The sequence below is a fragment of the Poromitra crassiceps genome, assembly GCF_964638095.1.
Source record: "Poromitra crassiceps genome assembly, chromosome: 3".
In the NCBI taxonomy this organism is placed as follows: Eukaryota; Metazoa; Chordata; class Actinopteri; order Beryciformes; family Melamphaidae; genus Poromitra; species Poromitra crassiceps.
The window spans coordinates 41,049,931-41,174,930 of record NC_139625.1 but is presented as its reverse complement, the minus strand read 5'-3'; the positions used below and the strand labels follow the sequence as shown (position 1 = coordinate 41,174,930).

At 43.2% G+C, this 125,000-nt stretch overlaps 9 protein-coding genes across 9 annotated transcripts; 3 read left to right on the top strand and 6 right to left on the bottom strand.

The window, feature by feature from the left end:
- Positions 1–14,006: 14,006 nt before the first annotated feature.
- On the bottom strand, positions 14,007–20,995 carry prox2 (prospero homeobox 2; the record flags this gene model as incomplete). Its single annotated transcript, XM_083633027.1, has 4 exons — positions 14,007–14,174; positions 15,983–16,177; positions 17,367–17,503; positions 19,393–20,995. The coding sequence occupies 4 exons, from the start codon at positions 20,993–20,995 to the stop codon at positions 14,007–14,009; spliced, it is 2,103 nt and encodes a 700-aa protein (XP_083489153.1).
- A 2,534-nt stretch (positions 20,996–23,529) lies between these two features.
- Positions 23,530–40,715, top strand: dlst (dihydrolipoamide S-succinyltransferase). Its single transcript, XM_083634004.1, has 15 exons — positions 23,530–23,640; positions 24,231–24,264; positions 24,388–24,427; positions 28,833–28,894; positions 29,001–29,075; positions 29,246–29,301; positions 32,334–32,442; positions 32,531–32,704; positions 32,886–32,971; positions 33,127–33,224; positions 38,794–38,924; positions 39,385–39,458; positions 39,556–39,639; positions 39,730–39,897; positions 40,057–40,715. The coding sequence occupies exons 1-15, from the start codon at positions 23,578–23,580 to the stop codon at positions 40,189–40,191; spliced, it is 1,389 nt and encodes a 462-aa protein (XP_083490130.1). The 5' UTR covers positions 23,530–23,577; the 3' UTR covers positions 40,192–40,715.
- A 737-nt stretch (positions 40,716–41,452) lies between these two features.
- On the bottom strand, positions 41,453–48,011 carry rps6kl1 (ribosomal protein S6 kinase-like 1; the record flags this gene model as incomplete). The annotated part of the gene is made up of 10 exons (XM_083633999.1): positions 41,453–41,882; positions 42,023–42,118; positions 42,217–42,299; positions 42,504–42,593; positions 42,676–44,190; positions 45,468–45,600; positions 46,276–46,323; positions 46,491–46,583; positions 47,028–47,152; positions 47,876–48,011. 10 exons carry the CDS (start codon positions 48,009–48,011, stop codon positions 41,772–41,774), a joined length of 2,430 nt encoding a protein of 809 aa, XP_083490125.1. The 3' UTR covers positions 41,453–41,771.
- Positions 48,012–48,090: 79 nt separating this feature from the next.
- LOC310773109 (uncharacterized protein) lies at positions 48,091–63,207 on the bottom strand (the record flags this gene model as incomplete). The annotated part of the gene is made up of 14 exons (XM_083633026.1): positions 48,091–48,114; positions 52,171–52,290; positions 52,902–53,024; positions 55,925–56,697; positions 56,785–56,926; positions 57,018–57,230; positions 57,394–57,561; positions 57,648–57,709; positions 58,310–58,316; positions 61,381–62,192; positions 62,282–62,429; positions 62,572–62,784; positions 62,876–63,049; positions 63,154–63,207. The coding sequence occupies 14 exons, from the start codon at positions 63,205–63,207 to the stop codon at positions 48,091–48,093; spliced, it is 3,033 nt and encodes a 1,010-aa protein (XP_083489152.1).
- Positions 63,208–63,661: 454 nt separating this feature from the next.
- On the bottom strand, positions 63,662–69,306 carry lrrc74a (leucine rich repeat containing 74A; the record flags this gene model as incomplete). Its single annotated transcript, XM_083633025.1, has 13 exons — positions 63,662–64,235; positions 64,888–64,973; positions 65,321–65,425; positions 65,726–65,869; positions 66,954–67,049; positions 67,172–67,366; positions 67,454–67,539; positions 67,692–67,773; positions 67,871–67,920; positions 68,210–68,303; positions 68,403–68,510; positions 68,665–68,840; positions 69,198–69,306. 13 exons carry the CDS (start codon positions 69,304–69,306, stop codon positions 63,662–63,664), a joined length of 1,905 nt encoding a protein of 634 aa, XP_083489151.1.
- A 559-nt stretch (positions 69,307–69,865) lies between these two features.
- Positions 69,866–78,659, top strand: angel1 (angel homolog 1). Its single transcript, XM_083634000.1, has 10 exons — positions 69,866–69,971; positions 72,568–73,371; positions 73,677–73,921; positions 74,050–74,119; positions 74,307–74,749; positions 74,866–74,992; positions 75,200–75,310; positions 77,367–77,400; positions 77,756–77,946; positions 78,060–78,659. The coding sequence occupies exons 1-10, from the start codon at positions 69,908–69,910 to the stop codon at positions 78,215–78,217; spliced, it is 2,247 nt and encodes a 748-aa protein (XP_083490126.1). The 5' UTR covers positions 69,866–69,907; the 3' UTR covers positions 78,218–78,659.
- Positions 78,660–81,828: 3,169 nt separating this feature from the next.
- vash1 (vasohibin 1) lies at positions 81,829–87,675 on the bottom strand. Its single transcript, XM_083633369.1, has 7 exons — positions 87,225–87,675; positions 86,425–86,513; positions 84,998–85,054; positions 84,461–84,535; positions 83,517–83,898; positions 82,212–82,321; positions 81,829–82,103 (listed from the first exon to the last, which is right to left on the bottom strand). Exons 1-7 carry the CDS (start codon positions 87,444–87,446, stop codon positions 82,031–82,033), a joined length of 1,008 nt encoding a protein of 335 aa, XP_083489495.1. The 5' UTR covers positions 87,447–87,675; the 3' UTR covers positions 81,829–82,030.
- Positions 87,676–90,014: 2,339 nt separating this feature from the next.
- On the bottom strand, positions 90,015–94,885 carry fcf1 (FCF1 rRNA-processing protein). Its single transcript, XM_083634108.1, has 8 exons — positions 94,800–94,885; positions 94,311–94,375; positions 93,392–93,463; positions 93,126–93,274; positions 92,954–93,026; positions 92,761–92,848; positions 90,451–90,545; positions 90,015–90,261 (listed from the first exon to the last, which is right to left on the bottom strand). The coding sequence occupies exons 1-8, from the start codon at positions 94,800–94,802 to the stop codon at positions 90,213–90,215; spliced, it is 594 nt and encodes a 197-aa protein (XP_083490234.1). The 5' UTR covers positions 94,803–94,885; the 3' UTR covers positions 90,015–90,212.
- A 945-nt stretch (positions 94,886–95,830) lies between these two features.
- On the top strand, positions 95,831–116,286 carry arel1 (apoptosis resistant E3 ubiquitin protein ligase 1). Its single transcript, XM_083634363.1, has 21 exons — positions 95,831–96,078; positions 97,557–97,725; positions 99,902–100,122; positions 103,473–103,544; positions 103,757–103,983; positions 104,149–104,386; positions 104,913–105,082; positions 105,278–105,458; positions 107,109–107,335; positions 109,929–110,006; positions 110,091–110,232; positions 110,345–110,466; positions 110,598–110,673; positions 110,883–110,992; positions 111,115–111,294; positions 111,628–111,753; positions 112,408–112,537; positions 112,632–112,690; positions 112,781–112,870; positions 112,976–113,151; positions 113,260–116,286. Exons 1-21 carry the CDS (start codon positions 95,931–95,933, stop codon positions 113,360–113,362), a joined length of 3,045 nt encoding a protein of 1,014 aa, XP_083490489.1. The 5' UTR covers positions 95,831–95,930; the 3' UTR covers positions 113,363–116,286.
- The last annotated feature ends 8,714 nt before the right edge of the window (positions 116,287–125,000 follow it).

The window sequence follows — 125,000 nt, the reverse complement described above, 5'->3', positions numbered from 1 at the left end:
GAATTGGCTGTGATGAAGTTATAAAAGTGTTAGTGGGCTGAAACAACACAGTGGCTCCCGGAGTCGATTGGATCCAGTCGTCTTCTACACTCTGCTGTTAAATTTCCGGAAAATCACCCCCCCCCCCTCCCTCCCCATCCCGTTCCACTTGCTCTCCCTTGTTAAGGAGACTCCTGAGGTGTGCGTTTTGTGTTTATGAAGGATTCTCCTGGTGGTGTAATGGAGCTCGGCACAGACGTATGGAACACATGCGCTAATATCTCCTCATAGGAGCCCAAATGAGCCATTACCACGAGCTAATCCGAGAGGCACACTGCATTCAGTGGCCCATCTGCCAGCCGCGGTGCTGAGAGCCACAGTAGTGTTCCTCCTGAGTGCAGAGCTGAGGCGGATGGGCCAGATGGAGAAGGCACTACGTTAGCACTGAAGCGCTGACCATGGACACGCAGTGACATCCAGGGGAGGCTAGGGGACGACTGACTGAGAGCGTGCGAGATGGTCGGGCCACGGATCAGTCACCCGGTGAGAGCAGGTACAGGGAGAGGTTTGAGGAAATCAACATCCAATCCGAGACTTGAGCAGCCCAGGATGTGTGGAATCCCTGTGCGGTGCAGTTCTAGACCTTCTGCCTCTCCTACTTCCCTGCAATTTCCCAGCTCCTTCCACACCCTCAACCCATGGAGAGGGCTGGAGGGAACAAAGGGGGCAATATAGGCTGCCGTCGCACCTCTTGGGGAAGAAGACATATAACATTAATGGTATCCGTTAACATCTCCTTAACCCCAATCCCCCCAGCCTGCCAAGCACCTCCAATCCCTTCCTCTTCACCCCGATCCCCTGCAGCCAACCACCGCAAACCCCCCTCACAACCCCACCCCGCCCCGCCCCGCCCCGGCCCCCTCTACCCCCTTCCCCCCCCAGGCTCTGCTCCCTGGGGGCCTGTTTGTTTCCCTGCCAGGGGCACAGGCGGCGGAACACTGATGAGGTGCTCAGGCCACCGTGAAATGCGCCATAACCTGCCAGCGCGGGGGCCTGGTGAGATTGCTGTATTTACTTTTTAATCTGGCCGCCTTAATACATGCGATAAAAACTTTGTCACATTAGATGGTGACAGATGGGCCCGGAGATGTTATTACTGGTCGGGAGGGTGTTGGGAGGAGCGGGCGCGGGCTGGGGAGCACAGGGCGGAGAGTGGTAGTGGCGGTGGTGTGTGTGTGTGTGGGGGGGGGGGGGGGGGGGAGAGAAGCAATGCCCCCAATCACGATAATTTTTCATCACCCCAATTACATTGTTGAGTGCGTCTCGGCGGTGGCACGTGCGCACCGCAGTCCTGCTGCTGGGAAGAGAGCGAGGCACAGAGACATAAATAAAGATAAAATGAGGTGCCCTAGGTCTTCTATCCCACCGACTATTCCTCTGCCATCTCTCCAAACTGATGGAGGCCCCGTTTAAATGAAGGCTAAATCTTATTTAGATAAGAGAACTGAACTGCTGCCTGGGACCACAGCATCATTGTTTGTTACTGATGGCTGGGGAGGTGGAGAGGAGGAGGAGGAGGAGGAGGAGGAGGAGGAGGAGGAGGAGGAGGAGGAGGGGGGGGGGGGGTGCGAGGGGAAAGTGGCTGCTTTTTGCATGTTCTTGATATGAGAGATGCAATATTGTTTGTGTGTCTATAGGAGGGGGGGGGGGCATACAGACCACATGCAACAAATATCTGTCACTGGATACATAGACAAGGAGAGGTTTAGTGTGCATTTGTGAACTGAGTCACTTGGTAATAAAATGTCATTGCAGCATGTCCATGTCTTTTCCTATCTGGGAGCTCTTTGACTGCATATTGCGAGGAACACAATATCAATAGGGCTATTGTTTATAGTTCCTCTTTAATCCAGCATGTAACGCAGAACATCAAAATGTGTGTGTGTGTGTGTGTGTGTGTGTGTGTGTGTGTGTGTGTGTGTGTGTGTGTGTGTGTGTGTGCGCACACACACACGCATTGAACTTGGTGTGTGTGTGTGTGCACGTGTTACACAAACATTTTGTTTGAGCCACTGAACACACGGCACTCAGCCGCCTCGAGCAGCACAAGTTTAGCGACTGTTTTCCTTTTTAATTGTTGTGGAAATTAAATAAGAGCGTTTGTGACACGAGTGTTGTTGGTAATGAGCAGCTGGGAGGCTGTGGGCCTGCGCGCGCATCATTAGGAGCTCAGAGGCTCCCAGGCTCCACGCTAGCGTAAGCCTCTAATGAAAAGAATGTAGTCACAGATCTCATTTTTCAGGCAATTCTTGTGTAAACTGGAGATTTTCCAGTGTATGCACAGTGGAACAGGGGCCCCACATAAATCACACAGGCTGGCTGCCTCCAGTGAAAGAAAGAGGGGGCTCTGAGCACATGCTAACCACGCAGACATATGCTGCAGGAAACTGGAAAGCTGCAGTGGCACAGCGAGAGAGAGAGAGAGAGAGAGAGAGAGAGAGAGAGACAGTCACAGCACCTACACCTGTCTCCCCCCACCCTACCCCAACCCCACCCCTCTCCACCTCCGCCTCTCCCCATAGCTCTCTATCCATCTCCACCGCGCTGTCCGACAGCCCAACCCCCATCCTCCCCCCACAGCATACACCCCCTCCCCAACATCCCCTCCTACCCGCAGGCAAACCAACCAGCAACGCCTGCATGCAAGCCATTGAAATGGGTCATTTTTTAATTAAATACAATATTAATTACTGCGAGCATCATTAGCGATATGTGAGATTTGACTAATTACTGTAATAGTTTTGGAGTCACGCTCATTAAATATGAAAATTACAGCAGTAGAAAGGATTGGTTCCGTGATCAATCTTGTATGGACGGAGAGGAAATGATTTAGAGAATAGCTTTTATTGTACAATTAACTCCATTACAACCTGCCAGACAAGAATAAAGAGCGCGGGGAATTTGGTCGGCGTTGAGAGTTTCGCCCAAGTGCTGCCTCCTTTGGCTGCAGGCTCTCCCTCTCTTTCAAATGCAATCTTTTGCCTGTAACTAGACGAGACACTTGCCAAAGCACACAAGAGCCTCCAGAGAAGTCCTAGCCTCATCAGCCACTCAATTAGGACAGCTGCTAAATGGAAGACTTGTTGATCTCTTCTATTTGACATATCTTTGTACTTTAGTTTGGCACACAAAAAATGACGCTTTAAATTGATAGGACTGAATGTTCTTGTGACTTGTGTTACATTTGGATTCTCATCAGCCTCCGAGCCCAAAAAGCTGCTGTGAAAATGTCAAGCAGCACCACTGATCTTTCAGCATATCAAGGGCCACCGGAGGAGAGCGCTGACATAAGTTCCAAATAAGTGGGCAGTTAGTTGTCACGTCAGCCTTGGAAAAGGCACAATGAAAATATGCAGGAAAAAGATGTGCAAAAAAAAGTATGTAAACAGAGATGTCATTGTGCAAAATGAACAATCAGTCGTCCTCATGCTAGAAATAGTCCATGGATGGTCTCAAGGTGGCCAGTGTGGGCAGCAGTGTGGGCAGCAGTGTGGGCAGCGAGCTCCAGTGTTTGTGTGCATCAGGGTCTCTGGTCAACACATTGCATAGGACCATAGCCAGTGCAGAAGAGCTGAACAGAGCCTCTATGTCCTCACCATCTGTATGGCTGCTGCAGTGGAAATTGGCCCTTTTGCTGGAGTGGATTTTGTGTGTTTAGCATATCAAAGCTGTGAAAATAAGCGTGTTTGCCGTGCCTCTCCTCTGTCCAGGTGGTCCATCATATCTGGACCCTCAAACCGGATGGCATACACTGTGTGTTGATCACTATGGCATCTGGGTAAGGGGAACACCCCTAGTTGGCACCACAAGTGTGTTACGTTCAACCAAAGTGATGACAGCCATGGCAAAGCAAACAATACGCAGACCGTGTTCAAATTCTGTTTCTTTTTACACAAACTTGAAAAGCTTGGTCAAATGGTGATAGACAAAATGCCATCAGGCCCTGAGTAAAGATGTCCTTGTGATTATTCATTTATACATTATTAATACTTACAGTAATTCACTGGATGAATTAACGTTGATATTAATTATTAAACAACATTTTTGTAATAATAGATCATTTTTCATCTGTCTTCACAGTCAGTGACTATTTGATGGTCATTTATAATTAGTCTTTAAAGAGATTAATACAATATTGTTGTAGTGTCCAATAATTTGTAATAATTTACCTTTTTTGTGGTGTCAGTCTGAACTGGAGAATGAGATTATGATGTTACTGTGGTGAAATAGACCAACTCTCCATTGCTCATGACCTTGTGCCTGGGATGTCTTTGTGAGCCTCTGCTTGTATATGTACCATAAACATTCCCCCCTCTTTGAATATATGCAATAATCCTATCTCCAGCCACATGAATACTGGCCCTCCATATTATTGTAATGCTAACCTCCAGACTGCATGCCTGATAGCCAATACTTTATCACAGCTTTGCCTTTTTTATGGGTCTGGTGTCTCTTTAAAATGATTGCCCCTGTTTTGATCTGATTAATTTTGTGTGAGCACAAACAATTACTTTTCATCTTTATCTGCTCAAGGAATCACCCCTTTTTATGGGTATCATTTATTACAGGTGGACAGCTACTTGTTTATTAGAATTTCAAGCAGCCTATCGCGGGCGAGATCTCCCGTGGTCTATATTTACATTTCAACTTCAGCTAAGCAGGCATGACAAACACACATAGCAGAGGGCCAGCCGTGGCCACACTTCATTTTCATACTGCCTCGGAGTCGCATCGGCCAGACGGACCGGACTTTATGCAAAAGTTCCTGACATGGTGGCAGAAGGTGCTGAGCAGGAGAGAGAGAGAGAGAGAGGGGGGGGGGACGGAGGGAGAGAGAGAGAGAGAGAAAGCGAATGAGAGCGAAAGCAAGCAAGAGAGAGAGAGGGGGAGAAAGGGAGGGGAGATGCAAGAGAGAGAGAGAGGGAGAAAGGGAGGGGAGATGGGATGGTGAGAGCAGGTTGACTGAGTATGTGTTTGAGCTTTCAGGTGAGTGTCCATCATTCAGGGAAGGAGGATGGGTTCATGGCCTCTGAAATCCATCCATGGCAAGGGGGTCTTCTGAGTGAATATAAATGTATGTGTGTGTGTGTGTGTGTGTGTGTGTGTGTGTGTGTGTGTGTGTGTGTGTGTGTGTGTGTGTGTGTGTGTGTGTGTGTGTGTGTGTGTGTGTGTGTGTGTGTGTGTGTGTGTGTGTGTGTGTGTGTGTGTGTGTGTGTGTGTGTGTGCCATGGCCAGGGCCACTCTCTTGACAAGCCAACAGCTGTTAATTATGAATTGGCCTGCAGAGAGGGAGACAGGCTGGTGAATATGCAGAGCTGAAGGAGCGCGCCGAGCCCATGCAACACAAGTGTCAGACCCCCACTGCACCCGGAGTGGCAGGGGTTGACCTGGGTGTCAATCACTAGCGCTGGCCGCAGCACCAGGACAGGGAGTGCTTGGAAATGGGCCCAAAAAGTGCAGTTTGACTCGCATGGAAATTAACATTTTTTTTATGGCAATGTGAGAAAGTACTAAGTCAACTCTTCCTGACTAATATTGTGGAAAGTACAAGCCCAAGCATATAGATTTGGTACAAGTCAAGATGGGAAACATCACATTCTGATACAATGTCCATGTCTCTATGAGCAACACTTGCTAGGTAATTTTGAGTTTTAGGGGTTTGGTGTAATTCCCTATGGTTAATTGGTGTTGCAACCAGCCAATCACAACTTGAGAAGATCCACACTTAATTTGGTACAATTAATCAGGGCGTCCTCAAAGCTTATTTGTCACCACTTAACACCTCATCTCCCTCCAGCCAGTGGAGCCCCTGTGTACACACCAGCCATTCACAGTAGGACCAGGGTTAACGGGGGCCTGTGCCTTTAATGACAGGAATATCTCCAGGAATTTTAATTAATTTTCCACTCTTAGCAGCTGAATCTGCGTTAATTTCCCCCTCAAGGACTTTTATAAATTTCATCATTAATAAAATCAGACATTCAATTAGTCCTAAAATCCAGATTGCCAACTGTTTCATAACAGACCTGGTTTGATTTTTTTTCTATAAGGTTGGGTGAAAAAAGTTAAAACTAATTCCATTAATCTAATTGTCATCACTTCAAACCATCTCTTAATTAGTACAAATTAATATGATTAATCAAAATAATGACAAAAACTCATTCAATTACAGGTTTTCAATGGCAAGTGGATATGTTGGGGGTGATAGGGGTATAAAGGATGAGGGCGGGAGGCAGAGCTGGCTGCGAGCGACGGGATTGGTTGTGATTATTCCGGTGACTGACAGGTTATCAATCATGTCACAGTTTTAATAAAGGCTGCTGGAACTTCAAAGCCTGGCTCAATTGTCTCCTTTCTTGTTTTATTTGTTTTATTTCTTCAAAATCCTTTGGAACTCTTCTTATTCTTCCATGAAATATGAGCCTCCTTTGAACGACTTGAGCTGCACATTTTAATGAAGGAAGTGGTGTGCAGAAAAACAAAAACGGACTCATCCATATGTAAATCAAATGATGCCAGCGCATATGCTCATCTCCTCTATCCCCATTATTGCGGAAAATTGCATACGTTTATGTGTTTGAATGATATCACTTTATTTTCATTTGTCTGAGTCTGATCAGATGAGTGTGCTCCCTCGCTGCTTGCTTCCTCTCTATCTGTCTGCAGACATATGGATCTGAGAGGTGCCTGCTGCTTCGGTTTCAATCAGGCCAACCGATCTAACAAAGCAGGGGAGCAGAAGCATGTCACCATTTGTCACATGCCACTGGGGCACAAGCTGAGCAGCAGGTACACCCATGGGTGTGTTAGGCCAGGAGGGGCTGCTTGCTCCAGCTGCCAGTCTCAGGCAGGTCCCCTCTTGTCCCTCGTTGTCGCCTCATGGGACCAGCCACCCAAACGTCCCCAGCCAGTTGTCTGGGATGATCTGTGCTGTGATCCTTCCATCTTGATGGAAGGCTGCATTGAGAGGGCTGTTCAGCTTCCATCACCCAGAGGAAGGAGTCTGGTGATCAGTAGGCCCATCTGGGGAGAAAAGTCCCCCCCTGGAGAGTCCAAACCTAGAGGGCCCAAATCAACCCAGCACCCCCCATCGTCACCCCCAAACCCCAACCCAAGTGCGTCCCTCTCTGCACTACTTCAGTGATCCCCATTGGCAGTGAACAGGGGAATTCACCTGCCACCCCAGGTAAAGTCAACCAAAGCCTGCGAGAGCATTTACCAAAGCATAGCATAGATACATATGTTATGTCTGTGACAGCTTATCATGCAGCTCAAGGGCTCCCATCCTTTACCCAATGGTATATCTCACATAGCATTGGATCCATGTCTGATGCATATCTTTGCTGACAGCATAGTTGAATGCCTGGAGCATGACAGACATGTAAAAGTATACATTGCATGTGCATTGAGCATCCTCTGCTTTGACATGTGTTTCTTTACCGACAGCAGGTTTGTAGACCCTTGTGATTATGGGCTATTGTGTAAGTGATGCAGATGCAGTCAGTCAGTCAGTGGTGCCATGTTTTGGAGATGCGGTGACCACATGGGGCAGCATATGGAGCTATTTCCTCTTCTCTCTCCAGTAGACATTTCAGACATGTCAGTTGGGCCCTAATCATGCATTTTTCTGCATGAAGGGAGAACTGGAGTATCTGTGCTGAACTGGCTTCTGTGCCCTGGGGTTCTCCCCAAACACACATAATCAATAGTGCCCAGCACCACTGTGTATACTGTACAACATGCAAACATACACACACACACACACACACACACACACACACACACACACACACACACACACACACACACACACACACACACACACACACACACACACACACACACACACACACACACACACACACACACACACACAATGCACTGCACACATGGACACATCACCTCACCTAAGTTCCATTTAGGAGCTGATGCTTCTGTCCATTATTCAAGCCAACATGGCTTTAAACCCTTTCCTTATTGTCCTCATGCCTTTTAATTAGAGGAGAGTGGGCACCAGTGGATGGAGGGCTATACCTCAATAGTTCAGCCTTTCAGAGACTCAGGGACAAAAGGGGCATTTTTCAAGGTCTAAACCCACCCTCCCTGCATATGCACAGCCATCGCTTAGTCCCCAGCCACCCTTGAGAGGGAAGCGCAGCCTTCCATGTGCATAAAGTTGAAATAAACTGCAGTCTATATTTTCATTGGGGAAAGTGAACCCAATTTACACGCTGCTCCATTGGAGATGAGCACTCTAGCGTACCCCAGCCAGTAATCTTGCCCAGATTCCCCCTTTGTGTCCTGCATTATTGTTGAAATAAATAACCTTTCACTGCAATCAGTGTGGGGATCTTCACTTAAATTATCGCCCCACAGATAGCTCACTCATGATCTGCTCCTATATCCATTAACTATCCTGGAAAGTGATTTATTGGTGAAGGGTAAGAAAAAAGAAATGGAGAGGGAAGCAGGGGAGTTGGTTCGGTTAGACAATAGTGCCCTCTACTGTTCGCTAAACAGATCTCTTCCAGAGAGGAGCCAGCGGCGGTAGGTGACAGCCTGCATGTTCAATGGTGACTTGCAGATAAAGTTCTTTAAAATGTTTCTGTATCTTCTCTAAACCAAAATTGGGTAATCTGAACATTGAAATGTGTGCATCTTTAATCGAAATAACTGAGCCAACAACAGACATTTGAGACACAACAAATAGATTAATAATCCATAATCCATGAGAAGATTTGAGAGAAATAGGGCCAAATTGAGAAGATGAAACAAAGAAAAACAATCTTGATCCAGATTGTATCACCATACAGGTTAATGTAATGAATCCTCTCTATTGTGAGAACAAAGGCAAACACAGGTCAAAGGTCAAAGTTGTACAGCATGGGGTTCAGTTCAGGTTGAGGTGTGGGCATGGACATTTTGCCCTCTCTCACCAGCAACACAAGCCAGGGCTCCAGTACATAAGCACCCCCCCCCCCCCCCCCCCCCTCCATCTCTCCATCCATCCCTCCATCCCCTCCTCCCTGGTCCCTCCTTCCCCACACTCCCGTGATGTGTCGTTACACGCTTGGCTGGCTCCTCTTCCATGACAGACTGTTACTTCCTGGAGCGGAAACGCATTTGATTGTTAACATCTGGGCCATTACAATTGCAAACTAGGGCTCTGTACATCAATCAGGAAGTGATTTCAAAACAAAGAGACCGTCCTCCAATCAATCTATTGGGAAGCGGGGGCATTACATGCTCCTGTAATCCCGGCTAATTAGCGGGATAATGGGAATGAGATTTATGAATGTGCTGAGGAGAGTGGAGGTGCGAGGGCACACTCAAATTAGCAGGGATGCACGCCAGCCAGCCAGGGCTGCAATAAGGAGGATGTGCTGTTGCTTTTTATCAACTTCTCTCTGCCTGGCCATCTTTGCCTCAGTGTCACTGTAAAGACTGGCGTAAAGGCATTATGACAGCCACCCCAGCATCACATTTCTGAGGGAAAAAGTAGTAGAACTTTGGATTGTTTGTCGGTGTTTAAATATCCACCATCAGCACATTCTTCAGCTCCTCAGTGCCTCTGTGGACTATTTTGTACTTGACAAACAAAGGAGTATGCATAATGCCGCTGACAGCAGTGCAGTGGAATGGCCAAGGCCCTAAACAGACGAGACAGTGAATGGCAATGTCATTGGTGTCTCTGGAGGGTTAGCTTTGCTTTGGTAACTCTAGAAGTCAGACAGAGTCGTGGTGGAGATGAAGGAGCTCTCATATTTTTGAATGGCATTTTGAACAAAATACAAATTTCATAGTAAATGTTGACACAGCTTCCAACTTCCCTCATCCAGTGTTATCATATTGGTAGATTTGTCTTTTCAATGACAACATCTGACTCCGACAAGTATATACAGTACAGGATAGTCTCTGTCCTATGGATCGGTCACACTGTAATGTTGACTTTGTGCTGCTAGGGGGGGCCATTGACAATTCATGTAATAGGACTGACCCAAGGGTGGAACTCACTGGTGGGGGACAACTTGTTTAATATTTGCTTGTTTTTCAGAGTGACTCTTACTGTACACAGTGTACAGTATCTGAGCAAATGAAAGACTGTGTGTGTGTGTGTGTGTGTGTGTGTGTGTGTGTGTGTGTGTGTGTGAGAGAGAGAGAGAGAGAGTGTGTGTGTGTGTGTGTGTGTGTGTGTGTGTGTGTGTGTGTGTGTGTGTGTGTGTGTGTGTGTGTGAGAGAGAGAGAGTGTGTGTGTGTGTGTGTGTGTGTGTGTGTGTGTGTGTGTGTGTGTGTGTGTGTGTGTGTGTGTGTGTGTGTGTGTGTGTGTGTGTGTGTGTGTGTGTGTGTGTGTGTGTGTGTGCATGTGCGTGCGTGTGTGTGTGTGTGTGTGAGTATGAGTGTGATAGATATGAGTGTGAGTGTGTGAGTGTGTGAGGGAGTGTATCCCTCTGGAGGTTGCTGGCTTCCTGGTGCCACCCTGAAGCCTCTTTCTCCCCAGCGGCCGCGGGCCTGACCTTGCCCGCTGGCGGGGGACATCTCCCATTAACGCGGCACATTGTGATAAGGCCATTTCTTTTCCTTCAGCATCCCTTTAATGTCATCCCTGAAATATGAAGTCATTAAGCGATATTAAAACAGTGCTGACAAACTAATTAACACAAGACATTATACGGGATGGGCTCGATTAATCCCCTTTAATTGCTCTTTTAAATGGGGGCTCCAATTAAAATTAATAAAGATTTACTGGTGATCACACCAAACTACACCAAGGAGTGGTTGTCTGAAGGGCAGCCTAAAGTCAGCCTCCTCCAGGCTCAAGTTCCAGTCCCTTTGCACCCCTTTGCCCTCCCAGCGAGAGCCAACGAGCCCGTATGTGTGAGCAGGAGACAGAAGATTAACCAGGGGGACCGTCGCAGTGCCTTTTGTGTCCCGCTCTGGGCTGTTTGATCCTGCCTTTGTCTCCCCACGACCCTGCTGGGGCAAGACTGGCTTAGTTTTTCATTAACGTTACACCACACACACTGGCTGCGCACCAATAAGCGTGCGTTTCTAACTCACACGTGTGGCGTGTGGCATTATGTCGATGAAACAGTTGTGAATGATTGTCCATTTCCCTGGGGGTCTTTGCTGTGAGGGGAAATCAAGCCATTTTCAAGAATTCTGGCTTCACTCACTGCTGTTCAGCATGATGTAAACAGGGACAAGTGCACCCCTGTGTGGAGGTTTTTGTATAAAACAGAATATGACAGCATATCTTTTGATGGATAAAAAACATTGATCACAATTGCACAATTGTGTGGACTTATTACTTTAAAAGTCTATTGTACAGCCTCTGGGAAAAGATGATATATATATATATATATATATATATATATATATATATATATATATATATATATATATATATTATAGATGAAATATAGTGCATATCAAAGGATACCAAAGGACCAGTCCAGTGTCAGAGATGGATCATCTGACTGACTAGGCAGGCAGGCTGAGCTCTGTGCATTACAGCAGATATTCACTAGATGACACTGTTTCACAGTGAGGAGGCCAGTGGCTGTGAAACTATAGCATGCTTTCTCTCATTTGTGTCTCAGTGTGAGACATTGGGAAATTCACAGCTTCACCTGATTTCAAAAATATATAAATGACATGTAGCCTACAGGAGCATTTTCAAGAAGCCATGCTGTAGAAATATATATTACTAAGGGTAAAACCGATAACAGAATATCCATTGAAAAATAGTCTTTACAACAAGGTAAAATGTTGCTTTTCATTTTTCATTTAATTTTCTACAAAGCACTTTTTGTCTTATACATCATTCTTTCAGAGAGAATATTGTACTGTAGAAGTTGATCAGGAGGCCTGAGGCAGTTAAACAGTTGAGGGTATTTTCTTTGTTTTCTTTCATTATATCAGAGGACCAAGTCTTGTTCTGAAAATGTCACACAACAAATTAATTTGAGCAACGCACTTTGGTTTGACCAGAGGCATTTTAATTGAGTTGAGGATGTAAATCAATTTACTGAAGAAGAATGATCTAATTGAAAAGAAATGTCTATTAAAAGATTACTGGGGTTTATTTTCTCCAGTCTTCCTCGTGAACCAATCCAACAAATGTTTTAATTTCCTTAATGTTATCATTTCTGATGTAATTGGTGCTTGGGCGCCTAACAGGTTTTCCAATTAAATGTTTGGTTTTGGGCACTGACACAATGTCATCTAACACATTAACAAGACACATGTGTCAAGTCGTCCAGCTGCTGTGGGCTATGCCTTCCTGTCTATATTCTTTAATTTAAAAGCATGTATCTTTGTTGGTAAAAGTTGCCATATTACCTCTCCTCAAAATATAAATAATAATAGTGATGGGGTAGATGGAGTGCTTCAAAACTTGTATGATTCATATTGATTCATATAATTGACCATGAAATATACAATCCACAGTGAAATTAATTTATCAGAATTAATGAGCTCAAGCAGTCGTCTGGTCTGTGTTAAGCCAAAGGCATCAAAGTGTTATTTTTGTGATGTCACTGCATGTGTGTGTGTGTGTGTGTGTGTGTGTGTGTGTGTGTGTGTGTGTGTGTGTGTGTGTGTGTGTGTGTGTGTGTTTGCATGTGAGTGTGTGCGTGCATGTGTGTGTGTGTGTGTGTGTGTGTGTGTGTGTGTGTGTGTGTGTGTGTGTGTGTGTGTGTGTGTGTGTGTGTGTGTGTGTGTGTGTGTGTGTGTGTGTGTATGTGTGCATGTGTGTTTATGAAGTGACCAGCACGCTTCGAGTGGGTGCCTGGAAGAAAGAGTCAACGGGTTTGTGGAATTTTGCTTTGGTGGCACAACACCGATATGAGGTCACATTGGCCATTAGTCATTAGGAGGGAATGCATTGTGTGTGTTTTTAAGACATGGCAGTTGTTCGCATCCGCACCGGCCACACAATGAATGCAGGCCTTAGAAAGTTGACTTGAATTGGCTTCAGTTAACAATGTGAGCAGCATTAGAAAGTTGACTTGAATTGGCTTCAGTTAACAATGTGAGCAGCATAGTTTGTGCATGATGGGACATTTAACAGCTGGCTGCTGGACATGGATTAGAGGCACCTCTGAAATGGCCCAGAAAATTGTCAGCGAAGAGTTGCATTCATTTTCAATTGAAAATAAAACTTTCAAAAACTTTCAAAAGATGCGGATTCATTTTCATATCCTCCCCCCCACCCACATATTGTGATTAAGAAGACCAAAAGACACTCGTTTCATAAGATAATTTAGTGCATCTTTAATTTTGTCAATCACTCCAATACAGTGTTTATGGCATGTCTGAAAGATCTGAAAATGATTGTACATGAAAGAAGGCTTTATGCAGGGTGATAAAACCCATGATAGTCACTTGCATTATTTTCACATGAAGATTGTGTCAAGCTAATAGTTACAACATAATTATAAAACATTATGCAATATACAACTATAATTAGCAGTGCATGTACATTTACACAACACACAGCTATGAAATGAAAATAAAAGCAGAGCAAAATAATACTGACAAGTTGCCACAATTCTCTTCCAGCTGAACAATCTAAAACTAGCTCATCTATACGGATTAAAACTAATCCTAATAAAAAAAGTTACACCTTTGTAAACATGTTGGCACACCTATGAACTCAATCATTCTCTAAATGTGCTGAGGCAGATTATGTGAGTAGACACTAAACATTATAATAAACCATGAGAGCATTAAAATTCAACAATAGTTGCAGAACATAGTAACAGACTATAGATAGTTTTTCTAACTTTCAAAATGGTGTGTGTGTGTTTTTACAGATTTACAAAATGATTTATTCATCCAACATCTACATTTCATCTCACTAAAATGCACTACAAGAAATGATGAAATAATACTGTCGAGTGACTAACTTGAGTGACTAAAGAAATCACCTTCCTTCAACTTGTTCTTTCTCTACTTAAATCAGCCTATAAACAGGAGGAGGTCTTGAACTCCTCTGGGACGTCGCTGTCCAGTTTACAGATCACCTTGTATATGGCCTTTTTCCAAGAGGGGTCTGAATCTTTGGCTGTGGAAATGGCGTTGTAAAATTCATGTAAGGTAATTTCAGAAACCTCCAGGAATCTGTCTGGAACCTGTAAAACAGGGAAAGCATGGAGACTTCTCTGATAAGAACCTTATTCCACTAGTGAATCAGTAGTATATCTATTTAATGCTTTGGCACAAACCATACTGACATGTTCTCTATTCAGCTTACTCCAGTGGTTCTCAACCTGGGGTCCGGGGACCACCATAGGTCAACATTATTTCATTTACAAGACGTTAAGAATTAGAGAATGTAGAATGACTGTTTTGATCCTAGTTTATCTGTTATCTCTCTACCTGCACAACAGATACAGCAGTCAAGGAATTCTGCACAAAATCATCTAGCAATAAAAACATATTCGCAGATTTGGGTCTGACAGAACAAATCTTGTGAAATTGGGGACATGGTCCTAATGTGGATTCAATTTGGGGTCCTTGATATGAAAAAGGTTGCGAATCACTGGTTTACTCTGCATAAAGAATACATGATGCACCTGTAGCACAATTCTTCAAGCACTCAGACTGATAAAAAGGAGCTCATCTCTTTGTTCTCTGCACACATACAATAAATGCATTAACCAGCCTTGTTTTCTTGGACCTACACTAACTGTTGGGAAAGAGAGAGCGCCCCAACTTCCCAGGAATTCTAGCCTGTCCTCTCAGCGCCAATCGACAGATGCAGCCTAGATGCAAAGGATGCTGGGAGAAGGCCCGAAACCGCCGCCCTTGTTTCCCATCCATTGGCCGGTTAACACAACAGTTGTTGGCATAAGTTATTTTTCTTTCCCCCTCATCTCTCGACACAAAGCATCCCTGGGAAAGGAATGTCTTGGTCCCAAGGTAAAGACAACGGTCTCGTCTCTTTCCCACCAAACGGCCGTCTCCCTCGGAATTCACTGCGTCTTTCTCAGCATTCCGCATCAGTAGCAATCTGAGTCTCGCTCAGGCGTACTGGTCCTCTAATCCCCAGTTGTTTTAGTGGGATTCTGTGGCTTCCTCTTCCCACAGTTTGATAAAGCATCACTCTGGAGTTGAGATAATGGCTGTGAAGGCTGGCCAGCCACAGGTGCAGCGTGACACATAGGTCAGTACCAGGACATGGGTGACATGCTGGAGGTCTGACTGACCTATCAGCAGCTTGGCCACTGCTGCAGCTACTGTGATGAACCAGTCAGCTGCCAGGCTTCCTGACAAACTACTGCAAGACTGACTAAAGCGCATCCACTGAGTGATGTTTTTACTGTAATTATATGCAGAAAAATATAGATTTGCACAAGGGGAGCAATGATGAAGAATAGTAGTGAAACTCTCACTTTTGGTCATACATTGTATGTGTGCAGTGATTATTTTGAAAAAAATCAAAGAGCACAGAATCAGCTAGAATCAGCAGTGGTTCTCAATATGGGGTCCCCTGGACCACCAGGGTGCTTGAGGGCATCCCAGGGGGTTCCCACAAATTGATGAATCATTATTTCATACCGAGAACAATTCTAGAATGTAGAAGAATTACTATGTTGATCATAGTTTCACTGTTATCTCTCTATTATACAGATAGTCATGGAGTTCTGGACAAAATCATACCTACAAAAAATATTCTCAGATCTGTGTCCGAGAGACAAAATCTCACCAAATGGGGGTCCATGGCCCTATTGTGTGGACTGCATTGTGTGGACTACATTGTATGGACTACATTGTGTGGACTACATTGGGGTCCTTGATATGAAAAAGGCTGAGAAGCACTGAGCTAGAAGCGTTTCTTGATTAGACCAGAGAAATAATTCCACTGCAACATGAATAATGCAAATGATACAGATTAGAGAAAATTGCAGCCTCAATGCGATTAGCGAGGGGAATTTACCTGGAAGTCGTTGGCTTTATTGTAGTGCATGTTGAGTGCCCGGAACAGCTCGGTGTCCCTGCTGACGGAGATCTCCTTGACATCACTGACGCCGTCCACGATGGCCTGGCGGGCAAACTTCTCCATCTGGATATAGTAGAACTCCCTGAAGTTGCTGAACCACTTGATGAGCTGAGAGGTGATGCAGCGATTGAACTGGAAGTGGAGAGAAGCAAAGTATGTGGCTTTATACCATTTATAAGTCTAGTCAGAACATATTGACCAATGGGCTCTCAGTGTTTTAGTATGAGTTTGAGAAGTGGTTTAAAAACCAGCATTCACCTAATGGTCTGGCACTCTTCTCAACATTAATTGCCCTGATCTTTTCCCACCAATGTTCAGGGTGAAAAAACATTCTGTCAGAGCTCTGTGTTTCTAAACTCAGTCTTGACATTAGTCTTGTTATTCTATCTCGTCATCCAGAAAGAGAGAAAAAATGCCTAAGGGCTGGGCAGGCATCAAAGACGTTTCTTCTCTCTGCTGTTGTGGGTGAGAAAGCAGCAGTGTAATGACAGAAGGAAGCTTCCCTCTCACTGACCCAGGCTGATAGAATGGAATCAGACACCAGGATTAGACCCTCTTTTGTTCAGTGCCACTTCCCACCACAGGACTGTAGGCAAGGAGGAGACGTTCGCAGGCCTCCCCCCCCTGACCTCCGGGGGTCAGACCATATTGAGGGGCTGGGGGCCCACATTGGCCCCGGCGATCCGGGGCCACAGTGGAAGGAGGAGAGACAGAAGAGGAGACGGGAGAGGGAGTAGGCAAGGAAAAAGGATATCAAAAAAGGAGGCAGGAGGGGAGGTATAAAGCTTGATGATGTGCAATAGAAGCAGTAAGGATATAGGAAAGGTTAAGAGAAGAAACAATGATAAATAGGAAGAATTAGGAGGGGTATTATAAAAGGACGCGGATAAGGAGACAGGAGAGGAGGTGATGAGGAGGCAGGGCAGGAGACCATGCAGGGCCAAAATACACAGGATGTTGTGGTTAGGGCCAGCGCTCACAGCTCACAGCCTAGTTGCTGCAGCACAAGTCTAATACCAACTCTATGTTGACACTCAATAGCAATGCCTTGCCTACAGAGTCCTTTGTCACTCCATTTGCTGACTGGAGTGGCTTTTTTTAAAGAGAGAATGCCCCTGTATCTCCCTCTGCCCCCAGGACATACTAGCAGCTTAGCGGCTTTGTTAGCGTAAACCCTCTGCTCCTTTGTTTCTCTCCTCCGACACACTGCTGATTCTGTCGCAACCACACATCAACAAGTCGATATTGGGGAGATAAACACAGAACAAACAATTTTGTATATATTTTTTATATAATATAAACTGTGCAATATAAAACTTACCTTGACATCAGGGAAGAAGGTTTTCAGCACATTGGAGCTGGGGTAGCGGGTATAGAAGAACATGAGCTTTGCCTTCTTCAGATGGTTGGGGGTGAGGCCCTCTTGAATGTGCACATATACGTTAAGGCAGATACAAGCTGACAATTAAATAGTTCACAGCATACAGTGCCATGCAAAGTGATAGCACAGCAGAGTATTGTGTTGCCTCAATCTTCAGCTAAATTGAATTTCACTAAAGAACAGCTCGCCATTAACCAGGGAGTCAATAATGACCCTAACATGTGCTTATTGGCAAAACAGCATTACCAATTAGATTAGGGATTTTTAATTAGAGGGTGAAGTACTTCATGCCTGGCAGTTAGGGCGGCTTGTTTTGAAATGTTTTGAAAGGAAGGAGTTGATTTTCAGATATAATTAAGTTGATTTCAAGACAACATATGGTGCAATATATTTTTCCTCTGACAAAATGTTAATTTTGGGGAATGGTATAGAATTACATTACAGCTTATAGAATGCATTTTAAATATTCTGTTTATTAAAAATTATTTCGATGATTTAGGGCAACCGTGTATTGATATCCTAGTCAAATGTCTATTTCAATGATTCTTCTTTATTGTAAATATTATATATTCAATTCCTTCTCAAGTTTCCCCCCTATGGCAGTGAAGATGCACAGGAGTATTTCCTCTGTAGTCCACAACCATGCCTTAGGTCATAATATTTCCTTATCGGGTCACACCACACCATACATTTATTAGGGAAGCCTACCTTTGAAATAAGGAAGTTGGGATGAAAGATTTATGTGGTATTGTTCAAAGAGAAGCAGAGCTCTTTGCACTGTAAAGATAAAGCGGATCCTGAGAGGCAGCAGATAATATTCCTCTCTCAAGCCTCGTGACAAAGAATCAACAACAACACTGACCACTTCTGTCACTATTTTAGGACCCTTTTCTCTGTGATGAGATTAGCAGCAAAGAAATCACTGGTCTTAATTAAGGTCAATATCATATTGATTGTGGACATCAGAAAATACAGAGTTTACAAATATGAAACAGCGGTCAAAATAAATAAATAAATAAATCCTAGACAACACTGATGGATTGACTTTCTTTCAGTTCCTATACGCTGAAATTCTTTTTGATTGTACTCTATTTCTATAGTGTAGATTTCGACAGATGTTTCCAACAACAAATGCTCAAGACAAGAGCTCAAGTGTTATGGTTGGAAGGCACTTGTGGTTTCCAGCGGCACTCAGATGTGACCTTTTAGATGCACCTCTATCACTCTGATGATGGAGAAATGGATCCTGCACCTTTTCAAGTCTGAAAAAACGGGAGGCGCTTCCTGAAACAGAGAGCGATGCTTTCTCTGCCTTTGAAAAATTGGCTTTTGTTCCGGGCAATTCTTATCAAAGCCTTGTATTCCTTTTTATTTGTCTTTTTCTGGACTTAAAGTCATTACTCTGTTCAGATTAAAGAAGATGCTATCATTTTCAGTGGGCTGAGCAAGATCAAAGAAACAATTCTCCTTGAAGTTTGTTACTGGAACTGCTCATGCTGCAATGAATCTCCACCAGTCATTTTTCAAATGGACGGGCTCAAATATATCGAGTTTGTATAATATGCCAAGGTAAACATAAAATGTGTCCTGCAACAAGAATAGTACAACATACAAACATTTTATATCAAAGTATAAAATTACTATTAGATACCATGTTTTTACTCCTAATTTTGTGGCTTTATGTGAATTGCTATTTTTTTTCTTTAAGATAAATAATTTCATAAGAATTTTTTTAATGATTTTAGTAATTTGATAATAAATGAATTATATTTACATAGTAATAAAGACACACTTTTCTTTTTACACCACTCCCATTTCAACCTACAGTACATCTGTCAAACAAATGCCATATTATATCACCCGTTTTTTTCCTTCATTACGAAAGAAAATGGTTATTAATTTCAACAGCTATAACTATGTGTGGTCAAATGCTGCCTCAAGAAGCTCTTATCTGAAAATGCACAACAAATGTAGCTTAACCGTTTCTTTAAGTGAAAGGATATGTTGAGAGACATGTAGGGGTTTCGTTCAGCCATGCTCTGCAGTTCACCACACTCCATCTTGACATGAGGGAGACACAGGTTGTCCACCATCACCGGGCCCAGGGCAGTGGGACGAGGGTGGTGGCCTAGGTGGCCGGACGTCACCTTGGACCTCATGGCCATGGTGTCCCAGGGCAGGTCCACCGAGTCTGGGGAGGTCCTGTCCATCGATGGGGGCATGCAAGGAAGACCCCCGAAGTTGGTGTGGGGCCCGTACTTGAGCAGGTGCTCCAGGATCTGGCTGTCATGCAGAGGGGTGCTGTAGTTGAACTGAAAGGGTGGCTGGTGTAAGGGGTAGGGCCTCTTCACTGTCGGGGTGACTGAGCTCAGAGGGGTCATCGCCGGCTTGCGGACCACCAACGACAGGGCCTCCGTCTGGTCCTCTGGGCTTTGGGCCTCGGTGCTTTCATAGTACTCCAGAGAACGGGGTTTGACCGTGCTCTCTTCGGACTGGGGCTGCTCCTGGGCGCAGCCTGCCTGTTGGCTCTTCTTGTCTGAACCCACACTGATCTGCATCTCTGGCGATGGGCACATGCGCTGCTGAGGGGACAGGTCCAGCCCCGTGGTGGAGACCTTCTTGAACACCTTGTCCACGCATTCATTCACAGCCCGGGACAGCTCCTGCTTCAGGGTGTCCTGCAGGTTCTGGCTTTGTCTTTGGTGGACCAGATAACCCTCTCCTTTCATTCGGCCCTTACACTCTGCAGCCACCCTGTCGTGCTTCCTCTCAAAATCCTCTTCATTGCTGGCGTGGCGCGACACTGTGCTTTGTGGCAAGTTGTCGTGCTCAATGGCGTCAGCTGTCTCGTCGCTGTCTTCATGCTCTGGGTCTTCCTGGTTGTAAACTTGAAGGAACTTCTCTTGGAGCTGACGCAGGCGCCTTTGCATGCTGTGGAGCTGCTCTTTCAGCTTGTGACACTCCTCATCCTTGGGGTTGCAGTTGTCGCCGGTGCTGCTGCATCCGGCTCTTCTGTTTGCCGGGCCTCCGACACCGTGCTCCTGATGCTGAGGCAGCCTCTGTTTGCGTTTGTTCTCTCTGTATGCTTCTCTTGCCTCCCTGGTCTCCCTGGTCTCTCTGGCTTCAGCCTCGGACCTCTCACTGTCTCCATGCGGCCTGCTGTTAGGTGAGCCCGCCATGACCCTGATGATGTTCTCCACTCGGGCTCTCTTGGCCTGCAGGTGATCACTCAGGGGGCGCTCCCCCTCTGGGCTGGCTCCCATCGAGAGGTGGCAGCTGGGGGAGGCAGCATCGGCCGCGCTGTCCTTTGAGGAGACGCTGCTCTGGTCCTCCTGGCCGGAGTCGGCGATGGCAGAGCTGGACAGGTAGAAATGGCTTTCGTCCAGAGCCCGCTTGCTGTGGATGGTCTTGCGGAGCAGCTGGGAGATGATGGATCCATTGGAGTACGAGGCCAGAGACTCGTCGTACATGTTTCGGCGGAAGCAAGGGATCATGAGGTCAGGTTTGTCGTCCTCCAGGCAGCCCTCGCTGGGGTTGTGCATGTTCTGGTCTGGGAGACTGAGGTTCATGCTCAAGGAGAACACTGTTTAGGTTCTTCACACTCTGCAGAATCACAGTATACAAAATGTAAGGATCTGGAAAAAAGAAAAATCAGCACACCATTTATTTCATTCAAAAACATGGATCCTAAGTAAGGTAAAAAAACATATCGAAACTTTCAAAAAAATTGTAGATGCTTCTTCCTCGATCTATTCCTGAATAACTGGTTTCATCAGTAGCTGTCTATTAGATTAATTCCATTTGAAAGCAATGTGTAGTGTCTCTTTATCCATTGGGTAGTAATGTGGATAAAGTGTAAAATGATAATAAAAAAATAGATAAAACAAACTTGTGGATATAACCCTCACAGGTAATGTTGTTATTCCATCTAAAATTTGAAATTACTTCCATGGCTTTAAAATTATTACTTTACCAAATAAAAGTACTATTGCATATTCATAGTATGGGAAATCAAAGGACTCTCCACAATTTCCAAGATCCTCAGATTCGTAAAAGAAATGTCCATGATCTTGAGGAACGTGGGAATGCATTCTTATAGGCTATCCTTTCATCTTGGGTTTTGTACTGTAATGATAGTTAACATGAAGGATAAAAAGAACAATCGTGGCATACCCATGAAAGGTAGATTTCAGTCTGTGAAAGGCAGAGACTCTGCACAAGAAACGGCACTGTATGCATTATTAACGTGAAAATATCATGAATACCTCTTTATCTTTGTATGGTTTTCACCTTAATCAATGACCATCATGATCAATGTTCAGATTTAAAACTGATAAAATCCTAATTTGGCTCAACCAAATTAAAAAGAAAAGAAAAGAAAAGAAAAGAAAAGAAAAGAAAAGAAAAGAAAAGAAAAGAAAGCAATAAAGAAAAATTAGATGGATGATTCAATTGCCAGTCAGTACTGTATGTTAACTGGCTGTATTCCCCTTAAGTGTGTAAAAGTATTTTGTTATTCTATGACTGATGTGACAAAATGTGGTGCAAGTAGCCTAGCACACCAATTTAAAATATGGAGCCACTTTTTTGTACTTTAGAGCAGGCCACTTTATTTTTCTCAATTAACAGTCGGTTTTTATTTCAGTAATTCACACCATTTAAACAATAATATATATAACATAGCCTACTTCTGTTTTTGCTTTGTTTTTATTTTCCTTTTTGAAAGATGGAAAACAGAGCAATTCTAAATTAATTGCTTTAGGAGAATATGTAAATTCATTTCTTCCACAAATGACATAGTACATTTTAGGCATTAAGTAAAATACCCTATGATGTGTTTGTGTAGTACAGGACTAATAGTTTGAATCTATGTATTCTATAGCTCACTGATAGAGTTTTAAAAATGTGTGAGACAACATAGGCCTGAATCTATTAGTTTATGTCCAGTACAGTAGACTATTTAACCATTTATGCTATAGTACTATTCACTTGAACTAGGCTGTATCACTTGAATGCAGCCTATTCTGTTTTAACATGTGATTTGATACATTTAACATGAAAATGAATTCAATTCAAGTCAATCCACTTAAGAAAATCAATTGCAAAACAAAAAAACCGTTATGGAAACATTTGGAAACACTTGAAAGCAGATGACTCAATAAACAGTAAGGCCTAAAAATAAATAAATAAAAATAAATAAAAATGTATGTGATGTTTTGTAAAATCATAAAAAGCATCAGGACAGCATGAAAAACACTTAGCTATGTCTGTCACTTAGGAAATATCAGTAAACCGAGGTGTTTTTAGCTGAGGTGCAACATGCAATGTGACACTGAAAGGACTATAGCCTACTATACTGTAGCTGCTGAGGTCTTACCTGTTGCGCTGCCTGGAGCTGCCGAGCTGACGGCCTGCACACAGCACACACACTGAGTTGGACTGATGAGTGCAGGGAGTCGATGCATCAAACGTTGCTGGGGCGTGGCCATCTAAAAGGTGGCCATGGGCAAGTGTGACTTTATAACAGACCCATGCAATGTCAAAGGGATGGAGGCTACTATATAGGACCGGTGGGCTTCAAAGTTGATGAATACTTATGAAGTAATGCCACAGAAAATAAATCTGCTTTAGAGCAAATAGGAATTCCATTAGAGCACTAGTCAGCAGTATTTTCTATTTATTATATGGCCCAATACACAATCGTTGTTTGGGAGAAGTAGCATAATAATTCACGTTATTTTATACATTGAATTGCAGTGTGCGTAAGTGTAGACAAGACTACACTATCATGATAATCATTGAAAGTTGTAATTCTATTCTATTCTATTCTATTCTATTCTATTCTTAAACCAAATAACGTTTTGCTGGTGTTAACTGTAAGACTGGTTGTTGGAGTTGTGTATTTAAAGTTGTATGTCTCTACGAATGGTCTCTACAGCCTGGTAATAGACCTTGTCAGAGGCTAGCGAGGCGACAGGCAGGTGCCTCGGCTATGATGCCACCTGTCAGTCAGTGACAGCGACCCCCCCTCCAGCCTGGAGCACTTGGTTCATCCCACAGACCCACACAGCTTGCTTGGTGTGCTTGGTGCGCGTGATTAGCCGGGGCTGAGGCTCTCCTCCCACTGACAGGTCGCTGTCACGCAGTCACCATGTTATCCCATTCCCGGTGTCTCACCAGGAATTTTGGTCGTTCCCTCTCGGCCATCCGCCAGGTAGGCAACAAGCACAGAGGAAACGTTAATGACCATTGTCACTCGTGAAAGGGTACATCGCCGTTACTGCCACTGTCTTAAGGCACAGCCTCTGCAGCTGTCAGAGCTAGCGTTAGCTAGCTTCTGTGTGCCACGGATAGGCCGTAACATGTAAGCCAAGGACACTTTTCTTCCCAAATCTTTGGTGCAGTCTCTATTAAAGTTGAAAGCAGTGTCCTCTATGCACTTTGGTCTCGTGTTTGATAAATGTCATTGGTGTTTGCTCTGTAGAAGCTACAGGGCCATGTTGGTGTAACGTTAACACACTTATTTAACGTTAGCTAGCAAGCTACACTAAGCGCTAACGTTACTGTATGATTAACTTTAGCTAGCTGCTTAGGGTGCTACAGTAGTTAGCCGACATCAGTAGTTAGCTTGCTGAGGTCATTATGTTGTTTATGTTCATACACGTACAAATGTAACTTGACAACTGTCACCAGAGATTTTGTCATTGTTGTAAATACCTGATTAGGTTTGTCGGCACAAGAATATCACTATATCTAGGTAACCATCACACATATCTTGCAATGCTTGACTGTTTCTTTTGACAGGGGAATAATGTGTTAGCTCGTCGGGCCACGGCAGGTATGTGTGCTTGCTGGTCAGGGATGGAGTCTCTTACATCACAAACATTTCTTGAACCTTTGCATCTGAATACTCGTGCTCCAAGATGTTACTCACCTGCTTCCCTTCTCTTGTTTCCTTCAGCTCTATCAGCTAGCCATGCTATCACTCTCCACAACAATGTGTAAGTATTACACACATCAAACAAATGCCATTTGTAGACACAAGTTGGTTTCAGAATTTGACAGCCTTTAACTCCACAGCTCTGAGGAATGAGTTGTTTGCTGACATTGAAAGTCTTCATCCAGTCACAACTGCCTCACAACAACATTTCATTTTCCAGAGGTGTTGTTAGGATCTTGAAACTTTGGGGGCTTAGCCCATCCCAGAAATCTTTAGATTTTCACCTGATAATTGCACAATTCTGAAGTTATATTTTACTCTGAAATAACTTGAGAAAATATACCAAAAGGTTCTGGTCAGGTGTGTAGGCTTGCTTTCACAACATCTTACCTGCCAACATTGAGCCATGAAAAATAAGGAGATTTTCTGGAGTATTGATGAATGCCCTACCCTCAGCAACCCCCCCCCCGATATAAGCCTACACTAAATTAATAGAATAAATACAAGGATGCAAAGTAAATTACTTTTAAACTAGTCTTAAATTCACAGCTCACAGTAAAATAAATAATGATAACATAAAATAAAAATAAACATACAAAATGTACAAAAGATGTGATCAAAAGTCAGCATCTCAAATTTACATCACTAAAAAAATTGCCATTCACCTTGCTGACTTGCTCAGCCTCCGACACCACTCTCATGAGGGACGTGAATGTTTGCTAATTACCAAGCAGCAGGCTAGCAGCACAGCGGGAGAAAGGGTTAAAAATCGGGAGACTCCCGTGTAAATTGGGAGTGTTGGTAGGTATGCAACATGAAATCAAAGTAAACAAAATTAGTGCAATCTGAGTTCTAATTCAACTTCATTATTAGTTTTATTTTCAGCAGCAGGAGTAAAAACCAAAGAAAAAATAAGAGCCTTGATGTTGTTGAAGTAGTCATATGCTAGATTGTATGTTTTTAGTTTAGTTTAGTTTGAGTTTATTTAATAGGGTCAGTGTACAAAATACATTTGTTATTCTCAAATGAGAACAGAAATATTAGGGCTGTCCCTGACTCAGCATTCTGTCAGTCAAATCGGATTTGGCTGTTCAATACGAATATCTGACTATTTTTTTTGCATATATATAAATCACTTACCCATCTGCATGAGCTTGTTTGATTTGTTTGTTTAATTGGGACTTGGTTTTACGGTATTAATAGGCTGATACTTATACCAAAATAGGCTATATACAAGATACAATCTAATTTTAATAGCCATCGTGAGTGATATCACGATCTATTGGGAGAAACCAAGCAATGCTATATCAAATCAGACATTCAGCACCCCCATATAGCCGGAATGGAATGATCCGTGTTTCATAACCGCATTTTGCGACTATTCGACTGTGAGATTGGTAGTCGAATCAGGCTCCTTCGAACGATCATCAAATTGTTGTCTATTTGGGGTCACCCCTAAAAAATGTGCTTTGCACCAGATTTAGCCACAACCTCATTTCCATCTGTAGTCCCTAGCAAACAACAACAACAATAAAATACACAGTAAAGACCTAACGGGCCCTATTCTCCCACAGGCCTTCGGCGCTAAAACGTGCCTTAAACGCAAAAAAACGTGCCTTGCGCCTGTTTTGGGACGATATCAATATGGCTTTAGGCTGCCAAATGCGCTTTAGGCCGAATGGGCGTGGCGCAGTCCCAGAATGGGCCAAAGTGGGCGTGTCGGCGCTAAATACCGGCGTACTCCTATCTTCCGACCTGCCGTTAATTTAGCGCCTTGCGCCTTTGAAAAGCAGGCCTATTCAGTGGGCCAGTCCCTCCCCTCTCTCCTCTGTCACCCTTCTCTGTGTCACTCTCTCCCTCTCTCCTACTGACAGGAGCAGGCATTGGTGTGCGTTTACCAGTTTATTGTGAAATAAATCCTTCCGCGTTGAGTTACTGTCACAAGCCTGTGTGACAACGCTTCCAGCCTGGGTAAAACAACTCCGTCCGTACCGCTTTGAGGCTGCAGGCAGTCTGACAGGCACAATACGACTGTCTCTCTCTGACTGCCTGTGAATGCCCCAGCATGCAATTGGGTACTAAATTTCGCTACTAAATAGCAACCAAATGAGGCGAAATAGATATAAAAGGTCGATCTAAAATAATGTGTAATGGTAACACAGCCTGCAATTGTAGAACATTTCAATATTGGACCAAATAAATCATCGAAATTAAAACACCACCCTAAGTGAAACATATATGTCCTCCTGGGCCTATATATATCCTTTGTCGATTTAACGTCATTTAGATAAGTGTCAGCGGAACGCGCTTAAGAACGCGCATGTGCTATACTGTGATGTCCGCTCCAATAACTTGGCCCAACTTCACATTTAGTTTTACAATAAAAACACATTTATGCAATGACTTTACATAATGTAGGGTATATTTATGTGCATCATTCTACCTGCAGCAGGGGAGAGAAAACGATATCGTTCTGAACAAACTTTCACCAATATAAAATTAATCTCATCATATAGGGATAGGCTATATTTTTGTAGCTGATGCCTTTAGAACATTATTTTCACTTTGATCTTGCTATAGTGTAGCGTATTTACATGCTTGCAGTATTGAAACTGCAGTTAGATTGGTTTGAGAAGCATAATAATATGGAATAATAGCCTATAATGCAGACAGACAGACTGGATGAAGGGAGGGGGGGGGGCAGAGCGTTTGGCTTTCGTCTGGTTTTGCGGGATCACTGGAATTGGAGCTAAAAAGGCAAGCGTGCAATTCGTTTATTGCAGTTATCCAATGAGCATGACGGTGCATAATTTTACGCTTAAAAGGCGTGGTTGTAATGGTTGAGGCTGCGTCTAGCGCCAGCACGACGATATCAAGTGCGCTTGTCCACGCCCACTGATTTGAGCTGCGCCAGGCGTTCGGCCTAGAAACAGCGCCGATGCAACGATAGGGACCAACATCTCTAAAAAGCATTGTTACCAATGCTTTGTGCAATTTAGAAAATTGATTCCCCCTGCTGTAGCGGTGGTTGCTGTAGCCCCTCTGCCGATCTGTGGAGACCCGTAGTAGACTAGCACATGCTTCCTCCGATACATGTACAGTCATCAGTCGCCAGCCCCTTCTTTTCACCTGACAGCGAGGAGTTTCACCGGCAGGATGTAGCACATGGGAGGATCATGCTATTCCAATGCATCTCCAGCGTCTTTTCATGATGATGGTGGCAATTCTGTCCTGATTGGTCTCATCTCATAGCTTCTGCTTCTATTGTGTGACAAGGGCTCCTTTTGAACTGTGACAATGACAAACTGTTCTCTTCTGGTGTCTCATCTGTCTGTCGCACTCTCCATCTCCTCTGCTCTCTCCTCCTGTTCTCTTCTCCTCTCTCTCCTGTCCTGTGATGATTAGATCATAAACACATGTTATTTATCAATATATTTTATACATAGACTTAACCAATTATGTTTTAACACACCAACCAATATCAGATTATATAAAAGCAAACCATTAATGCACTATAACTCCATCTGATAGGTGCTAAATAGTCATAAATGCTCATTATTCCATAATACAGGCACACAACATAGCAGCACTATTGAGCTGAACAGTCGTGTGACGTCTCTTACCCCGGAAGTGAGTTTCCCATTCATTTTCTCCATTAGACATTTAAAAAAGAAAATCTTATATAAGGAGTTTTAAGGCTGGAACCAAGCCAACCCGTGACCTACTGAAACGTGAGTGACCATAAAACATTTCAGTTGGAGCAAAAACAAAAAGAAGATGGAGAAAATGAATGGGAAACTCACTTCCGGGGGGCAAGAGATGTCGCGTGACTGCTCTATTGGATGCCAGCTACAGGCTAATTATTCAATGCACCCAACAGATGTACATCAATCAGCGTTCTATTTATTGACATTATTTATTTGTTGTAAAGGTGTTCCTTGGAAATACTTGTTTTCATAAATGGTCTGCCTTGTGACAAAAATGTTTGAGAACCACTGAGCTAGTCTCTAGCTAGCTAGAGCCATATTATTCTTCATCAACCTGAGCTTGTACTGTAGATGAGGCAGTGGCACTCTCACTCACACCCTGACTCATCTGCTGCTACAGCAACAGGAGATCACTCTTCCTTCACCTCCTCTAGCCTGGCCTGCACATCTTTGCCTTTGCCTTCATCCTTTGTCTTTTTGAAAAAGCTTCTTATATCCATTCCATAGCCTTCAAGTCTTGCCTTAGTGAATTAGCTCTCTAACTACCACCAGATTCTACCACCACGCTCTCTGCCTCTCTCTCGTGCTCAGACAAAAATGCCTGCGTGCCCAAAATGTACTTAGGTTTTTTTAATCAACAATATCATATTATTTTCAAGGGCTTTAATGCATGATCAGACAGATGAATAGTGTATTTGGATGATTCATAATATAACCATATTTCAGAGTTCAATTGAATGTCTGTGTTTTTACCTTCAGCAAGTGTGATCCCCGGTCCAGCGTCTTCCAACTCCAGTACTTTAGGACGTCTGTAGCATACAGTATGTATCGCCTTGCCTTTGTGTCTGAATCATTAGTCGTTTGCAGCATAGACGCGGATGTGCGGAGTGAACAACCCATTTGCTTTGTCTTGTTTTTGCCCTCTAGGGAATGAAGTTGTCACAGTCAAGACGCCAGCGTTTGCTGAATCTGTCACAGAGGGAGACGTGAGGTGGGAGAAAGGTAAGTCCCTTTCTTTTGTTTTCATACAGATTTGAGCTGCCTAAGATACAGATATTGATACAAATATAATAAGATACAGATATTGGCAAAATCACAAAATGTCTTGCAGCAAGAGATCCCACTTTTATAATTCCCCGCCCCCATGCTGAAACGGTGTTCACTCTTTGCAGCTGTCGGAGACACTGTCGCCGAGGATGAGGTGGTGTGTGAAATTGAGACTGATAAGGTATAACTAATTTAATGTCATACTGTGTTTGTGATGGCTTGTAATTGCCAGGTTTTCCCCGGAAAAGTGAAAGCCTCCCTCTTTTCCCCTAAGCAGTCTTAAACTTTACCTCCAAATGTTCAGTTTTGTTTGCTCTGATTGGCCATGAGTTCGGTAAATGGGGAGAGGTGAGAAAGGTCATGGCAAAACTAAAGTATATCATTTGCCTCTGTTTGTCAATCAATCAATCAATCAATCAACTTTTATTAGCGGACACATAGTCCATAGAAAACAGACAAACTCATATAACATATTTTATATTTATTTTAGGGTGTATTCACACCTATCTCGTTTGGAGCAGTTCTTCCGAAACAGAGAGCATTTTCGGTTCGTTTGGGGAGAGTGTGAACACAGCAATCGCACTCGGATGCGGGACAAAACAAGCGGACCGAGATCGCCAAGAAAGGGTGGTCTCGGTCCGCTTTAAACTAACTCTGGTGCGGTTCGTTTGTCGTGAGAACGTGATCCGACCTCGATCTGACACAACTGCTGTCAGCTGCGCTATGCTTAACTCATTCAGTGCCAATGACGTCGATCGGCGTCAAAGTAAATAGTAACGTTCGGTGCCAATGACGTCGATCGGCGTCAAATGCGTTTTTTGGCGGTGGGACGTGGATCAAAGCCTCAGGCATCTCCTGTACAAATATTGTAGCTATTGAAGGTGTATAACCTATTTTACGGACTCATTAGGTGGCGACAGTGCTCTCCAGATTAGAGAAAGGTCAGGAAAACAGCAGGAAAAAGCCCCTTGATGAAAGAAACCGCTCATGCTGCAGCCAGAGCCATATAGATTGCTCTGGCTGGAGCTGACGTTGGCTGCGAACAGCAGTCAATCCGTGCCCACAACTGAGCCCATCTGTCTCTGCTGTATAGTTTCTCCACATGATTAGCCGCCAGAAAAGCAGCACCCGACGCCGAAGGGCCAAACCATTCTCAGCAATCCGGTTTGGCTTTTCCGTGTCGCGCTGGGAGCCGGCGCACAAAAACGGAGCACTCCGAAAATAGACGCTGGGTGCGTAAGGCTGTGTGTTAGTGTGGGGAGGAGTTTGCAGCTGAGGGGGGGGGAGAGGGGGGTGGGGCACGCAGGGCACCACACAACTACACCACGTCACTACATCAGAAAATATTAGCTTCAGAGTCAATGAATGTGCTTGAAATGCTTCATTTCACAAAAGGCTGAATATCTCAGGTTCTAATTTGAAACGCCTGTTTTTGCTGAAAACAACCTATCTTCTCCGGCTCATAACTAAAGAACGGAAAATGGTATCAATAAACTTTTTTTTGCTGATGATACAATAGAGTCTCCTCGTTCTTTGTGCGTGTTCGGTGTTTACATAGTAATATCACACAATATTCTGTGGGCCTCGAGAAATCACTGAAAATGCTCTGAAACTCTGGCACTGGGAGCGTCCGTTCTCCAAAAGTGGCTGGCACTCAATGAGTTAATGGCCTGAAGAACGACCATTTTTATCGTTTAAAAACAACATCTTCATTCAGATCTTACCCTGCTAGCCGGGCGCTCCTAAATGCAGATCCTGTTTTGGCGACATGTGAAATCATCACATCACATCACATCAGCAGTTTGAACTTGATCAATTTATCTGGTCCCCATTAAATAAATGAAAACAAGTCGTGGTAATCCAACCTATTTTCTGTTTCTAACCCCCATCCCCCTACCCTAACCTTAAAATCTCAGAACGTTACCATTTTACAATTTTCGAGCCGAAATTGTAACATAGCAACGTTGGTCCAAAACGTTGCTATTTTACAATTTTCTGTGAGACTGTGTTGGGTAATCAGAGCCAGCCTTCTTTGTGATAACTTTCTCCCTCTCTCTCTCTCTCTCCTCGCACTGCCCGACGTAGCCTACAATGTAGGTCTAACAAAACGCATTCTTATAATCATATAAAATCTCTGGGAATTATGTTTTCCATCCCGAGAGGCTATTAGCCTACCGGAGTGTCTCCTGGCCAATCCAGGAGGCTTGGCAATACTATTTGGACCGCTTGATTTGTGGCTGTGTGAACACAAACGAACCAAGGCACAAATGCAACAATTGTATCAATTAAAGGAACACTCTGCCCATTTTCAACCAGCTTTGTATCATTAGAACATCAGTAGTATATCAGAAAACTGTAAACTGTTTTGAAGTCTGTCATTTAATTTGACAGTTATTGAGTGTTAAAGTGTGGACCAGTGACATCACTGGTCCACACTAACTCAAATGAATAACTCATTAACTCAAATCAACTCTCAATAACTGTCAAACTAGATGAATGACTTCAAAACCGTCATCTAGTTTGACAGTTATTGAGAGTTGATTTGAGTTAATGAGTTATTAATTTGAGTTAGTGTGGACCAGTGATGTCACTGGTCCACACTTTAACACTCAATAACTGTCAAATTAAATGACAGACTTCAAAACAGTTTACAGTTTTCTGATATACTACTGATGTTCTAATGATACAAAGCTGGTTGAAAATGGGCGGAGTGTTCCTTTAAGTACCTGAATCGTAACAAACAAAGCAAACGACCCAAAGGTGTGAATACACCCTTATACTTTTTTCTTCTTCTTTTTTTTTTACCATTTCAGCATATCGTGAAAGGTTTTTAAATAATAGTCTGCTATAAAACACTTAACACAAATAAATTGTTCTATATTGATGTTTGTTGTTTCGGGACCACAATGGAAATAAGTTTGACGACTTTTTTGTGTCATCCTGATGAATTATTTTCGACTGTATGCTTGTTGGTGTGCTGTATTTTTTGATTTATCAAATAAATTCATTCATTCATAAACATTAATTCAAGGTTTTATATAAGTCTATGCTTCATGCACACATTGGAATTCTAACAGTTTTACTGGAAATCTGAAATCAAGCCATGTTCTTTGTCAAGTATTAGAAATATCCAAGCAGTTTTTGCATTGGCATTCAAAACAAGTGATTATTGCAATTGCCTTTTTCTCTTTTTATTCCTCTCCCGGTCATTAGACATCAGTGCAGGTTCCCTCCCCCGCCGCCGGGGTGATTGAGGAGCTTTTGGTCCCTGATGGAGGGAAAGTAGAAGGAGGAACACCTCTATTCAAGCTTAGGAAAGGAGGTCTGTAGTACTGGATTTGTAAAACAAAAACAAAAAAACATTCACTTTAAGTTAGCGTTTGCTTATCTGTTCACTTCTGTGCCCTTAGCTGCTGCTCCTAAAGCTACAGAGGCTCCAAAAGCCGAGGCCCCTGCCGCTGCGGCCCCTCCACCACCTTCTGCTGCCCCACCTCTTCCTTCCCCTCCCTCGGCTGTGGGCCCCATTCCCACCACTATGCCCCCTGTGCCACCTGTGCCAGCACATGCTATGGCCACCAAACCAGGTTAGTCGTCATCAGACAGACGGTCTGTGTCATGTGAGAAGTGTTTAACTTGACCTGTGTGCTCTCTTCATCGAGGGAACATGATCAATCATTTTCCTGTCTTTCTGTAGACCGTAGCTTTCAGCAATGCTGCTTAAGCCATGTTAAGAGATACTAACTGCTTCTTCGCCTCTTGTCACAGTTTCAGCCATCAAGCCCACAGCCGCTCCAGCTGCCCCAGTGGCCCAGGCAGAGGGAGGGGCTAAAGCAGCCAGGACAGAGAGCAGGGTAAGATGGGGCAAAAAAAATCACCTGGATACCTAAATTATGTGAAGGTGGATGTGATCATGGCTAAAATGTGTAACTTGGTTAACAGAAGTTCAAGAGTTGATGACAATTCATTGTACTGAGGTGTGTTGTCACCCTGTGTTTTCTCTTATCAGGTTAAGATGAACCGCATGAGACTGAGAATCGCCCAGAGACTGAAGGAATCCCAGAACACCGCCGCAATGTTGACTACATTTAATGAGGTCGACATGAGGTAGGAAGTTCAGAATTGGTTGACCTACATTATCAAACCCTCAACACTTAGAGATAATATATCAATTATTTAAAAAAAAAGCAGCTCTCTGCTACATTAAACCACATAAAGGTAAAAAACCAAATTGAGAAAATGTGTACATTTACACTTGCAGTTTGTAAATCTGAATCCTTCCTAACTTGGATAAAAAAAGTATTTGACAAATGTAAATTAGGTGGAAATGTTCAACTATGTGTTTTTTCTAAGTGTTGAGACAACACTTGCACAAAATGGTTATAGATTGGAATCTGCCCAATAGGAAAAGCTTTTTGAAACCAGATAGCCTCTTAAAAGCTGGAATGTAAATATTTGGTCGTAATGCCATCTAAAACGAAGATAAGAATTGTTAAAACAGGTTTTATTAATTTACAAGGAAATGTTGTTGTCTGCACTTGCCCCCTGTGCTGAAGAGGATACTTTGAGGATTTCTTTCCCCCCGCAAATGTGTGGTGTCAGCTTTCGGCTATTCAGGGTTTTCTATGTATCCTAATTGGATTGACATTGACGGTCTGGAGGAAGACTTCCCAGGCTCGGGCTCATCTGTAGCCCAAGAAGCTAGTCAGAGCAGGAGGCTGGAGCATCTGCAGGGGCCCACAGAGACCTGCGCTCTGAGTGGAAGAGCTGCCTCAACCGATATGGGCTTTTATGACAGCCCAATAAGATTTACAGGCTCTAGAAAGTGAAGATTTTTATCGCTTCTTCTCTCCTTTCTCGGAGAGTGCGTGTCTTGGGACGGGCTAATTAGGTTAGCGGAGAAACCCTAGAGCTTCAACAGGGTTAGAGACAGGAAAACAAACAATTAAAAAGAGAGATACAAGAGAAAAATGAGCAATGGTGAAACGATTAGCAGGCCAATGTCAATAGCATTAATTCACCATGACCTGTAACAGCTTTATTTTATAGCCATTAAAAGGAATATATTTCTTTCCCTGTGAATTTGGGACTTGTATCTTTCAGACAATTATTATAATATTTGAAAATTTTAGTTTCAGATAGGTTTAGTATAAACATTTGTTATTTTTTATTAAACTGTCAACCTGTTGCTATCCATGGATTGTCGTATTTTAGTAAATAAATGCCAGTTTTCAATAAACATGGCTCATAAATTGTCAATCTGTTTTGTTTCACACAGCAACAAATCCGTAACTATTTTGAAAACCTCCCATGAACGCTGTATTTTGTAGGGGTGGGAATCACCAGATGCCCCACGATATGATATTATCACGATACTTAAGTCACATTACAATAGTTTTGCGATATGCTAGTATTATGATATTGAGTAATGCGATATTGCGATATATTGTGATTTATTACCTTTTTTCAACTGCAAATTATCTCCCCAAAGGAAAATACTTTGTCACCATCTGTTTTATCTAATGAAATAAAGTTTCTAGTCTGTTCATCTCACTTCAGTTATTTTTATTGCAGCAAAATGGGACAGCAGACAGACTGACCAACACTGTCATCAAAGCCTGTCATAAATGTTGCATGCACTTAACAATTTGTATAATAAAATATCACGATACTTGGCATTCGTGTGATACGATATGTTGCCACACAAAATCAGGGCTCGACGACGTTCACTTTTAAAAGTGGTTGCCGGAGTGGCAACCTGGCAGGAGCTTTTGGTTGCCCGAATAAAAATATGGTTGCCATTTTTAGTCGCCTTATATTTTGAGTAATTAAGATACTATGCAGTCATAAGCTGGCTTAATAATGACAGAAAAGTAAGTATAATAGTATATAGCAGCGATCCCCAAAGTCCGGACTCCGGTCCGCATCCGGACCCAGACGCCGTCCTATCCGGACCGAGCCCTATAACCTACAAATCATTGTATTGAGAATTGTTACATTTCACCGAGCTTTTCTTTTTTAACCGGCACATGCTTTTCTACCCTTTACGGTACTGGTTTAATCTGCCAGGAAGCTCACAGACCAATGCATGCGCTGTAAATCATCACACGTGATGCTACTCAGCCAATCAAATATCCGATTCGATTGTGCCTGTTCCAGTCGGTTCCAGTGCGAGAGAGTGTCTGACACACTGACGGAGTAGAGGCGCAAGACTCTGAGAAACGTGAGAGATAGAAGTCATTTCACATGACGTGCTCAAAAGAAACGAGTACACCGCAAAAACAAAGATTTTGTTTTAATCCGGAGCAGGCAGACTCTTACATGTTCATTCATTGTTCTCACGGGCAGCTCAAAACCAGGCAGTATGTCTCATGTGAAGTGCGATGCGATCCTAACCTGTCTATGAAAGCGCCACACGAGCAAACACACTCAAATCCAGACTGAGGGCACACTCACACATTCACTGCCCAACGCATGTGACGTTTGCATTGCGAACGATCGATAGACAGACAGACAGACAGACAGACAGACAGACAGACAGACAGACAGATAGACAGACAGATAGATAGATAGATAGATAGATAGATAGATAGACAGATAGATAGATAGATAGATAGATAAATAGACAGATAGGGAGCTCACTTCTCTCAAGAGAAAAGGTGGAGTTAAGGGAAGAAAAGAAGATTTTCTTTCTCAAATTAAAACACTTTTAAGATGCACATTTTCCCAAAGCACTCTGTTGTATGTTATTTTTAAATGCAGCCATTATTTTACTTGAAATGAGAAAAGAACATGTATTTATTATTAGTGTAGGCTAGTTATTTATAATTAATCCAGTTAAATATGAAAACTAAATAAACATTGTTGATGTTTATTTTGATTTAACAGTCAGTCGTTGACTACATACAGACATTGTACCATTAGGCTACTGCAATCATTGAAGTAGTCTAAGTTAAATGGCACTGAATCATAACGCAAGCTACGTTACAATGTTCCGGACCTTTGCTTGAGGACATTTTCTCTAACTGGACCTCTAGGAATTTTAATTGAGTGCCCCTGGTATATAGTATAATAGGCCTATTCAGTGTGCGCACCGGGTGTAATAGTAGTGATAATGATAATAATAATAATAATAATAATAATGCATTTGTGTAATTTCGTTTTCTAAACAAATCTTAGTTAGGGGTTCAAGCCCTGAAGGGGCTGAAACCCTATTGTTTTTGTGCCGGTTTATTCTTGTTCTTGTTTTCCATCTGCCCCGACGCAAATTCCCGTGTGTTGGTAAACGGTAGAGACCTGAAATTTGGCCCAATGACAGATATTAGGTGCTAGTTTCTGCTCAAGAAATAGTTTTTGAATCGGCCTCAAGGTGGCGCTATAATCAAAGGTTTTACCTTAAAGGCCATAACTTCCACGCCGTTTGTCCGATTTTCAAACTTTTTCTTGGACATGTTCAGGTGAACCTGCTCTACAAATTTGCCTCAAGGACCCTCAAGGTCTGTCTGGATTTTTTTTTAGATATTTGGAAAAGTTTGGAAAACACATTTTTGACATCTCCTCCTAGACCGTTTGACAGATTTCCACCAAAATCGCCAAGAAGCCTCTCTGGAGCAAGCTCTACAAACTGCCTTTTTGAAATCTTTGAAATCTACTTTAGTTTCGGAGATATTAATCGTTAAAGTTGTGAGAGGGCGTGGCCTCACAGCTAAATTGTCATAACTTCATTATCGATTAAGGAATCTTCACGAAACTTGCTGGAGATGTTCGGAGACCATCACAGACTATGTGTGTCAAATTATGTGCAATTCGACCAAAAGGGGGCGCCATAAACGCCAGAAATGGGCGTGGCCTAACACAAAAAAGGCTGTAACTCCACACCTGTTTGTCCAATGATCGCGAAACTTGGCAGATATCTCAAGGAGGATGTCCTAGACAAAATCAGAAGTTTTGTCATCATTGGTGAAAGTGGGTGGGTCTATGGTGTAAGCATGTAATAGCGGTAAATCAAGTCCATTCGCATAATCGGTTGCAAACTTCTCAGCCTCATCTGGAATGGCATTTCTGACATGCTATTTCGCAATTTGATCAAAAGGGGGTGCTGCAGATGTAAAAAGTGGGCTTGGCCTAACACAAAATATGCCGTAACTTCACACCCGTTTGTAACTCCCAGGCTGTTTCTCCAATTTTCAAGCAACTTTTTAAACTCTCAGGCTGTTTCTCCAATTTTCAAGCAAGTTTTTTCCACAGGTTCACCTGAATGTGCTCTACAAATTTGCCTCAAGGACTATTAGGTGTTCAATTTGCGCAAGGCTTGAACCCCTGCCATCGCTGCTTGCGGCTATATTTATTTTTGGTTTTTATAATGCATTTGCACTGAAAGGATTTGTTTAACTAATATTTGTGAACTTTTATTTTCATATAATTTTTAAGTTATTGTTCATATTGTGCTTATTGTGCACGCGCCTCAAAGTCTGTGAGTCTGTGAGTGCGGACATTGAGATTCGGCCGATGACGACAGTGGTTTGGGGCCCCCACTCTAAGATGTTGCGGGCCCAAAAAGGCCCAGAAGCGGCCTTGGCCCGCCGCCCTGTCCCCGCCGCAATCCCTCTCTCTCTCTCACCCCGTATCGTATGTGACAGGCAAGGGAACTAGTAGAGGAATATACAAGTGGGGGGCAAAACTAATAGGATTTGCCCCCACCTCTTTTCTCAAATTAATTAATAACGTTAGAGCAGACGTAGGCCTACCTCTTGCATGCCTGATCTGATCCGTTCTTTATTTGATCGCTCCAGCAGCAGACGAGGCAGGGATGTAAAGTGTTCCTAATTTTCACAGCTTCATGCTTGGCAGTCGTTTTCCGTCCCGTTCAAAGACGCCGCCAGGGTATTTCACCACTCCCATCGTCCCATGACTTGACAAATTTCCTCGTCTTTTCTTTCTGTGCGGGCGGGTCTTGTTCCTTGTCGCTTGAATTATAATTGCCGCTTGAATTATAATGTATAATGTATAATAATTGTATAATAATAATTATTATTATACAAGTATTAAAACATATTTATTTGGTGTATATTTTGCTGTTTGCTGATGTACATATTTTTTTGCATGTTAAAACGTGGTTGCCACTGTGGCAACCAAAGGCCAAGAAAGGCCATTTTTTTTGGGGGGGGGGGGGGGGGGGGGGGGGATCCGGGCATCCGTTAATGTCGAGCCCTGAAAATAATGTGATACTATGCTGTATCGATCCCCCCCACCCCTAGTATTTTGCAAACTAATTAGAATATCACTTGTCTTTATGTAGCTGTATTTAGTGTGCTGGTTGCACCTAACGCATGTAATTGGCCCATGCAATGATAGGCACTCATGTATGACAGACAGCTTGAACATGCATGTAAAATGTGTTTGATCGAGCAAGAGGCAGTAAGCTGCATTCTCATTTAACATGCCTCTAATAAGAACCATATACTTTCCATGTTTGTGTTTTAAAACCAGCCTAACCCCAATATTGCAAGTGTTTTATGTTGATTGATTGATTCTTCATAACTGGCTGCCTTTTTGTCAGAATCATGGTCACATTCAAGTCAAAATGTTAAGTCTTGTACAATTTCACAGAAAACGGCTCACACAAAAGTTGTTGCTAATTAGCCATTGTGTTAATTTTGTTGCAATTTCTCCACAGCAACATCACAGACATGAGGAAGACTTACAAAGACGCCTTCCTGAAAAAGCATAACATCAAGTTGGGCTTCATGTCTGCATTTGTGAAGGCTGCAGCCTACGCACTGTCCGACCAACCCGCTGTCAATGCTGGTAGAGATTTCTCTTGTAAAGACAGTTTGAATGAGTGTACACATGGTATATCCAGTCACTGGAGGTGCGTGTGGTCAAGAACAAGAGTATCTTCAGTATCTTCCCTTGCCAAGCCTCAAAACCTCAGACTAACTGATTTACTCCCCTGATACTCAATACTCACCCTGACCTGATTTACTCCCCTGATACTCAGTCCTCACCCTGACCTGTTTACACGTACCACAGCCAAGCAGCTTGGTCTTTATTGCTAGACTTTTAAAGAAATATTCTAAAATAATCTCTGGGTTTTACTCCTTGTTTTGTTCTTGCATTAGACGGAAAATGGAACGTGCAGACGTGCTTCAAGAAAATAGTTCTTTGGGGCTAAACTAAACTAATCATGGTTCTTATTATTGTAATACTGTCCCAAACTTTTTTCCATGCATAATTTTGGTTTTCTGTTTGCTCTTTCCGATTCTAGTAATTGATGACACAACCAAAGAGATTGTGTACAGGGACTACGTTGACATCAGTGTGGCTGTGGCCACGCCGAAGGTAAGACAAGCACATTGTACATCAACAGTGTCAGTACTTAATAGGCCACTTTTCTCTAGAGGCTAGCAAGTCCAGTCACATGACCTTTCTCTCTCAGGGTCTGGTGGTTCCTGTAATCCGAGGAGTAGAGGGAATGAATTTTGCTGACATTGAGAAGACCATCAATATGCTGGGAGAAAAGGTGACATTTTAGATTGTTTAAAGTGTATGTTGAAGTCAAATATGTTGTTGTGTTGATGTCTTGATATTAATTGTGGAGGATTGTGTGTAGGCCCGTAAGAATGAGCTAGCTGTTGAAGACATGGACGGAGGAACCTTCACCATCAGCAACGGTGGAGTGTTTGGGTCCATGTTCGGCACGCCTATAATCAACCTCCCGCAGTCTGCTATTCTGGGCATGCATGGCATCTTTGACAGGCCTGTCGCTGTCGGGGGCAAGGTTTGTGTTTCAGTTTGAACTAGACTAGTGCATGATATGATTATACCATGTTAAGTGTGCCAAGACATAATGATGTACAGAAATAGACAACGCATTTAGCCACAGAATGCTTATGTATGGGAACTGGGAGACTTGTCTCAACCGCCTTCTGTCCTCCAGGTGGAGATCCGTCCCATGATGTACGTTGCCCTGACGTACGATCATCGTTTGATTGACGGGAGAGAGGCCGTTACTTTCTTGCGCAAGATCAAGTCCATAGTGGAGGACCCCAGGGTGCTGCTGTTGGACATGTGAACCCTTTGGACCTCCAGGCCCCAACAAATAAACTGCCCCTCACAAACTGGCTGACAAACATTACTGTAATTGCAACTGATTTGTCATTGTATTGGTTAACTAGAAAAAAGGGATTTTTCAGAGAGAAAGTGGGCTGTACAATGGACGTTTGCATCGCTGGAAATTATAAAAGGCTTGGTGCTATTGTGGAGAATGTCTGTGTTTGGTACTGGTCTCTAGATCAAAAGGGATATTGTTTAACGTGTGCCCCATATGCCATTTTCTACATACAACTGAGTAATTTTCAACTTATTTTGAGTTGAATGACAAACTTAGCTAAACTGCATATTATATTATCATTTCATTATTTTTGGTGAGAGAACAAGTTGGGCTACAAACCAAGAAACACGATGTCCTCAGATGTCCAAAGTAAAGAATTCCTCATTCCTGTCATCTGGTTCTCAAAAAATGAGGAAAATTCTGTTTATGCTATGTAAGAAAGTTACTATTTAAGAAAAGGAATGTTTTAAACAATAAAACCTGAGCTGCATTACTCAACTTCAGTGTTGTTTGTGCCGGCCAGCTCCCACATAGGCACAGTCTGGCTACCTAAGATTTTAAGAATATGTCTACAATGAATTCCCGGAAAGTTGGTTCACTTGTGACAGAAATATATGCATATTAGGATATATGCATATGCCAAGTTGAAGTGAAAAGATGCCATTTTTACTCCTGTTTTTAGCTGAACTCTTCACTGTAGGCATGAGCTGAAAGTCCTGTTTTCACTTTCAGCTAAAAACAGGGTGTAAATGATGTCTCTTTAAGTCAACTTGGCCTCTCAGGGCTTCTGGAGACTTGGCTCATGCCAGATGCATAATGTTTTTTTTGTATCCGTTCTTATACATTTGAAAGTTGGTCACCACCATTCACTTCAATTGTTTAGGAGAATGCTGCAACAGTGCTTTGCTGTGAAACTCCAGGACTGTTTTGTGGACTAAAAAAACGTCACCCGTCCTTCCATCGGCATGGGGGTGAGTAGAGAATTACTGAATTTTGTGAACTTCTCCTATAATCTTCACTGATAAAATTTGAATGTTCAGTCTCAGGTCTTCTGTGGGACCATAGCCTATAAACAATACTAATCATCACATAAATAGACTTCCCCAAAGCAAACTCTCAGGGAAACACAGTAAAGATTTTGTTTGTTTTTATTGCCCAATGCCCTTGTTTGATGACAATATTTCCAATGGCAGATAGTCCAAAAAGTCATAATGGTCAGTATTTAAGAAGGAGAGGCATCGGCTTTCATGCATGGTGATAATGAAGTTATGCAGTAGTATTGTACAATATGATGTCAACATTGCATCAAAGTTACCTTCAGTTACTATATCAAGATTCTAGAGTCTCTTTCATAAGTAGAAGTAACAAATCCATTCGTTACACATTTCTGAAGCAACATGGTTCACTGGCATTCTGGTTTACTGTGTCATTCATATTTTGGAAGTGCACCGGAAGCAGTATCCTTTTTGGCCACATGGTGATGCTAGGGCTCTGTACTGGAGGATGCTCATCTTATCTTCTAGCACAGCAGAGCTGGCCTGCTAGCAGCTCAGAGCTTTCCAGGAGACACCGATGAAGAAGGGATGACACTTGATGTCACTCACACCACCTCCTCCAGAACCCAAGCGATAGCCAGCATCAAACTGAAGCAGCTGTAGAGGAGCATACAGTGGACACTGTTGCAACATGGAATAGGCCCTGTATGGGTGGGTGCGTGTTCCAAACCTTAAGACTTACCTCAGTGAGCAGGGCCCTGTATGGGTGAGTGGGTGTTCCAAACCTTAAGACTTACCTCAGTGAGCAGGGATGCAGCTGCAGTGCTCAGGTGGTCGGGGATGAGCAGCTGAGTGTGAGAGTGGATTCCTGCTGGATGGAGCTGCCACAGGGGCTGGAGGCACAGTGAACAGCCAACATCAGAGTATGCAGGAATACATGTACATTTACTTTCATATGGTGCTGAACATTTGTTGCAGAGCCTTTCCTTACCATTCCCGTCAGAAGTTCAAACAGCAAAGCCCCTAGACTCCACCAATCACAAGCTTCTGTGATCTTGGACACCCCTCCAATTTCTGCAGACAACGATGAGCTGGGTTTAGCTTTATTTACAGACAGAATTTCTTGAAAATGCATTTAATTGGCATTATGTAACTTCCTTCATATTCCCATACAGTTGTTTACCTATCCTATAAAATAAGGTGGTTACAGTGTCGCTCACCACTAGGTGGCAGGTTATACCAAAGAACCCAGCCACTGGGCTCAGTTTAGTAGTTTACCTGGAGCACAGTACATCTGTTCCACTGCTTTGGAGCCAATGTCAGACTGAACCTCACTCCACTGGCCAAAAAATGTCAAACACACCTTTCCTGTGAAGACATTATGTTACATCAAAATCATGAGAATTATGTTTTCCTCTTAAAACCTTTTACAGGTATTTGATGCACTCACCATTGCTGGTGAGCAGTACGTTTCTAGGGTTGAGATCCCGACACAGGATGCCTTGCTGATGCAGGCTCTCAACGGCCAGCAGGATCTGTGCCCCCCAGACGCGCACCTCTGCCTCTGGCAGGCCCCAGCAGGTCTGCACGGCCTTGTCTTTGGTCATGGAAGACTTGACGGGGAACCGAGGCAGGTGGCACCAACCATCCACCTCAATGATCTGGTCTTCCCCCTGTCCGTCTGATCCCTCTGATTTCAGGAAAGCATCCATATCTCCTCTCCTGTTCTGGGATGGGGCCCCAGGAGGACCGGAGGGGTACGGGTCACACAGTGATCCTTCCCTTGGAGGTGCCTCCTTCTCTCCAGGACTCAGCAGCTCCCAGGCCTCCTCCACCCCCTCTCTGGGCTGTCTGGAAAAGGACTCCCCTTGGTATTTCACTCCTGTAAAGGCCAGGGAGACCCCTGGATGTGTACCATGTTTCCCTACAGCGCTGTGGCACAGAGAAGCAGCAGGAGGCAGGGAACTGTCTGTGTGGTCAGAAAACACAGCCCTGTCTGTGCTCCTGATGACTACCATCGCCTTCCTTTCCTCTGTGGTGGGACTGCTGCTGTCCTGCTCCTCACCTCGCCTCCTTTCCTCTGTGGTGGGACTGCTGCTGCCCTGCTCCTCACCTCGCCTCTGCTTGTGTGAGTCTGTGGTGTTCTCAAGGCTCCCACTTAAAACGGATCCTTGGTGAGAGCCATTGGTAGTCCAAGGGACCCTGCCACGGATCTGGGTTTGGCAATGGAGAGGAAGATGCAAAATGGCAGGAGAGGAACCAGGACTCATACCATTATTTTCACTGTTTGCTGAACCGGCTGTTCCAAACGAGGTCTGATTTGTATGAGGTACAGTGTGTCCTATAGTGCTATGTAAATCAGTGTCAGTCACTGCATAGGGGTTTATCCTCTCACAGTTGTGTGCTGGATCTGCAGCTTTCCAAGCAACTTCAAAGTCAGAGCTACACTCTAATAGTCCCATTCCAGCTGTCTTTTGATGAAGGTCTGACATGACATCAAGAGCGTGACTGATACGAGCACAAGCGAGGGGAAGAGCGGCCTTTTCCTGAGTTTCAGTGCAGCGCAAACACAAACTAGGGGCTGGTGGATGGATGTCGGCGCTGATGTGTGTCCTTGGCAGACCAGAAAGCAGAGTTGGCCTCTCTAGCCGAGTATGAAATGATGGCGCAGAGCGCGCATTCTGCAGACAACCGGTCTCCTCGATGTAGGAGTGAGTCCCACAGCTCTCCAGCCGCTGCTGAGTCTCATCCCATGAGGTTGGGGAGTCTATATCGTCGCTTACTCTCTCTGGGATGGGGGTCATGCCTGTGCCCCCTCTGTCATTGTGCTGGTAGTCTGTGCTGATGGTGGGAGAGGTGTAGCTGGTCTTTAGCTTGATCCTGTGCTGGCCGGTGCTGACGCATTCGGGGTGCTCCTTGGCCTTATCGCTCCTCACCTTGTGCAGCTTGGAGAAGAGCCTCCCACCTGAGGACAGAGGATGAAGCACTTGATCAATAAACAGTGAGTTAAAGTGAGGGCATGACAGTAATCTCTCCAACTAAAATATGTAGGCTGCATACGTATATTTTGGCTTAACTTGCCCCTGATGAGTTGAGCCTTTCGAGAGGCATGATATGATGGGTTTTGGTCTGAAATTGAAAATGTCCCATCATTTCAGTGATAAAACGTAGAATTAGTGGGGCCAGTTGGCACACTGCCTCAACTTCCAAAACAGTGCCTAACTAATAGAGTGAAACTGTGTTGATTAATTGTGGCCACTAATTAGCCATTTTTGCCCATTTAGTCACCCGCAGGGGTGCTCTTTACACTTCCTGAAAGATTCAGCGCGATCTCATGTAAAATGGCATAGCTGTGGCCGAACACAATTCTGCTCACTCACTCATAGACAGAGACTTTGTATTCTTATTATATTATTATAGGATTTGTGAGTGAAAAATCATGAATGTTTTTTTTTTTTTTTTTTTCTTCTTTTTACGATTTTTTTAATACGCAAATGATCCGTGGTTTTGATCCAATCTTCATGTTGGTTATGGGGTGTGTACCGGTTGTCTTCAAAGTTCACGGGTGTATGTAGAGGAAGCAGCACAGAGCCTCAAACCTCCTTGTGTGTACATGCATAGGAGGCAGCCCAGATTGGGTGTCAATCAATGAATTTTCACTCACAGATTATAGAATGGTTGCCTAGAACAGAGGTTCTCAAATGTTTTTCAGCCAAGGACCCCTTACAAGATAGAAAATATACCGGGGACCCCCTCATTCTGATTTGTGATTTTGGGCTAAGTTTAATTGTTTCCACGGTAACGTGTTTGACTTTTAAATTGATAGGTTTGTTAGATTAGAATATAATCCATGAGCCATTTTAGATTTAAAGCATACAATATTTTCGTTGAACTATGAAGCTTTTGCAAAAAAAAGAAAAGTTTCGTTTCCTGAAAACTTTTCGCGGACCCCCTGGCAAAGTGCCACGGACCCCTGGGGTCATTTGAGAACCACTGGCCTAGAAACAAGGGGTGACTCAACTTCCCCACAGGTTCAAATCACTCTGCTCTCCCCTACCATGTGGCAGTACATCTTGTTACAAAGCTCATTGTATTAAAAAACACTTGGTGTATCTCAAACAAGCTTCAAAATCCACCACTACACTATGGCAGGCCAATGTTAGCAAAATACACAACAGAACTACAAGGTGAAACAGCATTATCCGTGCAGTACAGGCAGCAGAGCAGTTGTTAGGAGCTCACCTTGGACATGTTCCAGATGTAGGTACACAGCGTCCTCGCTCACATAGTACCTCAGCAGCTTCACCATGTATGGCACCCCCTGAGGAATGATGGTTGGCTGGTCTCTGCTCTCCCAGCTCGACTTCGCCAGGCTCTAGAAAGACCGACGCACACGCAAAGCAGTACAGTAGGGCTATTACACTGCTGTGACTAATAGTCTGTCTGCTGCAGACATTTCCATCAAAAATTCATGACTTCTTGTCAACCCATTTCAACATGTTTATTAGATTGTAGTATTTTTTTGCTGGAATGAGTCATCCTTCATTGTACAAAGGAAGGGGGGGATTAACAATGTTTGAACAAGAACATGGTAAAACAAATATACCAGAAAATAATAATCAAAAACCACTACTTGTTTTCCCCTTTTCAGGGAATTTCCTCTTTTTGTTACCATGTCTCTCTGGTTACTGAAATTGGAGGTACAATTGCTTTAGCTAAGAGAGTGAGGGCTTTTAGGCAGATCAATGGAGAAGGATACTCAGGGAGACAGGATGGAACGCGCTCCCATCGACTGGCCTCCCACAGAAGACGGGGGTTGGCTCACTGCCAGACAACAGACCCCAAAACATCTCCCCTATCAGTAGATACGTAGATGTTTTCCTATGGTGCGGTGCTGCATTTATGTCTACTATACTGTATCAGAACAGTGGCAGGGCAACCATTTTCTATTACTGGACTATTTTTGTGGTTGCGCCACAAAAATGGGATTTTCACAATCCCATGTAGTACTGCACGTGTGGGGGACAAAATGAGTAGGCTACTCACTCACCTTTACAACAAATGTCTCCTTATTGACCATACTTTGGACAGTCAGGACCTTTGGAATGAAAAATAACATTTTCAGGCCACCATAGGAAAGTGGATAAATCCTTACGGAGTATAGTTGATCATTTACATATTCATCATGTACAGCAGGAGTGTCAAAGCACAATGTTAAAACTTGAAATGGGAAAGTAGAAGACAAAAACAACATAGGTGCCTTACCTTATCAATCACCCCCACAACTTTACACATCTCCAGATCCTCCACAGGCGAACTCAGGTGTCTGATTGGACGGAATCTTAGGCTGCTGTAACCCTGGTGATAAAAGCCATGGCGGATATTAACTACAGCCAAGCAGAGTGCATATTACAATTGTATTCGTGTTTTTTCTTCTTCTTTTTTCCAATATTAGATATGAAACAGATTAGTCTGTGGCACTGGTTAAACCCCACTCTCTGTCTGTCTGTCTAGTAGGATTTGACGGTTTGTAAATGTAAAAGAGCCACCAGAGACCGGCACAAAGTGACACATTTACTAATGTAAGAAGCAGGATGGGAGGTGCTCCTTCGTGTTCCTCAACTCTCAGGAGTCTAAGCGGCTGACATTTTGATGTGACTAATCCAATATCAGAAGGACATTTGTTAAGCAGAGAGCAGAAAACACTCAAAACACCTCACCCACAGACATCAAGTATTTTCACCTAACTCTTAGACCACAAACCTACTTTTGTAAATGTTAGTAGAAGAAGAATTGTATTACCCCTAAATGAGAGCTTCCCTTCCCTAAGTTGTCCTGCAGATGTGAAATAAAGATTTCTTCTGCTCTCTTCAGATACTGGGTTGTCTTCCTTTTCACAGCCTCCCGGCGATCCTTGTTTGGGTCCACTGTAAGACAGTTGAGCTCTATCAGACACCACTCAACTGCTAGACTAGATAACTACTCACTACTTGGCCTTTGATCTAGGATAATGATGAATAACATGCAGCTACTATTGACACACACACACACACACACACACACACACACACACACACACACACACACACACACACACACACACACACACACACACACACACACACACACACACACACACACACAGACACACACAGATAACTTTGGCCATCAAGCAAATCTGTAACCTTTGTCATGTGACTTCCTTTTTTCATTCTGTGAGTTCACATGTTCCTATCACATGTCTGATGATGAGTGTGTTGCAAGCACGCCTCTTCAAATGCCCTACAGCAGTGGTTCTCAAAGTTTTTCACATGAAGGACCCCTAAAAAATTAGACCACGGACCCCCATTTGATAGGATTTTGTCCCATGGTCCCCCATATGATAATAAGATTGATGCTTTTAGATGCTTTATTACAGAAAGTGTATAAAACCCGTGACAAAAATAGTCATTGTGTTACTTATGAATGGAATTAGAGCGAAAATAATTACCCGACTTTTGGCTGGGGACGCCCTGGAACCCCCTCAAGGACCCCTGGGGGTCCCCGGACCCCCATTTGAGAACCACTGCATAGTATATTCAGTATAACACATAGCCTTGTTATGCTGTTATAATGATGTGGAGGAAAAAAAACAGATGCTAGCCACTTACACTGAACCCCATTCAGCAGTAGATCCACCCCGTTCTTGTAGTAACTGAAAGCTGCCTCATAGTCCTCATTGACTTCTCGGTCCAGTGCCATGCGGATCTGCTTGGCTGCCTCCACCAGGTAGTCTCTCTTTGCCATCGCTGCCCTGGTTCTGACCCGTCAAGGTCCAGATGGGCCTGAGAACAAGACAGCCACTGTCGATCTAACTAGCACAGATTCAGATGTTGCAGATGGTCTGAGGCTGAACAGTCATATGACACAAAGCCTCATTAAAATTAGAAACAGAAACCAAATCTACAGGCAGCTGTTCTACGTTAAAGTGCTGCTCATGTTTGGCTCCTCTCCATAAAGCATAAATGTCAGTGTTGCTGTTTAGGTTGGCTCACCTTTGCTCCCAGGTCTTATCACCAGCGGGATTCATCTCTGTGTGTTGCCACTGGTCTCAGTGTGTGCCTGCCCCCAGTGACACCAGGGCTGAAGTCTTTGCTGCAGAGCATGGTGATCTGAGCCAGCATCAAACAAAGAGTTAACCGTCAGACTGGCACAGGAAGTGAGCATAAGCTTGTGGCTACTATTAGGCTACTGATGAATGGACGGGGGCAGAGCTCCAAACGTATATGATAACTCAGAGCACTGAGACACTGTCAGCATCTTTTTCTTCAGGTAAAGTAGAATGTTATCATCTTGTTTCACATCCATACAGTAGGATGAACATGTAAATGCTGTACTGGAGAAGGTGCTGACACAGCAATCTCGATATAGTAGGCTATACAGTAATAATCTACTGCACACAAACACACTTAGGCACATGCTCTCAAACCCTCACACACATGCACACATCACATGGAATGGTTCTATTCCAAGAGGCAAAAAAATTCTCTGCTGACAAGAATCCTTACAATCAGTATGCTATAATTCTTTGGTACATTGTGAAAGGTCATTAGCAAAGCACTGCAGTGTAGGCAAATGCTGATTTGAAAGCATCCCACTGATATAAAATATACTGTTCCTATTCCCTCAATTCAATTAAAGACTGGAACACAAACATCATAAACACACACACACACACACACACACACACACACCATCTTGGTTACAGTCACGGAGTGTTATGAAACGCACACAGCCATCTTCACTCCCTCTCCTCCATCATCACACCATCATCTCCCCAATGTGCACCTCCACCGCCAACGAGATAGTCAGTGTAATAACTACAAAAATAAGCCAATAGCAGTGAAAACCGAAGAACACACACAGATAGACACACTCACACATTACCTGATGTGAGGCGAGCATGTCCTGGACCCTCCGCCCCAGCAGCAGCAGCCGTGTCTCAGCAGCACACATCATCCCAGGCAGGACCAGAGGAGGAGGAGAGAGCTCAGGGGAGGTTTCCTATTGGCTGAGCATGATGTCACTAAGGGTACCATTTCACACAAGGCACTCACTTCTCCCCCTCTCATCCTGACAGATGCTGGCCCATTTAAAGAGACAGCGCTGGTTTCGTCCTGTGACCGCAGGCTATTTCCGCCACAGATGAAGTTTCTTTTGCAAAATGGATTGTGTTCAGCTTTTGTACCGTGTGGCACAGTGGATTTAGAATAATTACTGCAAAACCCACGTGAGAATGTGTTCAGTTCCTACAAGAATTATACTGTAGTTTCTTTAATGCCTACTGTACTTCCACTGTGAATGGAGGGATCACCCTGGCAATCCATAATCTGCTGTGATTTGCATTGGTCCTCAGTACCAGATGGAGCCAGGCTCCTACCAGAGCACAAAAGACAGCCCCCCCCCTCCCCCTCCCCCCAAGGGAGGTCCAGTTTACAGAAGGGGGGGAGTAGTGGTCCCAGCATGGCCGGGGGAGAGGAGGGGGTGAGAGGGAGAGAGGCTGAGCGGTAGGCTATTAGATGCTGCAACCTTACCCAAAGAGCAGGATGGGAGGGGTCTAAACTTAAAGGACCAAACAGACACATGAGTCAGTCTTGTGCACCTATTTGCATATATTTGTCTATTTGCAAATATTCCTCAGTGAGTGTCATATTTTGTATAATAGATCTATTCGAAATTAATCAAAACAGCACATTTGTTTGAATGCTCAAATTAGATGTTTTTTCTTCTTCAGAAACAAGAGATCATGACAACATAATCTATGTACTACATGTTCAGTGTCAGAGAGACTGTCAGTGAAGAAAGTAAAAAAGATAATTTGTACCAATCACTATACAGCAGATCATGCAGAGGGGGCATCAAGTAGAAGATTCCTCTTTTCTGAAATCTCCTGGCCTAGTAGCATACAGGACTCCACGCCCACTATGAACACATTGCTGGTGGCTTGAACACACTTGTGGTCCATTCATCCTCAATACCAAATGATTTCTCATCTATCATAGCAATGACTATCCAATTCCCCATCAGTTGCAAGAAAATACAATGGTTTTAATTAGATAATGTGAAAGACAAAGTCACTCAATAAGGAGAAGAGGTTTGTACAGATTGTACAATGTTAATGTATGTGTTGTTACTGGATGTGAACATGATCATGTTGAATGCCAATGTCTTGAGAAGGTATCAGGCTCACAAATTCAGGACAGATACTTCCCGTCACTGCTGAGTTGTTTGGATTTTTGCCATTATGATTAGTTAACACAATACTGTATGGTTCAACGCACAAGCAAAAGACAGAAGTAACAGGAAGTATTAGTTGTTCATTCATGACAAGATTTGTTTTAAATTATGTTGTATAAAATAGTCATTTATCATCTCTAAACTGACTCTGATATATTTTTGTCAATTTCTCTTTCCAGCTAGTTTTCAGTCTGATTTATTTCTATGAGGATTCAGCTGGGGCAATGGCTCAAAATTAATTAATTGACCGAGCCTGAATTCAAGTTAACACGACAGTCCAAGTTTCCTGTGGAACTGTGCAGTACAATCAGCAGGGAGCAAAAACTATTAATTTGTCCATCTCTGATGCTCTGCAGCTGTAGTGTGATGATTCACAGCTACATAATAACTCAGGCTCCCGTTTACTTGTATTTACTCTCTCTTACATATACTGCCTCAATCATTTGAAACCAAGTCTAGTCAGTGCTGTATTCTATATTTCAATATTAATTTACTATTGTGTGCATATACAGTGTGTAGCATTTCTCTGTTCAAGAATTTACTAAAATAATGTTAAAACAGTTTTGCAAGGGGACATCATGGTGATGATGTGGCCTCTTTATTTTCATGATATACAGGTGGTAGTGAAGTTCATCAAGAAGGCCAGAAGAGTGAATGACTGCTGGATGGATGACCCGGTGCTTGGCCAAGTCAGCCAGGAGATTGTCATAGTATACTGACTGGGTTGTTCCGGCAAAAACATTAAGTCATAAGAGTTTACAACTTCTACACCTGTTGTTGTAACCTTCAAGGCACCAGTGAATATAAAAATATTACATTATCATAGGACATGCATGTAAAATGATTGGTATTTGAATCTGTTGAAGTGTAAGAAGAGATTAATGTAATGATGTAAAGTAATGTTGGAGATGTGAGGCTCACATTGTGAGCACTTTGTTTTCACTAGCAGGTTAAAACCTGCATAGGCTATAACCAGACACCAAGTACAAAGACAGTGTAGCAACAATGTCAGTTTGAAGCAAGTGAGTGAAAGATTGTATGTGATTATGTTCAGAAAACTCTCTTATTCAAACACACTCAGACACTTCGCCCTCTAGAGTGGACCTGTGGGCTGTTGTGCGACTCCTTGTGGTGAAGATAGGAATTACATGTTGTGCATAGAGTTCAAGCTACCAGGATTTCTCAAAATATTATTTTATTATTAAATAATAAACTCTGCAAACTGAAAAGTAGTAAACATACTTAAAACAACTAAAACCCTGTAGGTTGAACAGCCCCTTGCTCTTTCTGAGGTGGCATATATTCAATGAAAGAACAATTCATTGCACTGAAAAAATATAAACAAAAACAATACAAAGTGAAAATAAAATGAAGTCTCAGTGGCTTCGGCTCTGCTGCCATGCTGGCCTGCTCCTGTGGATGATGAGACACTGCTTCATAGATTTACTCCACAGCTGCGCCCTGGCCTGGCTTGGCCTCTTGGTCTCTGTAATAATAATAAAATGATTGGATTTGGTCAGATATAAATTATATACTATACCTTTTTATATATAATTGGTGTAATATTGGGTGTGATAAACAGAATGTTATAACATTGTAACCTTGAAGCCTCATGTATTCAAGACTGAACAGACAACATGGATAAAGTTTAGATAAACAGCCAACTTACTAAGAAGATGTCTGGTTGGACCCGGGCTCGGGCAGAATGGGCTGGGATCAGGTGGGGCTTGTTTGCTGGGGTGGAGGTGCTGAGGTGGAGCACACACTGATAAAGCAGAGGAAGGCTTTTCTGTGGAGAGAGAGAAAGAAAACACTGAGGGGTTAAACATGGCATGACATTACAATGAAATATTATCATGATGATTCCTTCAAGGTTTGATTGAATAACTGATTAATCCATTAATGATGTTTGTAAGTGAGTGAGTGAGTGAGTGAGCGTGTGTGTGTGTGTGTGTGTGTGTGTGTGTGTGTGTGTGTGTGTGTGTGTGTGTGTGTGTGTGTGTGAGTGAGAGTGTGAGTGAGGGGGGGCTCAACTCATCCACCACTGATGTGTAGCACCCACCTGTCAGCTGAATGTCCTGTGGGACAGGAACTGGAAGAGGAATCTGAGATAAGATAAGATAAGATAAGATAGAGTTTATTAATTCAACACATGGGAAATTCACGCTACAGGTACAAGACAGGTGTGAACGAGTGACATAAACAAGTTATACACTATGCACACTACAAATACTGAAAAATATTGTGACCACTAAGTTGCACAGTATAAAATGAAAATTGCATGCTATAAGATGAATAAATATGATGATAAATATGATAATATAGTATATAAACCTGAGATATAGTGCAAAGTAGCTCGCAGCAAGTGGAGTGTAATAGGGATCCAACATCAGTGCCTACCTTCTTCACGATGACAACATGGTTATTGTCGCTGATGACAGCCTTCCACTCGGTTTCTGAAGCCAGCCGATAGGCCCTCAGCAGGGCCCCGAGGTGGAAAATTGGTAGCCTCTGGTTCTGGTTCTGCAAAACAATGATTAGAGAATTATCCCCTGGTTTATTTCCTACATAGAGCTGGAAAATGTGTATTCAATTTTAAAACCCTCTGGATATTGTTGCACATAAAATCCATAATGTAGTGCAGTAACTTAAAATAACTAGGCGCGCACTCGATTCCTAGGCTCGCCCTGCGGCTCACATACGCAGCTCTCTCCCTCAGTCTGACATCATCAGTGATGTCACAATGATGTCACAATGCCTATGTATGACATCACTGATGACATCATCACCGATGACATCATTGATGACATCATCACTCGCCCGCAGCTCAGCTGTTGTATGGCCGCCCTCGCCTGCCCTATTGGCGCACGCGTAGGGTTAGGGCTGTGAATCTTCACTGGGCTCACGATTCGATTCGATTACGATTCATCTGTCAACGATTCAATTCAATTCGATTCCATGATGCATCTCGATACAGTTCAAAGTATTGCAGCTCCAATAATTAATACAAGTCAGATAAATATCAAGTCCCTTTTGTACTTAGAATGTATGACATCACTGATGATGTCATCAGTGGGACAGACAGAGAAACAGACAGACAGACAGAGCCATATACTGATGATGATGTAATCATTGAGCAGTCAATACAGAGCACACCTTCTTAAACATCAAATTCGAGGACTTTTCAAGGACTTTCTCCCAGGGTTCGAGTTATGTGGGGACCAATGGAGACTGAGCTCCCATAAGGAGTCTGAGACCCCATCAAAGCATACACCTGACGTGTTTTGGACGAGTTACGTTCGAGTATGCAGTCTCGCTGTCGCCGCTCGTCTGCGGCAAGGCTCCAAGTCGAGGCTGCGCAGACTCCTGCCGGGCGTTTAGAGCCCCCCACCCCCACGCCCACCCCACAAATCTCAGATTATAAATCGAACCCTGCCCAATTCCCTCAATTTAAGGAGTGAACACGGCGTAGAAACACGGCGTAGACACGGATCAAGGTAAATTAACGCACTGTTGCAACACTGATAACTTTTATAATGAGAAGAACTAGTTAGCTTGCGAGCTAACGTTACTTAGCTAACGTTAACTTGCTAGCTAACGTTACAGAAGCCCACAGACAACGCGAAACAGTATAAACACACCAAAAAGCATTCACCATAAATACAGTTCAGGGGGGATCAGATTGTTCACTTCAATTCAGTTCTATAATTTGTTCTGTTCACAGTAGGCTACACCCTCATCCCAAAGGCCCAAAGGCTAAAAATGGTCTCGTCTTTCTAAAAAGAAAATTAACCAGCATCAGCGACCGAACCTGAACCGTTAGTTGGTCGACTTTGTGCACAATTAGGTTTGTTAGTTAACGCTAGTTATAACTTGCATAAATATATTACCTGGGCATAAATAAACCTGTCTTACCTTTTCTTTTTCCATATTTAAGCAATCAATCGTCGTGTCTTCGAAGTAAAAACGTTGGTATGTTGCGGAGGTTGTCAATCACTGTAGCCTACCTGTAGTCTTGCAGTACCAGCTGTAGATGACGTCGACCGTGACGGTGGGTCTGACCACGTGAGACTGTAGACTACCTGTCACTCAACTGTCTGCGCCTTCAAAACACACCGGAAGTCAAGGAATCTAACTATTTGTTTTTGTTAAATATGACATTAGCATAAACCTCTGGCTCTGGGCCAATTTCTCAACTGTGTTAAAGCTGCAGCAGGCAGTTTTAAACATCAATTAAAAATAGCTTACTAAGATATTTCATCAGACAAAACAAAGAATCAACGGTGGATTTAGAAAAATCTTTTTTCTATGTTTTTCCATTTTGGTCTGAGTGAAAATGGTCTATGGTCTCTCCTGAATTGTTTGGTTTGACCAAGTAAAACTATTTTTATAAGCATTTTACTAAATGTATATGGGAAAATAAATGAAATGAATGAAATCTCTTGGTAAGCATGCTCTTTTTAATACATCCATGGTTTCTTCCAACGCTGCTGGCCTTCAGCCTGCCTGCTCTGTACCTCCACTGCAGCGCCCCCTGCTGGGCACACAACACTGTGGTCACTGGACAAAATCGCTTGCTAAACCAGGCCTACCACCTGACTAGGCGACTGTAGTATGGTCGAGCGGTCTGGCTGCTGTGACCTGTGACCCCTGTGACTACTGGTTTCTTGTATTGTTGGTGATTCAAGAATTGAATCTTATTCTACTGTGGTCTTCATCAGAAATCTCTCTGGACAGAGACATAAATATGACTAGGATGCATTGTGTGTAGTGTCAACTGATGGCATATTGGATTTTATACAAACTAGGCATCTCGCACGCAGCTCGCCGAGTTTGCCCTGCAGCTTGCAGCTCGGCCGCTGCGCGGCCTCCCCCGCCCTGCAGCTCCACCGCTGTCAACCAACCAATGACATCACTCACTGATGACATCATCACTGATGACATCACTGATGACATCATTACTGAACTATAGCCTCAGCCTTTGGGCAACCAGGCTTAGGGCAATTAATCTGCCCCAATAAAAAAAATCTGGCTCCGTCAGGTCACCCGCACGGGTGCTTTTTACACTTCCTGAAAGTTTCAGCCCGAATTCTTGAAACAAACATACAGACAGACAGAGTCCACATTGCCAAATTTATATAGATTGTTGTAGTGTATGTTTTTTCTGTAACATTAGCTGGATCGGGAAGTGCTTTACGTATAATATACACGTTTCCATTGTTGTACATCAGTTGTATGATAGTATAGTCAGTTTATGCATGAAATAAACCAGGCCATTTGAATGCTTCAGTTTGATTTTATTTAAGGAAAAGACAGCAGAAGGTCCCTGCAGCTTCTTAGCTTAGTGACAAAGACCGTAGCCTAAATACAGATCAATGGTATCAATCACAAAGAGGTGACACCTAATCTTTCTTGTACTTCACATTGTAGGAAACGTAGTAGCCGTTGTTATACATGTAGAGCTTCTGATCAGTGGGATTGTAGTGCAGGTTGAAGTAGTACTCCTGGAACTTCTCAAAGTGAATGCTGAGGTGTTTCTCCTCCCCGGTTTGGGTGTCGTACGAGTAGAAGATCTCCTCTGTTTTCAGATCCAGCGATCTAGTGGCATACATGACTCCACACACCATGAAAGCATTGCCTGCCAGCTGCTTGTACACACCGGTGTTCCATTCATCCTCAATGCCAAAGGACGGCTCGTCTATCTTAGCAATGACTATTTTACCCATGGCCTGCTCTGTGGCATACATGACCCACAGCCCTTTCTCATCAGCTGCAAAGTCCATGTTCTGATTCTCTGAATAACTGTACGTGAACCTTTGACTGGCTTGTGGGATCACTCTGTAATCGTATTTGGAAGTGGTCAGATTCAATTTGGACATACTGAATGGTGTGTTGTGCTGGTAATACACGGTGTTACCATGAACAATGTAATTGTTCCCGGTACCATCCCACCCACTTGGTATGTCATGGTTTTTAAACTCGGACCTCAGAATCAGTTTATCATAATTAGCGTAAAAATAGAAGTTGTGCACGGTGGGAGTGTTGTACCCACCGTACCAATACATTGATTCTTGGCCTCGAATAGGTTTGGAGTCTTTTCCCCAGCCCCCAAATCTGTAACTTGCACTCAAGTGAGCGTTCAGCTGGACGACAGTGGGCTTGCTGAGACCGGCGATGCCTGTGTGATTGCAGTTGCCTGGGAAAAAGAAGACAATTGTTGACACACTGTCCATGTCTTATCTGTGGACGTTTGTCCAGCACTATGATCTGCTGACTGGCTTACCGATATCCGGCTTGAGGAACTCTTGCTCCTTCTGGCACTCCTCCAGTTTCTTCTGCAGTTTAGCAAACTCAATGCGGATCACGTCCAGGTTGCTCTTGTCATAAGTCTCCAGTTGGTCCACAATGAGGCTCATGTTGTGAATCTAAGAAAAACACACGTCAAATTGAATGGAAACCCATTGTTTCAGCAATGGCACCTCTATGTTGTTTGTGGGTTCAAAATGGCTCTTTTACCTCAGTGTACAGATTGTCAAACATGGGTGAGGATGAGTTAAGGGACTCTTTCAGTTGGGACACCAGGAACTCAAACTCTCTCAGCTCAATCCTGAGGAGCTCAAAGTCCAGTTTGATGTACTTGTCAGCATCACTCTCCAGCATTGCCACTCTGACAGTCAGCTCCTTCAATTCTCCCAAAAAGATCTCCAACTTGTCCTTGTAGCTCACCATCTGAAGGAGACACACATTTCGTTATCATGGTGAAACAGAAATAACGTTTCTCTTACATTTTCAATGGTACACTGTACTGGGCTATAATGTTTGAATGCTATGAACCCATTCTTTTATCGGACTAGTGTAATGTAGTCCATGATTTCTTTCCGTCCTACAGTACCTTGTTGATTTGGATGTCCACTTCTATGATCAAATCCTTTGTGACTTGCTGCATGTGCTCTACCCGGTCGGCAGGGAAGCTTGTGTCAGGCAGGTTCACATGGCAAAGGCACTGACCGGAATCACCCACCGACGCAGTCACATTACCAGACCCCCAGTCCTCCACTGGCTGAATAAAGATTTCAACAAAGTGTACTGAGTGAGAACCACTGTAATCCATCTGCATGTGTAATGATAGAAAATAAACGTACTTACTATCCAAGCCACAGCAGGGCTGAGGACTGGTAGGAGCAGCAGTAGAGTTGTAAGCATCATGTCTCAGTTTAGCTCTCAAACTGTGTCTCTTCAGTGGCCTGCTCAGAGGGCTTTTAAAGACGACTCTTATCAGATAATTACAGACACCTTTCCTCTTCTCGTATTTATTACTACCTGGAATTACACACAGATGTCCTTTGACACATATGATAATTATTCTCATCTTTTGGTGTAAACATTAGAGGCATCCGCCCGTTGTGTTTATGATGTGTGCATAGTGTGTGGATGAGAAAAGTGTCATATGTTGTTATTTCTGGCTACACCTTGTGACATTTATGGGCTGCTAGCTGGGTTTGGTTTAGCTAGTGCTATGTGGCGAGATCACATACTGGAGACAAAAAGTGATTAGCTGCTCAGCAAATCCACAGCCAGAATATGTTTTGTATGCCAGAGAGATGTATTATTGGCACCAATACAGACAGTGGCAGTCACACAGTAACTGTTAGTTCTGAATCTGAAGCCCGAATCCACAATTTAAACAAATTTGGACAAAAAAGAAAAAGAAAAATAAGCCATATGTCTAATTACTTTGAATGCAACTATTACAGATTGGAACCATTTTGGACTTTAATATACATTAAAAACTCACTTTCACATGTCACCAATGAGCTATTCAATCAAGAGAGAAAAACATATTCAAACGTATTCAAATAAACATAGCCAGTGGTATGACAATCTTGGCACCAAGTGCTAGTGTACTTTGAATGTAACAAAAAATATAAACATTAGTTTTTGCTTTCATTTTTCACGAGTTGAAATCAAATATCTAAGACTTTTTCGATGCACACAAAAGACTTGCCGGTATTTCTCTCGAATTTTGTTCACAAAATGTGTTTAAATCCATGTCAGTCAATTCTCCTTTGCCAAGATAATCCATCCACCTGACAGGTGTGGCATGAATATGCTGATTAAACAGCAGGATTATTGCACAGGTGTGCTTTGGGCTGGTCACAATAAAAGGCCAATCTAAAATGTGCAGTTTTGTCACACAACATAATGACACAGATGATGCAAGTTGTAAGAAAGTGTGCAATTGGCATGCTGACTGCAGGAATGTGTCCACCAGAGCTGTTGCCCATGAATTGAATGTTCATGTCACGACCATAAGCCGTCTGCAATGTGTTATGCTGCCTTCAAATGGAACTTGTTAGCTCGTGGTTATGACATATGGTTATGACGTGGTTATGACTGGGGAAGTCGTGTATTTATTTAAGCCTTTATGTTGTCACAAACCGGGTGTAGTGAGTGACAAAAAGGGAGTCCATACATCAATTCAAATACAGAGTAATTTATTTAAATGTAAGTAACCCAAAATAAACCAAAAACAACCCCCCAAAAATGCACCAGTATGAATAAATGTCAGGCATCAGTCATGTCTGCAGTGTATGGATGAGTCAAGTGTGGTGTGTGTGTGTGTGTGTGTGTGTGTGTGTGTGTGTGTGTGTGTGTGTGTGTGTGTGTGTGTGTGTGTGTGTGTGTGTGTGTGTGTGTGTGTGTGTGTGTGTGTGTGTGTGTGTGTGTGTGTGAGAATGTAAAAGTAGAATACAGCAGGAACCCTGAGACCTGGGACCAGCAGCTCAAAAAGGAGGAGAGGAGGGAGAAAGAAGTCAGGTTATGCCTGTGATACACTAGCCTGGCTCCAGACCTTCGAAGCCACGCCCACTCCACAGTTGTGAATTTGGAAATGAGTTTATGAATTGATGATGCAGTCTGAATATCAGGCTAGTGATACACTAGAAGACTTAACTGAAAATCTTAACTGATTATGAAAAGACTGGGGAGTTACACTACAAGACTGGTTCATTAAGATTTTTTATCACGACTGAAAAAACTGACTGAAATACACTACACAACTGATTCAGAGGAGGCAGTATACACTACAAGACTTTTCACTTTGAAATTCAAACACGTTTGATTTAATCTTTGTGGCTCCAACTGGCATCAGGAGGCAGTTTACACTGTACCCACTAAACTAACAGATTTTGCTGCCGACTGGCACAACAACTGCAGACAACAACTGCAGACTAGAGTCAACAAAGACAGACTGAGCCCAACTGGAAATCCTGTGTAAAATCGGGGGAAAGTCTTGTAGTGTAAACTAGGCAGAAGGGTTATAGCCTGCTTCCCTATCAACACCCAGGTGAGGAAGGTTAGGCTGACGACCTGCCCCACTCTGCCAATCACTTCCCCTGATGGGAGGTGTCAGCCACAGGCAGCTGATGGGAGGTGTCAGCCACAGGCAGAGGGGGAGGGCCGTCACAATGTCCCCACCACTTTTCAACACAAAGTGACGCCCTGATCCAACTGACAGTGTGGCATCTCAAGGTGCTGATTAAACAGCATGATTATTGCACAGGTGCGGACATTTTCGGAAGGCTCAGAGTTCACAATATCATGATGTACATGACTTCCCATGTCATAACCACGTCATAACCATGTCGTCAGCACAAGCTCACAAGTCCATTTGGACGCAGCGTAACACAATGGAGACAACTTATGGTAGTGAATTGATCATCAAGTCACAGGCAGTAGCTCTGGTGGACATTCCTGCAGTCAGCATGCCAATTGCACACTCCCTCACAACTTGTAATATCTGTGTCATTGTGTGTTGTGTGATCAAACTGCATATTTTAGAGTGGCTTTTTATTGTGACCAAAAGCACACCTGTGCAATATAGTCATGCTGTGTAATATAGTCATGCTGTGTAATATAGTCATGCTGTGTAATATAGTCATGCTGTGTAATATAGTCATGCTGTGTAATATAGTCATGCTGTGTAATATAGTCATGCTGTGTAATATAGTCATGCTGTGTAATATAGTCATGCTGTGTAATATAGTCATGCTGTGTAATATAGTCATGCTGTGTACATGCTGTGTAATATAGTCATGCTGTGTAATATAGTCATGCTGTGTAATATAGTCATGCTGTGTACATGCTGTGTAATATAGTCATGCTGTGTAATATAGTCATGCTGTGTACATGCTGTGTAATATAGTCATGCTGTGTAATATAGTCATGCTGTGTAATATAGTCATGCTGTGTACATGCTGTGTAATATAGTCATGCTGTGTAATATAGTCATGCTGTGTAATATAGTCATGCTGTGTAATATAGTCATGCTGTGTAATATAGTCATGCTGTGTAAGCAGCATCTTGATATGCCACACCTGTCAGGTGGATGGATTATCTTAGAAAATGAGAAGTGCTCACTACTGTAACACGGACTTAGACACATTTGTGAAATAATTTTGAGAGAAATAAGAATTTTGTGTGCATAGAAAAAGTCTTAGATCTTTTATTTTGACTAGTGAAAAATGGGAACAAAAACCAAAGTGTTGCGTTTATATTTTTGTTCAGTATAGTCAGATAAGGCAGTAGAATGAGTGACCGAAGTCAGTGAAGTGAGAGTGAAGTGCATCTAAGTATCAATACATAATAGCAATGCTGTCACTTTTGTTCATTAGAAAATAATGCACTCAGTCTCATGAGGGTTTGCACAAGGAAACACTTGACACAATTCTAATGCTCAAGAGAGAATTTATTGACAATGCAGTAGAAGAGTGATAGATGTGCTACGTTAAATGAAGTGAGAGATGATTGTTGTTTCAGTGAAAGATGTGATACTTCAGTAAACCACAGATAGGCCTAATGATCAGATCAAGAGGGATGCTGATTCCCCAATGGCTTTTGCTGTGTGGTTAAACCACATATGGTAGTTCACGTAGTAGCCATCATTGTACATGTAGAGCTTCTGGTCAGTGGGATTGTAGTCCAGGTTGGTGTAGGACCCCTGGAACCTCTCGAAGAGAACACTGACATAGCTCTCTTGTTTGGTTTTGGTGTCAAACTTGTAAAATATTTCGTCAGTTTGGGTATCAATGCTTCTAACTGCATAGAGAACCCCACACACCATGAAGGCGTTGCTCACTCCTGGTTTGTACACACTAGTCTGCCACTCCTCCTCTATCCCAAAAGAAGGCTCATTAATTTTAGCAATGACCATCCGGCCATTGTTCTCCTCCGTAGCATAGGTCACCCACAGCCCGGTCTCGTCAGCGGCAAAGTCAAAGTTCTGATTGGTTGAGTGAGCATAGGAGAATCTGGTGCTAGCCTTGGCAACCACCCTGTACTCATAATTCAGTGTGGTGAAATTCAGTTTGGCCATACTAAATGGGTTGTTCCTCTGATAATACAGAGTATTATCACGAAGAAGGAAATTGTTCCCTGTACCATACCAGCCGTTGTTTAAATTGTGATGCTGAAAGGGGTTTCTCAAAATGAGATTCTTGTAGTTAGTGTAGAATCTAATGTCAACAATCGAGCCACTCGTATACCCAGAGTACCAGTACATAGACTCTCTATCAGGAAGAGGTTTTGAATCTTTCCCCCAACCTCCAAATCTGTAGCTAGTACTTAGATGGGCATTGAGCTGGCTGACGATGGGCTTGCTGATCCTGATGATACCTGTGTGTGCACAGGAGCCTGGGGAGAGAAGAAGAGTGAGTATAGAGTTAGTAGAGTCGGCAGACAGGCCGGCACTTGGATGTGTATTACAGTGTGAATGTTCTCACCGATGTTGGGGTTGAAGAGCTCCTGGTGGCGTCTCTCGCACTCCTCCAGCTGCAGCTGGATCTCGATGTACTCACGGCGTGTCACCAGAACCAGGTTCTTGTCATAGGTCTTCTCCAGCTTGGTCAGGGTCGCCACCATGATTGTGATCTGAAAGCAAACACACAGTTGGCCCTAACAATTCGCATCCAATGCGCCACCATCATAACGCATTTGTGATCCTTCACCTCTGTTGATAGAAATTGTTGTATCTGCTCTTGAAAAGTGATATTAGAGCAGTTTTGAGACTTACCTGTACACGCAGAGACTCAAAGACAGTGGTGGAGCCCTGAATGGAGGCCTGGAGCTCCACAATCAGAGCTTCCACTTGTTTAATCTCCACCTTCACTCCCTCCAAGTGGGCCTCAGTGTAAGAGTCCGGGTTCTTCTCAATCTTCTCAATTTCCACTGTCAGGGTTATAATCTTCTCTGCATATGCCGTCAGCTTAGTCTCATAGGTCTCCAGCTGAAATAGAGTAAAGATAAAACTCATTCATCATAAAACTCACTTACACTGTGTATCAACTATTGCAGATGCTGTCAATACACCCGAGTACCTTGCCCATCTCCAGCTCCAGTTTGTGGGAGATCTCCACAGCGGCCTGCTCTACTGCCACCAGGTCTTTCACGGGGAAGGTGGAACTAGGCAGGAAGGCATCGCAGGTGCACTGGCTCCCACCTCCACCTGCTGTACCATTCCTTTCACTCCCACCACCCCACAGGCCTACACGCTGAGAGAGGGTCACATGAAGAGAGGGCTCAGCTTATACCTCCAATGTAGGCAGAGGTTGAAAGAATAAGATGAATCAGTGGATGTGAGTGGTGTCATACATACCCCCCAGGCCACCGCAGAGCTAAACAGAGCAAAGAAATGTAGAGTGCCGATCATTCTGGTGCAGTCAAAGTGGTTCTGATTGAAATGGCTGGATCTTTGTGGCTTATATAGGCTTTTTAAATATCCTGAAGGACGCAGCACCTGTCCCCGTTCACAGCATTGTCAGCAAAGGCAAATGGCATGACATCCCAAACAGATATTAATTGCTGGGATGTTTGTTTGACAGGATGCAATAATGTTTGAGTGCGTATCAGCTTTGAAGAATCACTGATGGGTGGATCTGTAGCTGACAAAGTTCCCAGGTGTTATGAAATGTTTGGTTTCCATTGGATGTGTACTCAGTAGTAAAGTAAAATTATAGACTGAGAGACAATTGTTTTACTAACTGAATGAATATTGAAAATTGTTTTCTCTCTTTATCAAGTAATCTTTATTAAGTAATTGTGCGTAACAAAGTAGCCATTGATCAAAAAGAATTACAATAATGCAAGCATGTTGTTGGATACAGTCACTTGTGGGTTTGTGTAGTCTTCTGTGAGTCTTTATTCACACGTTTCTTACTTTTCTTTTTCTTGGTTTTGGTTTTGGCTTTAGGTGCTGGCTTGTCATTAAGAGCAGGCCTGGACCTGGTCAGGTGGTCCTCTGGATCAGAGTGGACACCCTGGGCAGAGATGGGCTTGCCTGCTGTACTGCGGGGGGAGTCATCCAGCAGATTGTGCTGGGAGTAGGAGAGCATCGCGGGGGAACTGGAATTGGGGCGGCGATGGGAGGCGCCTCCCAGCATGGGCAGGTGGACATGCTCAGTGCTCAGGTTGGTGACGGAGTAGCGGCTGTTGGACATGACAATGTGGTGCCAGGAGCTCAGAGGGGTGGCAGAGAAGTGCTGTGGACCACTGGAGTCCTCTTTGGCACCTCCCGGGGAAATGACCAGGGAACCGCGTGGTGTAACCGCCTCCATGGCACTCTGGAAGGTCTTGAGGATGCGATCGCTCTTCTGCTTCTCCTTCTTCTGACGTGACTCGACCTTCCGCAGCTGCCGTCGGTGATTCCTCATCATCTGTTTCCTTGTGTCCGCCAGTCCCCTGCACACAAATATCACACAACTCACTATCAGCATCTCACACTGCTTGGCGTAGCAAGGCCTGCGGATAGCAAACAGATCACTAACTGCCCCTCTCTGTACCATCTGTCAGCATCACACGTTAACAACACTGTTGTTGTTTTTTACATATCAGTCAAGGCAAGGATCTGGACAAATTGTAAGCTCATAATTGAAACAACCTTCACCTAAGTACACCATCAGTCAAACAGAGATAAGACAGAGATAATGAATGATTGTGTACAGGGATGCACATCCTCATCATCATTCAGTGTTCTTTTGACCTCTATATGAGGTCAAAAGCAATATGACTCAAGTTTGGGTATATATAATATATTATCCACTAATGTACCAAGAATACTTTTCTCATTGGAGATAAAGAAGATAATTATGTTCTTCTTCTTCTGTGGTGTTTTATGGCAGTTGGCATCCTTTATGTTGCATTACCGCCTCCTTCTGGATTTCTTCGCTTTCGATAATTAAATTATTTTTCCTCAGTTTCAGTCAGTCTTGGTCTTACACAGTTACTGCCTTTTAGCTTGTAGGGCAGTAAACCTCAACACATAGGCTTACTTTGTGCAGCAATTAGATGAGCTGACGTGTGACTATAATCAAGCAGTGTGGGACCTGCTCACCTGTAGTCTACCATTCCTGTCCTGTCACGATCAAGTCTCTGAATCAGCTCCTCAATCTGGTGTCGATCCAAGGGGATGCTGGATTGCTGGTTTCCCCGTAACAAAAGGAAAGAGCTCCAGATTATTATCAATATTGCCTGGCTGATAAAATAGAGAATCAGAAGCTACACCTTTACAGTATTGTTTTTTACTCTTGCATGCAATTCTTTGGTGTTTTTTGCTGCAATATGCTTTTAATGATTCATCATTTTCTATATGGCCGCCTATAGGATCAGGAAACATTTGTGAATGTGACTGAAAGAGAGCCCATCCATGAGTGACCTCAGAGGGTAGTTTCATATTATTCTGTGCCATTGGAAATTCATCAGTCCAGCAGTCCCTCCAAATGCCACAGGCTCTGGGCAGTTTGATAAATCAACATTGAGTTGGAAACCTGCACCGCCTTCCTGAAGTCAGCGACGGGGACTCGCATGGTGCCGTCTTTATCAATGTTCCGAAAGAAATCCCACAGGCGCAGTTTGCGTTCATCCAGATAATCCTTCAAAAAGATTGTGAGAAGGCTTTTTGACCACTGTGTAATATTTTCCTTTCATACAAAATATACAGCAAACAAAAGCAACAATTAGATGTTTCAGTACCTATAGTCTTATTAGATGATCTGCAAGTAAAATGCTTTATGAAATAATAAATTTAGAAAGGAAAATATGTATCTTTGAAATATATGACATGAATATGAGATTTAAACAATGTTTCATAATGCATATATAATGTTTGAAGCAGATCCCTTAATTTCAAATTGTAAGGCCTGTATGTTTTCATAATAGCTGACCAAACAGACCTGGATGACTTTCATTGGATCGATGCGTTTTGGAGCTTTCTTAGCGATGAAGCCTCCTACCCCTCCGTACTGAACATCCAGAGTGGGATGCTCCTGACATGTCAGCTCCAACAGCTGCACAAAGTTCACATTCACCAGCACGTTCTGCTCAGATAAACACAACAAAATACATACATCATATCCTGCAGTGACCAAAGAATAGTAATCTTAGTGCCATTGACAAGATAGTATACAGATAGTATACCTATATGGGGCCGTGTTTTATGTAATTTTTGAGATATGAAGAATATGAAGTATCTTACACATAAATGAGCAAACCTACGTATCTCTGTGTGTCTCTGTTTCCATTTACTTGAACACCGTCGACCTGACAGAATTCATGTTTGGCTCAGGTTCTGAGCAGACAGTGACTGGGCTGGATTTTTTAATTAGGTAATTAGGGTCGACTGAATGACAAAAATGGCTAATTAGTGGCCAAAATGAGTGAACACACGTTCAGCCCCATGGACAGCTCCATTCATTAGCTACTGAAAGGATGTAAGCCCTCTGGGGAGAGAGAGGAGAGGCTGCAACTCGTCGTGTTCGGAACCGTTCACTCATTCACTATTCCCCATGTATTGTTTATCATAGTGAAGTATGTGGGGAACGATCAAACACGTTTTAGACATTTCCTCACTCTTCTTCTCCTTTGGTAAACATGACCACATGGCATTGTGGTATATGGGAGAAAATGTAGGGTACAGCACATTTGCTGTTCACTAGAAATTACAGTGCATTCTGGGTATTTTATAGTGGACTATGAATCAAATGAACAGTTGAGAAGTTGGACACTAGTAAAAAGAAAATGCAAACACACTATATAGTCCCTATTTTTGTAATAGGGACTGGTTTCGAGCAGCTAGGGCTTGTGGACGAGGCCTGACTAAATGGCCAATTAGTCATTATGAAATATTAGTATAGTATGAAATATTTTCTTGATTATAGGCAAACAAAATTGCATTGAAGAAACAGCTGGTATGATTGCTTTCAATTGTGATCAAAACCTCGTCAGTTTACTTGAGCATTGGTGTTATTGGTGTTTACAGTAGGCTATATGATGTATTTAGTATGTATATGTATGTATGGTATATGATATGTATATGATGGTATGTAAATCCCTTTGAGACTTGACTGTGAAAAAGCGCTGTATAGACTAGACTAGATGTTGCAGGATGATCAGATCACTCACACATATGTTGATCTCCTCCAAGGCAGTTTTAGGTGCGTTCCTCACCACATTAACCAGGGCCAGTGCTCCCTCTACTGTTAAAGAGTTGTATGCCAGCTAAGGCAGCATAGAGAAAACATGGTAGTTTAACACCTCACAATAAGACTCTAGCTGCAGTCAATCATATTGATGATGTAGTGAATGCCACCTTATTGGCTGAATATCACCTCTCCACCCACCAGCAGGACTCGGAGTGTGTCGTTGGCCTCTAAGCCCCTGCACATGATGCCCACACCCTCATTGGTGATGCGGTTGTTGTTGAGGTTGAGGTGCACCAGAGTGTTGTTGAATTTCAGGGCCTCTCCCAGGGCCAGGGCACCCTCGTTCCCAAAACCATTCCATGACAAGTCCAGGTGTTTCAACGTCATATTCACCTAAATATGGAGAATAATGCAAATGTGATCAAATGACTGTGCTGTACTTCGAGTCAAAGATCAGATGAATTGTTTATATAGCTATACCTTGAGCCCAGCACAAAAAGCCACAGCCCCTTTCATCCTAAGGTGATTCCAACTTAAGTCTAGCACCTCCAGACCTTCATTGTTTGCTGTAGAATTGAGAAATACAAAAGAAAAAAGAACAAAAAGAAATATCACTTCTGTCCATGACTGTGTCTACTGATGCTTGGTACAGTAACATGATGCTGTTGAAGGAAAACAGACTAGTGCTGGGAAAGACATTAGGATCAGTGAAGTTTACCCAACATCTGTCCCAAATGCTCCCCTCCTCTTCCACAGAACTCATTATGGCTCAGGTCCAGCTCCTTTATTCTGTAGTTTGTCTAAGGGAGAAAGATTAGTAACATAACAATTAGTCAAATAACCTGACAGAGATAATGGAATGTAAAGATCAATGGTAGATAATCACTAATCGCTTACAGTTAAGGCATCGGCAAAGAATTTAGCATCGTCCTCAGTAAATCCATTTCCTGTTGACAAAAAAAATGGCTTGGATGTTAAAAACCCCCCCACAATTAATGCACTATTCTATTGTGTTTTACACTGTTTGCTTTATTTACATACTTTACACATATTTACTTGTTTGCCTGTCTACTAGATTTTGTATCTACTTACTTGACTATGTATCCGTTTTGTTTTTGTTTTTTACTTGCACTATGTGCTGTAATGGAGCCCCCTAGCATAAGCTCAAGGACACTTCAGCAGGGTGGATGCTTACCAACAAGGGGGCTTGAACCTCGTTTCTTCAGTGCAAATTACCTGAAAGTTTCATAGACTTTATTGAAATATTTTCCAGGAACAGTTTAGCAATACATTCAGCCCCTGCAGACTGCAGACGGTTGTTGGACAAATCCTAGAAGAAAGCATAGTTGCTGTTATGCAGCAGACACTACTGCAACAGTCATGACCTGCAAAGCACTTCTGCCCTCTAGTGGAAAAGGCTTATACACACCAGGTGCTGAATGGTGAAATTAGCCTTCAGCATCTCCACAAGGTATTTGGCTCCATCAGCCAGGAGGTAGTTGTCTGCCAGTTCCAGAGTGTTGATGTGCATGTCAGTCTAAATACAAATGACTTATCAGTGTTTTCTGTACACACACACACACACACACACACACACACACACACACACACACACACACACACACACACACACACACACACACACACACACACACACGTATACAATAACCAGCCATTCATTTCAAACTTACCACCAAGGCAATAGCAAGTGCCTTGCCCCCCAAAGGTCCTAGCCCATGGTGGTTGAGGCTCATGGTGGGAGTGCCTAGGTTCTGTATGAAGTAAGAGACCGGCACCACTCCCATCAACCTGCAGGCCTGCAGGTACACTTCAGCAGTGGATGGGTCCTTGTTGCTCTCCTCGCTTTCTGCCAGTGAGCAAGAGAGACTCTAGTGTCAAGACCAGCACTGCATTAATGAACAGAAAACCAAAGCAACACTTTGTGAAAATACTTAATACAATTTGTGTATTATTCTAAATTGTAATTTGTATGTGTTTAACTCATTATTATAATTAATTTGAATTAGGAGGTTGTCTTTATAGTGAGAGCAGCAGAATGTGCTTAGTATCTTAGGTGGTGGTTCTCAACCTGTGAGCAAGGCTCCCTCCCTCTCTCATGCATAGAAAACCATGAAATGGCTCCTACAGTAGTCATAAGGTTGAGAACCACTAATTAAAAGGATTCTTGAGGGAAATTGAACATACCATACCATACAGTACATACCATCAGCCTCTAAGTCTGTGTCGAACTCATCCTCCAAGCCTGGGTTGTGTGTAGGGGATGGGCAATCATAATCTTTTAAGTTGAGGGAATCAAGAGACAGTGTCGACATCGCTCTTCTACAAGATCAACTTCAGCAGTGGGCCTATGAAGTTCTTCTGAACACTTCCTAATCCTACCTACAAAGGATCTTCAGTTTAATTCTTCATTCTCTCCATCCGACCTGTGGGCTGTGACAGCTGCAGTGAAAACAAATAGGCCTGTGCTGTCCAGCAGGTAATTCTACCCTTGAGGTTGCATCTAGTGACATGAATAATTTATACATCACTATGGTTAAAATTGTGTTTATAGCATCCCAAGCAAACTAGCGGCTATAATAGCATGGTAGTAGGCCCCATCAAATAGCCTATACTTAGACTATCCCTATGTTATATGGGTTTTGGAGAGTACAGTATTGTACATGTGATAGAGTTAGGTTAGTAGGGGATAGGGAATATATGGTATAGTCCACTGCTGCTTTAATAGTTATAGTTTAATCTAAGATCAAAAGGAAATAGAAAACAAATCCCAAAATTAGAGGTATTTTTTAGCCCCACCCCCACCCCATCATCCCTCCCCCCGCCCTCAGAACGCGCATGCGCAAAGTCCAGCCGAACAGAGCAGACGAAACATGATTGCTTGCCAAGTAGTCTCGTTAAACCCCAGAGAAGAAGATGATTGGCAGTCTGTTGTTTTATGGGCTTTACCCACTATCACGGTTCTTCAATCGACGTTCAGGTAAAACTCACATCCCCGTTGCAAACGTGACAGTGTCGCAATGTGTCAGATTCGGTTGAGAAACGTTTGTTTAACTGATTTCCACGTGCATAATTCCTCTGAACAGCTGGTCCAGGAGTCAGCAGCTAGCTAAATGGTAGCTAGCTATAGCTGCTGACCGAGCAGTTCAGATTGGCTTGACATTTGCAGAGCGAACGTTTGCTGGGTGGGTGATTTTTAGCTTGCTTTTATGCCCAATATTATTGCTTGTGGTTGCACAATATGACACTATTTTTATGGTAAGTTGCAAATGATTTGCATGGTCTAAAGCCGTCTGCAACGCACTTGAAACTTGTTTGAAACTCAACCGCAACAGTTGCAAAACTTTGTGAAACTAAACGCCGAGTATGACTCTTCCTATCTCCAGGCAGAAGAAAACCTGATACAACACGATACATACCACACATCCGAATTGATATTATCGAGCTAGAAAACGATACACAAATAAGATACAAAGTTACAATGACACTCCCCACGTGATACAATATAATATACTGTAGCGAGAGAGAGAAAGGAAAAACAATGACAGACCGTTACTAATCTAGCTAGCTTGTTTTAGTGAAACAACACCGTGTTGCATGAGACTTGATTTGTTTTCTTAATTGCTTTGTCTAGGAAGATTCGTGCAAAAGCCGCGTGTCGAAGCATCTGTCCTGTGGTTCTCTCCATGTGTGTTGATTGATCTGTTTGCATCGCGAATTCAACAAATACATCCTCGGCCTGAAGATGCTTATTTTTGTATGCATGATGCAACCTCCTCCCACCTGTGGAGGGAGCTCATAAACCAGCTCAGTGTCTGGATCTGCCTTCTTCTTCTTCTTCTTCTATCAGATTTCCGGCAGTGTAAACGCTTCTAGGCGTATTACTGCCCTCCACAGGTCAAGTACGACTTCTTCTTCTTCCCAAAATGCTCCCATTCATAAATATTGTCCATACTAACACTCAGACGTAATTGTCTGAGTTTGCGCAAATGCGTCCCTCAGTATTTTATCGATATCTGTTCCCGATACGTCCACCACATCCAGGAACCTCTTTGCAGCATCCACCACCATTTCAGTCCTCTCAGTCTTCCCAGTTATACTTGCAGCACAGTTCAACACCATAGCAATAAAGGCCAGGAATCGCTTCTTATCCATGCAGATAACATTACTCTGATTCGATCTGTCCATTTCCTTTCTCGGTTCCTTTTGTACACCCACGCTGTCCTCATTTCTTTCCACCCTCTCACGTTTCTTCTCCATACTTTTGACAGCCTCAGCATATGACAACCCTTTCTTTTCTCTGACTTTACTCACTATTCTCGTATTCTTTTTGGGCACTGTGCTGATCCTGTATAGTGCTTTCCCTCACAATGCGCACATTTCACTTGCTTTTCACACTTACGATATGTATATTCGCAATCTTCCTCCCCACACTGATAACACCTTTTTTCTCCTCTACACACCGCTGCTACATGACCATACTCTTGACAACTGAAACATCTGAGTGGCGCCCTTTCATAGGGCCTCACCCTGTAGCTCACACTGTCCAGGAACACTCTTTCCGGAAGCCCTCCACTAAAAGACAGACACACAGATAAACTATCCTCTTTCTTACCTTCTACAAACCTAGACATCCTTCTGGCCTCATACACACACTCTACCTGTTCCTCAAATGACTTCACCTCCACATCAAGCGGCACACCACTTACTACTCCTTTCTTCATCGGCTCTTTGCTTAGTTTAAAGCACTCGACCCTACACTGATTATACTTACCTATCTCAATTACTTTCATTCCCTGATCCTGTGACACACACTCTATTACTACCAACCCACTTCTAGTTACCCTTATCGCTTTTACCACACCAACTTTCCTTTCCAGAAACTTTCCCAACTCATGCAGGTTACTGAAAATTCCATCCACCTTTGCCGTCGCTCTCATTCCTACAAGATACGAACCCTCACTCCCTTTCCTCACTTTCTTAACTTCCTGATAGCCACCGTCACTTGAATTACCACTTGATACACGATTACGTTTATTTTCAAGACCCCTTGTATCTTCACTTTCTGATTCACTCTCACTCGCACACTCAAACGCCATTGCCTCCGCCATTTTTCGAACTCCTGGATCTGCCTTATCGGCCCAGTAGCTCCTTATATTACCCTGGCCTGTGTGTCGTACTGTAGATACACACAGCTGATTTGAAATGACAGACTGCTAAGTGTCAAGTTGCATGACAATTATGTTTCATGCAATTTACAACCTGCAACTAGTTGCGTGAAAGTTTTGAGCATTGACAATATTGTATTTTAAATAAGCTAACCGTATTTTAAATAAGATAACGGTTAGCTTACACATGACGTGGACGTGGTCAACTCCTCAGCTATCAAGTTTAGACTTAGACGCTCCACATGACGTGAGAACGTCACCACGTGAATGTTTTGTTTTTGGTCAGTGGGACTGATAAACATGTGGCACTTTGCAGTGTTTAACATAATGTAGGTGTCTCATAGACTAAAGGAAATTGTGTTTTAACTTGACGAACGAATGAATGCATAACTGTCTTCTCTCACACAGAGGCCTCGAAGAAGGGTATCTCTCCTGCAGTTGTTAATGGCACGGCAGTGTGGAATGGTGGTGTTGTCCCAGCCAGGAGGTTTAGCCAGTCTCAGACAACCTTGCGGGACCCTGGGTTCAGCCCAAGCAGCGGGCAGAGAGGACAAACCGGAGAAGGGGTGAAGGAGCAAGCTGGCCCAGAAAAGGAAGACGATACAAGGCCTGACATGGATAAAAAAGAGGAAACTAAGAATGAGGTGCAGGGTGCAGTGGAGGACAAAGAAGCAGAGATGAGTGATGGAAAGCAAACAATGGAAGCTCCTGCGGCAGAAGACCAGGAAATAACTATCAAACTACAAGAGGAGTTGCAAACAAAGCAAAAAACGGAGGAGGAAACTATTGCACCTACTGAGAAGCTAGGTCCAGCACAAGATCTATGTGAACAACTACAGTGTCTGTCAGTGGAAGATGACGTACCAGAAACCACCTGTCCAATGGAGGGGGAAAGATGCATACCCAGCGTGGAAGAGTCAGTAACTACAGGTCAAGCAGCAGCTGCAGCAGCAGCAACAACAACAACAACTGAGACCTGGGATGAATACATAATGGCTGGTACTGATGAAATGCTTGCTGGGGCGAGCGGCCCTAAGCTGGATCTGGTCTCCCTTCTGTCGGAGCCTCACCCTGAACGCCTGCTACAGTCTTCACAAGCTAGCTGGCACTTCCCTGCTGGCCCAGGCTTGGCAGATGTGGTGCAGTGTCCACTGTGGCAGTTCCCTCCCATCAGCTACTACAACCCATTACAGCCAACGCTGGCCTTCGAAGGTGAGAATCAATCTAGTGGGACATTTATCAGTGAAAAAGTATGGGAATGCCAACCTCACACTGCTCACAGTATTAACCGCCATGGCATGGGAATATATAATCACCATTAGTATTTCAAATATGGGTATGCATACTGAAAAATAAAAACATATTCTTAATTAAATTACTTTGATAAATCCTATGTGTTAATAGAGAAGTCAGTCAGTTATTTTGTACTACTGCGTTTCCTCTCTAGTGAGATTGTATGTTTGTTTACACTCTTCCCAGCACTTAATTTACTCAGACTTGTGCTTTTCTTTTATCAGTGATGTGGAGAGTGTGGGAGGAGGTGGGTGAAAGCTCCACTGCAGCCACTCCACTGGAGCCTTTCCAGAGCTTCAGCTTGTACAAACCAGCCTTGTTCAACTTCACCGTCATGTCCTACAACCTCCTAGCCCAGGACCTTCTGGAGGCCAACCAGGGGCTTTACACACACTGCCCCCCAGAGGTGCTGGAGTGGAGCTACCGCTGCCCCCTCATCTTGGAGGAAATCCTGAAATGGGCACCAGATGTGAGCCAAAAGTCAACTGTTTTCAAATGGAGTGTACATGCATCTTTTTCACACATCTGAACGAGCGACTAGCGAGTGCAAGTACAAGTACAAGAAAGTCAAGAGTTGTGTTTGTATCCCATGTTTAGATCCTGTGTCTCCAAGAAGTCCAGGAGAATCATTACGAGGAAGACCTGCATCCATTCCTGTCTCAGATGGGTAGGCCAAATAAACAAGACGCATACAGTTACACAAGAAAAGAAGAGTTCACAGACAAAAGATGGGGAGGAGATGGATATGGAAATATACTGTGACAATAATGTAAAATGTTGGTATCGCTGGGGGGGGGGGGACAATACAAAAACATTTTGTATACTGATGTTTCACTCTTGCCCTTTGATGCCAGGCTACACCTGTGTGTACAAGCGACGCACAGGGACCAAGACAGACGGCTGTGTGACCTGCTACCGTGGTGACCGCTTCTCAGAGTGCTCAGTCAGACTGCTGGAGTTCCTCAGGCCAGAGACGGTGTTGCTGGACCGGGACAATGTGGGCATCGTCTTGCTGCTTCAGCCACTCATCACCCAAGGGTCAGAGGTCAAGGCGAAGGGCCCGCCCCTTTGTGTGGCCAACACCCACCTGCTCTTCAACCCCAGAAGGGGCGAAGTGAAGCTGGCTCAGTTGGCCATAGTGCTGGCGGAGATCAACAGCGTGGTCAAGTCCTGCGAGGCCAGAGGGGAACGCTGTAACGTCGTCTTGTGTGGGGACTTTAACTCTGTGCCGAACATGCCTCTGTACCAGCTGATCACCAACGGCCAGTTGCTGTACCGTGGTCTAGAAGCCTGGATGGTAAGAAGTCCAACACTTCACCGTCCACAATCTCTTCCACTGACTTCAAAATATCTAGTTGTTATGCTGTGATGTTAGCAGTAGTTCCGTCTATAACCGTGTGTGTTGTGCATCAGATATCAGGTCAAGAGGATCTGTCACACAAAGCCTGTCACAGACTGTTTGCCCCCCTGTGGCCCAGCTCTCTGGGAATCACTGACAAATGCCAGTACACCACTGGCAAGGAGACGTTGGAGATCCCAGGTCAGTGTCTGAAGTGTCAGCTGTGTTTTGTATCTAGTGTTGGGTATGCCCCACTATTTATTTTTATAATGTTAAGTTTAGGGATGAAATTCTATTGTGTTTCGTCTCTTCCCTTTGGGGAATAACATTTCCTCTCACACCGTTTCCTGCTGTGTTGTGATAATGTAACACTCCACTTCCCATCATATATCTGTCCTTCCTGCATAGGTAAACTTCAGTACACCCATGACTTCCTGGTGCAGTGGCGCTTCTGTCCAGTAGCATGCGTTCGTCCCCCGGACTTACCGCTGATCCCAGGCGTCACTGACGACAAACCAGGTACAGTCAGTCAGACAACTGGACCATTCTGCAGAATCCACAGTGTAAAGGCTGGAACACATCTACCACAGTCCAAAGAACTAACGGCAACCAAGGCAGACTGTGATGTTGCCCCACCGTCACGTTTTTCAGAGCCAAAAAGTTGCACTTAAACACACCGCAAATACTACAGCAGACAGGCAACTCGCGCGTACGTTCTGCGCCTGCATGAGACCGCATTCATGAATCAAAGCAGCGTTAGCCTACCATTTCGCTCACCACTTAAACGGTTTCGTAATATAGCTACTTCTAATCAAGAATATGTCTGATAAAAAGTATTGTCAGCCCTTTCCTGGTCTTTTGCTTTGGAAAGAAGAAAGGAAGAGGCGGAGCTGAATAATAAGGAGAACCGCACTAAATGGGAGATATACAGTTAGACAAAAATGTACTATATCAGACAAATTAATTACTCATGTAAACAAACAGTGCCACATACAAAGGCACATCCATTCATCATACAGTATGTGCTATAGTAAGAAGCAATAGAACCACTCATATAGAGACAATGCTACATAACCAGTTTACACAACAACCAGCCTCCAGATGGCACCACTGACAGGACTGGAGTGGACTGTGCTGGATAGCTTAAGTAGTTGCAAGGGCAAGGTGCTTTTTACAGCTGGTTTGATACTTTTAACTGGCTATACTATCATGAGAACAAATATGGGTACAATTTGTAATTTCAACCGGAGGAAGTGGCCCCAGATCACATATTCGAAGATATTAAAAAGCTTTAGTACAGAAATGTATTTGATGATTAATTCAGAGCCACCTTTAATAATAACCATCATTTATTTAAACTTGAGGATCTCTTCAAGTGCATGCAATTGCAATTTCTATTAATTGAATTTCATATTTTACTGTTATCAAATCAATTAGTAAAGTGGAGATGACTGTAGTCAAAGTGCCTGTATGCATTCTCCAGTAAACTACATTCAACTTCCAATCATTTCTGCTAGAATCAAGGGACTCATTTATAACCGTTGCGCACAAAACGGGGCCTGAAAGAGGGTTATGCCACTTCCCACACAGAAGTTGTGGTCGACAAACTTGACCCACATCCAACTTAGAAACCCCTCTAATAATGTTGTCGGAAGAACGTCCCGCTACAACTACTAAATACTACAACTACTAAATACTACAACTACTAAATACAACTACTAAATACTACAACTACTAAATACTACAACTACTAAATACTACAACTATTAAATAGCCTCTTTGTTGCTTTAGTACCAAAGCTGATCATTTGTACAAAAAGCATCTACATGTCATTAGAGTCTAATGACATGTAGATGCTTTTTGTACAAGTCAGTCTAATGATTAGACTGACATGGTATGCATTAGTCTCAAGTATGTACATTACCATCTTTTAGCAGAGACCTAGTTTGTCACAATTAGATGAATCCAACAGATTCAAGGTGTTAGGCAATAGAGCTGAACAGTCACGTGACATCTCTTGCCCCGGAAGTGAGTTTACCATTCATTTTCTACATAGACATCTCGAAAAATCCTTATGAGTTTTAAGGCTGGAACCAAGCCAACCCGTGACCTACTGAATTGTGAGTGACCATAAAACATTTCAGTTGGAGCAAAAACAAAAAAATAACGAGGGAATTCGTTTTTTGTTTTGTTTTTTTGTCTATGGAGAAAATTAATGGGAAACTCACTTCCGGGGCAAGGGATGTCACGTGACTGTTCAGCTCTATTGGACTGGATGCAAGTAATGATAATGATGTGCTATGACGCTAGCATGCGGGGTGCATTGGAGACGTGGTGCGAGGAGCAGCTGTCTGCTTCACCGCGGTCACACACATCCCTGAGTCAGTAGTCGAGAATAGAACTTGTCTATGCGTCCTTTATTCATATCAAATGAATGTGAAATGTTGAGTATGTGGTACTCTTTCCAAAAAGAAAAGGCACATTTACCCCAGGTCAGTCGCAGCTCTCATCTAATCTTCCAACTTGTCATGATGGTTCAGAAATCTGTGGTTTTTATTTCTCTCATTTTCTACAGACCCTTCCAGGGAAAATCAGACAAAGTTTCACAGGTCAGTTCAGCAAAAAAAATATATATATCCCATATTCCTGTTAACAGAGCACATTGACAACTCTTACTGCTTCCACTGTTGAATATAATATACTGTATTGCATCCACATGGATGGATGGGTTATCCAGATGGAGATTCAGCTGTCATAGCAGCAACATAATTGAGACACATTAAGGAATGATGCTCTACTAAAAGCCACTGTAATAAAGAAGAATAAATGCAGTAGACCTTGTCTCATGTCACATATGAACATAGTCAAGAACACACTTGAGGTGGAATAATAGCTTAAATATGCTGGAAATGGAAAATACAAAGTGTAAATGAAATGGTGATCTGTTAATTTTGTGTGTTACAGGTTCACTCGCACAAACGTCAGTCATGGGTTCAATCACACACACGTCAGTCATGGGTTGGACCTGCAGTCGGCCTACACCCACGTTCTCCCAGGCTCCGGCCACGCGGAGGTGACGACCCTGCACTCTGAAGTGGGAGCTACTGTCGATTACATCTTCTACTCCCCCAAACACAACTCCTCTGATCATAAAGGTGCGTTGTAATTAAGTTGGTCGATGTTACTGCCCACCAAGAATCAAACAGAACTATGAATTTGCTTGTGTCATGATGACTTTTTTATTTTATTTGTTTTATTTTTTTCCCAGCTGGCCACCTGGTGAGTGGAGGTCTGAAGCTGATTCGTCATCTCTCCCTCCTATCAGAGGCCGACCTTTGGTCAATGAACGGATTGCCCAATCACATATTCCCCTCTGACCATCTCAGTCTTCTGGCCAAATTCCAGCTGAACCTGCATGTTGCATGATGCTTTTTTGTTGTTGTTTTTGTTGTTTGCTTGCTTGTTTGTTTGTTTTTGTTAGTATGGTTACAGTTACTTCCCAAATTTCAAACTGAGTGGGAGGTCAGCATAATATTTTTGTTCAAAAGTGCCAAAGAAGGAAAATGAGAAACATACAAATATTCAGTCCTGTTCAAACTGTTTTTTATTAGATATAAAGGCTGCGATAGCACTTAAAATTTTGCAATTGGTGCTGTAATGGTTCATACCAACAAAAGAAAGCGATTGCTTAACTTTTTTATTGATGTGATAATGCACTGACCTGTTTACTTTGCCATTGACAACTGATTGCTATATATATGTATATATATATATATATTTTCTTTTTTAACTTTTCTCATCATGAGAATTAAGAGTTCTCTGTTTATACGGGTCAGTTATAGTTTTTCAGATAAATATTTTGATTTAATTTGTGACTCTTTTGTGCCTTTGTTCCACAATCCTGCATGGAGAGGGGAGAAAAAGCATGCCTCATGTTTGAAACGACAATCTCATTTGTTATTTGTGATTTCAGAATCACTTTTATTGCCACAGTATGCAAGTTACATACGAGGAATTTGTCTTAGTGTCTGTATGCAGCGTAGCGGTCACATCAATATACAGAGATAGGAAGTAGGAAGATAACTAAAGACAATCACAAAGTTGCAAGTGCAATCAAATCGAGTAAATATATACAATATGTACATGAGTGGTGAAGTGTACTGTGGATGATAAATATGAATTTACGTTGAATTTACATGAGATTTACAGACAGTTAAATAGACGTTAAATAGGCAGTGGATTTACATGAATTTACAGTCGGAGTTAAATAAGAGTTTACATTGAATGTACATGAAATTTACAGGCTAAGTTTAGCAAGTGATCTGCATCAACTACCTGTTTAATCCTCAAGTTCATGTCTAACTCCTTGTTCATCCAGCCTGACTCAGACTGCGAGCTGAATGCTGGCACTACTCGTCCCATCCCACTCCACTGTGGCACTCAGTTTGCCAGGGAGATGTCTGTGTGTGTGGGTGATGCAACAATGAATAATTCATTCAGATAGTGTGGAGTGTTCATGCATGATGGGGCTCAGTCAGGGGGTTTTACACTATAGAGTGGAGTGTCCACTGAGGCGTTTGTCATCAGTAAGACTCCTTATTTCACTCTCACTCTCTTCAGTGGGTTCTTGAGTATGCTGTGTAAATCTATTTTCCTCCCCATTCCAAAGCCCGTGCCAGTATTTTGCCATATTTATATTACTAGTGAGCATATCTATATTACTAGAGAGTTGTAGAAGTTGATTTAGAGGATTTGGGTTGTGTGCAGCTGTATTTCCCCTGTGGCATCAAACCCACACGGCCAGAGGAAATGGGTCAGTAGGTTTGTTTTGAAATAGGCCACTATGCCTTCTAATACATGTGGAATCCAGCAGAGTGGAAGACAAAGAATTGTTTATCTTTCTCACAGCTTCTTCCAGCTTCCATCTTCTAGTGGGCAGTAAATACAGACTGCCCCAACACAAACCAGCCCTCATTTTAAGACTCCTAATTTGAATCACATCACACACTCAGCTCATTTCTTTACTTTATAGTTGCATACAAAGGTTATTTTATTATAATAAAGACTCATGTAGACGAAGCAGCTGTTAGAGAGCTGTATCATCAACCTAATGTTTCTCCCTATGCATTGCTGACTGGTTCTCATGGAACACAGCGGCCACTTCAGTCCAGCCTTCACTGAGAAGATGAGGGATGTCATGTTGGCAGTTATCGGTAGTGAGGCCTCAGAAGACTGCTGTGCTGCTGTGAGATACCTTCCAGTGACAGAGGGATCCACTGCACTTGTGTGTAGAGGATCCCTGGTCATCAGCAAAGCACAACTGACTACCGTAGTATGATCTCTAACACTGCAGCAAAACCTGGTAAAGGCAAATAACTATTCTATATGATGAATGGATAATACAGGCAGTTTTCAACATTGACTTCCAATGGCTTAAAGCTTTACATGTATTTTACGTTACATTTCCTTAGACAGTTAAAATGAGGAATGATGAAATGACTGATTTATGCTAAACTAGATGGAACCGTACCACAGCACTTTGTTTGATGGGATGTTTTTGTTCACTATTTTATTGCGAGTCCCAGGATCACACAGAGCCTTTTATAGTGTTACTGGCGTCAAGTTTTTTATGTATACACATAGCAGGGATAGTGTTTGGAGATCTCCCTGGTCTGTCTCAGTGCCAGAGGCGGCTCCTCAGCTCACAGCACCCTGGTTTCAGTTTAGTCTTGGTTGGCAGGATAACAGGCCCTGTGCTCGGGCTGACTGCACAGCATGATTTGACTCACTACACACTATTGATCTCACATCAAATCCATAACCATGAACTCCTTAACATCTCATTACCATCATAACCATGAACTCATTAACACCTCGTTACCATCATATATGATTGCAGGAGAAGAAAAGAACACCTTATTGCCATCTCCATAGGGAGTCTTTATTGTGATACTGGAGATCATCAATATTTTGGTACAAAAAAAATGTTTTAGAACACTGAAATGAAAACGGACAACATCTACACGCAAAACTGGTGACTGTGGCAACATATTGAGAACAGTGCATGATAAATGGTGGTCTACTGGTGATCATCAACACTGAAGGAGGTATAAAATGACAGAATCTCCAATTAAAAAATACAAAAGTGCCGTAAACAAATTTCTTGACATCTTGGCTAAAATGGAAATTGGTTGCTAGGATACCACTTAAGGCTAGTGAATAACTGGATAAAGTTGCTACAAATAAAAGTAAGAAACAATGTCATATTATTATATAAAGCATTTATATACGGTATAAAAACTGACTTGTCAGTATACAGAAAATGCAGAGGTCAGACAGCTGCATCGCCATTAGTCACCTTGACAATCAGTTAAGTGAAAGTTTTCCTGTTCGGTAGCCGGAGTAACTCAGTGTCCTGTTTCTTATAAAATCTCTCATCAGGTGCACTTTCATGCTCATAAAATATACATATGTATATTACCCCATATTCAACCATCATCTAAATACAGTAAATAGCATGCTAATCATGCTAACTGCTGTAGATAACAAAAATGTGTCATACATAGTCCTACTGTTTATGTCATGGCTATTTGGGAGAGCAGAGATTGCATCGCTGTATATTTAGTTAGGCAATGTGAATAATTAATTGGAAATAAAAGGTTTTTCTTCTTTTCTTTGAGTCTTCATACAAGGCACAAGGGTAGTGGTTTGCAACTAGTCACTACAAAAGCAGTTGCTGCCCAGCAGAGCCTAAGGTTTAAAATTACATTACATGATTTTGCTCATTTACAGTACAACATGACAATACAAATTGCACACAAGCCTCAACAGTTATTTTGGAGAATATTGTGACACCAAGGAAACCTATGATATGTCCAGTAGCACATTTACATTAAGTGGTTGTCTTGCTCAGCTTTGGAGAAGAGTCATATTTCACATTGTATATCATTAGCAAAACGCTGCATCATTATTTAAAAATGTTTAAAAACTAAAAGGTTTTTGACCCCTTTCAGAATTTGGAAATTTTCTGAGCACCAATCACTTTCCATACTCCGCTCCAGAAAAGCTTTGTAACAATATAGAAACAGAGTGGCTGAATGATCTGTTTGTCTTGGGTAGAAAAATGGTGACCTATTCAACAACAGAGCCTCTGAACAGGTCGATCTGTACAATGGATACAAGTGTCTGGTACCCTTGTTAGCAAGTCTCGTAGCTTCACAGGCAAACTGAAAAACCTCTTCAGACTCGAATCTGATATCCGTTCAGGTCTCCGGACGGCTTCTGTTCCAAAACCTTCTTCTCTGCAGAGGGACTGTAACAAACAAACACACAAATATGAGCCGTACAGAATAACTCCTGCACAAAGGAAATCGTGACTAATTTAACCAATTCCACAGCCCTGAGGATAAATAAATCATACCGTCTCTCAATTCGGCTGATCCTGCGTATGGGGCTGCCTGGGCCTCTGAGGGGCGAACCCATGCTGTTTCTCCTGTCTTTGGTAGGAGAGGGAGGTGCAGGCTTTCCAATCTGCAGGAAAACAGCTCACATTACTCCTAAGTGGAATCTCTTTGACTAAACAGTTGTGGCAAACTGAACACCCAAGGGTAGTTTGTCAGGAAGGGGATGGAAAAACACACAGAGAAAAAAAACTATAATCACATTTTCAATTCCTTAAAAGCATCAGTGGTGAGTTTCACTATGCTCACAGCCTCGCTGTACAGGAGGAGGTAGAGTCTTTAATGTGATTGTGCGGAGAGCACTCTGTGTAAAAGATCAGCCATTGATGGAGAGAGCCAGCCATGTGTGACGCACAGCAGAGCCAGCACATCAGTTTGATTATACAGAGCTTCATTACTGTTAGGAAGAAGGGGTGATGAGAGATCATCATCAGTAATAATAACGACAGACAGCGGGGTCAACTGCTTGTCACCATGCATGAAGGAATGGCAGAAGTATAGTCAAAATCTAAAGTTATTAAGGACGACATTCTAACTGATAAGGACAATCATAGTTAGCAACCCCCACCCCATTATTTCTAAAAAATAAAAATATAGAGATCAGATGCATCCAAATTGAATTGTTACAACAGTAAGATTTCAGAAATGTGTACAATAGCTTACTGTTGTCATGTGTACGGTAGCCTATTGCTGTCGGCTGCATAGTGTGGGACTTAAAGCTACAATGTGCAACTGTTTTCATGTTAAAACAACAATAAATAAATTAGTTATATACATCATCAGTCTGTGTCTGTGACCTGGTGTGTACAAGCCTAAATCTTCCAGGTTGCATGTAATTGGCTTTTCAATTATGTTTGGACTTTTTGGGGCATAAACCATTTGCCTTGAGTTGGGTTGTGGCTATCAAGATGAGGCTAGCGGCTACAGCACAGGAAAGCCACAGCAACAACAACAATGGTAGAATACAGTAAGAAAGGAAAGAACAGCAAAGCTAAGCGTACAGCAGACTATTTAAAAACATGGTGAACATTAGCATTAATTTTATTATAGATTGCCTGCACCATCTGTGCTGGTTTTCCAGATGCCGTTTCAAGGTAGACAGCTGAGGGTGAGCAGGGTCGGGGTAGCAATACACTTCCACCCCCAAAAGTTTAAATACCAGGATAGGAATTCTACTTCAGTTATTGGAGAGTTATGAAACTCCCTGACATCCTTCCTGATTGCTTGCCTTGCACTGTTTGTCCAAGCTGCCTGCCATACTGTACCTTTAGCCTCATGTCTCGAGTGTGTCTCTCCAGCTCCCTCCGAAGTTCCTCCTTGGACAGTTTGTCGACATCCAGAATGGAGTGTTTCCATGCTATCTGCTCCACGCTGTGAGCGTCATGGGACACGTATTGGCCGATCTTGACCTTGCGCAGGGTGTGCCAGTAGCCCCGGTACGCCCCGTCAAATTCCTGCACCAGCTCCATCAGTGTTCGGAACTCCAGGGGCTTGAACATGAGGTCCTCCCTGCGGCTGATGCCCAGCGCGCCGAAGCGCCCCCCGCTGTGAACTCCCAGCACAATGTGGTGGAAGTAGTTCCCTGAGAACTGAGTCTTAAAGCTGAGGGGGAAGCGCTCCACACCTGGCATGTTGTTGGTGAGGTAACTTCCGCATGCTGGGTCAAGGAAACTGACTATCAATCCCTTGATGCTATGATGTCATCCTACTCTGGTCGTATAATTCTACATGCAACACTACCCAGAAGGTCATAACATACCGTAAGCAAAAACAAACAACAGATCCAATGTACTCTAATGGCACAGTGATACAACTGAGAATGTTTGCAAGACTGTGGTCTTGGCAAGAAGACCACTGGAACCATTGGAAGAAGTCCAATCTAATCAATGAAGGCTTGGCTGCCCCTGCCATGCCAGTGTTGCAACATCACTTGGAGCATCCTACAAGGCTATTTGTTCTGCTAGATTAGACATTGTCTCGAGAAGAATGTGGAAAGACAGTATCCAACAACTAAACTGTGCCAAAAAGCACACTATCATCCCATTAGCCAACAATTCTGTGGGATACGCGTCTCTTCTAAAGTAAAGCATTGTAAATAAAGCCGCCAGAGTGTTTACAATCGTTGCAATGAAATGTCGAGTGATGATGATGAGGCAAAACACATCACATTACCAATTCAAACCATCACAGCATGCCAATAAAAAGATACATCCCCAGGATCACGGCCTCCAGACATTTGATTGGCAGAGCCTCCCGTGTCATCTCCTTAGCAATGTCCATCAACCTGCGCAGAAGATTTGCATGAGAATGAGAGTAGGCTTAATACAACTTAATATCTTTGTTAGAAGACATTAATACATTACAGATCGCAACAGAAATGACACTAACACACTGTTACTGATTGCATGCAGACGAGCAAAACTAAGATTTTCCATGAGCCATCGAAATAAAATCTCTGCTACTAAATCTAATAAAGTGAGGTCAGTAAAAGTGCGTTCCAGGCATCTGCTGGCAAGACAGATCCTGTTATGCCTCAACATGAGTTCTTACTCACAAATGCCTTGCGTGCACCAGAAATATAGGATGTCCTGTGTCTGCTGCCACGGCCCTCTAAGTCTCTCTTCTTCTGTGACATGTACGTGACTTTTACCTTTTCAAACACAGACCATCCACTGAGAAACATCAGAGAAGAAACCAAGAACCAAGGCAGACTGTCAGCGTAGGATAACAAAGAATGGTTTCTTACGCAGTAAGAGGTCGGCTCTTCTTAATCTCGAAAAACTGTGTTCCGGTGTGATTGTACCTGCAAGATGCTGTTAAGTTCATCACATAATACAGAGAAGGTGTGTGAGACTTTCATCACATAATACAGAGAAGGTGTGTGAGACTGTTAAGTTCATCACATAATACAGAGAAGGTGTGTGAGACTTTCATCACATAATACAGAGAAGGTGTGTGAGACTGTTAAGTTCATCACATAATACAGAGAAGGTGTGTGAGACTTTCATCACATAATACAGAGAAGGTGTGTGAGACTGTTAAGTTCATCACATAATACAGAGAAGGTGTGTGAGACTGTTAAGTTCATCACATAATACAGAGAAGGTGTGTGAGACTGTTAAGTTCATCACATAATACAGAGAAGGTGTGTGAGACTGTTTCATCACATAATACAGAGAAGGTGTGTGAGACTGTTTTATAATACAGAGAAGGTGTGTGAGACTGTTTTATAATACAGAGAAGGTGTGTGAGACTGTTTTATAATACAGAGAAGGTGTGTGAGACTGTTTTATAATACAGAGAAGGTGTGTGAGACTGTTTTATAATACAGAGAAAGTGTGTGAGACTGTTTTATAATACAGAGAAGGTGTGTGAGACTGTTAAGTTCATCACATAATACAGAGAAGGTGTGTGAGACTGTTAAGTTCATCACATAATACAGAGAAGGTGTGTGAGACTGTTTTATAATACAGAGAAGGTGTGTGAGACTGTTAAGTTCATCACATAATACAGAGAAGGTGTGTGAGACTGTTTTATAATACAGAGAAAGTGTGTGAGACTGTTTTATAATACAGAGAAGGTGTGTGAGACTGTTAAGTTCATCACATAATACAGAGAAGGTGTGTGAGACTGTTTTGGAGCTATATTTCATCACATATAATACCAAGAAGGTGTGTGGAGCTATGGCAGAATGCTCTGCTGCATGCAATGATGAGAGGAGACAACTCCTTAGACTGCTTTGTGATATTCATAGGTTGTTGGTTAATTATGGATGAATTCCTGCCCTGACTAGAAAGAATGTTTATGCTTTATATAGAATATAGCATCTAGAGTGGCCTACTTTCTGTTGTTTGGCCCATATTTAGCAACCTGTGCCAAAACACTGGGTCAGGTGAGTAAAAGGCAGTCTGAAAGTATCATACTGGCTATTTCTCCTGTAATGCTATGTGTTTCAATTTGTGTGAGATCAGTTATGAATTATCCATGATGCTTGAGGCAGTAGCACATGGTAGTGAACGGCGAAGAAATCATACAGCGTTTAAAAAATGTCTTTCCAGCTATTAGCAAGGATTTAACCTTCCCAGATGTCTAAATAGACTCCCTCTTAATGGTCAGCTAGCCATTGGCATTATCCACTAACAAGCCGATTGTGCCATGTTAGCCAAAGGATACTGCAAATCCCTGATGTATTTCTGTATGGCTTCCAGGCGCTGTGGGATAGCGGTGGTAGGTTGGTATGTAGGCACACTCGGTACTGGAATCTGTGGGACAGAGGACATAAGCAACTCCAATAGTGTCATACAATCCCTATATTCACTACGGTTGGAGAATGTCCTCTTGTTCAACCTCCAGGCTCCTCTCTATTCAGTTTTAACTTAATTTAACTCAAATGTAACTGAATTGTTCTGCAGCCAGCCTCACGAGAATTAATTGAACCTATGATATAACATTCCATGTGAGAACACAGGCACCGTTTTCTCCTGCATCTAACACAACAGGGTCGTGCAGCATGCGAAGGCGTGATTTGACAAAGCTGCAGATTGGCTCATATCGCTTCATTGCAGTAGGAGGCTGAGGACTGACCATTCATCATGTCCTACTAGGGCAGTCTGTGGAGTAGAGGATGTCACTGAAGAAGACTTTACAGTGCATTTAAGTAAATATCATGAGTGTACATGGCTTCCTGTAGGCTAGTGTCATGTCATGTGGGATCGCACAATAGCACTGTGTCTAATAACTTTCACCCATAACACAAGGGTGTGAATTGCTTCTCCAGTATGTGTCAGTTTCACATGGAGAGTGTGAAGTGAAGGTACTGAGCCAACCACTATTTCCACGGATAATCAATTATGCAACAATCTATATGAAGCCATAAGTGCAACAAGTTGATCTCAGCTCTGTTGGCTGTGCACACATGGCATACTGATACATGGTGTTGTTTGGTGCAACTCATTGAAAGGGCACCGCCTCACCTTGGGCAGGTCAGTGGCACCCCGGATCTCCTTCCCCAGACCTTCACCGTTGGGGTGAATTCGGGCTACATGGCGCCACATCCTCTCCCAAGTCTCCTGGTCCACCGGCAGGCCTCCCCTGTTCACGAAGAAGGGCACCCCTCCATCCCTCAGCTCCTCATCACCTTCGTCCTCCTGCTCCTCGTCCCTCTCCTCCACTGAGCTGGCGGTGGTCCTCAGCATCACTCCGCCTCCACAAGGCAGCCAACGGTGTCCTGGCACAGAAATGTCCTGACAGACGCCTTGCCCTCTCAGTCACTGCTAATCTGCTTGCCGGTTTAAGAAGGCTCCCACAGCAGATGACCAACTCATGACATCCGACAGCATATGCCGCAAGTGGCTTTACAGTCAGTGGCCTTGAAAGTCAAAAGCAATGGAGTGTTTAAGGAAAATCCACTTCTCTTTAGGTAGTTGAAGCAACAGTGGACCTCAGCTGAAAATGCTCTCTAATGTAATGATTTCAGTAGATTGGTCTGAGCTACAAAAATAGCACTAATGTAACGAGGTAATTTTGCAGATCGTCTGTGGCACTTAGGAAGAAGACTATTATTTTAACTGTAGTGTGTTAGGCTATTATTACAGGCTATATAGCAATAGGCTATTCAAGTATCTAAATAAACTAAGACAATAAGGTGATAGTAACAAGCTATTCAAGTATATAAATAAACTAAGACAATAAGGTGATTTCAACTAAGCCATGAGGATGTCCAGTCTATTCTAATGCAGATATTGTGAATGTGTAAGTGCAATATAAACACAACTAGCACCGATATAACGTTAGGATGTGCAGCCTATTCTAACGCAGATATTATGAATGTGTAAGTGCAATGTCTAAACACAACTAGCCCGGATATAACGTTAGGCTATCTGAATCAAAGAGGATGGACTCTGCAAATGACAAAGTAGGGTTCACTAATTCCCAGTACCGTTATCCCAGAGGTCATTCACACTGTAGAGAGAATATCCAGCAAATCAGTTTTGTGGCGATACAATCCCATGTCCCATACGCTCCTCATTCGGTGCCCTCACTCAGTTCAGCTCCATTTCTCACAAGTCGGACAGTTCATTGTTCCTGCAGATGCTCTTGGCTTCAGTGACTGCGGGTTGGATTCTGCTCAGACACTCCCAGACCTCCACTTACTGCGCATGATCTCCGCTAGCGGATGACCTCAGGCGTGACTATGCTGCCTTCAAGTTCTCCTCGTAAGCTCCAACTTCCGACAGACTTGTGTCATCCGCTTCTCATGTATTCGAGTGCCTTTGATTGGAAATAACAAATCACGTCACCCCATAATAAAAGTATTTTTTAGTGGGATAGTAGTGTCTACATTTTGGAATCGGCAAATTGTTTGATTGTGTCACAATGGCAGATTGAGAAAATTCATGTCAGGCATGTTACTGATGCATAGACACCTAGAACATGACTTTATAAGAAGCAAAAATGCATGAATAAAGGTTAAAGATTACATGTGTATCACACAAAACATACACTAGTACTAAATTACATCCTTGTTGCTATCATTTAGATGTGTACATTCTCTCACACACTTGACTCATAATTACAGTATTCCAACAGCACCTGAACGCAGGAATCTAGACCCCATGGTTCCCAGAGTGGGATCCTTGAGTCAGTCAACCAGCAACATGAAGAATACCGGTAGTTTCATCTAATTATCATCACAGTGCGAGAACTACGACTGATTTTATAATAATAAAGGCAGTTGTGCAATAATAACTCAGATCATCTTGTCAGGTGGGGTTCCTCCGGCCAAAAATAAAACTGATTGTCTGTCAAAGTACAGTAGTATACGTTTCTACATACTCTCATGGAAAATGTATTTTCCAACAGCTTTTGAAAACATCTGGACTAAACCCAATTACATTTGGTCCCTAGTAAGGCAAAATAAGTTCACATGGAAATACGATGTAATTATCCTAACAAACTTTTTTCTTTCCGTTTTGAGGATAAATCCAGACCAATGTTCTTTTTGTGGTCTTCCTTATCGAAAATGCTCCTATTGTGTCTGTGGTAGCCTACACAATAGTGAGTTTTGCTATGGTATTCTTATATACCATACCGGGAGAAGTATGGGTTAGCGCCCCAGCCTGTATCTTGAGGAAGAAGCCCAACAAATCCACGAGAGGCCTTTTAGGAGGGCCATTCAAGCCGCAAGCGGAGCCTGCAGTACCACCACGGCCCAAGAAACCTCATGACCCCAGGGTACATCACTGATGATACGTCCCAGTTGCATCCATGTGATGTTTTTTTCTTTACATGTATATAGCGACTTAGCAGTTGAAACTATCTCGTTCACTTTAGTTTTCCTCAAGGCCTCATCACACCGCCGCTTTTCGAGTGGAGACAAAATTCCTTATTTCATTGGAGTTATTATTTAACATAAATAAGGGTAAATTTCTTTTTGAAGTCCGGAGTCACACCAAACCTATTTCTCAGTTGTTCTGCATATACAGGTCAATTCAATTTTGAGATTAAATGAACAAATAACATAAGACATCCCATTATGTGATTTGAATGTTATATTGTTGTACTAAAGCTAAATAAAAACATACAAAATGTGAATTACACCAATGATGTAAACATGAGCTAATTAAACGACTGGTTAAAGATTAACCCACAATTGTCAAATTATTTTTGCAGCATATTGCTGCATCTTTGCATGCACAGCAAATAAGCATAGGCCTATAAACACATTTGGTGTGTATGTGATGGAAAAATGTCAAGACAACGTCCACTGCAGTAATTAATTTATTGAAAGCTGGAATGTGCAGGCAAATACAAAAATAAGTTTTTTGTTTTGTTCTGCAGTATTTGCAGTTCAATTACAACCCAAATCCTCCCCAAATAAAACTTAAAACCCTCCAAAAATGTGTAAGGAAAATGACAGGAAGCCAAAGTCTATTTACAGGTCCAGTTCAGTTGGAGATACTTTAGAATCTTGGAGCACCATAGTCGTCAGGCATCCGTTCAATATTGTACCTGTGTGTACACACACACACACACACACACACACACACACACACACACACACACACACACACACACACACACACACACACACACACACACACACACACACACACACACACACACACACACACACACTTAATAAGCACAGCCACCCCCAAATTATTTGCTACAGAAAATGTTGAAAGTGTTCATCTTAACCTGTGGTTGGAGATGTACATGATGGGCACTCCTGGAATCTTCCTCACCCTTCTCTTCAGGTCTCGGTCCACGGTGGCCAGGATATAACACTTGTGCTGTACAAGATTTGTTTTTAAATGTTATTCACATCTGCCCTTCAGTGCCAACAAACTACACAATGACAAAACACTTTCCCACTGTCAAGTTTTGGTGACCGTGATCAACTAGGACGGATCTGAAGCAGAGCACCTTCACTGCAACGTCCATACAAACTATCCCCAACTGCTGTTCCACATTCCTACACACTACTCTAATCATCACCTTGGACATTCAGTGCATTCTCTGCATATTAGACAAGTCTGTGCATATTTCTGGACACATGGCGGTATGTGTCCGACTTGCTCCTGCTGTAATCATGAGCCTTGGCAATAACAGCAGTTTGGATGACTGCTAAATGTCATGATATTGAAATTAGGGCTGTCACGATATTACATTACTACAGATTCCTGCTAATGAGGGAGAAGCAGGGGAGCAGCTAAACGGTTGGGAGGCGATGTGAAAGTGTCAATGGTGATTACCATTACCACCTGCTGTGTATGTGTTTAAAAATAATGTGTATAAGCGGTAATTTTCAGGTAAAAAAGGTATGACTGACCCCCATTGTTGAAACACACATGTGTGGGTGTTCAGCAGCAGCAGGCAGCTGAATGAAGCCTGTGACACAGGTGAATGTAATCACCTCTCGTAACGGACAAGCCCGTCTTTTATTGTCACACGAACACCACAATACATGCATGCGGCCACAACACACTCATGCTGACGGTGGCCGGTGAAAAGTGTCCTCTGCATTTAACCCATCCAGGCATGTCCTTTCCTCCGAGGGGCAGGCCAGGAGCAGTGGTCGCTTTCTCGTACAGCGCCCGGGACCAACTTCGGATGTTGTCGTCACTGGTCGGATGACGATGACGATCTGATCTTCTGCATGTTTTTGGTGGGGGGGGGGGGGGGGGGGGTTATATACGGAGGAGCCCCCTGGGGGGAGCATGGGGAGAACATGCAAACTCCACACAGAGAGAAAGGCCCTTTCAACGAGATAACCCACCTGGGCAGTAGTAGGCACTGAAGATATGGGGGGAACACAACCACAGCGCCCACAGTGTCCCAGGCGAGAATCGAACTCAGGACCTTCTAACTGTGAGGCGACAGCGCTACTGACTGCGCCACCGTACCCCCTGTAATCAACTAGGTGATTACATTCACCTGTGTCACCCAAACTCCACAGAGTGGGAATATTTTGGCTTTAAGCAGAATGAGAGGAGAGCCAATTAACCTGAACAAGTTGATAGAGTATGTGGACTTTGTTTAAAAACAGTGGCAAACGAAAAGTGGCAAACCAACTAAGGCGGTGTTCACACACAATGCGCTCATTTGAGCTGCCAGCGTCTTTCTGCAATTTATTCTCTATGTAAGGACGCGCTAAACGTGCTCCTCTTTCAAGGAACGTACCTGGCGTTTAAACGCTGGTGGCGTCTTGTTTTTTTTGGCGGAGCGCTCTGGGCGTTATTAAGATGAAAAAAGTTGAACATTTGGAGGAAAAGCACGCTGCTCGGCTTTTCACTCATCCTACCTTTTCTCCTCCCAGAGGGATCCTTAACCTCCGCTGCTGCCAGAATTGGCAATAATCTGGCTTTCATGTTGACAGTGAACAACATCAAACAGACAAAACCAGCTGGCTACCGTCCGTGTGTTCATTGTGTCCTAATCTGTACTGCACGCGACTGCAGGGGAAAACAAAATGATGCACAAAAAAAATGCTCCGTGCGCTGTGTTTTGTGCACAATGGAAGCGCTCTCAACATGATTTCCATAGCGTTCTTACTGAAAAAAGCGCATTGGGTGTGAACGCCGCCTAAAGCTAATCTAAAACATAACCATCCCATCCAGTTTTCCCAACTGGGAAATAGCAGTTGTAGATATTCACACAGAAGTCAAATTTTTGGGGGACGATCAGTGATTTATAATAATTGCGGAGATGGAGCGGTTGGGTTTAAGGGCCTTGCTCAAGGGCACCTCAGTGGTGGTAATGAGGGAGGGGTTAAGTGCTGCTTTTTCACTTTCCGCACCCAGATGTATCCTGCCGTTTAGTTGAAAATTCAAATTGGTGAATTATGAACGTGAACTAATTCATTTTAAGCCTGTGAACTGAACTTTGAGCTAGCTCTTATGTGAACTTGCACAGCAGTGAGTGGCAGCAGTCTGGGTCCAGTTTAAATAGGCTCGCTTAGTCTCGTTTCTTCTTACACATCTACATTCATACATGAAAGTATATTACCTGTGTTACCCTCTGGACTAAGCAGTCATCAGCATATGTTCCTTTGTGTGTGCATGGCAGGCGCTCAAACCGAGGATCCTTGGCTATCCTGCAAAAAGATGAATTGTGTTATTCCATCAAATTAAACAATTATAATAAGAGAAAGGGGCCCCTGTCGGAGTGTACAAATAATGTCAATTCTAGCAGCTTTTACCTGAGTGCAACTCTGTACTTCATTCCAAGTTTTTCAATCTCAGCCATAACACAGTCTGTGATACATGGTATACCTGGGATGGGAAAAGATTGCAGAAAAATTGTGAAACAATTTGAAAAAGTAGCCCTCGTCTTATTCACCACTGGGCAATATTTACAAGTACGGTACTCACATTTGGCGTACAGGCAATCCATCATAGACTGAACAATGTCCAATTTGGCCTTGATGGAGAAGTTGATGAAATTGGTATCAACTAGAATGTGGTATGGTGGACCAAGCTGAGTGTTGTACTGGAAGAACAGACATGAAGGGTGCTTTGTCCTGTACAATGAATGAAGGACAAAAAATTAAATTAATAAAAATGTAAATAAAACATCAGTCAACGAGCCAGCGGCCACTATTGATGCCCCAATCCAAGCTCTTTTGTGACCAACTTACACCTCTGTCTGCTTGAGTTGTGAGGGATCTTTCTTCTTCTTTTCTTTTCCTTTAGCACGGTCCTTCTCTTTTCTACAAAACAAACAAGGAGCTTATAGGGCTTTGGGAACAAAATGCTTGCACACTTGTCTTTAAGATCCCCATATAAGGGGATATATTTGTGCCGTTACAAATATCAGAATACAATTTAACTGGGTTAATTGAGGCTCGATACCGCTAAGGAATGAGCTGGATAAAGGGTAGCCTCATTTGTTCCCTCGCCCATGGCTCTAGGACTTGGTCGCATAAATAAAGTTACCATCTGTGATGTGAGGTTCCAAGTGGATAAAATGGTTCCTTACCCGTTTCCGATGTCGTATCGCAGATTCGAAGATATAATATTTCTCTTTTGGAAGCCAGTAGTACAGGTATGTCTGGAGGTGTTAAAATTATATTCCTGCGTGAAACATTTAAAAGCAGTCTTTTGACAGCCTGTGCCAAATTTACAGCAGAGTGTGTTTGATATTACTATCACGGTGCACCGCTTGCACATGGCGAGCAAACATTGCAGTCACATGGATACGGCGGCACAGTGAAAAACACGTCATGGAATACTCAAACTCCCAAGGTTCCTGTACTGGGCCGCCTCTCCTATCCTAAATTCTGCACAGGCTGCCGAAAGACTGCATTTAAACGGTTGTTTCAGGCAGGAATATCATTTTAACAGCTCCGGACATACTACTGCCTTCCTTAAGAGGAATATAAGATCTTCAGATCTGCGATACGACGTCGGAAACGGGTAAGGAACCATTTTATCACATCACTGATGGTACCTTTATGTGACTGAGTCCCAGAGCCATTGGCGATGGAACAAATGGGGCTAGTTAAAGGAATAAACATAGGTTAAAAAGAGAAAACTATTATTACAACTGGAACTCACAATCTCTGATCTTTTAGACTGATCATCCTCTTCATCGCAGCAAACTTCTTTGTTTTCTGCTTCCCCTAGATTGCACACACAAATTGCATAATTTAACAATGGCAGGACAATAATAATATAGTAAACTACATGATTACACTGCTAAAGTCATAACACATACACATACAGTATACACACACACAGAATTATGGAGAGATATTGTATTTTGTTTTAGCAATTCTTTATGCTTTGGCAATATTGTACTTGAGACATTCATGCCAATAAAGCGAATTTGAATGAGAGAGAGAGAGAAAGCGAGAGAGAGAGAGAGAGTGAGAGAGTGTGTCAACGTTAACGTTAGCTAGGTTGGGTTAGCTCGGGGCTAGGCCTAGGTTGGTAACGGGGCAAAACCTTCACTTCTGCGTTAGTAATACAACGTTAACGTTACACAATAACCAAGTTATCATATCACAACAACTGCAATATATTATACAGCTAGAAAATACTTACCATGTTAAAACTTCAGCAACCACATCAGCTGAGTGTACCTTTCGTCTGTCCTCGTGGACCTCGGTGCGACTTCTAGTGATGTCATCAAAAATCGACACCATTTCTGCGTATTTTCCTGTTGCTAAGCTAATGGATAGCAGGCGAAGGTAGATGCAGTGTTTTCGTAGCATTGCAATGTATTTATTTCACATTTATATTGTGTTGTTTTATGTATTTGTGATATTAGTAGTTGTATCTGATGAAGGTTTTTGTGATTTGCCTCTTAATAACTGCTATGTATCGTACACGAGGTTTCTTAAATTACGCTGACATTGATAGCTAACGCTAGTTGGTTAGCTTTTGGGCATATGTCAGCGCTAACGCTATAGCGTTTGATGATAAGCTACCCGATGTTACAATTGGCTTCCAGCTGCACAGATAGCAACACACCAGCACGAATAGACGTGGATACAACTAGCTTGTGTTTGTCTTGTGCTCTCAGACTCAGTGTTCTCTGCCTTTTGAAAAGTCAATCAATAGCAGCTAACATACCCAGTGAACTTTACCAAAGCTGGCTGTTGGGTTGTGTAAACGATTAACGGTTGAGTATATGTGTTTGACAGCAGATGATGTTTGGACCACTATCATCTGGAGCGTTGTTTTTGGGTGTCATAGTGTGTAATGTAAGGCTGTAAAATGTAGTGTGATACCTCTGACTTTGATAGTTCACCTTTCGTCAACAGCGGCTGCCTGGTGAGACGGTTTAGGACCCTGGCTATAGCCAAGTTGTTCATGCATATTTTAGTGTTGTGGATTACATGTAATGTTATGCTCCCATCAGCCAACACTTCTCCAAGGTGACACTTAAATATTCATGCTTGGCATAGCAGTTGACATTTTGAGCTGTTCCTACTAGAACAATTTTAATCCCAGTCACTTTGTCACATCTTTTAATTTCATCACTGATTATTATATTCCATTAATAGAAAACTTACACTGTGTCTTCTGTATTTTGGTCTAGCTGTTCTTCTATAGAGCACGGGCAGTTTTCTCTTCCCTTGTGGGATTCTAGGAGGCTTGCCTAGCCCTTGGTCAATGGCAGTGTTTCCCTGTGAGCACGGAGGGGTCTGAGTGAAGGCTGAAGATGGTCTGATGGACCGCCGCTTCTTGTTGACCTTTCTCTTCTGCTCAGTATCGTGGATCTTCTTCTGGGAAGTGCGCTGGAAGAAAGGCAAAGAAAGTCAGATTGAGGAATGGCTCCAAAGACATAGCCTCTCCGAATACAGGCACTTATTTGAAGGTGACATTTTGTCTTCATTAAATTGAGTTTTACATGACTATTACATTTTAGTCCTTAATAAGCACACATGGATGGACACGTGGTTATTGCTTGGATTGAACCTGACACCTTCAGTCCTTTCTAACCATCAGGCTATGCTGTAATTGTCCAGCATCTCCCAGAGTGTTTAGCAAAAATGCCAATCAGACATTATTGAGGCATAAAAGTGAGTTGATTTTGGTTGTTGCTGCTTTGAAGCTGTTCATTTTGTGTACTACACTACTTTGATATCATTTGGTTAGAATGTTCCCCAGAATTTATGTTAAAGCTGGAACATTCTGCCTAGACCGTAGAAGTATCTGGCATAGGGAGCACAATGTACCGACAATCATCGGTATCGGCCGATGTTAGTAATTTTTTAACATATGATGTATGATGTTGCAATATTAATATCGGTTAGCGGTATCAGCCAAAATCTATTATTTATGCGCTTTTCCAAATGTTTTCGAAATAAAGAAATGCATTACTTTTTCAAATTCACTGTGTTTACATGTGTTTTTCAGTATGTCCAAAATTAGATAGAAATGTGTTTTTATACACATATCAACAACGGTAAATATTTCTTATGTGCCATAACGGCAATGTTAATATCGGTTATCATAATCGGCCAAAATGTTCATATCAGCGCATCCCTAATCTGGCATGCATGTGCAGTAAGCCTATTATGAGTATATAAGCCTGTTATTGTGGCATTATTGATGCTGATGTGTTGGTACTAGGGCTGTGAATCTTCACTGGCCTCATGATTCGATTCGATTACGATTAATCTGTCAACGATTCGATTCGATTCCACGATGCATCTCGATGCAGCTCAAAGTATTGCAGCTCCAAGTATCAAATCCTTAATTTTCTGTATTATTACTGCACATGGCTACCTTTTCATCAATTAATACAAGCAGTCAGATAAATATCAAGTCCCTTTTTTACTTAGAAAGTGCTTTAAAATCTGAATGTCAACAGAAATTTAAACATAAACGATTCAACGATTCATCTGTCAACGATTCGATTCGATTCACACATCCGCATCGCGATGCATCGATTATACGATTAATTTTGACACCCCTAGTTGGTACGTGTGTGTGTGCGCGTGGGACTCTGCATGTTTTTTTTATACATAAAGGAACAAAAATACAAAAACAACATACATCTTCAAAATCATACACGGCACGCGTACACATATACATACACTCAAACACACGACCCCCTCCTCACAGGACCCCCCCAACCCACAATTTAGGGACGTGTGACACACCGGCCACCACATCGGCATAATGACCATATCACCAGCCCTCTGCCTCAACAAATTGTGCGAGTGTTTGTGTGTTTCCTCCAGATGTACAGACACTGGAGGAACTGAGTCTCAGAGTGTTTGTGTGTTTCCTCCAGATGTACAGACACTGGAGGAACTGAGTCTCAGTGTGTTTGTGTGTTTCCTCCAGATGTACAGACACTGGAGGAACTGAGTCTCAGTGTTCTCAGTCGCCTGGAAGAGGTGGTGAAGGAACAGCGGCGCTGGAGGGAAATCGCAGAGGCCCACATCCAGCTGCTCCGAGACTTTGCCTTCCAGGAGTGGCTTTGCTCCCAGAGCCTGGAGCACTATTACCATACGTAAGCAATGAACTTACTTAACTTAACTTAACTTTAACATTTTCAGTAATCCAGCATACAATGAGCACCTTTCCTTTTTCAGAAACAATTACTTGTTGGCATATCTTGCATTTCCTCAGCTCAGTGTGAGTGGCCAGCCAGCCTACATGTATATTTTTTGGGACGTTATCTAGTTGAATGGTTTTGGCCATAATATCTTATGTTGGAAACATACACATTTTTTGACTTCTGTCCACTTGGGGGCAGCCTCTCTATTCATGGCTGGCTGAACTTGCTGACATTGAGATGTGGAGGCTGCAGTGTTTCAGAGGGTCGCTGCAGTCTTAAGTATCCTTTAGAAACTGCTAAACAGGCAAGGGTAGTGTGAGACCCTGCAATACTGCATGTGTAGGTAGGAGGAGGGGGCACTGTCTGCTGATGCAATCAGTTGCCTATGATGATAGTTATCTCTCTTGTCAAAATGTCTGTTCTCTCTATCTGTTTGAGAAAAGTCAATTGAGTTGTTTCTGTGGTGGAGCTGACTACTGCTAAAACAAACAAATAAAAATGGCATGCTTTTGAAGAAAACGGTCCAAGATCTCTAGAGGGAGGGACACAATCTCACTTGATGTAAAGGTCACAACTCAAGTATCACACCACCACTTTGATTCACTAGGCTGTAAACACTTTTTACTCACAAAATTATTGACTGAGCTTTCAGTATTTATGCTGCCAGTGTTTGACAATGATGAGGTGAAACAAGTCTATATTTTGATTTACAAGGGGTACTGAAGTTGCAAAAAGCATTCTTCTTTTATATAAATCAAGCTAATCAAAATCTGTGTATATCTGTGTACATGAAATTCATACAGTGAAATTAAATTCATGTGGCCAAATAAAATAGAAATTGAGATTTTAGTCAGGGAAAGCTCACATGTCCCTTTCATCATTTCTCAGAATAGTAAAACCCTCTGGCTATGTTATACCCTTTACTAATATTTTGAAAACTCCCAGTGAAACTCCTCGCTATCAGGTGAAAAGAAGCGGCTGGTGGCTGCACATGATTGGCAGGGGGGGTGGAGCAACGACCGGGACAGCTTGGCAGGGGAAATTGGTCGGGTACAATTGTGGAGAAAACAGGGAAATCTGGAAAGAAAGAGGGAAAAAAGGGAGTTTTAATGGTTAAAACTGTTTGCGCCCCACGGCATTTTCCTCTGCTAATAAATTACCTAGATCTACACATGTAATATAGCTGTCCTGGGGAACACCGACTTAGGCTGCATTCAGACATGGTCCATCGCTCTGCATTGGCCTCCCCGCGCTCCATTTATAGTCAATGCGGGTAGTCCGTCAGGCTCCGGCAGTGGCTGCAGCAGGGGGCAGCGGTCGTAGGACGAGAGAGCTCAGGACGATCCACCTTTTGGGGGGGTTGCAATGCAACCTGAAGTCACGCTGCAGCAGCTAGCCAATCTAGACGCCACACCCACGGCTCTGCTCTGTTTCACTCATCTCTCTCTCAAAAGTCACGGCTGTATATCTGTTCTTCACAATCCTCCGGTTAGTTTGTCAATGAAAGAGCCTGCCTGCCTCAGCAGGAATGTTTCAACATGCTCCATACATATATATATAATATATATATATATAAATAGCAGATATCAAACAGAAACTAAACTAATAAAGACAAACAAAACTAAAGCTACAAATAGCCTACAGCCTTTTAAAAATGTATTTTCCTGGTTCGCTCGCACACATGCTTGTTTTGAAGGGGAGAAGGCAGAAAGGGGGCAGGGGGGGTGAAGTGGGACACTCCCACATCGCCGTACGACCAGCTGCACTACACGCAGCGGCCACTGCATCTTGTCGGACTCTGTCTGAATGTAGCCTTAGTCATTTGATGGGGTCAAATGCAACATTCCACACACCATCTCACTGTCCTTACTGTTGACATAACTTCAGAGTTAAGCTGATAACGAGGTTACCACAGTGCAGAGTTGGCTGAAAACTGTTTGCTTTGTGTGTGGGCCAGTCCATTGTGTGCAGATAAAGCAGGCAGTCCTGCTCAGTAGTCATGTGGAGTAATCGCTTGCAGGTAATCGCTCGCATGGTAGGTTTGTATAGTGGTTACTGTACTATTCAAGCTACTCTACCATTTATGTAAACTGTAACGATTTTTTTTTCACTGAATATCCAAATGCAGACTGAAGACCTTGGGTTGTTTGAATCTGGATGATCTAGCCCAGTTTGACAGTCAACTGCAGCTGTCCCTGGCTGCCTGGGGCTACTACTACGAAGACTATATTAAGTTGTCTACTGGTGTCAAGGTCCTCCAGACCTCCAGGGGGAGTCGTGACCAGGACTACGAGATCCGGCTGGTGCACAGCCTTGCTGAGAGGCGTCTGAATGAGAAGTGGTCAGTTGGTGAGTGGCATTTTCTGTTCTTACGATGGGTCTAAGATTGGGTCAGTTCAGTTGACAAGGCTGCTTAGAATCATGGGCATCTATTGTAAGATGTAAGACCTAAGCTGGATCACAATCACAAATGTTGCTCAGTGTTGTCAAAATTGTTGTTAAGAAGTTGCTCAGTGTTGTACTGTTAATGGATAATTATTGCTTCATTTCCTTGTACAAGCTAGCTTCTGTGTGTTTGTCTGCCTTTTTCTGTAAGACAAACACGATATTCTCTTCCATTTAGGCTAAATGCAAAAGTCAGCCTATTCACTGTATGTTGTTGCATTACAGCATTCCTGTAGTCGAGCATAACTGTATCCTCTTTACACTTAATCCTGTACCTGCTGTGACCCCGTATACAATTTGGTGTTAGGAGAATTTCTCACTTGAACTGAGTCAATGGGTCCCTAGACATGAAAAATCACCGAGGTGCTCGTCCGCCACAGTGTCACGAATGACGCTATGGCCAAATCAAATATGGCTGCCATCGGCTATGATGAAAATCTAACTTTTTGGTTTCTTAGAGTATATACACATCTAATACCTTCATTCCCACTGATTATGGTCTGCAGAATTCATGTCTGATATTGTTATGACCATTCTGGGTGATTTTGACCTTGGAAGGTCATGGTCATTTTGCTATTCTGAAGACCTTGGCCATAACTTGGCCATTTTTAGCAGTAGTAACAGGGATAATAACTCAATATAACTCTTAGTGTTGTCAAAAATATTAAATGAAACTCTAAACTAAAGCTTAACTAAACGTTGAAGGTCGAGCAGACCATCCAGCGAGTGTCAAAGGGTCCTGGAGGTCACTATGTGGTAGGAGCCACACGCAATGCCAATGCTGTGGCAGAGTTTTCGTTTGGCAAATTGATTTTTAAATGTGTGAATAATCTCGTCCCAGCCGTACTTTCACCATATGTCACAAAAATAAACAGCAACAGAATTGCCACAAGGCCATCAGCGAATGGCAATTGTAGAGTGGCCCAACGCAAAACTACTTTCGGTCAGTCATCAATAAAAGGGATACACAGGTGGAATTCCCTACCAATAGAAATAAAAATGCAAACTAATCTGGAAAGCTTTAATGAAAAGGTGAAACACTGGCTGAAGCAAAACCAAACCTGCGACCATTGATCACTGAGGTAGTTGCATAATTCTACTGTAAATTTTGTATGATGTAGTAGCATAATTCTACTGTAAATTTTGTATGATCGTGTCACAATTTTTATGTTTGCACTTTGTTTAGATTATGTCTTTTTTTTAGAAAAGCCTACCCAGGGACAGGGATTGCAAATTAGCCTTGGCTAGATATCCTATATGCATCGCATATGTTTCATGTTACTGTAACTTGTTACAATGTTGTCTTGCATTGTCCCTGACAAATAAACAAAAAGAAAGTAAGTTTGAGCTCTTGTTCCACAAGATCAGGTCAATTACCAATGTCCTCAACCTTCTCACCACCAACAACCACATGAAACACACAGAATGCCATCTCCAGCATGCACTGAACACCACTCGCCGTCTCACATTCAACCGGAATGTGCGACATTCGACGCTGTGGCTGCTGTTCTGCTGGAGTTCAGTGCACCATATTCTGCCATGGAAAAATGCATAATCCATCCTGTAAAAACACATCACACTAACTTGCACGCACACAATCACTGCCTAGCCTATATCTAATTAGTTGAATTAGACTTTTAGTTGATGTCACAATCTTTTGAATAATTTTTTTTGTCCAGAATCAATAATCGGACTGAAGCAAAAATAATTTGATGATTTTTGTGCTGTGAGTTTTCACGGGCTCTATTGATTTTGTCCTCGCATCTTATTTATTTTTTCTTAAAGCTGCTTGATGAGCAGGAACAGCTCAATGTACCATTTTATTTATTCGTTTATGTACCACTGGCGCTTTCTTATGCAGTCGTTCAAGTTGATGTTTCTGAAATAAATCTCAGACTGACTGACAGTCTGGCTGCATTGTTTTTGGAAATATGACTCATGATAAAAAAAATATATATACATACAGTGTCTAGAAGTGTATGATTACTACAAGTATGAACTTTTAAATAAAGCAAACAAACTGAAAAAATAAAAAAAGGAAACAAAAATCGAAATAAATCGTAATATCGAATCGCAATATTAATCGCACAATATATATTGAACCGGCACCCCAAGTATCGTGTTAGTATCGAATAGGGAGATAAGTGAATCGTGACACCCCTACTTATTACACCTGTGTTTACCCCTAAAAATTGCCAAGTTATTGCCAAGGTCTTCAGAATAGCAAAATGACCTTGACCTTTGACCTTTACCATGACCTTTCAAGGTCAAAATCACCCATAATGGTCATAACAATATCAGACATGAATTCTGCAGACCATAATCAGTGTGAATGGAGGTATTAGATGTGTATATACTCTAAGAAACCAAAAAGTTAGATTTTCATCATAGCCGATGGCAGCCATATTTGATTTGGCCATAGCGTCATTCGTGACACTGTGGCGGACGAGCCCCTCTGTGATTTTTCATGTCTAGGGACCCATTGACTCAGTTCAAGTGAGAAATTCTCCTAACACCACATTGTATACGGGGTCACAGGCCAGGTACAGGATTAACTGGTATTCTTGCACAAAGCAGCAAGCAAACATGACATAGTCACAGGTTTTCCTCACTTGACACTTTTAGCTGAAAGGTCATGCAGGTATGCATTTCTTGTGGTCTTTGATTTCCTGTCGGACAAGATCAAGATCTGTTTAAATGTGCAACTTGCATGCCAAATTTTGAAATTGACTCATCAATACAGTATTACCATTTTATTTATCATTATTGATGTAATAGATCTCACACAACAGTCTAGTCGTGAATCCATTTGGCATGACAGGGTGAAAGTTAACTTCTTGGTGACAATGTCCAGCTTGCATGTGTCATCAGATTTGAAATATTGAGATATCAACACAACAGAAATCAACTATTGTAACTAAGTCGCTTTGGATAAAAGCGTCCTCTAATGACGTAACGTAACAAAAGTAAATACATCAGACGAAGGCAGGCTCAGAACAGGAACTGTATATTACTAGGCATCTTGCACGCTCGATTCCTAGGCTCGCCCGCTGCAAGGACTCGTGGCCTCGCCATGACATCAGTGACATCATCACTGAACTATAGCCTTGTGTGTGAGTAAATTTATGACATCACTGATGATGTCATCAGTGGGACAGACAGAGCCCGAGCTCCCTTTTATATACTGATGATGATGATGATGATGATGAGGATAGTCTTTATTCAAATCATTAATTTGTCTGACTGTCTTTCAGTGGGAGCGCTCATATTTGGCTGTACTGTGGCGCTGTGCTTCTTGATAAGGGACCTCATGTTTTACGTGATTGGTGAGTCTTCTGCTATTTGTTTGGATTTGGGGTTGGGCAGTTAAGGCTGGGTCTGTGCAAGTATCTACATTAACCGCCGGCTTTGTTCAACAAGAATTTGTCCTAAAGACTGATCATTGTCTTTCTCAGTTTAAACATTTTCTCTTAACTAATCACTGAATCCACTTGTCTAGTTTCATCACTCTCTTGTTGTCTCCCCGTCCCTGTCACAGGTGGAATTACTGTTTCCATCATAGCGTTTGTCTTTACCATCAAGTTCCTCTGTGAGCTTGCAGCGAGGGTGGTCAGCTTCCTGCAGAATGAGGACCCAGGGCGACGCGGTGACCGAAGCATCTATGACTATGTCCGGGGCAACTACCTGGACCCACGTTCCTGCAAGGTGTCGTGGGATTGGAAGGACCCACAGGAAGTGGGCCAGACTATGAGCTTCAGGGTACAGGTAATAATAGTCTTTCTTAATATGTCCTAGCTAAATATGTATCTCTAGCTTCTAGTTTAATTAACACAACCTACAAAGTTGGTGTGGCAGGGTCAACTCTATAGTGATCGTCTCTAAAATTATGCTGTAGTATTACATCCAACTGATTTACCTCCGTCTTCTCAGCTGTTCTATAAGAATGGCCAACCTTTCCCGGCTCATCGGCCCGTGGGGTTAAGGGTCAACATCACCCACATCGAGCTGGCACTGGACATCCCTGTTACCCAGGAGGTCCTACAAGAGCCGGAGTCCAACGTAGTCAAAGTGGCCTTCACAGTACGCAAGGCCGGACGCTATGAGGTAGCCGTCAAACTAGGCGGCCTCAATGTGGCCTACAGCCCCTATTACAAGATATTCCAGCCAGGTATGATGAACTGTTGTATCATGTATTTTAGCTCCAAGCCATATCTTGCAATGTATAATGACTGATTTTCCAGTTATATTCATTAGCATGTGTAGGTTTGTTCTTGTTGTTTTTCCACCCATAATAGTTGAAATTTGCTCTTGTTTGATGATGATTTTCAGTGTTGCATAGATTTCTCCATTGCTTGAGGAAAGATCCTGATTGATCATAACATTGAATGTTTATAGAATTACACTAGTCATTTGTTGACAAAATGTCAGTCAACACACGACCAATCTTGGGCTGTGTTTATTGTTTTTCACTTTTATTTATATGATTTCTATCACAGTTTTGATTAGTTGAACTTAATGTGTTTTGAAATGCTCACTTTGTGTCAAACTGATCTATAAAGCAATTTTCTATTACTCTTTTATCTTCATTTGTATCTGAATTTGCAAAAACATTTCAGCCAAATTACATTGTCAAAACAATATCTTATTCCTTACCAATATTGACTGAATGTTTTCTGTTATTTGGATCATTTTAGGCACAGTGGTCCCATCCAAAACCAAGATAGCCTACCACTTTTCTACCTTGGTCGTAACCAATGGCCAGCAGCACACTTTGCAGATTGAACCCAGGGACGAGTATGGAAACCCTACGAGTAATTCCACCTCTCTCATAGATGAGGCCAACTACAGCGTCCACGTACATTCTGTAAGGGAATCAACCTTTTTCTAGCCATCATACTTGGATTTGAACTTTGGTTTTCTTATTGACCGTAATAGTGGAAGACAGCATCCACTTTCACCCTTCTCTTTCCAACAATCACTTCCTTTATAGCAGCACAGTTTCTCAGCAGTAGTTTCCAAATTCTAAGCTGGGATTCATTGTGTTTTCCTGTTTTTACAGCTGGGCACAGTGGATGATGACAGCCTGGAGGAGTACTACAGTAAGTCGGTTTCATCCAACAAGCAGCAGTGCCAGGTTCTGCTGAGACTGACCCTGAGGAAGAAAGGCTGTTTCAGGGCCCGCATCTCCTACAAGGACCAGCCGCTCAGCAACGGGGAATTTGACATTATCGTTCTCAGTGGTGAGCAGCCTATAAATACAGTTCAGAGATAGGGGAAAGTAGTTTGCAGTATCAATTGTTTTTAAGCTCAATAAACACAGATCTAATATTTGACCGGAATTTCTCCCATCTGTCTGTTAAACTGAAATCCTCCAGGACACGTGACCCGGACCAATTTTTCTAGCCAAAATGCTGGGTCATGCTTGTATGCATATTTTTCTGGTGACTGCGAAAGCCTTGCTCATCCTCATAAGTTCTTACACTGTGATCTGTTCCTTGAGTTATTTGGTGGTGATGTGTTCTAACGTAGTTTTTTTGTCTACCCACTTTATCTTGCCTTGCCTCATCTACTACATCAGTTAGTTATTTCCTATATTTCCCAGAATGCCTTTTGACAACCCCCGCAGAATGTGCCTGAACCTGTTTTTCATTCACTACGGTTCAGAAAGCGGTCATGACAGCGTTAGCAGTAACAGTAAAGAGCAAGTTTTTCCAGTCAAGAAGTCACACCCCTGGGCATCCGGGTAGTGTAGCGGTAGATTCCCTGCCTACCAACACGAGGGTCGCAGGGGCGTGCCCCCGTGTTACCTCCAGCTTGGTCGGGCGTCCACACAGGCACGATTGGCTGTGTCTGCGGGTGGGAAGCCGGGATGAGGGTATGCGTCCTGGTCGCTGCTCTATGTGTCCTGGTTGGTCGGGGCACCTGTTCGGGGCGGAAGGGTACGTCCTGCCGGTGAAGCTCCCCGCTGTCGGGTGAAAAGCGGCTGGCAACTGCACAGGTATCAGAGGAAGCATGTGTGTGTCTACGGCTCTTCCCAGATTGGCAGAGGGGGTGGGCAGCAGCGGGAATTGGCAAAGTACAATTGGGGAGAAAATGGGGGGGAAATCAGAAAAACGAGAGATAATAATAATAAAGTCGCACCCCTTACTCAAAACGCAACATGTCTTGTGGTTGTATTGTCTATTAAGGCTACTGTTGATGGAGAAATTGGTATCTCTTCCTCTACTTTGATGGATTTCTTCCTGTGTGATTGTTGAACGTTGGTACAAAATGGCGGCTCTAGAAAGAACCCTATGCTCTTTGATTTTGAGGGGCTGACACCATTTCCCTAGGATTAATTGTTTGTTTGTATGTATGTATGTATGTATTAGGGATGCACCGATCCACATTTTTTCACTTCCGATCCGATTCCGATACCTGAATTTGGATATCTGCCGATCCCGATATTATTCCGATACCGATATTTTTCTTGAATATACAGTATAGGCAAAGATTTGGCCAATTAAAGATTTTTTTTTTAAATATACCTTGCAAAAAGCAGACAAAATTAAGAAAATATACAAGGCAAAGAAGGATACTATTATACATGGGCAAATTACGGCCAGCGCCCCCCCGATTCCGATCCGATTCGTGAATTATGTCAGTATCGGCACCCGATACCGATATTGGATCGGATCGGTCCCATCTCTTGTATGTATGTATATATGTGTATGTATGTATGCATGTACACACCCATATATACATACTGTACACAAACAATACACACACACACACACACACAAATAGCTTTTTTTTTATACAGTGCATAACTTTTTAGGGTGGATTTCCATTTCAGGTGCTTTCATCAAACCTACTGCTACATTAATCTCCACCTATCCTCTTGCTTCCAGAGAATGAGAAAAACTGTGTGGAGAAGAATGTGTCCACTCCAGGCATCAGCATCTACTTCGAGGCTTACCTCTATAGCAGCTCCTGGCAACTGCCAGCCTCCTTCCTGCTGGCTCCCCAGAGGAGGCCCTCCATGGGAGACGAGGAGGAGGAGCACGACTCTCCTGTGGAGGGACAGCCTGAGAAGGTCAAGAAACCAAAAAAGGTCTACTGTTACATATCGCCAAAGGTAGGTGGACAGCAGATGGGTTTCATTATTAAAGGAGAATTTCTGTATTTTTCAACCTCAACCCTATTTTCAGAAATTTTATATAACTAAGTGATCAGAGCAGAAATGTTTGAAATTGGTGGAGTGTTGACACAGGGTATCCGCGGGGTCTTGCAAAGTATTGAAAGTCAATGAATCAATTTAGGAAAAATTAAGGTCCTTAAAATGTATGACAAAGTCTTAACACCTTGAGTGCCATGGACGAGATATCTCGTCTTACATAATCCGACCGTTGAGTGCCAAAGACGAGATATCTCGTCTTACATAAACATTTTTTTTTTTTGACGGTGGGACATCAATCAACCCCTTTTACGTCTTCTATATCAATATTGGAGGAAGAGAATGTGTATAATCTATTTTACCGACCACTAAGTGGCGACAGTTCTCTCCCAAGACAGAGAGAAAGCCACAGCCACGGGTCCGCTGCAGAAAGCCAGTCTAATTACAAGGAAATAGCTGGGCGAAAACTCTTTCGATTTCACACACACACACACACACACACACACACACACACACACGCGCGCGCGCGCGCGCACACACACACACTCGAGTACCTTTGCGCATAAATAAGACCAGAATCGCAAAAGCTTCTTCAAAGCTCTCAGCCGACACGAACGAGCCAGTTTTTTTACAGTCCAGACTGCCCGAAAGCGGCCGCGGAGCCTCCTCCCTCCACAGCACAGACGGAGGGAGGAGTTTGGAGACACACACACACTCTCTCTCTCTCTCTCTCTCTCTCTCTAGTCCCGAGAGAGAGAGAGAAGAGAGAGAGAGAGAGAGAGAGAGAGAGAGAGAGAGAGAGAGAGAGAGAGAGAGAGAGAGAGAGAGAACACAGAGTGGGAGACAGACACGCTGTGGGGGCAAAGAACGGCAAAGAACGGACAGAGATCTCTTCCTCTCAGAGCCGCGGAGCAACGCGCAAACACACACACACACACACACACACACACACACACACACACACAATACAGTATACAGACTTGCCCAAGGGCACCCATAATCACAGGCAGGTGACTGTTCTGCCTGTTTGATTGAATTTCACAAAACTGCGATTATCTCAGCTTCCTGTCTCAGACGCTAAAACCATGCTGTACTCAACGGCTAATATCTACATAACTACTAACTCTGCAAACTAACTCTTTTAGACAGAGAAAGCACACATTCTATTAGTTATTTTTAGATGATTGGTGTTCACGAAGTCTTAACAGAAAAGAATCCTCGGCTCTTGTAAAATGAGCCAGAATCCTCAAAAAAAAACCTGGCACAACTTACCTACAGGATTGAAAAAACGGCTGGCACTCAATGTGTTAATTGGCATTTGAGAGGTATTCAATTTTGTAGCTATTGTGCTGATGGTGTTTTTTTTCATTTTTTTCCAACATTTTATTTTGTAATTTTCAGAGCATTGTGCTGATGGTGTTCAACGAGCATAATTTATGATATCGATCGCAGACCCCTGATTTGAATCGATATCGTGGCAGACTTTGTGATATCAGCAAATATCGTATCGTTGTCCAAATAACCTATATGATATTATATCATGATTAAACTTGTAGTTTACACTCCTATCGCAGATGTGTGACAAAAGTGGCGTTGAGGTCTTGAAAAAGTCTTAAAAAAGGTCTTAAAAGGTATTGATTTTAACTTCAGGATTCCTGCATCATGTGACAAATCGCAGCCACTTTGCCCGATACCCCTCCTGCCTCGGCAGACTGCACAGATGTCCACTAAACAAGCTTATTTTTCCAACGGACACATGCTCAGATTGTTATTGTAAAAAAGAGAGAGAAAATGAATGCTTGTTTACCTTGCAGCCGCATGTTTGTTTCCCCCCTCTCTCTGTCTCTCCATGTCTGCTCCTCAGTTGTATCCGTGTAACATTATTTTACCCCGGCTCAAAGAAATACGGGCGGTCATCGAATTCAAATGCCTCGTCCCTCCATATTCTCGAAATCAGCCAGTCACCATATACAGTGTTTTTTTATGTATTGTCTATGTCTGTATGTACTGCAGCATTAATGTATTGTCTATGTCTGTATGTACTGCAGCATTAATGTATTGTCTATGTCTGTATGTACTGCAGCATTTTAGACTTTTACTCCAAGACACATTTCTCAGATGGGAGACAAATAAAGTGAACCGTGACCTTATATTCCTCGCTTCCCCTTCATGTGCTGCTCAGCGGCTCTCCCTCTCATCTCTCGCAGGCAGAGTGAGTGAGTTGCTATGGTTACAGGGCGGGGCTGCTCTGTGTTTCTGCCCCAGAAGCCGCACTTCAAGCTGAGGTCAAAAGGAACTGGTAATAGTTGTCAAACTAGGCAAGAAAAGATCAAAGCATGCTAGTTTTTTCGTCGGTCTGTCATGAGGTCAAGACACTGGTCTTTGCTTACGTTAGGTAAAGACAGCCATTCGTCTTTCCCGATATTCATATTCGGGCCCGATGCTGGAAATGTGTCACCCGCGACCAAATCATGTTAGTATCCAGCTGAATTCCTGTAGTCTGAGCCCGGCATTAAGGTGTTATGACGTTGACTCATACTTTTCTGTCATACAGCAACTATCCGTGAAGGAGTTCTACCTGAAAATTATTCCATGGCGCCTTTTCACCTTTCGAGTATGTCCAGGGACCAAGGTAAGCAGAGCCATGTGGAATGGCCCCATTGTAATATTCATTAGGCTTGATGGGACTGGCCTTAATCTCCTGCTCTGCTGATAGTTCACCTACCTTGGCCCTGACCCCATTCACAAGTACCTGACCCTAGTGGTGGATGATGGGATACAGCCACCTGTGGAGCTCAGCTGCAAAGACAGAAACATCATGGCTGCCACCTTCATTCGTTTCCTGCACAAGAACATTGGTTTGTTTGATTATAATGTCGTTATAATTGCCTCCAGAAGTGCCTACTGCCTAGTAAACATTACATTAGTTTAGTGGAGATTCTAACAGTAATTTGGTGGTGGTGTCCATAGGTGGTTCTGAAACGTTCCAAGACAAGGTGAGTTTCTTTCAACGTGAACTCAGGCAAATCCACTCCAAGAGACCTCGCACCAAGACCTGCCTAAAGATCGCACGCATCTCCATTCTAGATTCAGTAAGTGTTTTGCTCAGTGCTGTTTGCTTATAGTGAAGCTGTTTACATTATGAAATGGTCATGTAGTCATCTTGCCCCATGGATTATCTTCCCCCTTCTTTCTCTATTTGTCATTCCCTGTGCTTGCTCAGTCCCTGAAGGCTACAAGGAACTTCTCAGTGTCCGACTGGAGCAAGAACTTTGAAGTGGTGTTTCAGGATGAGGAAGGTTGGTAAACAACTCAGTAGAACTAACTTGGCATCAGAGTACCAAACTGCATTCATATAGGTCTGAAATTAGTCTTACGATTCATGCTAACTAGCATTTTAAAAACCTTAAAAAGTCTTAAATTTAACTTGATGACTCTTGCAGACATTCTCTAGTATTGATGACTAAATAACTGAAGTTAATGGCTAAAACCTGTCATCACTCCGTAGCTCTGGACTGGGGAGGGCCTCGCAGAGAGTGGTTTGAGCTGGTTTGTAAGACCTTGTTTGACACCTCCAACCAGCTATTCACACGCTTCAGTGACAACAACCAGGGCCTCGTAAGTTTGTCCTCTTAACTGCCACCAGCATCAAAACAACTAATTAATGCATGCTTGTATCCACTTACACTGCAGCACTTATTTTATAGTTTAAGACGTGAACATTGACCTCCACTTCCCAGGTGCACCCAAATGCTGACCGGCCACCCCACCTGCGTCTGAAGATGTACGAGTTTGCGGGCCGCGTCGTAGGGAAGTGCCTGTATGAGTCTGCTCTGGGTGGAGCCTATAAACAGCTGGTCCGGGCTCGCTTTACACGTTCCTTCCTGGCTCAGATTATTGGCCTCAGGATGAACTACAAGGTATGGAATACAGCACATACCCATGGAGAAGAGTTTCCCCTAGGAAGTTGAATTGAATGCCTCTCCTTCATTGTTTACCTTCTGCTGTCAGCTGGTCTGTATCATCTCTGTAGCGTTACTCAATGCCAAGAAACCTGATTTGTTTCTTGGCATTATTTATTTCATGAAGAACTTGCCAGTGTGTTTTGCTGTTGTATCCAACTTACTAAAATTTCAAAGCTGAGCTCTAAAGCCGCCTCAATCATCTTTTTATCCTACTGCTGAGAAGATGAAATGTCATGTTTATTTAAAAACGTAATTTTCCTGTGTTTTCATTTCATTTTCCATGGGCAGTACTTTGAGACGGATGACCAGGAGTTCTACAAAACTAAGGTCTGCTTCATCCTAAACAATGACGTGAGTGAAATGGACCTGGTGTTTGCCGAGGAGAAGTACAGCAAGTCGGGACAGCTGGAGAAGGTGAGGCAACACGTTGGAAAGGACCCCCTCCCCCTTTTATCTCTGATGTAATTTCACTGGACATAGAGCAACAAACGAAAATAAACCATATTGCTTGTTTGGCAACTCATTAATCTTATTAAGGTAGAATTTTGAGGCCACAAAACTTTGGTTTTACACTTATGTTTGTATAGAGTAGAGTTAAACTGTCTCGTAGTTTTATTTATAATGGGTCAAGAACATTTTAGGAGCCTTTTGTGTAGAAGTCAATCTCTTCAAGAATATACTGTGTAAATATACTGTAATATAGTAAAATGGGGGGGGAGTTGTTCCTCATATAGGTGTGCTCCCCCAGTTCTCCAGATAGCACTACACACCTGACATAGACTCACACGTCGCAGCTTGAAATGATCCCAAACTTTGGACACTTTCTGTCGTTTTCTCTCTTTCTCCATTTTGCAATCTGTGGCGTCTTCTGCACATCACTTCACTTGTCCACAGCGTAAGCGTAAGCGCTGTGCAACAGTAATAATCATCCGTGCAAAACACAGTGAGCTGTATATAGTTATATGGATTAAACGATCATTTTTCCACGAGCGTTTCTTCGAGTTACTTGAGGAATCGTTTCAGGCCTAATATACAACCAATGTTTGTTTATTACTTTTTCTATTTCAGGTGGTGGAGCTGATATCAGGTGGAGCCCAGATTGCTGTCAACAATGAAAACAAGATGCATTATCTCAACCTGCTGGCCCAGTACAGGCTGGCCAGCCAGGTGAGAGATGAGGTGGAACACTTCCTGAAGGGTAAGGAAACTACCACAGCTGGAACGTCATATTTTACCCAGTGAGGTCTGTTGGAATGAGCACGCAACCAGCATAACATATTGGTCAATTGCAGGTTTGAACGAACTGGTTCCAGAAAACCTGCTAGCCATATTTGATGAGAACGAGTTGGAGGTATGTCTGATATTTAAAATTAAATCCTTCTGACTTTGATGAAAAACCTACAGGAGGTTGGCAATATTACTAATTGTGTGATCTCTCTAGTTGTTGATGTGTGGCACTGGGGATATCAATGTGCAGGACTTCAAGGCCCATGCCGTGATTGTCGGAGGATCGTGGCACTTCAGAGAGAAGGTAAGAGGACCCATGGACATTCCCTCTTTAAGTAAAGTGAACTATGGGGCATTTATGGAAATGTCTAACCATGTTTTTGTTTGTTTGTTTGTTTTTTCGTCGCAGGTGATGAAGTGGTTTTGGGCGGTGGTGTCCAGCTTCACCCAGGAGGAGTTGGCTCGTCTGCTGCAGTTCACCACAGGCTCCTCCCAGCTCCCTCCCGGAGGCTTCAACACTCTTTGCCCCTCCTTCCAGATCATTGCTGCCCCCACACACAGCACCTTGCCCACTGCACACACCTGGTGAGTACAGAAACACAGACAGACAGATGTGGTTTAAATGTTATGCCTAGATCTTATCAGAATGCTAGATCCACACGGGCTGACTCTGTGGCCTTCTGATCTCTCTAGTTTTAACCAGCTGTGCCTCCCTACCTACGACTCCTATGAGGAGCTGCACAAGATGCTGAAGCTGGCCATCAGTGAGGGCAGTGAGGGCTTCGGCATGCTCTGACTCTCCCACCGCTGGCACTGTGGTTCCACTCACACAAAGGGAAAGCAGCATTGTGGCACCTTCGACCACACCTAACTGTAGAGAACCACCATGATTCTCTTTCAGGATGAGAGGGCGTTACAGGAAGTCCCAGAAGGCTGTGCTGGAATTGGGACATGCTCAGATTCATTTGAGTGCTATGTATATACAGTATTTCATTTTTGTAAAAAAAAAAAAGAGGGAAAAAAAGAGGGAAAAAAAGGAAGAAACCATGGACTACTGAAAAAGGCTCGTTGGAGTTTTATTTCTTGATGCTGAATTTGCTTAGTTTTATACGTTTGAGAGACAAAATGGCGCCACTGCAAGGGCCTTGAGTATTACTGTATAATTGTTTTTGTTTAGTTTTGCATTTTGCAAGCTGAGGAACACTCAAGTGCAACAGCAGCCGACACGTATCTACAGTACAGCACTTTGGCCTTAACCAATCAGGGACTGATGTGTGTATGTAAATATATAATATCTCTTTTATTTCAATACTTGTACATACTTGTGTGTGTATATATAGGTTTTCATCATTACCTTTTTTAATTTGACATTTAAAGTGAAGGGACTTAGTATTGATTTCTTTGTTATGCGCCTGATGGGTTGAAAGTTTATATATTATAATTTCTATAAATATTTTGTTTTCTCAGAGAGACAAGTGGGTTTTAAAAGAAGCCAAGTGATTCCTATTGTTTATATGTGTTTTAACTTATTGTGTCCTGAAAATGTTTTGTGTTGACCCCATACTGTTGAAGATATGATTGTCTGGAGCAGTAAGTGTTTTTCTTATGTTTTACAACCTGCCTTATTAATGCCCTTTGCCTCTGATTGTATCCAGAGGTGCATAGTTGAGAGAAACGTAGTCAACCGATAACTGATGTAACATTTCTATTCCTACTAGTACATGCAGGTGTCTGTTGAGATCTGAGTATCAATTGGATGTGGATGTTGTGTGCTTTTTACTATTAGTTTTCATTCACAACCTTTTATGGGTTTACCTCGGATTCTCCTCAGCCACCTATGCATCCTTTAACACAGGTGTATATGTGTGTTTATGCACATGTATGCCAACACATTTGTTCATAGCTGCCTCCTCCCTGCCCTGACTATACAACCATAGCCATCTAGTCGGACATCTTCAAAAGGTTCAGTATACTAAAGCATGATGTCAATGAAGAATATCTCCTATATTTGTTTTTCTTTGTATTGTAAAAAAAAATATATATATTTTTTAATGAGTATATCAGTTAGTGTTAGTGTCGATATCCTGAGCCAACAATTGTTTCCCTTTTTTTCCTGTTTTGGGCGGTTTCTGTTCATAATCATTGTGTAGCAATTTCTTTGCTGTTCCAGAGTTTACATAATCATTGGTTAGCCATGTGTACTGTTGTGTTCAGCCATTCAGTGTGTAAAGAACATTTAGGATTTAGGAAAAGCCACCTTAACACTGTAACATAAACCTTGTTAATATGCAAGGTTCTGCACAATAATAATTAGATTGGGTCATGTTCATCTCCAGTCCCCACAGAGCATTATACATACAGTATGCAGTATCAGCTCTTTTCTCACAGGCTCAGCCACTAAGAGACTTACCTTGGGACTTTATTCTGGTCTTCTTGAATGAGGCACAAATATGTTAACAGTTTGGATTTGTTACTGCAGGTTGGGATGTAAATGCATTGGTTCACCCATTCAGAGCCAATGCATTGTAATTGTTCCTTTGACATGTGATGAGATTTCTCATCATCTGAGTCTGCTTCAGATGGCATTTTACAGTGTACTAAGGTCGGACTGAGTCTGCTTCAGATGGCCTTTACAGTGTACTAAGGACTGAGTCTGCTTCAGATGGCATTTTACAGTGTACTAAGGACTGAGTCCACTTCAGATGGCCTTTTACAGTGTACTAAGGACTGAGTCCACTTCAGATGGCCTTTTACAGTGTACTAAGGACTGAGTCCACTTCAGATGGCATTTTACAGTGTACTAAGGACTGAGTCCACTTCAGATGGCATTTTACAGTGTACTAAGGACTGAGTCCACTTCAGATGGCCTTTTACAGTGTACTAAGGACTGAATCTGCTTCAGATGGCATTTTACAGTGTACTTAGTAAGGACTGAGTACGCTTCAGATGGCCTTTACAGTGTACTAAGGACTGAGTCTGCTTCAGATGGCCTTTTACAGTGTATTAAGGACCAAGTCTGCTTCAGATGGCCTTTACAGTGTACTAAGGGGTTTGTGAGATGGTTTATGGAGCTGTGTTGTTAGGGTTGTGCAATGTTGACTTAATGTAGCGAAGATAAGAACAGTGAACATGTAATAAATGTTAAATAATGTGTGTGTGTGTGGGGGGGGGGGGGGTGCGTTTGCGATGTTACATGTGTGTTACCTAGAATCCAATTAGATGTGGGACTTTTTCACAGCAGCCATTTTGTGTTTAAAAGGCAGGGTAAACACAGGTGCAACCAAAACATTAATGAGGGCCCCAGGCCCCAAAACACCTAAATGGATTGGAAGTTGGAAAGCCCCATTAATGTTTTGGTTGCAACTGTGTTTACCCTGCCTTTTAGGCACAAAATGGCTGCTGTGAAAAAAGTCAATGGCCATGAGGAGCAGATGTAAGAGCGGTCTAGTGATTTTATGTCCTTATTTAGCTAGTGTTTCACTTTCATGAGCACCTACTGCTCTCTGTGTTTCATGTTGGGATGGTTTCTGGATTAGAAAGATGTGTATGGGTGTCATATGGAATTTTTAGCAATGTAAATATTGTGAAATAGTTGCCTATGACTTTGAAGTTGGGGTGATTTTTTTTATTTGTAAAATGGCAAGCCTCTGCTGATGAATGTCTGATATTCTCTGCACTGCAGGTCCTTTGTTTTTGGGAATAAATAACTGATGGACTCAATTCAATCTCGACTTTTATGTATTTCATATTTAAATTACAGTATGCTAGGACTTCAGTTCAGATTGCCTTCACATGATGCTAGCAACAGGAGATAATGTATATTATTATACACTCCTGTTGCTAACATCATGTGAATTATTATGAACCATTATGATCACTCTGATGTTATTTCTCAGTACAGACAATACAAATGTTCTTGGGACAAAATCTTGAATCAAATACGGATTTGTGGTCTGAAGCATATCTATGTGAGGGTCCCTGATAATAAGTATTTTAGGACCCTCTGACAGTACGTGTGCCAAACTGCCAACTGAATTTACACCGTGGCTGGAGCTTGGGATCAGTGAGGCAGTCCACCTATGGAAGGCAAAATCTTCGGTTGTTAAAGGGACACGCCCCCCAAAAAACAATGCTGATTCTGCACATGATCTCACACGTATCTGAAAACTAAACAGTTTTGCAAACATTCATTCTGTTTGACTTGGTTTGACAGTTACTGAGAGTTGATTTGAGTTAAGTGACCAGTGATGTCATCAGAAGACACTGAATCATTGTGTACAGTCTTGTGATGACATCACTTATCCACACTTAAGTCAACTCAATAATTGTCAAACTAAATGAATGTCTGCAAAACTGTTTCCAGTTTTCAGATATGTGTGAGATCATGTGCAAAATAAATCTGCATTGTTTTTGGTGAAGTGTCCCTTTAACAGCGTTTCGCCCATACAGAATGTTGCATAAGCTGGAGGACCTCAAATGATTTCCAACAGACACAAGATCTCTTGCTCTGTTGAGGATCATCTGATGTGAAATCATCTCTTGCTCTGTTGAGGATCGTCTGATGTGAAATCATCTCTTGCTCTGTTGAGGATCGTCTGATGTGAAATCCCACCATTAAAGGAATGTCATGTCTTTTGACAATGTAATCCCTAATGTCATTTTTTGTGATATTAAAATCTTAATTTGTTTGCAGTTTGCATTTAAAGAGCACATGCACAGGTTATTGATTGTGTCCTTTCTTTCTGTGTTTTTCAGCATTTATCACTTATAACTTCTATTTATTTATTACTTTGTATGTTTTATCAACATGTGCAGTCTCTTCACAAGCAGATTGAATGCTCTTTTTAGACACAAGGGGGCAGTGCCTCTGCATGGGACCTGCTCTGCTTGCCTTTTCTACTGACGTCCCCTGGGACAGCTTAGCAGCAGTGAATGATGAGGGGCTTTCCTGTCTGATCCACCACACCTCACATCTTCAACACAGACTTTGAAAGAGAGAACGGGCCAAAGATGAATCCCGGTCAGTTGAAATGTGTCTGTGACTGAGCCCCCCCCCCCACACACACACACATACACACACCTAAACACATTAACATCTAAAAATAAATACATCTCATTCCTGCTGGTTTCACGTCAGCTGAATGAAATCAGCATTTTGAAAACTGCTGTGCGTTGGAATGCGATAATGCTTAACTGCTGAAAGTGGAATGGAAAATAAGCGCTCCCATCCCTCTCGACATATGGAGGTGGTAGCATAGCTGACAGCCGTATCGGTGTGATAGCAATACACTCTCAGACGACTACATGTTTGGTCCCTGAGTCATATCTGATAATGGTGTATACAGCCGATCGAGACCCGACTAAGGAGCCTTTTCTAATCGCTTTTCTCGAAGGCTGCGGACATGCAGGCCCTCTGGCCCTCCGCACTACACCCACATGTTCCTGGCGTGGCTCCTCACACTGTGGTCTGAACAGTATCAGAAGCAGGCAGGAAGGCATCTTGAAGTACTTCGAGGCGGGAGTCCAGTTATTCGGTCTTGGCATGCACCTGTGGATTTGCATAATGGTCTCTCTCAAATTTCCCTCAGGAATGCCTGCTAAAGAGGGACCACAAATCAGAAAGTCATCCTCTGGCGCTCGCATAGAGTAATGTACCATGTTGGAGCGGTTCTCCTTCCCCTGAGAACCTGTGGGGGATCGCTCAACAACAATACCGTGCATACTTGTATATTCATCTGATGATACTAATTCCCTGGGAAAACATGTTTCTCTGACAAATTTTCCATGTACTATTCCATAAACATCTCCAGACCTGACTGCAACTTGGTTTTGGGGTTCAGAGTTGCCAAGTTCTGGGGGAGTCAATTTATGGGTGGCTTCTCAACCAATGAATTTACTTGGTTGAATATGCAGTGCTTCATTTCTCATCTCTGAGTCAGCCACCCTGCCTCTGAGGAGATGTCTATCGGCTTGGCTGTTTCCCCGATCGGAGATAATTGTCCGCAGACAGTGGTCTTTATAGGGCAGAGAACACAAAGTGGCAGGCCTTTAGCGTCTTCAGAACACAACAGATCTCCTTGCTAAACAGCCATCGGGCTCTCTACTTCGCCTTCCAACAGGCAGGTCCTCATTACCTGATTGGACGCCACTGATTAACTGCCAACTGGATTGGCTGCAGGTATTCATCATCTGCAATGATTGGGCCGATTTAGAGGCCAATCTCAATCAGGGTTGTTGAAGGACAGGACAGCGGCGCTCCAGGAGCGCGCCTGGCGAGACGCTCTCCCCAGGAAGCAGTGTTCTTCACGGTATAGCGTGCTGCTGACTTCATGTTACGTGCAACGGGTCCCTTAGGCCTCGGTCCAAACCCTGGCAAACATCAGCTCTGTGTGTGTGAGTGAGCATGTGACGTCCTGATCAAGACTGTTCTCTCCTTCAGCACACAGAGGCTGGCCACTGCAGTGACTCGAGTTAACAGCGAGTGGAACGGCTTCAGCACACAGAGGCTGGTCACTGCAGTGACTCAAGTTAACAGAGAGAGTGGAACGGCTTCAGCACACAGAGGCTGGTCACTAAAGTGACTCGAGTTAACAAAGGGAGTGGAACGGCTTCAGCACACAGAGGCTGGTCACTACAGTGACTCGAGTTAACAGAGAGAGTGGAACGGCTTCAGCACACAGAGGCTGGTCACTAAAGTGACTCGAGTTAACAAAGGGAGTGGAACGGCTTCAGCACACAGAGGCTGGTCACTACAGTGACTCGAGTTAACAGAGAGAGTGGAACGACTTCAGCACACAGAGGCTGGCCACTGCAGTGACTCGAGTTAACAGAGAGAGTGGAACGGCTTCAGCACACAGAGGCTGGTCACTGCAGTGACTCGAGTTAACAGCGAGTGGAACGGCTTCAGCACACAGAGGCTGGCCACTGCAGTGACTCGAGTTAACAGCGAGTGGAACGGCTTCAGCACACAGAGGCTGGTCACTACAGTGACTCGAGTTAACAAAGGGAGTGGAACGGCTTCAGCACACAGAGGCTGGTCACTACAGTGACTCGAGTTAACAGAGAGAGTGGAACGGCTTCAGCACACAGAGGCTGGTCACTAAAGTGACTCGAGTTAACAAAGGGAGTGGAACGGCTTCAGCACACAGAGGCTGGTCACTACAGTGACTCGAGTTAACAAAGGGAGTGGAACGGCTTCAGCACACAGGGGCTGGTCACTGCAGTGACTCGAGTTAACAGAGGGAGTGGAACGGCTTGGGTAGACATTGTCATTTTCTGTCCCAACCACAGCCCCTGCAGTTGTCCTGTAAGTGCCTTCGCTGGCTCCTTTTATGACATGGTGACAGTGTGGTTCCGCAATTGACGTTGGTGGGGATTATGGTGAAAACGACTGTGACCCAGCGAGAGATGCGTCTCTTAGTGATGACACAATGGTCTGGCAACTCAGCGTCGGAAAGGAATGTATCGATGGGATAATGCTGATGATTAAAGAGATTTCTTGCTATTTCTATGATTCTCAGTTGCTCCTATGAATCCTCTGTGATTGAAGTGCTGAGACGTAGATCTCATCAGCCATGATGCAAATCCACACTGAACAAGTCAGCCACACATAAGATCAGATAGCCTCATTAAAATACATTCCTCCATCAAAAACACAACAGCCAACACGTGTGCTGTGAATGATATAACCCCCTCCCCCTCCCCATGCATACATAGTGAGGGCTGAGGTCAGACACAAGCAGAAGCTTGCGCTCTCAAACAACCTTGAAAAACTGTTTGTGGGGAGATGAAGTGTCCCCTAGCCGATGGCTGTCGGTGTTATATATGATGTTGGAGAGAGGCAAATTGATTCACGGGGTTAGTTGTCCTGCTGGGATGTGCAGCTGTATTATGTTCTGTGTGTCGGGAAATATTTCAGTCCTTATATTTCCTCTGCTAATACAGGGCCTCTGATGTGGTTTGTTCAGTTGTTTGACAAACACCCCCCTCCTGATCCAACCTTATGGTCCTATGGTCTTTAGAATAGGCTGTAAAGTGGGCTTCATCCAGCTCTTTTGTACAGTAAAAGTACATATAAAACAATCAATGCAGAACTGTAGTTTTTTTCTTCTTTTCGCCTGCCTGCTCATAAAGCTCACCATGTCAAATTGTCCCTTTAACTGCGAACGCATGTTAAAATCCTTCATACAGACCCTGAATCACGGCGGAGGACATGGAGCAGTTTACAACATGTTCTGGCGGGGTGTGTGTTCAACAGGGGAGTGAGCTGCACGGCTCTGGCTGAGGGTCACAGACGAGGTCAGCGTCAAAGTCACTCTCATGAATCCAGACTGCACAATGAGAGCCTGTCTGTATTCAAACATGGCCACGCTCGTCGGAGGGATAGAAAGCAGAAGAAGAATTCGAGGGATGCTCGCCACTCCGAGGGTGGCGACGCGTGCCAAGGTCTGCTTGGCACTGCCCAGGAATGAGCCTGGCATTGGCTTCCTTTCCGACCGCAGCGATCCTGGCCGCTTCGTCCATCCTGAGTGCTGTAACTCATCACCAGGCCAGCCTCTGTCTCCAGGCAAGGCCCGTTCAGCAGAGCCGTTGTATCCGGCCGTGCGTGTGCATGGACTGAGCCCACACAGTCTCTGTTTTGGGTGCTGTGGTAAAGTTCCAGCTTCTATCTAGTCTGGCTAATGTATGATTTCTTACGGTGGTTTAGCAACTTTCTGAGAATAAGCTTTGAAGACTAACAATCGATGACGTTGAGCATCATTGCAGCCAGAAACTTTCAAAATCTGGAAATTTCAATGATTAAGATGCTGCTGTCATAAATTCTAAATGTTGAAATCCCTGTTGGCATGCGGTGTGAGCCATGTACAGTGCAGCTTGTTGTACATATCTTTTGGGCTATAAGTCATCAAACAGTTTATTCAGGCAGAAGGGGAATTCATTCATTTGACTTTCTCCAGTTAGAGGATGAGGTTTTAAATGGGTTTCAGTGACCACAACTGAACGACCACAACAATAGTAGTAACATCTGGCAGCCACATGGACCATCTCCTTTTGTGTACAGATCAGCAATGGCCCACTTTACAGTCATGTTTACAGTGCACAGCCACATATGACCTCCACCAACCTCAGATTGAGTTGAACTGCTGTGCTGCACTTAGAAACTATCAAGGGGGCAGCCCACAGAAATGGATCAGAGACGGGGATGTAAATCTTTTTTTTATCCCATTTGAATTGTGCCACGGGGTACACATATGATGTTGGTAAATTTAAAAGATAATTTTGCAATTCAAGAAAAGTCGCAGTTCGTGGTAAAACTGTTGCACTATAAGTTATAAATCAGAAAGACTACGCACAACCAGTCCCATAAGTGACGTCTCTTCTGCCAGGCCATGTTGTCATTGGTGTGACATACTATTGTGCAACACGAGAGATCGATTGAGGGGTCTCATACAAAACTAAATGTTTCGTTTCAATTTCATGCATAGTTATCTTTTAATTTGACAACATTTACATGTGGACCTCATGGCACAATTCAAACGGGATCAAAAAAGTATTGTCACCACCATTCATATTTTTTTAAGACCTTGGTACGCATGGTGAGGCAGGAAGTGACGTCCACTTTCGCTCTCTATATAGCGTCTTTCTAGATACTCAAAGCACTTACGAAATCAGGGGAGGAGGGGGGGAACTCAACTCTACCACCACCCATGTGTAGCACCCACCTGGGTGATGCATGACAGCCAGTTTGCGCTAGAACGCTCACCGCACATCAGCTATCATGGTGGACAGTTGAGGACTGAATGTGCCAATTAAGTAACGAGGGATCATTAGGTGGCCATGATGGAAGGAAGCCATGTGTGGGGATTTAGCCAGGGCACCAGGGTACACCCCCCAGCGTACCAGGGTTTACACCCCCCAGGGCACCGGGGTTACACTCTACTCTTGCGAAGAGTGCCGATGGGATCTTTAATGACCACAGAGTCAGGACCTCGGTTTAACGTCTCATCCGAAGAATGGTGCTCATGCACAGGACAAAGTCCCTCTCTCTGCCCTGGGGAGATTATTCATGAGAACAGAAGGAAGAGCGCCTCCTACTGGTCCTCCAACACCACTTCCAGCATCAGTCTCCCATCCAAGGAGTATCCACAGCCAGACCTGCTTAACCTCCACATGAAAGCCCGTAATGTAATGCAGGACTCACTGGTGCTGAAAAATGAGGAATCTGCCTTGCCATACATCCAGCTTGGCTGAAGGATGCCAATGCACGTGTCTAGCCTGGCACTGGGCCACCCTGCATACTGTTCTACTTACACAAGGCGAGCGGAGGGAGTGAGCGACCTGGATGGAGAAGAGAGGGAGGAGGAGAGGAGGGGGTGGGGGTGTTACAGCAGCACACCTGCTGGAAACTGCTGATTGAGGGGAAGTGTGTTCCCGCCTGGTGTGGCATCCTCTGCCAAGCCATCTCGAGCGTGGACGGTCGGCACGGCAGGGACCACCCGGGCGAGAGAGGCGAACAGGGCGAGGCTCTGTTCCGAGTGACAGGAAGATTGACTGCATCCTATTAGCCGCCGCCTCCAAAATGTGCCCACCTCTCAGTGTAGATAATGGCACGCTGCCGTCCCAGGCTCCAGCCCTTTGAAAACCAAAAGCAACCTGTGTGTGTTTTCAGCCCGACTTCATTTAAGCGATGTTTTCATGAATAGCGGATTGACATGCCTCCACTTGATAGCTGTCCTTGTATGTTAAGGTTGGACTCAAGAATGCATGACTCAGAACACTTATTGGGGAGTGCAACATTGAATATTTCCCCCCTTTCCGATTCATCACCCCTGCTCTGTCTCGCAATACAATGACACCACTGGTCCCCTTTGTCATGGAGTCATTATCAGGGCCCAGGTGCAAGACAGCCTGAATAGGATATGATGTAAGTCTTCCAGGCTCCTCTCTGCTTTCTGTGTTAGCACCGCGGGTCATGGCAGGAGTCCCTTCCTGTTCACGAGTGTCAGCCGCCCAATGGGGATGATGAGGATACCATCCGGGATGCTCCGGGGAGGACATTAAAGAAGAGATCCATGGGAGGACATGAGAGGGGCCATGGACATGGCACAGAGTGTTTACTTTGCTCTGGGTGTGAGCCGTGCAAGGATCTGTCTGTATATTTTTCTTTTATGGTCAAAGGCATCCCAGCAGAAGGACCCCCGTTCGAGGGTCATCGCACTGCGCTAGACCAAAAATATCAGGGAGAAACATGTCAACAAATCTGTGTTTTTAACTACTACCTTTGTCGGCTGATTGACCTCTTGCCTCGCCTCAGCCTCTGAACATTTGACTGCTTCGCAGTTTTGTTTAGACGACAAGAAATATGACTCATTCAGCTTGAGTAATTTAAAAGAGAAGAGTCAACTGTGTTTTTACACAAAACGTAGTGGAGACAAAATGACTTGAAGCATTTTCTTTAGGCATTATGAATCCATTTCAGAGATAAGAGCCACCTGGAAGTGACATAGCTTTATGAATGAATGTCTTTTTGCTTTATGATTAGTGGCAGAGACATCAAAGTAAAATGAACAAATCCCATTGCAGTGGACCCTGGATGCTGAAGTCATGTTGCCTTGAAATGCCTGCATTGCTCATGAAATGTCTGCATGAGGTCATGAAATGAAAATACATATTCTTGCTGTGGGCTGATGGACAAAGGAGAAGGCTGACACGCTCCTGATTTGTTTGCTTCGTTTGGACAAAGCTGAAGAACAGGGAAGGCAGGAGGCCCACTGACGATACTGTCCAGGCTGTAACAGCCCCCACAGCCATGCACACACACACACACACACACACACACACACACACACACACACTTGACACTTGATATTTGGCATGTATTCTGCCATCACACTGTCATCATAATCAATCTGCTGGGCCGTTCAGATGTAGCGTTTCCCCCGCTCTCTGTTTCATTGTTTCTTTCCCAGTGTCACTCCTCATAAGGCCAATTAGCAGACAGAACTCATGTAGCCGGTGGAATCCCCCGGCCTGTTCTGAACTGACGCCGTCCATTCCAGAGCGCCGTCATCATTCTGAAGCCTGTGTCCCATCCCCAGCCGCACCGTATAGCGGGGCCAACAGCTCCAGAAGGAGATACACATTTTGTCAGATAGGCTACATTGTCCGTGGACTGTGGTTTAGATGTTTTCCATCGGTTGGATCAATCTGTGATCTTCTTGCAGTCATTAGGGAACGCCAACAGCTAAGATTTTTGTGGCAGAGCGAACATTATGTCAGCAAAGAATTTTGCCGGCAAGACTTCCCCAAGGAGGGTTGCATGGAAATAAACCTCCAACAGTGTATATATAACACCATTAAGTTTTCAGTCACTATTCCCAGACACCCTGTGTTTTATTACCAAGATAATATGCTTTTGTTTCATTTTCTATATT

Bases quoted from the DNA above. Each gene is read 5' to 3' on its own strand.
- dlst (XM_083634004.1), top strand. From the start codon at position 23,578: ATGTTATCCCATTCCCGGTGTCTCACCAGGAATTTTGGTCGTTCCCTC. The intron at 28,895-29,000 runs GTATGTATCGCC...TTTGCCCTCTAG, and splicing joins TAGGACGTCTGTAGCATACA to GGAATGAAGTTGTCACAGTC. The intron at 38,925-39,384 runs GTAGAGATTTCT...TTCCGATTCTAG, and splicing joins CCAACCCGCTGTCAATGCTG to TAATTGATGACACAACCAAA.
- angel1 (XM_083634000.1), top strand. From the start codon at position 69,908: ATGATTGGCAGTCTGTTGTTTTATGGGCTTTACCCACTATCACGGTTC. The intron at 73,372-73,676 runs GTGAGAATCAAT...TTCTTTTATCAG, and splicing joins GCCAACGCTGGCCTTCGAAG to TGATGTGGAGAGTGTGGGAG. The intron at 77,947-78,059 runs GTGCGTTGTAAT...TTTTTTTCCCAG, and splicing joins CAACTCCTCTGATCATAAAG to CTGGCCACCTGGTGAGTGGA.
- vash1 (XM_083633369.1), bottom strand. From the start codon at position 87,446: ATGCTGAGGACCACCGCCAGCTCAGTGGAGGAGAGGGACGAGGAGCAG. The intron at 82,322-83,516 runs GTACAGTATGGC...GTTTTCCTGCAG, and splicing joins CTCGAGACATGAGGCTAAAG to ATTGGAAAGCCTGCACCTCC. The intron at 82,104-82,211 runs GTATGATTTATT...TGTTTGTTACAG, and splicing joins ATCAGCCGAATTGAGAGACG to TCCCTCTGCAGAGAAGAAGG.
- fcf1 (XM_083634108.1), bottom strand. The intron at 93,464-94,310 runs GTGAGTTCCAGT...TTTGTTTTGTAG, and splicing joins AGTCTAAAAGATCAGAGATT to AAAAGAGAAGGACCGTGCTA. The intron at 90,546-92,760 runs GTAATATACTTT...AATCTTGTACAG, and splicing joins TAGTCCAGAGGGTAACACAG to CACAAGTGTTATATCCTGGC.
- arel1 (XM_083634363.1), top strand. From the start codon at position 95,931: ATGGACCGCCGCTTCTTGTTGACCTTTCTCTTCTGCTCAGTATCGTGG. The intron at 103,545-103,756 runs GTGAGTCTTCTG...TCCCTGTCACAG, and splicing joins CCTCATGTTTTACGTGATTG to GTGGAATTACTGTTTCCATC. The intron at 103,984-104,148 runs GTAATAATAGTC...CCGTCTTCTCAG, and splicing joins CTATGAGCTTCAGGGTACAG to CTGTTCTATAAGAATGGCCA.